This window comes from Pinus tabuliformis, chromosome J, assembly GCF_031772625.1.
Source record: "Pinus tabuliformis cultivar Carrire ecotype Pingquan chromosome J, CPIR1, whole genome shotgun sequence".
Lineage (NCBI taxonomy): Eukaryota > Viridiplantae > Streptophyta > Pinopsida > Pinales > Pinaceae > Pinus > Pinus tabuliformis.
Genome location: NC_142295.1, coordinates 592,553,801 through 592,682,719, shown reverse-complemented (window position 1 = coordinate 592,682,719; position 128,919 = coordinate 592,553,801). Strand labels below are relative to the sequence as shown.

The window sequence follows — 128,919 nt, the reverse complement described above, 5'->3', positions numbered from 1 at the left end:
TTTAGGACAGCTTACCTTTGGGGAGAAAAGGATCACTTAGCGCAGAGGACTTTTCAAACAACTTCTCGAAACATGGAAAGCCTGCTTCTATCTCCATAAATCCTCCAATCGCAGTGCTTTAAGAGTTGAACAAGCATCAACCCTTGACCAAAGGGAGGCAGAAATTATGCTAGAAAGATCCAAATGCAGAGCAAGAAGATTCTGAGAAAGCTAATCCAAAAACTCTCCTAATCCTACAAATCTCAGACCTCAGTAATGATAAACTAGCCTTTTGGCCTCACAGAGTCGTTCGTCAAAGACTCTTTGTCCTTTGTCAATGAGCTTAAAGGCATAAAGTTCGACCCTGGGGACATTCTTGTGAGTTTCGATGTGGTCTCCCTTTACACTTGCATTCCTATAAAAGAGGCCATTGAGGTCATCAACCGCCTAACCGATCCTGATACTGCTCATTTCGTTGAAATTTGTCTCACGTCTACTTTCTTCAGCTTCAAAGGTGAATTCTATGAACAGACCTACGGGGTTGCTATGGGCTCCCCCCTGTCCCCGGTTGTTGCTAATCGTTTTATGGAAGACTATGAATCTAGAGCTTTGTCCTCAGCCCGTCTCTTGCCCAAGCTATGGAAGAGATTTGTTGACGACACAGGTGTCATCTGGTCTCATGGCCAGAAATAGTTGGATCTATTTTTCTAGCATCTCAACAATCAATCCCCATTCATAAAGTTCACTATGGAGCAAGAAGTTGTTGGGTGTTTGCCTTTCCTTGATGTTCTCATTTCTAAGAATAAAGACAGTTCTTTCTCCCACCAAGTGTTTAGGAAGAAAACTCATATTGAGCAATATCTTCATGCCAGCTCCCATCATTTCCCTACTCAAAAGTTGGGTGTCCTCAACACGCTTGCGACTCGTGCGCTAAGGATCTCTAATGAAAAGAACCTTGATAAAGAGAAAGCCCATCTTCTTAACGTTTTTGTTAATAACGGTTATAGTAGGCACCAAGGTCTGAAAGCTTTCCTAAAAGCCAACAAAGGTCCCAGGGTTAAGAAAGACCCTAAGGATCGAGTGTCAGGGGTTCATCTCCCTTTCATCCAAGGGACCACTGATAAGATTGTGAGGATCCTCAGGAGGCATAATGTTCCCTCTTCCTTTAGACCCCTTAACACCATCCGTAGCTCCCTTAGATCGGTAAAAGACCCTATTGACCCCAAGGACATGAAAGGTGTCTATGTTATTCCTTGTTCCTGTGGGACCCCCTATGTTGGTGAGACAGGGCGCTCTATTAATCAAAGGATTCACGAGCACTCAGTTGACATAAAATATGGGAGGACCCAGTCTTACACCTTGGCAGAACACGCGGAAAAGAATAAGCATCACATATATATTGAGGAGGCCCATGTAATTGCCAAGATTGCTCCTTTTCATCACCGGAAGTTTAGCGAGGCCATAGAAATTGAAAAAAGGCCGAGCAATCTCAATAGGGATGACGGTTGGAAAATTAGCAGTTGTTGGATCCCTGCCTTTTCATCATAACCCCCCCCTCGTCCCCGCCCCTTGTGTTGTCCTTTTCGTGAGATCTTCTCTGTTTTTTCCCCCTCGTCTTCTGGATCGTTTGTTTTTCTTTTTTATTCCTTCTCTGCTCTTTGATTTTTATTCAATTTTTAGTAATTTATTTTAATTTTTCTAGTTTTCTTCTAGATTAAAAATAAGAACAGAATGGTTCGGTTTGAATAAGTAATAAAAATCTTTTTAATTAATATAATGTATAAATAAATAAAATCTTTACACCAAAACATAAATGAAGGTATTTCAAAGGATGGAAACTAATTTATCCCGTTACATATAATTAAATAAAGTTAATTATGAACCAACTAACTAATTAGTAACAACTATATGATTCTTCAATGACTTGAATCTATTTTCCTAGTGATTCTAATTAGAAGAATTGTTGCATTTTCAATTATTTAACTAACTAAATTAGTTATACTTTTAATAAAAATAAATAAATAAATAAATTATTATTTCATATACTATTAATATTTACGCCTTTAAATATAATTAATAAAGTTAATTATAAATATTAACTTAATTAGTAATATTAAGTTAATATTACCTATGTTGCACTAGTTTTGGGGACGGGGGAACGGTGGGGACAGGGGGCGAGTCCCGAGAACTGCTAGAGCGCACCCCCAAATTTTCAGGGGACGGGGGTTGGGGACGGCATATATATATATATATATATATATATATATATATGCAGAATTCAATATTAACGTGTGGTGTTTCAAGCTAGTATTATGCACAACGCTTACACACAATTAAAATCTCAAACAATTTGAAAAGGGTCGAGTTACATTCCATTATTGGCCACTAGACATGAGCTTTACGTTTAGGAAACTTAAGTGTAACTACTTTAAATTTGTAAGAAGGTCCATGAACAATCTATCAAGGAGAAATGTCTTTATATTAGTTTTTTTTCCTCATATTTCTTGTTAATGAAAACTATGTTAAACACAAAAGGCATTCCCTTTTCAATAGGTATTGCAAACTTTTATAGTTGTGTTGAAAACCACTATATTTTAATTTGGTTTTCTAATGATATTAAATTCATATTTTAGATTAAGAAGGGGATTGAATAGGAATTTATTTAAACATTTAGTACTCAATCCAATTCACAACTATCTGATTGTTTTCACAATGCTTAAGGTTGGGATGATGGAAGCACTGAACTTGAATGGGTCCTCGAAACCCACATACAATATGTAAAAGCTGAGATGATCCTAAGAAAAAAACAAGAAAAATGACCACAAGGATCATCCTACGTTGTATTTTCTGTTTTCTTGACATGGAAGGTGTTTTTTGTAGTTTCTAAGTTTTACCATTGAAAATCCAATATCTAAATCATTGGAAATCCAAAATGAAACCCATCATACAAAACCCATGTTTTGAGCTGCAAATTGTACACAAAATTTAGATTCAATGCATTCCAAAAAAAATGAATGGGAAAAATGATCATATTGTTCAATCATCAATGTCCATGATTGTCAAAACTGAAGCTCTGTGCTTGGATTTTCCCTGAAACCTTCCCAAAACATCCCTGAAATATGCCCAGAAAACCCTTGAAATCTACCAAAAACAATCCCTGAAATCTGTCCGGAACATCCCTGAAATCTGTTCGGAACGCCTTGGGGACGGCTAGCAAGTCCCCAACAGTTTGGCGACGTTTCCTAACGGTCTAAAAGTCCCCGAAACTTGGGGACGCAGTGAGTATTTTTTGGGGGGACGGGTCCCCGTGCAACATAGATATTAACCAATTTGTAACAACTATATTCTTTCTCAATAATTCTTTAATGACTTGAATCTATTTTCCTAGTGGTTTTAATTAGGAGAATTGGTTACATTAATTAACAAACTAAATTAGTTATTCTTTTAATAAACCTTTATTAATTTTTATATTCTATTAATATTATAAGTTTTATATATATATATTAGTAATTAAATACAATAAATTACTTTTATTCAATTATGGTAATAAATATAACATAACTAACTTATAAATTAACGAACTGATTTCTCCCTATCCCTATCCCTTGGTCCAGTCCAGTCAAATATAGCCGTTGTCCCTATCCCTTGGCCCAGTCCTGTCAAATATAGCCATTTCCTAGTCAAATATAGTCGTTGGATGATCTACTCTCTCTATTTAACATGCAGCCATGATCTGGTTCTTCAACTTGTCCTGAAGATGAACCACACTTGTTGGTTCGAAACGCGTCGACAAATGAATGATGATGTGATTTTCGCCGAAACCCCTCTCATAAACTTGTTATGGATCACAGAAGCCTAAATTCAACAATTTACAAAAGATGTTTTACTGTTGAGAATTCGTTCCAAGGGGAATGATCTCATTACTTCTATAATTCAGATTTTAGGACTCATTAAATCAGTAAGATTCAATTTCAGACTGCCTTGGATGATTTTTTTTTCTATTCGATCTTCTCCATCACCTACTTGGACTTGGCACCAATCACTATTGTCATCTCTGATTAATTGAAGTATACATGTCTAGTTTATGAAAGATGCTTTATTATTGAAAATCCGTTCCAAGCAGAATGATCTCCACTTTCATAATTCAGATTTTAGGATTCTTTAAATCAGTAAGATTCAATTTCAGATTGCGTTGGTTGATTTTCTTTTCTATCCCATCTTCTTCTTCACCCACTTGGACTTGGCACCAGTCACTTATGCTATATTATTGTCATCTCTGATTATTTAGGCTGTCAAGTGGGTGTAGCTCGAGTGGTAGGGAGGAGTTTCTATTATCCTCCCCACCCGGGTTCTAGTCCCATTGATATTGACATGCTTGCTCCTTGGGAGTTTATTTCTGCATGAAAGATAACCAACTCACCTAGACACAGGTGGGTTTTCCATGGATGTAGCTAGTATTGATCTCCGGTACAGTGAACCACACAAAATAATAATAATAATAATTTTAGGATTCTTTTAATCATTAAGATTCAATTTCAGATTTCCTTGGCTGATTTTCTTTTCTGTTTTATCTTCTCCATCACCCACTTGGACTTGGCACCAGTCACTTATGCTATACAATCAAGTCTTTCACAAGTTTCGAGTTCTGATTTTGAAAATAAGTTTACAGAATTTGAATCTGCTCACTGATTTGAAATCTTTAACTGCAGATCTGTGTATAATATTTGCTAATCTATGTTGCCAGGAAACGTGGGTTCAGGGACAGGTACGGGGACCGGGACGGGGACGGGGACGGGTACGTCATTTTTTGAAATAGGGTGCGAGGGTTCGTCGGGGGTATATTATAATTTATATATATAATATATAAATATTATATTTTATAAATTATAATATATATGAATTTGTATATTTTTCAACTTTAAACAAGAAAACTAAAATATTTATGATTTAACCATATTGATTTCAGAGGTTAAAGGCTGATCAAATATCCTCTTTCAAGAGATAATAGAGCCCAATTTATGTATCCTTATTTACTCTCCAAATTTCAAGATTTTTGCCAAATCCTGTAGCAGCTTGCCTACTCAAGAAATCAAGTTAATTGCAGAAGCTCTGACAATCAGCAAGTTTAATTTCTTATCAGATGGAGCATGTTCCAGGTGTGTCCTTCGCAATGGCATTGTAAAATTTGGGAAATTTGCTCTTAAACAATATCAAACTTTGCCATGTTAATCAACGATTTTTTAGAGAACAAGCTATCTTTATTGCTGATCCATCTGTGCTGTAGAGGACTGATTTTAATGGCTGAAGATCTATTATTTAAAGGCTGATATTCCATTTATACATTGTTGTAATGCTACCAGGTTTCACCGTTTTGACCTTCACTACATCTATTGGTGTCTAGTTAATTGCATGGCTGTTTATGCTTAGAAATTTTCATCATTTTAAGTTGTAACAGCAGTGAAAGTCTAATTCTGAGTTTATAAATAAGTTGTCTAGTTATTTGAAGCATTTTCCCATTGCTGCAATGACCACTGTCCATGTCACTTGAGAGAAAATATAAAACCAACATCTACAGCAGTTGTCCTTCAACTATTTGATAAAATACCTCAATTAAGACTCATTGAAACTCAATCAAAAATTCAGAAATTTTAAGCGAAAATTGAGTATATTTGACTTGGGAATATTACATCTACATCGACACTTTGTAATCCTTTCCGATGTATCAAAAGAACCCGGTTTATGATTTTGAAGTCTCGGGTTCTTTCAAGAAGAACCGGGTTCTTTCAAGAAGAACCGGGTTCTTCAGGTTCTTCTTAGAGGTACCCATTCCAGCACCCGGAACGTGGGGACGGGAACCAGGGACAGGTTCGAGAACCCCACCCCTGGGTTCGGGAACCCATGCAACATAGTTGCTAATAATTACAGTTTTTCAGGCTTTCGATCAGCAAGACTACATCAAGGACACCCTTTGGATTGGCAAACACTAATCTGGAAGTCAAAGTTTTGTTGTTGGTGACAAGACCAGGAATCTAGATGTTCTCAGATCCCCTTGAGACTGATTCCTTGATAAACCATTCTGAGTGATGACATTTTTGGTATTGTTGTTGGGCAACAAAGACCAGTTCTCTGTGATCAGTAGATTGGCTGCAGACCTTACCAGTGACCAGCAATTGGTTTGATGATCATACTTCTCTCCTGGCAACTCCATCCAAAAGAATCCAGTAACTTGGGCTGATGGCATCAGACAGAAATGCCCCATTGGATATCACTCTCATACTTGGGTGCCCCGATTCACTCACTAGTGGATACCTTCAAGACAGTGGTCCTTACAGAAAACTACGTATCTAGGCATGTTTGTCTGAGTTAGATATTGTAAAGCTTATTTGGATATGATAAATGAGACCAAAAACAATTAGAAGGAAAGAAGCCAGATATTGGTTGGCATGAAGAAAGGTAAAACTTTAAGTTTTGATGCAAGTTAAAAGTTATGGAAAATTTTATAAGTAGACAGCCCCACAACAGTAAATATGAGATAGATAACAAAAAAATGGCAATGAGAGATATCAATTCCATGACAAAGTCCAAGAACTTGAAAGACAGATGATCAACAGTCAAACCTCCTATTCTGATAGTACCATTTCAGTGGCTATGGGAGTAGGTTATCCCATTTACATCCAATCTACATCTCCAGGGTATTTAATTTGGATTATCCTCCTGAAATCACCAGCATTCCAATAGATTTTATAGTTCTCATTTTACTACAACAGAGATTCACCAATTCTCTCGTTTAACAAAATAGCACACCATAAAAAAAGACAGGGAAGCAGATCTTTAAGAGAGGGTTGGTTGTGCCCTTTACCTTCTATAATTCATGAATTGGTTTACTTTGCCCCTATATTTAGGTATCAGTAAGGCTTAAATTTCCCATCTATTTAGTTATTAGTAATAATTCCTGATCATCTAATTTCCAAAGGTTTCTGATCAGTAAAGTTTGACCTATGAAGTGAAATTTTAGGAGGGGATCGGTTGCTTCCTTTATCTTCTATAGTTCATGAAATGGCTTACTTTGCCCATGTATACAATTATCAGTAATAATCCCACTCCTCTGATTTTCCAAAGGCTTCTGATCAGTAAATTTTCGCCTATTATTCAAGTACAAGACAAAAATAACCAAGTATGCAGACAAAACTCATAGGGTACAAGTTTACAACAGATAATTTTGTTGGCAATAATAAAAAAAAGCATTGATAATTTGTTGGTAATAGACAAGACAAAGGTATTTTTCATCATATTTTGTCTACATTAACCGTCTAAAGCCAATTTCCTTCATCCTAAAATTGGAGCATATTTAAGTCACTAGCACACAGGAACATTTTATCAAGAATGGTAGAGAGAAAACACATGTTAACTAATAGTACAAGACTTCCACGAATAAAAAGGGAGAGCAAGCAATTTGAGTCACTTCATACTTGTGCCTTTTCCGCACTTCTTTAATATTTGAGACAAATGTGTACTCCACAAGTTTATGTCTTGGAACACATTGGAGAGTGATTTCAGCTACAATTCCAAGTCCCCCCAGCCCACAACGAGCCAGATAAAACACCTCAGGATCCTTTTCAGCAGATACGTCTATTGTTCCCTTACCTGGGGTAACCAGCTTCATACTAACTACCTGTTCATCAATAGGTGGTAAACGTGCTCCAGTTCCATGAGCCCCAACCTACATACAAAAGAAAGCATGCCAATTTGAGGATCAACACATACAGAAACAATACAGTTGGAATGACAATACAATAAACTAATAAACAGCCAAAACAAATATTTCTGTGAGAAATCCAAAATTCAAATACAAGAAAGCCGGCAAACAGTGAAGTATGAATGTGCTAAAATCTTGCACCCCTATTTTAGCTCTGAATTTTCCTGTCAACTCTTGCTCAACAGTGAACCTTCACAAGTCGTGATAAGAGAACTAATGAAACACAGAACCCTACCTGAGTGGAAGCAAAGATAATGGGAAAAGGACCAAATTGGAAAAATAAAATTGCTGCAGTCAAAGTGGAAACTGGTATAGGGAATCTGAGAAAACATGCACCATTGATGCGCAGAAGCACTTTATCAACAGAGTTTCTTTTTAAGGAAAAATGGATCCTAGATTCCTATATTTCATTAATGCACAAAAAAGAGGATACATAAGTCATACCTATGTTGCAAAATGATCCATTCCCCTATTCATGTTTGTAGCTCAGGCAGGTACTTCTGCACAGGCCTAAGTGTCTAGACATGCGGAAGTCGCCTAATTGACCCTTAACCTTAACAATTACTTTAATTATTAAAGTAATTGACTTTTATAAGATAAAATGAGTTAATCTAATGAAATGAAAATTTTATTTACCTTAGTGAATTAGGTGCATCTCAACCATTGATCTCAAGTGATGTTGAGATTAAATCTCGATTCTCAACAGTCAATTACTTTGAAGATTAGGGTTGTGGATTTGGTCAACTCAAACTTATAAAAAGAAGGCTAGGCTAAGGGAGAAAGCACATTTTTGAGCACAAGACACAGTGAGATAGTGAGATCTCAGTGATTGAGTGGAGGACTTTCATCCAAGTGTGTAGGGTTCAAGGAAGAGTGCTAGAGGCAGCAAGGGGGAAGGATCCAGATCAAACGAGCAAGATCTGTAGAGGGTTTGATCAGTTGGATCATTTCCAAGTTTATTGTTGTATTTCTATTTTTCCTTAGAGGGCCATTATCCTAGGAGGAGAGCCATTGTATGCTGTAGATTATTGTTAATGAAACAGTGGATTTGAAAGGAAGTAATTCATGTGTGCATGTGTATGAGATTGGTAATGTTTGTTTCCACTGTTATCTATTTTATTTACGTGTTAAAATCTCAGCCGTGCTTTTTATTCAGCAGATCTACGTAATAGTCTGCTAGGAAATAATTAGTCAGGTTACTGGGGTTAAAAGATTAACATCCCCCTCCCCCCAACCTAAAAAACAAAAAAACCATACCTGCCATTCCAGCATTTTCAAGACTTTGGAAACCCTAGGGAATGTCCCCAAACTGCTGGAGATTTCATCAGGGACTTGCGAACTTGCTAACCGTCCCCAAGACATTCTGGGTAGATTTCAAGGACATTCCAGACAGATTTTGGGGATGTTCCGGGAAGTTTTCAGGGATGTTTTGGACATGTATCTTTAATTTTGACAGTGAACAATGATTATTGGACAATATGATCATTTTTCCCATCAATATTTTTGTATTATTCTGAATCCAAATCTGCTGTACAAGTTGCAACTCAAATCATAGATTTTGTATGATGTGTCTCAAAAGCCTACATGTCAAAAAACCAAGAAATGCAACATTTCAAAGGGCTGATACATGTGGCTATCACTCTTGTTCTTCTCAACTTTGGGGGGTCATCTCAGCTTTTACATGTTGTAAATGGGTTTCTAGGAGACATTCAAGTCTAGTTCTTCCACCATCCCAACCTTAAGCATTGTGAAAACAATCAGATGGTAGTGACTAGGATTGGGTACTAAATGTTTGAATAAATTCATATTCAATCCCTTCTTAATCTGAATATGAATCTAATCTCTTTTACAAAACCAAAGTTTTTTAAAGTGGTTTTCAACACAACTGTGAAACTCTGTAGAAAATATTGAGAAAGGAATTTTTTTAAGTTTTGACATAATCATCATTAATAAGAAATAAGAGGAACAAAAGCTGCTATAGAGACAATTCTTTGTCTCATAGACCCTTCATGGACATTATTGCAAATTGAAAATTGTTACACTGTTGCCTAAAGTTAAACTGCAAATTGCTCATGTCTAGGGGCCAATAATGATATGTCACTTGCCCTTTTTTTAATTCCCAAGCTTTTTCAGAACTAACAAGTGCAAGGACTGTGCATAATACTATATAGTATACGCTATTATGCTCACAAGTAACTACAAATGTTTATGGTGAATTCTAAATTTTATTAGTTTTTAATATTTATTATTATTTTGATCCCCAACCCATCATTCCCCGAATATTTTGGGGGTGGGCTCTAGCTGTCCTCATGATGTGTCACCCCATCCCCGTCATTCCCCTATCCCAAAAACAAGTGTAACATAGACTCATACATCTTCAGCTAAAGTAAGGGAACACTCACTCCCCCTCCCTATCCATGCAAGGAGAGTAAGCATGTTTGCTTTTGCCCCACCTTCAAAAGTCAATATCTTTCCTAATAAATTCAGATCCTAGCTGTAGAAAGTGCATTGACAACTTCCCCCAGATGAAATGATGTGTTCTCTTCTATTGAATGTGGCTTGACATTGCCTTCTCCATAGAAGAAAAACGCATGTTAATGTATTAGATGCCATATGGCTCTCCCTGCCCATATTTAAAGATGACCCCCTTCCATTGAAAAGGTGTAATATCCCCTGCAGATTAATTGCCCAAGGGTGGATGAAGTAGCCTATCCAACCCCGTAGGCTATAGTCATTGATAAAGGGGGAAACCCATTATCTAGTGTTTTGGGGCAACATTGGGTAAGTTTTCAGGTAGTTGGGGCAAAAAAACCCAAATTGGGGGTTGCACTTGTAACCCCTCACATTAGATTAAGGAAGAAAGCACCATGAGAAATCTATAAATAAGAGAGAGATAAGATCATTTTCTCATCATCGAATTGGATTGAAATCTCTGTTTCTTGAGTTGAGGCTCTGAGGGTTTTAAGACCCTTTTTCCTTGTCTAGTTTCAGTGGAGGTGATCCCACCTAGCTAGCTTCTATCTGATTTCGGTGGTGAAAGATTCCACCCTAGTCAAACATCTTTCCTCAACAAACTGTCTGGAAACATTTGTCTACAACAGATCATTCATCTATTGTTTGGCACGTCAAAGAAGGTTTTCCTATGGAGGATTCGTGGGTTGTCCTTACTCATCCAAGGTCCAGCATTTCTGTGACAGCGAAGATAAAATAGAGGACATCTCTACGGCACTAGTCAGAACAACGAACCTGAGCCAGTGGTCAAGCCTTCTAAGGTTGCGGTCATCCATTGGGAGAACTACCGAACCCTATTACAACTAGTTGTTTAAGTCTGCAACAGCATTAGGGCTTCTAGGCACTGGATTAAAGCCTCATGTGGCAATCATGAGGTCAGTCTGTGCTTAAACAAGTTTCTCTGTGGCAGAATTAGGGTATTCTCACAAGGCTTCCTGCAGCAGCCTATTAAGGCATTGCGACCCAAACATATCCTCCATGTCGTTGGTCGAAGACCTTCCTACATTAACTAGTTAGAGTTTTGTGCAGCACGAATTTGGGTCAACAACTATAACAGTTATCCAGCAAATAGACCTAAGTGTTGAGAAATTAAGGGCAATTTAATTATTCACTTTCTCTTAACTATGATAACTGCTTGTGATATTATTTCCTTAGATTCTGCTTCTTATTGTTAACATGTGTTATCATCTATTGAATTGAGGCTTCTGTGATCCATATCAAGTTTACGAGAGATTTTTCGGCGTAAATCACATGATATTTCATTTGTCGACGCGTTTCGAACCAACCAGTGTGGTTCATCGTCAGGACAAGTTGAAGAATCAAATCAAGCTTTGCATGTTAAATAGTTAGAGCAGAACCTCCAACGACTATAAACCAGCTATCAAAACAAGAAGATCAAAATGCACAAGATATTGGCACCAAGCCAGGGCAAAAACCTCTCCAAAAACGTGAGAGGAAAAACCCTTTGAACTCTTTCTTATAGAATCTTTATTGAGGAATTCCAAGACCCAAACTATGACTCAACAATGCCTTCAACATCAAATGACAATACCTCCAAACATGTACCCAAACACTTTGTCTCTTTCTCCAATTCTGGACAGTATAGCAGGTCTGCAACAAGAGTATGACAGTCAGCAAATATGGTCTAGGACAGGCTCATCTAGCCTCCTCTTATCCTCGCACTTCTTGTAGACCCATCATACATATGATAACCTTTTGATTTGAGCTTGATCTGAGATTTCGTGACGCCAAAGGAGTGACTTTTCTAGAGCAGCAAGAACATAACCCTTCGCTTCAGAACGTAGGCACACGTACAAGGAGAGTTAGGGCTCTTCTAGCCTTTTGATGACTTCGATCTCTTCGGCAATGGCTTCCTCCTTCAAACTGCGGCTGGATCGGACCTCTAACCCAACGACATACTCATATAACGTGATGCCCTAGACCAGATCAGAATGCCGCGTGTGTGGACAAACTTGATGATGAACTTGGATGAGGGAACAGACTTCCTCATTGACTGTGGCTACCCTTTTCTTCGACCCTTTCACTTCATTTTTCCTTCATGAACGAATGAGAATGAATGTGCTATGAGTTGGTATCAACGCTTCCTTTATATAGGCTTGCCTCCTCATCTCTAGGCCGACGTGATCCCTTGATTATTTCAAACAATTTCTTTGCATCAATTCTGTGGGTACATGTTGGAGTATTTCATTGATGATCTAGAAGGATTTATTAATTACATTTACAAGTGTAACAATACATGACTGTCTTCATTTTACATGACTCATCTAAGGCTCTCAATTGGAGCCACAACTAGACCAAGAAACTTCTTGAGCATGAAACCCATGTCTCAAGAAAAAATATAAAAAAATTCTTGATACAAAATTACATCATTACAATATTTGATATTATGAAGACTGAACCTAGTTACACTATTTTCAACACTCCCTCTTAACTAGGGAGGTATTCATGTATACATGGTACATGGACATTCTCAATACAAGAGTTCTCATAAGCAAAGAGTCGGATTACTTATCCATCTGTTCTAGCATCATTTCAACCAACATTGTTTCCATATAGCAAGGCCTTGACTAACCGCTCTATCTCTCAAATAGATCAGAGCACAATGTTGGCAAGACCAATGACTTATAGACACACTCGTCATTGTCTCTCTTAGGGTCATACCCACCCGGGTGTTCTCCGAGTATGCCCTACTAGGACTATTCTCATCTTGGGTTCCCAACCCTCAAGAATATCAATCCTCTTGCCCACTCTTATCTTGGATGCCCTACCACATCCTCAAAGAGTGTCGGATGCCAGATGATAACTCAATCCTCCATTTCTTCTTCATTCTCGGAAGACAGAAATGTAGTGTCTATCTTTCCCGCTCAAATAGGGACGACATATCAACCAGACCAAGCTTGTCTCTAAAATACACAAGCTTCTTGTTCGGAAGCGATTTCGTTAATATGTCGGCAGTCTGCTCATCAATGGGAACATACTCCAGCTTCAGCACACCATCTTGCACCAGCTTCCGAATATAATGATACTTGTTATTAATGTGCTTTGTCTTCCCATGAAACACTGGGTCCTCAGACAATCTTATACAGTTGGTATTATCACAATGAATAGTTGTAGGGGCCAACAGTCCTGCAAACAAGTCAGATAACAATTTCCTCAACCAGACCGCTTCCCGGCTGACTTCACATGCTGCTACATACTCGGCTTCAGCACTGCTTAAGGCAACTATCTCTTGCTTCCTGCTCATCCAAGAGACCATCGAGGATCCTAGACTGAAGCATCCTCTAGTAGTGCTCCTTCCATCCTTCTCGTTGCATCCCCAATCGGAATCAGTAAATCCTGTCAGAAGTACATCTTTTCCTTTCTCATATTTTAGGCAGTGATATATGGTTCCTCGCAAGTATCTCAGTATATGCTTGGCTGCCACCCAATGATCATGACGGGGCTCCATCTGGAACTGACTAAGAACATTCACTGCAAAACATATATCTGGCCGAGTATTTACCAGGTACATCAGGGATCCAATTAATTGCCTGTACCTTGTGGGATCCACCAGACTAGATTCAGAGTTTCTTAACAATCTCAAGTTTGTAATCATAGGAGTCGACATAGGCTTGCACTCCATCATATCAAACCTCTTGAGAATTTCAATTACATACTTCCCTTGACCCAAATAAATCTCATTGGGTTCCTGCCATAATTATGTACTTCCCATGACCCAAATAAATCTCATTGGGTTCTTGCCATACTTCCAGTCCCAGATAATAGTGCATGGATCCCAGATCCTTCATATCGAATTTTGCAGTCAACTGTTTCTTGCATTCCTGAATACGTTCTTCTACACCAGTTAGTAGAAGATCATCTACATATAGTAAGATGATGACAGGTTCATCCTTTACCACTTTGATGTAGAGGTTGGGATCAGCCGAACTTTTGATAAAGCCCAGTCTTTGCAGATAAGCATCCATCCTGGCATACCATGCTCTAGGTGCTTGCTTGAGGCCATATAAAGCCTTTTTCAACCTACAAACATAGCCTTCTTTACCCTTGACTTCGAATCCCAAAGGTTGCTCAATGTAGACTTCTTCATCTATGGTGCCATTCAGAAATGCAGTCTTTACGTCCATTTGATGAACTTTCCACTTCATGGATGCTGCCAGAGAAATCAGTGAACGAATGGTTGTATATCTTGTTGTAGGAGCAAAGGTTTCTTCATAGTCAATTCCTTCTTCTTGAGAGAAACCTCTAGCCACAAACCTGGCTTTGTATTTGTCTATGCTCCCATCTGCAACATGCTTGATCTTGTAAAGGTTACCACAGATTTGTTTTCCGGTCTAGGAACAATTTCCCAAACACCATTCTTCATTATAGATTGGTATTCCTCATTCATGGCAGACTTCCATTCAGAGTGCTTGGAAGCTTCTTCAAATGTGGATGGCTCATCTTCTATCAATTTTGACATGTAGGCTGCATACCCAGAGTACCTTTTAGGTTTCTTGCTTTCTCTAAATTTTCCACTTGCCTGGTGTCTTTCAGCATCTTGAAGTGTGGAGGTCAACCAATTAGGTCTCTTCCTCTTTTCAGGGATAGTGACAGGTTCGCTAGGACCTTCATCTTCTTGATGAGCATCTTCTTCTTCTTTATTGACTTCTTCCTCAAATATAGGAAGATCTTCTTCATCGGAATCGGATGAAATATCTTTTGACTTTTTGAATGCAATATTCTCATCAAAGATTACATCTCGGCTTACCTCTATTTGATGTCCTTCCTTGATGTAGATTCTGTAAGCCTTGGATGAATTACTATATCCCACAAATATTCCCTTCTTGCTTGTTGGATCTAGCTTCTTCCTTTTGTCCTTGGGAATGTGGATATATACCGGACATCCAAATATTCGGAGATGGTCCACAGTAGGTTTCTTTCCAGTGAAAACTTCTTCGGGAGTTCGATTATTCAGAGACCTGTGGGGACTTCTATTTTGAATATAGACAGCAGTCTTCGTTGCTTCGCCCCATAGGAATTTCGGTAGATCTTGGTCATGAAGCATTGCCTTGACACTTTCTTCTATGGCCCTGTTCTTCCGTTCAGCTACTCCATTCTGCTCGGGATTATATGGAACTATGAGCTCCCTCTTAATCCCAGCCTCCTTGCAGAAGGCTATAATTTCCTTAGAAGTGTATTCTCCACCGTTGTCAGATCTTAAAGTCTTGATCTTTCTTTCTGTGAGATTTTCCACTTCAGCTTTGAATTCTTGAAATTTTGAAAAGACTTCATCTTTGGATTTAAGAAGGTAAGCCCAGGCCTTCCTGGAGTGATCATCTATGAAAGTGACATAGTATAGATGTCCTCCAAGAGATTTGGTCATGGGACCACAGACATCAGAGTGTATGAGATCAAGTATCTCTTGAGCACGAGATGTGCTATGACCAAATGGTTTCTTTGCAATCTTGCCCAACGCACAACCCTTACATACACCTTCATGTTCTTCTTTGAGATTCGGGATTCCATTTACTATGGAATTTAGGGTTGGAAGAATTTTGTAGTGAAGGTGACCCAATCTTCTATGCCATAATTCACATGGACTAATTTCAATATGAACAAGTGCTTGATTTATAGGAGAAGCCAATCTATATAATCTACCTTCTCAGACACCAATGGTTCTAGCCTTTTCAATGCTTGAATCTTTAGCCCAAACAACTACCCTTCCATCTATAAAAGCAACTCTATCACCCTTTTCTTCTAAAGATGAAATAGAAATAAGATTTTTGCACAGACCTGGAACATAAAGGATGTTGTTGAGATGAATGTTGCTTCCGTCTTCAAGCTTGATGGAGGTAGATCCAATGCCTTTTACTAGATAATTTTTGTTGTCACCAAGCTCCACAGAATAGGACTTTCCCTTGGAGAGAGTCTTGAGTTGATGATGGTGTCCCGTCATATGTCTCGAAGCTCCACTGTCTATTACCCAAATGTTCTCATCTTGGAATGTGCCCGAGAGTGTGGAGAATAAGCCATCATCTTTTGTAGATCTATCAATTTTGGAGATCAAATAGACCCATACTTGCTTGATCTTTAGACCAATGAAACTTGACACAATTGATCCGAGGCTAGCCAATTTCTTCATGAGGGAGATGATCTTCTTCACGCCCTTTGTAGAACCTTGCTCTGATACCATGTTGATAAATTAAGGGCAATTTAATTATTCACTCTCTTAACTATGATAACTGCTTGTGATATTATTTCCTTAGATTCTGCTTCTTATTGTTAACATGTGTTATCATCATCAACCAGCGATCAAAACAAGAAGATGAAAATGCACAAGTACACAAGATATTGGCACCAAGCCAAGGCAAAAACCTCTCCAAAAACGTGAGAGGAAAAACCCTTTGAACTCTTTCTTATAGAATCTTTATTGAGGAATTCCAAAGACCCAAACTATGACTCAACAATGCCTTCAACATCAAATGACAATACCTCCAAACATGTACCCAAACACATTGTCTCTTTCTGCAATTCTGGACAGTATAGCAGGTCTGCAACAAGAGTATGACAGTCAACAAATATGGTCTAGGACAGGCTCATCTAGCCTCCTCTTATCCTCGCAATTCTTGTAGACCCATCATACATATGATAACCTTTTGATTTGAGCTTGATCTGAGATTTCGTGACGCCAAAGGAGTGACTGTTCTAGAGCAGCAAGAACATAACCCTTCGCTTCAGAACGTAGGCACACGTACAAGGAGAGTTAGGGCTCTTCTAGCCCTCTGATGACTTTGATCTCTTCGGCAATGGCTTACTCCTTCAAACTATGGCTGGATCAAATCTCTAACCCAACAACATACTCATATAACGTGATGCCCTAGACCAGATCAGAGTGTTGCATGTGTGGACAAACTTGATGATGAAGTCGGATGAGGGAACATACTTCCTCATTGACTGCGGCTACCCTTTTCTTCAACCCTTTCACTTCGCTTCTCCTTCATGAACGAATGAGAATGAATGTGCTGTGAGGAGGTATCAATGCTGCCTTTATATAGGCTTGCCTCCTCATCTCTAGGTCGACGTGATCCTTTGATTAGGCCGACATGATCCCTTGATTATTTCAAGCGATTTCTTTGCATCAATTACGTGGGTACATGTTGGAGTATTTCATTGATTATATAGAAGGATTTATCAATTACATTTACAAGTGTAACAATACATGACTGTCTTCATTTTACATAACTCATCTAAGGCTCTCAATTGGAGCCACAACTAGACCAAGAAACTTCTTGAGCATGAAACCCATGTCTCAAGCAAAAATATAAAAATTTTCTTGAGACAAAATTACATCATTACAATATTTGATATTATGAAGACCAAACCTAGTTACACTATTTTCAAAACTAAGAAGCAGGACTATAAGGGCAACTAGGTTTTCAGTTAGTAGAATATCAATAGTATAGAGTGAAGACTCATACTCTTGTTATAGTAAGCTCAGAACAACACGGTAGGTAGTGAATTAATATAGTAACACTTGGATTGGATAGTATAGCATAGTTACAGTTGAATGTTGGTTTACTAAATTGTTGACATTGCAAATCAGTGCTATATTGGTGGATTATTGGTTGGATACATTCACTGTTCATTGGGCAGTCAACCCTAATTTATTGTGATTTGGTTGAAGAATCATCTTGCTATGGAAAACTTTATATTCATGCATACGTAGAAGGATACTTATTGTTATATGAATGTGCATTGTTGTTACATAGTCTTTTTTTATTTATTTGAAAAAAACCTAGTCAAAAGTAGAACCCTAAGGGAAAATTTCCCTTAGGATATTACAAAGGGGCCAATGAACAAAGAACAAAATCCTGCAACCACCCATTCCCCAAAATTGAGAGATACCCAGCAACTCCACACAAAAAAAGCTTGATTTTCTCTATTTTCTGGCAAACTACATATGTGCAATTTGTGAAGTTTGTCCATTGGAGCCCCTTTTTTGATAACACTGTTAAAGACAGACATTCATGCAATAACTAGGAATTTAAAAGAGACATGCGACTTATAAATGCCTTGGAATCTCTTGACCCACTTGCCCTCGAGATCCCTAAACGCCCATCTTTTGTTTAGCTTCTGTTATAGAGGCCATATATATCTCATCACACAGTTCACTAGTTCTATACTCAAAAGAATTATTTTCCATAGCATCACTTCCAATTCTTCTAGATGGACTCATGCATAACCAAATCCATTTTACAGAAATTCATATCATGTATGATCTTGCACAAAATCATAGAGGTTTGCTTGTCTAATGTATGAACTTGAAGCTACAAGTGCAATTAACTTCTCCCCAAGAGATCCAGCTACAAAAGTCCTTTACCCATAGATCCCACCATGGTGGTGTTAGAAAATCGGTAAGGAAGAAATATTTTCTTATGTTGATAATTACATGTGAGATCCTAGTGTTCTTATTAACTTTTTTATGTTCGTCCTTTATCTTTGTTTCATCAAGTAATAAAGCAAAACATGAAGATCAATGGACACCAAATGTAGGCACTCAGCCAGGGCTAAAACCACTTTAAAGGGAAAACCTAGTCAAAACTCTTCCTTTAGTAGATTCAAATTGAGATAGCCAAGACCCTAAACTAAAAGACCTTCCTCCACCAAGTCAGCGCTTCCTTTTGATAGATGATCATTTCCAAAGTTACCAAGTACCAGCTTCTCAAATATAGCTTCAACCTAGAATTTCAACACCCAGCTTCATAACTTTGACCCAACTTCAAGATTGCAGTTTCAATCTAGCAACTTCAATAGCTTTAGCCTAGCATCTTCACAGCTTCGACCTTGATGCAGCTTCACAACTTCGACTTTGATGCAGCTTCACAGCTTCAATGCAGCTTCAAAATTTCATTGCACGTGAGAGAGAGAGACCCAAAAACTTCGATTCCAGCTTCCTTCTTGAATTTCGCACTTTTTATGCTTCCCAGCTACTGCAATTCGAACTTGTGAGAAATGTGCTTCCAAATGAGTCAAGTTTCTCCAATATATAGTGAATTTGTGAGGTCGAATTCCCTTGTTGAGGTCGACTTGTCCTTTCTTGAAGCCGACTTGGTGGAGGAGGCCTAATTGACCTATTTTACAATAAAATAAATTTCTTTCTTGACAAATAAACCCCAAGAAGGGTCTTTTACATTATGGCATGGACAAGGACACTTGACATAAACCCTAGAAGTCTTCAAAAGAGACTTTCACCTAAAAACAATTGACCCAAGCATGAAACCCATGCTTTAATACGTCAATTTCTTTAATAATAAAATTTATTTTTCTTTCTTTTGACAAATATATTACATCATTACTTAAAGACAATTATGAAGACCGACACTCGTTACTTTCTTCAACACTCCCTCTTAACTAGAGGTATTCATAATTACACATATATATAGAGAGGTACATCGAAGATCTCCAAAATGAACTACGAAGAGTTCTAGCACACTCAGAGTTGCGGACTAGAAACCTGACCAGGGTATTCTATCCGGACGGGACTAAGATGGACTCAAGCTTTCAGCCAGTCTAGGTACCATCAGGCTTACTTACTAACCATCAACCCATGGATCTAGGTGCATATCCAAGTTCGGAGCTCCATGACCAACGCCACCCTCCCTCTTCGGGACCTAAACATCAACACATAGGCTGGCTAGATGTCCTTCCAAGCATCTACCATTAGATTCTTCATGCTTTAATAAGTCAATTTCTTTAATAATAAAATTATTTTTCTTTCTTTTGACAAATATATTACATCATGACTTAAATACAATTATGAAGACCAACACTCGTTACTTTCTTCAACACTCCCTCTTAACTAGGGAGGTATTCATAATTACACATATATATAGAGAGGTACATGGAAGATCTCCAAAATGAACTACGAAGAGTTCTAGCACACTCAGTGTTGCGGACTAGAAACCTGACCAGGGTATTCTATCCGGACAGGACTAAGATGGACTCAAGCTTTCAGCGAGTCTAGGTACCATCAAGCTTACTTACTAACCATCAACCCAGGGATCTAGGTGCGTATCCAAGGTCGGAGCTCCATGACCAACGCCACCCTCCCTCTTCGGGATCTAGACATCAACACATAGGCTGGCCAGATGTCCTCCCAAGCATCTGCCATTAGATGCTTCATCTCTCCCTAATAAACTAAATCAGATATATCCATTTGTCCAAGCATGCTTCCAAAGTGTTCAACCTTCTTATGGAGAGATTTACCTGTACAAACACAAACCCCAATCAGCAATAAACTTTCAAATATATATACAAGTAAACACAAACCTTCGGGGTCCTCAATAATCCTGATGCTGCTTTCATCATCAAGTTATCCATATATAATTTATCAGAAGCTTTCTTCTTCTTTCATTTCTTCAGCAGCACCAAATATATCCTCAGATCTTCTCAAGTCTTTTGTTTGCAACTTCATGAATATTTATCGATAGTACTTTTGTTTACTTCAAAGTATTCATTGTCATAATATGCCCTCCCTCTCAACTGGGAGATATACTCTTTCTAGGCTCCCTCTCAACTTAGGGAGATCAACCACTTCCTTCTTCTATAACATCGGAGAACCTTTCATGGCTCCATCCCTTCTTACTTCCTTCATCATGCTTATTAATATCATCTGAGCATCTTCATCATCTTGAAGATTATGTACCTACAAAACTTTAATAGCAAATACAACCAAATACAAACATACAAAAGCATGAAGTTAACTATATCAAAATTATGTCAATATAATGGAAGCATCAAAACAATCAAATACTTTAGACATCAAATACCTAAACCTAGTTAGGTTCATAATCAACAAGAGACACATACTAGACTTCAACCTCTTGCTAGGGTTTTGTCACAAACCCTTAGACTCCATCTTCGAGACACAAAGCCTTAGATATCAGCAATTCAATCAAATAACAATCCTACTATACATCTAAGGTTTCAACAATTTTAGACTCTACTAGGGTTTGTTACAAACCCTAGTTTTTATTATCAAAACTAAATCATATCGGAAAACAATATCATTATATCCTAGAATATCAATCTCTACTAGGGCTTTGTTACAAACCCTAGAATTCAACAATTAGAATAGCATATATACATATCTAGGATTTCATGCACTAGCATCTCATATCAATATCCATATCTACTAGGTAAACCCAAGACACAAACATTAATACATCAAAATTAGGTATACAACAATTTCATTCAGGCTAGGGTTTCGATCAGAGGAATACACACCTAGGGTTTCATTCCTAGGATCTTACTTACAAGGGTTTTGTTCACAAACCCTAATTCACCAAACCCTAAAGATTTAGGGTTTCAATATATAACTTAGACATTAACAACAAACCCTAAAGAACTAGGGTTTCTATTATAACGATACCAAAACCCTAAACATCGAAAAGAGTAGAATTTTAAGACTTCATCAACAACCCTAAGTAGACTAGGGTTTCATAATTATCATTGGCATACCCTTAGCAACAAGAGGCTAGGGTTTTATAGTGAACCCTAAAGGTTAGGGTTACATAGGAATGATCAAATAATATCATGAGGGTAGATTAAATCTAATGATTAATCACCCTAACAAGAATCTTTGTGATTCAAAACCCTAGGCATAACATTGTCAGTAATGTAAAGCAAATTTCAAAAGAGAATGAACATACCTTTTACATGAATACAACTTCGGAACAAAACTTATAGTTAAAGACATACCTTAAGTTGTTCCTTAACAAACCTTGTAGGACATCAATTCTTTGAAGGGCTTCCTTTGCAGCATAACTTCCTCCATGCTTCAAGTTTATCCTTGGAAATCTCCTCCATAACCTTTTTGTATTCTACAATCTTTTCCTACCAAGGAAAGTACAAAGAAAAAGCTATTAGCATATAACACAAACAACTCTTGAAATGAGAGAAAAGCCAAACATAAAAGAGGAGACAAAGAACAAGATACTTATCTTTGGTAAAATGGTGAGGGCTCCCTCTTAATCCAATCTTGAGGGATACCTATAACTTATCAAAATAATTTAAAAAATGTTCTAACACGACATGTTAGACCTACAAATTCTAGAAATCAAAACATAAGGGAAAACAATACAAGACTAAGAAAGGATATGTAAGAGAGGACTTAGTAGTATAAGTCCTTGACTTCCGATTCTTCAGTCTTATTCTTCTTCGGTGGAGCTTCATTGGTAATATTTGCTTGATCCCTATCTCTCTTCTTATTCCTTGGATTCTTCGAACATTGATTTTTTGTAGTGACCCATTTTGTGACAAATGTAACATTCAATCTTGGATAGGCCAACTTTCTTCTTTGATCCCTTGAACTTCTTGAAGGTTCCCTTCTTGTGATGAGCAAAATATGCATTCGAGGTGTTTTCTTCTTCATCCTCCTTCTTGTTGTTTACTAACAATACTCGAGCTTCTTCTTAACTGCATGCATTCTACATTTGTTCAAATGATGGAGTATCCTTCCAACTGTTAAGTCATTTCTTGAGCAGAATATATGTTGGATATGTATGGAATTAGGTTGTCCTTAACTCCATCCACTATTAGGTTCATAGCCAAGATTTTGGTTTCTCTGAATTTTGCTTTCTCTATTTCACTTGCTTCATCTGTAGGTTTCTTGATTTTTCCTTGAACAAGATCCAAAACTTTGTTCTTTTCGAGGATGAGATCTATCCTCTTTTTCCAGGCCCTGTAGTTGGAGGCTCCTTCTAGTTTATTTTCTCCCTTCATTGAGTTTGACATAGTTCCTATAGATAGTAGGCTTATCTCCTTATATGATCCTTCTTAATGACCTTCCTTTGATCTCCTTTTCCTTAATAGATCTTCAACCTGCCTTTTTCTTCCTTCTTCACCTTAGCTCTACCATGTTAGAAAATCAGAAAGGCAAAAAGATTTTCTTATGTTGATAATTACTTGTGAAATCTTAGTGTTCTTATTAACTTCTTTATGTTCTTCCTTTATCTTTGTTTCATCAAGCAATTACCAAAAGCAAAACACGAAGATCAATGGACACTAGATGTAGGCACTCAGCCAGGGCTAAAACCCCTTTATAGGGGAAAACCCAGTCAAAACTCTTCCTTCAGTAGATTCAAATTGAGATAGACCAAGACCCTAGACCAAAAGACCTTCCTCCTCCACCAAGTCAGCTCTTCCTTCTGATAGATGATCTCTTCCAAAGTTACCAAGTGCCAGCTTCTCAAATGCAGCTTCAACCCAGAATTTCGACCCCTAGCTTCAAAACTTCGACCCAGCTTTAGGACTGCAGTTTCAATCTAGCAACTTCAATAGCTTCAACCTAGCAGCTTCACAACTTCGACCTTGATGCAACTTCACAGCTTCGACCTTGATGCAACTTCAATGCAACTTAAAAATTTCATTGCACATGAGAGAGAGAGAGCCAAAAACTTTGATTTCGGCTTCCTTCTTGAACTTCTCACTTTTTCTGTTTCCCAGCTCTTGCAATTCGAACTTGTGAGAGATGTGCTTCCAAATTAGTTGAGTTGCTCCAATATATAGTGAGCTTGTAAGGTCGAATTCCCTTGTTGACGCTGACTTGTCCTTTCTTGAAGCTGACGTGGTGGAGGAAGCCTAATTGACCTATTTTACAATAAAATAAATTTCTTTCTTGACAGATAAAACCTAGGAAGGGTTTTTTACATTATGACATGGACAAGGACACTTGACATATACCCTAAAAGTCTTCAATGGAGACTTTGACCTAAAAACAATTGACCCAAGGATGAAACCCATGCTTTAATAAGTCAATTTCTTTAATAATAAAATTTCTTTTCTTTCTTTTGAAAAATATATTACATCATGACTTACATACAATTACGAAGATTGACCCAAGGATGAAACCCATGCTTTAATAAGTCAATTTCTTTAATAATAAAATTTCTTTTCTTTCTTTTGAAAAATATATTACATCATGACTTACATACAATTACGAAGATTGACACTAGTTACATTCTTCAACAAGTGGAAAAGGTTTTTTCCAATCTCTTCTCGAGTAAAGAGTAATTAGGCCAATATGCTCAGATTCAGTGCGATGGACCTATTAGAAATTGTAACTAGTTTCGGTCTTCATAATTGTCATTTGTGCCATGTTATGATGTAATTCTTTGTATTGTGAAAAGAAAAGGAAAGAAAAAATATTGTAAAAGAAAATTGACTTATTAAAGCATGGGTTTCATGCTTTGGTCAATAGGTCAAAGCACCCATTGTGTCCTCTAGGATTTTTGTCTTGAGTCAAGTCAATGTCATAATGTAAAAGACCCCTTTAGGCACATGTAACAAGAAAGAAAAATATTATTTGATGTCTAGAAAGGTCTAAAAGACCTCCAAGGTCAAGTCAACCAGCCCCTGTACAAATCAACCTAGAAAAGCCTAATCCTAGTCTAGCAAAGACTATATAAAGGAGGACATCGACCTCCATTTGGACATACATACTTGGCATATCTTATTTGTTCTCGCATTTTTGTATGACTATACGGACATGCAAAGCCTATACTAACTATTGTTTGTTGCCCAGATTTGCCTATACCTGAATCCGTGCTCTCCCTCTTTCTCTCGATTACTTAAATATTCATGTGTGTCCAAAGCCTCTACCTCGCCCTGTCTTTATACTTTTTAGTAGAGAATCTATTAGGATTCCTCCTAGTCTAAGTCATACATGAAATATAACTTTAGACTCAACTGCTAAATATAAGACTTTCACTTTTTTTCACTAAAATGAATTATGTGTTGAGAAATCTAGGGCATGAATAGTTAAAAGATTCCTCTGCTTGATAATTGTTTGTGATATACTTTTACTTCTTAGCTTAAAGTATTTTCTTTGTTATGTTATTATTGTGTTATTTTCATCAAGACAATTACCAATATGCACAATAAAAGACAAGTGACACAATATGTAGGCTTGTTAGCCAAGGCCAAAACCTCTCACCTCTTGAGAGGAAAACCCAATCAAAATTCTTCTTCTAGATCTGCAATAGACAAGTACCAAGACCATGACAAAGACCCTTGACTCTAGTATCCTCCCAAGAACCTTGTCACTAAGCTTGATGCTCTGCCTCTTCCCTTTCTCGACTTTCTTCTGGATCTCGAACTGCTCTCCTCGGCTCCTTCTAGAGAAACTTGATCTCTATACTTCACATTTCCTCTTCTCGTGTTCTCCTAGAGAAACTCAGTCTCTATGATCTCACTGGCTTCCTCTAGAGAATCTCGGTCTCTAAATCTCTCTCTCGGTTACCCAGAACAAGTATCCCAGAAGAATCCTTCCTTCGCTGCCCCAGAAGAAACCTCCTTCGATGCCCCAAAAGAAACCTTCTTCGCTTGCCCAGAGGAATCATCCTTTGCTTGCCCAGAAGAATCCTCCTTATCACTTCTTCGTACTTCTCATTGTAGTCTTCTTCTTCGCACTTCTTACCAAATGCTGGTCGAGTTGCTTGCCTCTAATTCAGGCCGAGTGTGGCTATATATACACTTCATTTCATGTCTTAGGCCAACATGATCATAAGTAGTTAAGCTAACTTCTTCTAGCATGTTCTTCTATCGTTGTAGGCCGACTTGAAGAGGATAAGTAATAAGGTCTTGGAGGATACGTTAAATAGACATTATTGACCTTTTACAAAGTGTAACATGACTTCATTACATGACAATGACTCTATCATTTTATGACTAGATGACAAATAATTCCTAAAGACTCTCAATGGGAGTCTTGACTCAAAAATAAAATCTCTTGCTCATAAAATGCATGAAGCAAGCAATACAATAAAAAAAAATAATCATTACATCTCATTACATAAAATCATAATTACAAGTCATTATGAAGACCAAACCTAGTTTTCAACACTCCCTCTTAACTAGGGAGGTATTCATAATGGTACTTAGACTTTCTCAATCTGAAGAATTTCTCATGACAAGAATTCGGATTGGTAACTCGTTTGTATAGCATCATATCAACCAGCATTGTTACATAGCAAGGCCTTGACTAACAGCTCCATCTCTCCACAAGATCTGAGCTCAATGCTGGCGAGACCAATGATTTATAGGCACTCTCATCATCGTTTCTCTCGGAACATCCCCTACCCGGGCTCAAGGTGTGTTCCATAAGGACTATTCTTATCTTGGACTCCCCAGCCCTCAAAGAATATCGATCCTCCACGACTACTCTCTTATTGGATGACCTATCTCATCCTCAAAGAGTATCGGATGCCAAATGATTACCCAATCCTCCATTTTGTCTTCCCAGGTGAAGACCAAAATGACATGTCTATCTCTCCCTCTCAAATAGGGAGGACATATTCCAATAAAGGAATGTACTCATTCCTACAAAAGGAATGTACCTAAGCTCCCTCTTGGCTTAGGAATTTCCAAGTTTCTTCCAAGTAAGAAACTTATTTTCAGGCTCCCTCTTAACTAGGGACCTACAGCAACTCCTCATGTGGAGAACATGGAACAACCAGCTGCTTGAAGAACTCCTTTCTTCCTCGATGTCATAAATTTCTTTTGTCATGGAGTCTTCATCTTTCAGCGACTTCTTCATAGGGCACAGACCATCCATCACTTTCATCCATGAGTTAGTCATGTCCTTATTTCATCAGAAAGTGATCCATCAGTTTTCCATCTGGCTTTGCTTCATGTCATGTTGCTTTCTTCATGCCATATTTTCCAGAAGGATATTACATCCTTCAATATGGTCCTCTTGGAAGTCATCCACAGATCTTCCCTTTCACAATCCTACATAAGCCCTGTTGTCGCACAGATTGTCACGACAACGCTAAGACCGAGGGCTGTCACCCTGATCCCCGATCTCTCCGTTTAAGCCTATCTCCCGCGGCTAAGGGGGTAGACCCTATGGGACAATGGATGACCAACTGTGGACCAGTTGGGTTGGGAGACACAAGGGGAAACAAGCACTTAATTGATTTTATAAATTGATAGACCAGTGCCTCATGGAGTTAATGATTAAATGATTATTTGTCAAAAGCTGCAGAAATATGAACTTTATAATTCCATGATTAACAATCATTTATAAGCAAAATGCAAGATATTCATCAAACGCACAACGCCTTAACAATAATCCAGCAATTAAATTTGTAAAGATCGAATACATTAAACCACAAAATTTAAATGCTAACCAAGCTCACGAAAAGATTCACCACTTTTCAATAGCTAATCTTTAAATAAACATTTAAGTGCTTTTAGCTATAGAAAAATGGGACATAAATACCACAAGAGACTCCAAAAAATGAATTTTCAATTTTTTAGTTTTATATATATATATATTTGAAAGAATAAAACAAAACTAAACTAAACTAAATGAAGCTTAAAACTAAATCTTAAAAGAACCTTTTTATTTTTTTAACCACTTATGAGTTTTTTATATTTTTTAATTTTTTATGATTTTTAAAAAATTTTAATTTAAAATGAAACTAAACTTAAAATCTTAAATAAAATCTAATCTAAAAAAAAAACTAGCAAAACTAAAAAAGGGAAACTTTTATCTTTTATGAAAAAAATAGTTTTTTTATTTGATTTTTATATTTTATATTTTTTCATTTTTTATGATTTTGAAATAAAATAAAACCAGAACTTAAAATAAAATAAAAAGTTAAAAGGCTAGACCAAAATTAAAACTAATCTAAATCTAATCTAAGTTCAACGCTTTTTTTTTTTTATTCTATGTATATTAAAAAAAACAATGAAAACTAATTAAACTTTATCCTAACTCTAATCAAAACAAACTAAATGAAAATTTAAATTTAAAACAACCTAACTCTAAACCACGCACGCATGAAAAAAGATGAAATATATTGTTGCAGGTTGTGACGGCAGGATCTGCTGCATGATGATGCTCAGCATGGAAGCTTGGGGATTGGAGGTTAGCAGTTTTGCAGGTTTGAGAATAGGCAACAGCGAGGAGAGCCGAGAAAGCGTTGAAGGCTTTGTGTGGAGGGGAAGCTCAATGGCAAATGGAGAAGAGAAGTTGTGTGGGAGTGTATGGAGCAACCAGCGTGCAGGCAGAGAGTGACAGTTACAAATTTCTGGCAGCGTGGATTTGTTGAGGGTTATGCAGGCGGAAAGGAGATGGCAGCTTAGAGATGGGGCTGCGGGTGAACTGAGGGTTTCAGTTTTTTGATTTTATTTTTATGTTTTTTGCAGGCTGGACGTGGAGGAGGCTGCTGCGGTGAGAGGAGAAGAGACAACGATGAAGCTGCGTGAAGGAGGAGGAACGAGCAGCAGATGGAGCCATGGGAGCAGAGGACGCAGGGGATGAGTAGATAATGGGTTTCGTATGCAGGGAATGAGGAGGCAGCGTAGAGAAATGAAAACAACATGCAGCTGCGTGAGGATGAGCGTTTGGACAGTAAAAACCCTTTAAAAAAAAATTGAAATTTCTCCGAAAATTTCAGACTCCAAGCAGCAGCAGAAAAAGGGACCAAAAAACCCTCCAAATTCTCCAGATTAAATTGTCTCAGATTTATTTATGAAATCCTTGCAGACTTTTCTCCAGATAAAAATTTAAAACCCTGGATTGCAAAAAAAATGCACCTGCAAAGGCTATTTTCTGGGGCCATATCTGGCTTCACACAAAAAATTTCTTCTCAGACCTGCAACTTGCAAATGGAAAACAAAAACCCAGAAAATATATGCAAGGATTAAAAGTAAAACCCTACAAACCAGCTACGAATTTACAGTATTTACAGATCTAAGGCTCTTTAGCAGCCAGATTTGTCAATAATCCACAGTTATATTTTCAAAGTTTCAAACTTAATGTGAGGTGCTTCAGAAAACCCTTCATGCATTCATAAAAAAAAAAATTCAGATGATAAGCCCGAGATTAAAACTGGCTGGGCTCTTTCAGAAAATACAATCCGAGAGCTGGCTGGTTCGGCCAAGAACTTCCCCTAACGCCCGGTAAACTCAAAACTAAGATTTCCTGCACAGCTTAAAATCAACCATTAACATAGAGGGAGAAACAACAGTGAAATCCAGATCAAATGGAGATATCTGCCATTATATTTCAGAATCTAAACCAGTGTTGAAAATATCGGTATCGGCAAAATATCGGCAAGGGTCCAGAAAATATCTTATCGGCAATATCGGCGAAAATATCGGCAAAATATCGGCAAGCATAAAAAATAATTTTTTCAAATTTTAAAATATAGCCGATATTTTCAAAATATCGCGATATTTTGCCGATATTTTCCGATATTTGCCGATATTTTGAAAATATCGCGATATTTTCAAAACAGAAAATATCGCGATATTTTCTCGGCGATATATCGTTTTGCCGAAAATATCGCGATATTTCCGAATATCGCCGATATATCGTCGATATTATCAACAGTGATCTAAACTATCATTCAAACCCCAAAGATCAGACAAGATACCTGTGCCTAAATCAATCTTCATCAAGCTATTATGAATGGCTGAAAATAAAATTATGCAGAAAAATAAAATAATCTTACAGCATTTCCAGAAGAGTAACACCAGCAATATTTTTAACCCCAAAGTCTTTCTTTATTGCACAAAAAAGGACTACAAGAGAGCTTTCTTTAGCATCAGACTCTCAAATCTAATCTGATCTCAAATGACCCCTAGCACCCTATTTAAAGGAAAAATTCCCAACGGCTAGTTCGAGTGATCCATGTCAAACTAATCTCGACCGTCGATGAGGATCAAGATTTCTTTTAATCTCATCCGTCGAATTTTTTAAATGTAATTTAATATATTAAACAATTAAAATTCTGCATTTATTTACTCAAAAAATTGACTTATTATTATTTTATTATTTATTTTATTTCTCAAATTTTTATTTATTTTTTTAATTTTATTTTTTATTTTTTATTTTTTTTTATTTTTTTATTTTTTTAATTTTATTATTATTATATCTTTTATTTTTTATTGTTTTTTAATTATTATTATTATTATTTTTTTTATTTTTTTTTTTGGATCCTCGAACTTAGCCTTTGGAAAAATCACCTAGGACCTAGGACTTATGACTTATGAGGGGATTAAAACATTTTCTAACCCTCAAGACACTTCCATCATGACTTTTACAATTTCACATCTCAAGGGGGAAAACCCATTTGACATAGACCCTCATAGACCATCCAATTCTGCGACCAAATATAATCTAGCAGATCAACGCACTAGGATTCTTCTAAGATTCTAGTGACAAAATTCATTCCAGCTTTGGGGTTAGGCTGAAGGAAAACTCTACCGATCATGGATTGGTGAGACAAAAAACCTTCCGGAACGTAGATTATCACTAGAAAATTAGGTCCACCTAGGCAATTTACATACATGACTCAACTCTGCTAAGATTATTTACAATTCACACATGCAGATTGGGTTTACAACATAAATTGATCAAGCTGATGATGATAGGCACGGACACGTTGCTCAAGCGCTATCGCTTTTGCGAAAAAGGGGGTGTACTGCTAATGAGTAGTTAACACATAGTGGTCAACAAGCCCATCCAAATATTAGTTCAAAAATAAGCAATGAACACTTAAATCAAAATTACCTTTGTGATGGTCCTTCTTCATGACATCTTCCTGTAGGTATCAGCATCCTACATACATGTTGACACATCTCTCAAAGATATTCATTGTCAAGGGTCTCCATCTTTTCCTGACTCTTATCAGAGTTTTCATATCTTTCTGAGAGATATTTTAGTCAACTCTTCTTGGTCTCGGATGTTGAATGCCTTCTACCTTTGTTGCATATTTTCATGATCTCTTCCTTTCTTTTCACACTTCATTCCTAGGAGCTTCCAATCAAAGTTCCTCAATTGTGGTCAGCTTCCTTATGATTCATATGAGAACATATTATGTTGATTTCATCTAATGTGACTCATGCTTTTGCAGCAATCTTTCGAAGGAGGAGATCCTTTCTTTTGATCATATTTCCTAAGATGGAAATAGTGATCTATAGCAATGTTCCACCAAGACTCCGGGACGGGGAGACGCGGGTGCGGGGAGACGCACAAAGGGGACGTGTGGGAGTACCCTCAAATTTTAGGGAAATTTAGGGGGGACGGGGGATGTCGGGGTATATAATTTTTTTCCTTTTTAATATATATATATATATATAATTCATATTCTATAATGAAAGCATAAATACAATAATACATACATATTTGAATTAAATAATGAAATACATTGATCCATACTCATCATCCTTACTAATACATACATGATTCATCCATAGACCACGAGATTCAATAATGAAATACTTTGATCCATATTCATTATTCATTATTCACCATTCTAGAATCTACATTGATTTAAAAATTAAATTCATCATTCTAGATTCTAAATTGATTTAAAATTTAAATTCATCATTCTAGAATCTAATTAGTACTAAGAAAAATAGACTATAATAGATACTGGAATATAAAGTCTGGAATAGTAAATTGATATAGCTAAAACTCAAAAATAGTGGAGTGATGAGTTAACAAAATGCAATGGAAACATTGCAATCCATCGAATCCTAAAAAACTGTTAAGTCTGTTGGATTTTGAGTGAGAGTTAAAGTTCTACTTTCTCCATATGAAATCCAAAGAGGTCAGAACCACTCTCAAACATCCTGAGTCATTTCATGGTAATGTTAAAAATTTAAGTAAAAGGGTGAAAATGAAAGATAAAGGAGAATGTCACTTTTACTTTAAGAATTTAACATTACCATGAATTGCATAGCATTAGTAGGGAAATATGGTCAAATACTAGGTTTTCCCTGTCATAAATCATTGTTTACAAGCAAATTTAAGGGGGGACGCATAGCCCATTTTGAGGGGGGATTGGGGAGTCGTGTCCCCCACACTGGGGAAACGTCACCCCTTGCGTCTCCCCGCGTCTCCCCAAAAGGGGGACGTGGGGAAACGTTTCCCCAAAAGCCCCCCCGTCCCAGGTGCGTGGGGTGCGCGCAACCGACTCTGGGGGACGCGCCCCCGTGGAACACTGATCTATAGTATCTGCAACCATATGACAACTTTCATAATAATCTATGTAAGCATACATACCTCATCTTTCCTTTTGGTCATCCAGACTTCTTGTAGCATCTTCATTTGAACGAAAGAACTTTATCCTTTAGACCTACTTTCCTGTTCTGTCATCATACCATCATCCCTTGAATCCCACGAGTTGGAATTCCTAATGAATTTCTTGCTTTCCTTTTAGATCGGTGAATCCTTTGGTGAGGATTCTATCAGAGAAACTAGAGGATCTTACATATCCTCCCCCAGCAGATGCTTCCTTATGGACTAATGTATGATGATCCTAATCGATGAAGAGCTCTACTTCTTTCTATGCGTATCACTTGACATTTTCAAGAGCTCCCATTCTTTGTAATTAATAGAATTTATTCCAGACATCCTTTCTGCTTCCCATGTCAAGAGCTCTTACTTCTAATGCTTCTATTAGAATGCTATTTTCTAATCTGATGCATCCTATCTTATTTACATTGCCTCCTATCTATAAATTATAAGTGGAAAGTACCTTCTAGTGAAGAAGATCATCTCAGTCATAGTAGAGATCCTTTTACTTCTTCCTTCTTAAGCTTCTTTGTCTCAGGTTCTTTCACTTCCTCAGTAATATGGGCTTCTTCGCTGAACCTCTTACGTTTAGGAAAATCTCTTCTATAGTGCCCAAATTTCTGACAACCATAGCATCTTTCCTTAGCCATGTTCTTTTTCTTTGGAGGATCAAACTTTCCAAATTTCCCTTTTCTTCTTGTCACTGATTGATCCCTTCTATCTGATCTTTTGTTACTTTCTTTCTTCAACCTCTCTTCTTCTGCCTTGCAGAGAGACCATAATTTGATGAATGGGATAGCTTCATCTTCACTAGTAGATATGACGTTACCTTGTTCATCAGTGAATGCATTTAGAATAATGGAGATCATTTCGTTATCAGATACCATCTCTCCTAGATCCTGCAATTGACCTTTTATTTGAGATGTTTTCAATTGGCATGACGATATCCCTTCATCCTTTGACACCTTCAATTTATATAGATCAGATCTAAGTCATGTGATCTTGTTTATCGCAACTTCAAAGAATAGTCTTACGAGCTTATCATATACATCTCTTTGTTGTCTTTAATATTGCTATATGAGGGGACCTTTCATAAGAATCCCTGTCCATGAATTCAGAGGAAACCTTTTCCATTGATATGTTCAATGACTTCACTTTCTTCGAGGACTATGTCTATCCTCCTTTTTCCATGCAAGGAATTTTGATGACCCAACCAGCTTATAGATCTCCTTGCAAATACAAAGTCATTTTACCAAATTTGATTAAAGAATGAAAGATACTTACTTGACAAGTGAAGATGAAATCTTCTACTTGATCACTTTGATGATGGTTGAATATGTATTGGTGCTCCCTCTTGGATGATCTTCTTCCAAATGAAAAATCCTTTCTTCAATAAATAAGATTGCTTCTTTTATGATGACAATGCCTTTTGATCTAGCTCCTTTTGATGAGGATGATTTGCTAATTTGCTACTTCCTTGTATGATCATCTTCAAGGACAAGGAGAGGATCCTCGCTTGTTTTATAACCTTGAAGATGATGACAATGCCTTCTAGCCTTCAAGATACTTTGACTTCTTCGGTAGTGAATGAGTGCAAATCAGAATTGCTTCTAGGGTTTCGATTTTCTTCAAGATGATGGGATCTTCGTCTTTAAAGTTCTTCGAGCTACCTTGCTTTGTAGATAACTTGATGAGGATCTTTGTAGTTTTCTTTTATGATGACTATAGGATCCGAAACTTTTGTTGTTGTAGACTACCTCTTCAATCTAGGATTTGATTCTTCAATGTAGATCTTGATCTTTTGCTTTGATAACCTTTGACTTGCTTTGATGCCTTTCTTAAAACTTGATCCTTGAGTATCTCTTTGATTAGATACACTTCCTTTGACTTCAACACCTTAGCTCTAATACCATGTTGAGAAATCTAGGGCATGAATAGTTAAAAGTTTTCTCTGCTTGATAATTGCTTGTGATATAATTTTACTTTTTAGCTTATAGTCTTTTCTTTGTTATGTTATTATTGTGTTCTTTTCATCAAGACAATTACCAATATGCACAATAAAAGACAAGCGACACAGTATGTAGGCTTGTCAGCCAGGGCCAAAACCTCTCACCTCTTAAGAGGAAAACCCGATCAAAATTCTTCTCCTAGATCTTCAAATAATGAGTACCAAGACCATGACAAAGGCCCTTGACTCTAGTATCCTCCCAAGAACCTTGTCACTAACCTTGATGCTCTGCCTCTTCCCTTTCTTGACTTTCTCCTTGATCTCGAACTGCTCTCCTCGGCTCCTAGAGAAACCCGGTCTCTATACCTCACACTGCTTCTTCCCAACTTCTCCTAGAGAAACTCAATCTCTATGATCTCACTGGCTTCCTCTAGAGAATCTCGGTCTCTAGATCTCTCTCTCAGTTACCCAGAACAAGTATCCCAGAAGAATCCTTCCTTCACTGCCCCAGAAGAAACCTCCTTCGCTTGCCCATAAGAATCATCCTTCGCTTGCCAGAAGAATCCTCCTTATCACTTCTTCGCACTTCTCTTTGTAGCCTTCTTCTTCGCACTTCTTCACCGAATGCTTGTCGAGTTGCTTGCCTCTAAGTGAGGTCGAGTGTGGCTATATATACACTTCATTTCATGTCCTTTAGGCCGACATGATCATAAGTAGTTAGGTTGACTTCTTCTAGCATGTTCTTCCATCGTTGTAGGCCGACTTGAAGAGGATAAGTGACAAGGTCTTGGAGGATACTTTACATAGACAATATTGACCTTTTACAAAGTGTAACATGACTTCATTACATGACAATGACTCTATCATTTTATGACTAGATGACAAATAATTCCTAAAGACTCTCAATGGGAGTCTTGACTCAAAAATAAAATCTCTTGCTCATGAAACCCATGAAGCAAGCAATACAATAAATTTATTTTTCTTCTTTACATCTCATTACATAAAATCATAATTACATGTCATTATGAAGACCAAACCTAGTTACACTTTTCAACATTATGAAATTAAAAAAAAAAATTCCAAAAAGATAATTACTTTTTGAAAATATCTCAAATTATTTCTCACATGTTCACACTGAACATGTGCAGAAATTTCTATCTTAACCATAATTTTGAACACTTCCTCTTCGTGAGGAAAGAATTCTAAACCAATCAAAGTTTGTCCTTTAATGCCTCAAACTTCACTTTTGCCAAGAACTTGGTAAGAATATCAACTACGTGATTATCCGTGGGAATGTGTAGGAGCTTCATTGTGTTGTTCTCAACCCTGTCTCGTATAAAGTAATATTTGATCTCTATATGCTTGGACCTATCATGGAACACTAGATTCTTAGAAAGTTCGATACAACTCTAATTATCACAATAAATGACTATAGGCTCCAACTTATGATCAAACAATCCTACAAGTAACTTGTGAATTCAAATGGCCTCACAACTAGCAGTACTAGCTACCATGTATTTTGCCTCTATTGAGCTAAGTGCAACAGAAATCTGCTTCCTAATGAACAAAGATACCATCGCTAATCCTTCTTGTTTGTTGCATTGCTTACCCAATCTAAATCTGAATAACCCCACAACTTCACTTCACCATCTCCAAGATGTCTTAGACCATACTCCATCATGCCCTTCAAATACTCTAGCAGAATTTTTACTGCTACCCAATGCTCTTGCCTTGACTCCACCATGAACTAACTCAAGGTGTTCACTGCAATACAGATATCTAATCTAGACTAGTGTTGAAAATGCATCAAGGAACATATCAGCTACCTATAATCATGAGATCCACTAACTCTTGAATCTGAATCTATCACCTTCTTTCGATTAGTGATCATGTGCGTGGTCATGGATTTGCAATCCCATGTCCAAAACATCTTCAAGATCTGAACTACATACTTACCCTAGCCAAGGAAAATCTCCCTTAGTCTTTGCCAAACCTCCAACCCCAAGAAGTAATGCATCATGTCAATGTCTTCAATCTCGAACTCAACTATCATGCATGCTTTCCACCCTACAATGAGCTTCTTTGGACCTGTCAAAAACAAGTCATCTACATACAACACCAAAATAAGCAAATCAATCTAAACAAATTATGTAATATGAGTTAGAATCTGCTCCACTTTTAGTGAAGCCCATACCCTATAGATATCCATCAATCCTGGAATACCATGCTCTTAGTGCCCGCTTCAACTCCTTCCCATTTACCTCAAAGCCCTACTAAGATTGCTTTGCGTACGGTTCTTCCTTAATGATTCCATTCAAGAAAGTGGTCTTCACATCCATTTGATGTATTCTCCATCCCATAAACGAAACCAAGGACATCACAACTTTAATAGAAGGGTACCTGGCGACTAAAGCAAATGTCTCCTCACAAGCACTTCCCCTCTCTGGAAGAACCCTATCGCCACAAACCTCATTTGAACTTCTCAATGTTGCCATCTGCAACATGCTTGATCTTGTAGAGCCTCCGGGGACTCACAACTAGCTTCGCCTCTAGTCTTGGCACTATGTCCCAAACATAAATCTTCATGATGGAGGTGTACTCCACCATGGCATCCCGCCATGCTTGCTAGTCTATTGCCTCCTAAGAACTGGAAGGCTCAAAATCTAGAATGGTGTTCATCAACGCCATATAGTTTGGAAACTTCTTTGGAGCTATACTCTCTCTGAAAGTGATCCTAGGAGTTTTGACATGCTCCTAAGTATCCCTCAATGCCTGACTGAACCAACAAAGACTCTTTACAGCAGTAGAAGGGGCTCTTGTCTCCCTCTATTCACCTAAAGGTTGTTGTATTGCCTTGGAATTCATTGGTGACCCTAGTTCAACCTTTAAAACTTGCTACTCCTCATCCTCTGTCATTGGAATAGGCTCAAGGGACTTCCTAGTTGCAAAGTCTTCCTCAAACTTTATATCGTAGCTCATTACTACTTTCCTTTGGTCTAAAATATAGGCATTCTAAGCCTTTCAAGTCTTACTATAACCCAAAAATAAACCCTTCATGCTAGAGTGCTCCAACTTGGTCCTCTTCTACCGGTACATAGATATAAATTGGGCAACCAAAGATGCAAAAATGGCCCACCTTTGGCTTCACACTAATAAATGCCTCCTTTGGTGTTTTGTCCTAGAAGATCTTGTGAGGACATTGGCTCTGGACGTAGACTGTTGTGATGCATGCCTCTACCCAAAGAAACATTGGCAAGTCCTGGTCATGTATCATGGCCTTAGCGACCCTTATGATGAATTGATTTTTCCTTTCTACAACCCTGTTGCCACAAAATCTAGCAAGCCTTGTAGAGGGGTGCTCTACAAGACAAGCACTAAACTAGGTGACAACAATGAGGTGTGGCCCACTGTCACTACAGCCACTACCCCTACTATTTATGGACTTTCACCAATGGGAGGCTTCCCAATATATAGGTCACCTATATAGAGATATTCTAGGTTTAAAAGCTTAAGGTGACACAATAGGCTCCTAAAAGATGGCTCTACTTAAGTACAATGCACAATCAATGAGGATGAGGCAATTTGCATACCTTAAAGAGGCCTAGTTAAGGCATGCTAAACCTAGGGTTGAGTGATAGCATCCAAAATGGAATATCCTAAGGTCAATGTGCCAAGAAAAATGTTTCCAACAATGAATATTAGCGAGCCAATGGTGTATGAAACCTTCAAGAAGCCTTTAAGTTGAAGCTCAACCACACTAGGGTTTTTCCTAGGGAAAATTAGCTAGGGCAACAAAAATAAAGGTCTAAAATGAAGAGATTGGCCAACAAGGAGGTTGATTTTGAGGCAACCAAACATACGCTTGATGTTGAATCCTTCCACTACCGAAAATTCCTCTTCTAAGCAAATTCGCCCCAAGCCATAATTTAGGCCACTTATCCTTAAGAGGGTCAAATTAAGAGAGAGAGAGAGAGAGTGTGTGTGAAATTCAATTTATGGATGAGATAAAGCTTGATCACCAATTAGACAAGGCTAGTGCCTAGTCCTTGGGTTGATGGAGTCTATGGATGTTATAGATTAGATAAATCTTGCAAAGGAGTAAGGATGTTTTGATGCCCTAGCTATTATCATTGTGAGGGATCAAAGACACTTGGGAGAGATACAACAAGAGTTCACCAAGGGGATTAACATTCACATTCCATATATGAGTAATGCATACAATGAGGATATCTAGATTCTATATAATTAATCTTCAATAATCAATGGTGCAATAGAAAAACCCTAGATAACCATTACATTCCATACATTAGACATAAAATCAAAAATTCATCAATGACAAGGTACACTTACAAGATGAAATTGTTGAGAAACCAAGTGTAATAGAAGCAAGAACTTAATTTCTCTTTCTTGATAACTACTTGTGAAAATTAGATGTTTTTGTAATATTCCTACTAGGAAATTAACAGTGATTAACAAGCAAAATACAAACATGCAATTAGACAACCATCATTTTTCCAAAATTTGCGCCAAGTTCAGCCATTTTATTATCAAATCAAGGAGAGTACAATATATGTATGGAATATGTACGCTTAGGCTTACAAAAGCCAGCTAGACAAGTCCAGGTGATAAAATGTGTTGCCCAAATGCTAAGAAGTACTTTTCCTTCAACCCCTGCGCTGGCCCAGGAATTTTGTTGTTGTTGGCTGGAAAGGAAACGGAGTTTGACCCCTCTAGAGTGCTCATAAAATTCTATAAAATTAATAATGGGCTCTCCTCACAAAACCCACAAAGACCCAGAAAGGGTTGGGCCCCTTTCCAACCTCCTGAAAATGCCCCAAATAGCGCGAGTTCCTTCTCTAGTTGGGTATTCGCACCGTCTGTAAATCCACTACCCAAAAGACCTCCAAAATGTTGAGAAATCCCTCCAAGAATTCTCCTTATAACTCTTGGCAAAACTCAACCTCAAACCCCTGACAAACCTCCCACCACAGCCTTGCTCCTCAAGTGACTACACAAGCCAACCAAACCACCTCTGTGCATGCCTAGAAAGAAGGAATTCGGCCTGAGGGATGGCCACCCAATCAGCCCTCCAAACCACTAGAAAAACGTTACAGAATACCAAGGCAATGTGCTCCTAAAAGCCCAGAACCAGCTCTGCACTGAAGCTATCTTTTCCAAGAATGTCGGCACCCCCTTCTACACCTAGTCTACTCCAAAGATAGCTCGAATTTCCCCTGTAGAATCTCCTAGAACAGCCCCCAAGTGTAGCAATGGCTCCCCTAGGGTGGCACTCGAAGTCCACTAGAGAAAGAGGTGAGATCTTCCCTTAGAAATCTCGTGTGTTGAATAGTTCTTCGTAGACTTTGCTTAACAGTACACGAGAGTTCGATTGTCAAATGATCAAAAGCCCCAAAATGATGTCTTCTCCTCCTATTTATCCTTGAGCCCCTTCTCTCTCCATGCGGGTCCCATACATCAACCCCCCTCTTGTCTCTCTCTCTCCACAAGTGTGTGTTTCTCCAATGTAATGTCCCTTCCTAAATTATTTTGGAACGGGGTTTATTTCTACATTTTGGGGGCCAAATTTGGTGAAGACGGGGCCCATTTGATTTTTGATATAAGACTTAGGAGTTAGAGGCAAGTTAATTTTATTTGATTTTGTTTTGTTGATGATATGTGGGGGCCACCCACATAAGAAATACGCACTCCCTAAGCCAATGATTCAAAATGCATGAGAGGGAAGAAAGGCTCCACGAAAGTTATAAAAGGAAGGCAACACACTTCATTTGGCATTCTTGGCTTATCAAATTTGATTTTGTTACTCGAGTTGTTTAGCCGGGTCACTTGTTGTTTAGCAAGAGTTTCCCAAGCGGAGAAATCACCCTTTCTTTGGGGGACTTCGAGTGCCACCCTAGAGAGGTTCATTCATTATCATTTGGAGGAGATTTGTAGAGAGATTTCCAACATTTGTATTCAGTTCGCCCCAGCAATGCGTATTTCTGGAGCATGCAGTAGTGGATCTAGTATGGCCATTGCAACATTCTTCCGAAATGGCTATTGCCAGGAGAAATTAGGAGAAGAAGGCTCAATATAGCTGTTGGCTATTGGGTGAGTTTGAGGGCTGGAAGTGGCAGCAATATTCAGGGGTGATTTTGTAGACTCTGTGGCCACCGCATAATAGAGAAACTAGTCATACATGGGAGATAGAGTTTCAGCGATTGGGGCTATTGCTTGCTAGGAGAAATAAGGAAAGTATTAGTGGATTTGATTGTTATATTTCAAGAGTGTCTGGGAGGATTTTGCTGGTGGTTTGACAGATAGCGTGCTTCAACAGCTACAGGAAAGCGTAGGGCTTTTAGGGGTCAATTTTGGAAGGTCAAAACTAGGCCAAACCATTTTTGGATTTTTGTGGGTTTTGTGAGAGGAGTCTGTGGCTAAAATTTCAGAATTTTTCGGGCAATATTCAGGCCTGAAACCCTAATTCTTATAACAAGGCGAATTGTTAGTTCACTGAGGAATTTGCACCATTTTGTGGGGTTCGACTTTGGCTTGGAGACAAGCCAAACCCTTTCTGGGTTTTCCTAGGTTTTTGGTGGAGAGCTCAAGATTAAATTGGCAGAATTTTCTGAGCACTTTTGAAGGCTCAAAAAAAGGTTTCTTCCAGCCAGCAGTTGTAGAATTTCTAGTGCCAACGCAGAACATTGAGGAGAAGTCTTTCCTTTCCATCCGGGCAGCATTTTTCTCACCTGGGATTGTCTAGCTTACTTTGGGAAGCCAAGTGCACACATTCCATGCATTATACTATCCTTTGATAATAAAATGGCTCAGTTTGGCGTAGTTCTGGTGCAATTTTATGGGTGTTTAATTGTTGCCTAAATTTTTCTGTGTCATGTGTATTTTGTTTGTTTAGCACTGTTATTTTTGTTTGGGTCATTACAGTGGTATCAGAGCAATAATCTTGGCTCAGCCTGTGGGAAACCCTTCGTTCTATGACAAGACTAGAATAAAAAGCTAAGAAATCATGGGATCCAAAGAAAGATTAGAATCAAACAACATGGCAGTAACCTTGAATGAGGTGTGTTGACCACTCCATGTCAACGACCCCATAGCAGTACACCCCCTTTTTTGAAAAAGGGATATCGCCTAATTGATGTGTCTGTGCCATCCAGTTATCATCATCAGCCTAATCATCATGTTATAATATAAACTCATTCTGCATGTATATGATGTAAATAACCTCAACAGAACCATGTCATGTATGTAACAACCTAGGTAAACCTACCTTTCTAGTGACGATCTCCATTCTGGGAGGTTTTTTTGTCTCACCGATCCATTATCAGATGGTCGACAGGGTTTTCTCCTCCAGTGTTACCCCAAAGTTGGAATAGATTTTGTCACTGGGATCTTAGGGGAATCTTAGTGTTCTAGATCGAGTCTATGTAAAAGTAATTTGGGAATAATCCTAACTATTTGGTTAGATTATTTTTGTTAAACACACATGGACAGCAAAGAATAGGAAAGATAAATCAGTGAGTACATTTTTTTATTAACATCAGATATACATTTATAGTACAATATGTGACTCTTGGGTTTCAGATCCCAAGGTCTCTTGGACTGCTTTTGTCCATTCGACTTCCACACTAACCCACTAGGATTAGGTGTCCAACATTCCCCCCTTAATCCGAAGGGTTATGTATGAGTCCAAGAAGAGAGCTGTAATACAAAATGTGCAAAAATGCATGGCAGCACTAGGCTGAATGTGCTCTATGAAATGTTGGTAAAAAAGGGCGGTGGTTTAAGGATGACCACCAACACTGGAACGCTTAGTGCAGTTCCCGGAACTCTTCCAAAACTGGCAAGAAACTGAAGTTTTCTGCTAGAGGAAGTGTTCTCAATCTGTGATGGTTTAAGGATGACCAACAACTCTGGAATGCTTAATGCAATTCCTGGAACTCTTCCAAAACTGGCAAGAAGCTGGAGTCTTCTGCTAGAGGAAGTGTTCTTAATCTGTGATGGTTTAAGGATGACCAACAACTCTGCGATTCCTGGAACTCTTCCAAAACTGGCAAGAAGCTGGAGTCTTCTGCTAGAGGAAGTGTCCCAGATTGCCAACTGAAGGCATGTTCAGGGGCATCTTTGTCTCTGGCTACAACTCTGAAACTGGTGTGGCAGGTTGTGGCTCAGGCTCGCTTGATGTGACTTCGAAGCTTGTAGATGACCATCATTTCCCCCCCTGTCAGATACAAGGTGAGATGATGGAGAAAACTCAACTGCAAGACTGTTCAATACTCTGGAACAAGTTCTGACATGTGTTTGGAATATCTTCTTGGTTGTTGATGCCCATTGCCAAGAAGCGATCCATCCAAGATGAATCTTTGTTCTTGCAGGACGTTTGTTTTTGAAGCATCTGTTTGAAGAATGAGTGGTTTTATGACAGTGCTTACATGGATGAAGATCAAAACAGTGATCTTTCAAATGGCCAACTCGGTCACAGTGTTGGCATTTCACGATCTGTTGTTTTTGTTGTTGTTGTTGCTGTGGAAGAGGGGCAGAGTCTGGAACAGCTGAAGCTGAACTGTCATGAGGAGTAGGTGCACTGTCATGAGGAGCAGGTGAACTGTCATGAATGAGTCCAGCACTCTGAAACTGAATGGGCTTTGAGTAGTCTGGAATATGAAAGGACAAGTCCTTGTCATATCCAAGACCAGTTCTGTGCTTGTTGTGGACAAGCTGTTCCCAAGGTCTGATGATGGGCTTGGGAAATGCAAACTGAGTTTCTGCATCTGCATGTACAACTGCTGCTTTATTGGTTTCTGGATCTGAATGAACTTGCTGCTTATGGGAGTCTATTTCACTGTTCTGAACAAAAACAGGTTCAGAATGATGACTCCTTTGTTTTATTTCTTCTTGCTGAAGCTGAGATTCAAGCTGTAAAAAATCAATCTTTTCCTGTGCATTATATAAGCATGTCTGAATGTCACAAAGAGTGTCTTTGCTAACATTTACCTTCCCACCAATAGTGGAGTGTATTAGTGTATTCAGTAACTCTAATACATCATCAAATCTAGCCATTGTCTCAACAAAGAAATGAACACTCAACTAATTCCAGCTAAGAATTTAGCCAATCACAAACAGATTTGTGTCCAGCAAGAATGAAAGGCTCAAAGTCCTTCCAACACAGATACAATAGATATGTTTCACCCTTAAAATGCTCAGGTATACCAAGATACGCTTTGTATGGATGCACAACTAAATGACTTCTTCCTTCTTTGAAATTCGAACTTCAACTACAGGAATGGATTACATATACCTCTGATGTATCAACTCAAATAATAACAGAGATTGGAAGCAGATGAACAGCTAATATTCAAGAGATTATTAGAGACTGATGAACTAATAACTCCAAACAGATCAATACATCACTGAAGTTTGTGTTGCAACCCTCATGAAGATGGAGAATAGCCTATGCATATTTTGATGCATCTATGCCACTGTTCAACTCCGGGCAGAGTTTCCGTCCTGACATCTCTGTTGATTCCTGTACTTCATATAAGGTAACAGCGGGTGGAACTTTACACTTGCTGAGTAATTCGTGTGGAGATATTAATGAACTTGGCTTACAAAAGCGCACCTCAGCAGGTATTGATGAATATGATACGAATGAGAAAACATATCAGTGTGCTTCGTATGAGATGTGCATATATATATGGGCGGTATCTTAATGTAAAAAATACACCAGAAATGTCATACACAAAGAAATTTCCGAGATCCAAATCTACAATTATAAACACTCATCGCACAAAATGGCTTTCAACCTCATATACTTTCATGATGAGAACTGCGCAATATGCTATGAAGATAACCACCAGTCATGATCAAAGAGACAAGGGATACAACACCGGCACGGAAAAACTTTCCAGATTTCTTGAAACGAGACCCCAGAAGGCTACCTCCTTCACGGCAAGCCCGGTCTCCTCCACGAGTCACGTACAACAGTCAAGACGGGCACCACAAGCTGCATTATATGATTTGCAAGCCGAATAGCAAACACGAAGCCGATTATCACCATCGCATCTTTGAATGGAAATTCAACAAGCTAGCCGCTTTGCCGCTGCTGCACAATAACCATTATCCAGAATAGCAAACAGTGTCCGACTAGTTGGAAACAACCTGTTGTAGTTTGGCATTACAACAGCTGCTTCTAATTGCTGCAGAATGCTTGCTTCACTTGGAGCACAGTGTTGACCTTCTGAATCACGTACAAGAACATCTCCACACATTGACAAACTTGAAAAGAGAACACATTTTCGTTTCTCCTTAGCAATCAGATTGAAAAACAAGCAAATAAATCAGAACGAACATACTAATTTACAAAGCTTCACCCGAATCTTTAACGCCGGACCACAAAAAGCTCGCACACATCACAACACCTCCTAACACAAAACCACGCCCTCGGAGAGCAGGAGGTGAAGGAGTCGGAGGAGGTTCGATTCCATACTCCAATTTACTCTCATTCACAAACTCGATAGTTGGGTCTCAGAGCTGTGAATACACCATTCTTCAAAAGTAAACCTTCCTTTCTAAAGGTTAAGAAAGAAAATTGTGAAGCCTACATTCCCTTGAAAGACTAATTGATGGCGTGTGTGCCATTTGGAGGGGCATTGTCAGTCCACTGGAGCCAACATCGTCAGTGTTTGTTAGAATGCTCTCTGCCTCATGTTTCAGCTCTTGCACAGTCACATAGATTGACTAATCGTCAATGCAGCAGTTGGAGTAGAGGAAATTCCCTGGCTTCATCAAATGCAGGTTTTTTTTGCAAAAGAATCTGTCAACTCAATATTTGATCCTAGCTTATATCATCGGTGTTCTCAACAAAGAGGACATAGACTGGTTGTCAGGGCAGAATCGGACTACTATAGTATTCTTGGAGTGTCGCGGAATGCCAGTAAATCAGAAATAAAAAGTGCTTATCGAAAACTTGCAAGACAATTTCATCCAGATGTAAACAAAGAAGCTGGCGCAGAGAAGAAATTCAAGGAAATCAGCAAGAATGCCCCGACCTCCTCCGCATTTCATTAAACCAGGTCTCCTTCCAACGGCGACGAATCTTAACCTTCCGACCGCCTCAAAGATTCCTCAATTTTCACAAAATCATCCATCCGCGACCGGCAATGCAACCGCGAATCCACGCTTCTGCTAAAATTCGGAGGAAAAGCAAAATCTTTGAACGCTTCAACGGAAGCCAGAGATCAGTTTTACTCGTCTGCTCTACTCGCTGCAATTTGTAAGTCAATTGAAGTCGAGGGAGGAATGGTGGCGTATAAAAAGACTGACAATCGACAAGAGACGAGAAATGTCAAGACCAAGATGAATAGATCAGTGATGAAGATTTCCAGAATCGAAAGACAATGGGACGATGATCCATGGCTAAATGATGTGAAATCAATTCGTGGGACATCAGCCAAGATGGTTGCAGTTTTCAATACTGAAAAATACGAAGCCGAGGCTGCATATATAACCTTTGTTAATATGGGGAAGAGAAAGTCATGGCGTGCACAATTACATTGTCTACTGAGTTGCGAAAATTATCTTGGTTTAAAAGACCTGCGAGTCCAGCAATATGGCATGCACATTGTTCAGTGAATTATGGAAAATTATTTGGCACAAAAGGATGGTTCAAAGTAGCTGAGCAATGATGTGTGGCCAAGATCTACACAATAAACGGTTACTGTTTGTGGAAACAAATGATTTAACCTGCGGAAACTGAAAGCCTTTAGACATTGCAAGGCATATCCTCCTGCGAAATTACCAAGCCGAATAGACTGTTTCAAAGGCGTGAACTGTTATCTGACAGGACAGAGCAGCGCATGCATAGGGATAGCATACTAAAAATACCATATGGCAGAGAGGAGCAGCGAACAGTCACCTACTGGCAGACGTTTATGAACAGTGAACGTTTATGGACAGAGAACGCAGGTCTCATAAATAGAATAGGGAAGACAGACATCTCAGAACGGCTTGGACAGATGCGTTATATGGCAGAGGCAGCATGTCAGGAGCGCTGGAAAAGAATATGGCAGAGGGCCAGGACTGACATGACATGCACATAACAGGCCACAGAAAAACAAGCGGCTCTGATACCATGTTAAACACACATGGACAGCAAAGAATAGGAAAGATAAATCAGTGAGTACATTTTTTTATTAACATCAGATATACATTTATAGTACAATATGTGACTCTTGGGTTTCAGATCCCAAGGTCTCTTGGACTGCTTTTGTCCATTCGACTTTCACACTAACCCACTAGGATTAGGTGTCCAACAATTTTATTATAGATTACTTGGTCTGCTGGATTATATTTGTGTCGCAGAAGTGGGTAATCCATGAGGCTCTTTTACAAATGGGTTTTCCCCCTTATGATGTAAAATATAAAATCGTAATGTAAAGTGTCTTGAGGGTTGGAAAATTTATTTATCCCCTCATAGGTTAATTAATTAAATTTTCTGGCCAAAAATTAATTGAAATCCTAAGCCAGAAATTTAATTAATTCTGGGTCCTAAGTAAATTTAAATTCTCCAAAGGCAAAATTCGTCGGTCCTAAGAAATTAAATTTTAAAAGGTCCCGGGACTAAGATAAATTAATTAATTTGCTAAATTTTAAACCTTTGATCCCTGGGGATTATTAAGTCAAAGTCAATTTTTGGGGGAAATTAACTCAAAAAAATTATTTTTAAGTTAATTAAAATGCATTTAATTAAAAAATTCGAATTTCCCCAAATATTTAAATATTTAGATAGATGAGATTAAAAGAAATTTTAATCTTCATCAACAGTCGAGATTGTTTTGACGAGGATCACTAGAACTAGCCATTGGAGGATTTATCTTTAAATAGGAAGTCATTTGTCAGTTGATCCATCCGATCTCAAAATCGTGTAATAAGCTCTCAAGTTCCCTTGTATACTTTTTTGAATTAATGCAAAAGTCTTTGGGGTTTCAACGTGTTGTGGTATTCCTCTTTACGAATTTATGGTAACATTGTTTTAATTTCTGCCAAATGTTATGTGAAAACTATCAATCAATAGCGCTTTTAGAATAATTTGAATACAGGTATCTTATTCAGTATGTTGGATCTAGGGTAACATTCTTAATTTTGATCAAAGTAGCAGATATCTCTATTTCTTCAGAATTTTATTGTTGTTCTATTTCTCTACTTGGTTTGATGGTTGATCTAGTGTTTGCAGAAGATCTCTTAGGTTCTCATTGAGTGTTTGGGGATAGTCCTCGGTTGGACCAGCCAACTCTCAGCAAATATTTTCTGAAGAGCCTATTTCATATAAGCCCCAGGATTTATCTAACGATAAATATTTTTTCTGCAGGGTGTTTTGGGGCTAGTACCTCTCTAAAATTTCAAAATCTTTTAAATATTTTGTGGAAAAATAGCTAGATCTGGCTAGAAAGAGCCTTAGATCTACAGATCTGGGAGTGGAGTTGGACTCATACTCCTCAGATCTAATAGATCTGTAGATTATTTGTATAGATCTATAATTTATTTGCATAGATCTGAGATTTGTGTAACATAATTTTGAATTCTAACATTTGGGTTTTGGGTTTTTATTCATTTTTGTATATTTGGGATCTGGGTATTTTTTTATTTTTGTTTTGCAGGTGTAGATCTGAAAGAAGTTGATTTGAAGCCAGATCTAGACCCTGGAGGGCAAGATCTGGCCTCAACGAAATTTGTCAAAGAAAATTATTCAGAAAAATATTCGCATTTGAGGGTTTTAACTTCAATTCAGAATCTTCATCAAAATTTTCAAAGAAAAGGGAAAACTAATTTTTTGAGGCCTGAAGGCAGCCTCCGCTCAGTCCTTAGCCCTCCACCTAGCCTCTCCTTTCCTTTTTTGCCGTCAGCTCCCCTCCTCTTCTTCCCTTATTCCTCTCATCCTTTCCATCCAGCTCCCTTCTCCTCCTCGACCTACCTTAATTCCTTTGCGGGCTCTCTTTTCCTCCGCTGGCCTTTCCCTTCTTCAGGCCTCCATTTCCTCCCTCCTCCTAACGCAGGCATATTTCTGCCTTCCCTCACTGCTGCGTTGGCTTATTTTTACCTTAGCCGCCTCTATTTATCTCTGAAGGCATCAATAAAATTTCTGGGTTGATCTTTTGATGAGACAGTGGTGTCATTACAGGCTTACAAGTGGTCTTGCTATTGGAGAAGGTCTGGGCATCCTCATTGGTTTGTTTCTCTAACTCTGCTGTCTCACATTTTGCAGCGTATGAACCTTCATAAGCAGTGGTAGATAACTCATTCAGCAAGATATTCATTTTTTAGAAGTTTAATAACTGTCTGCATACATAAGATCTGAAATATATTAGTGGCATAAGTGACTTATTGCTAGCATAGGGATTGTCAATTGTGTATGCCATATTGTTGAAAGAACTTGTTGTTGAGATAAATTGTCACATTGTTTCTCAAGCATTTAAGTGACTTACTCCAATTGTATTTTGAATATCTCTCATATGTCTAATTGCAACATTGGCATAGTTTGAGAAAAGAAAATTGCTAAAGCTAATTCCTAATCATTGCTTTATCAGTAGGAAATGATTTTCAGAGAATAAGCAATCTTGTCCTTTTCTGCCATCATCGGTTATATCCTGGGCAAGTGTTTTTCTAGTTGACTAGATTGTTTCTCTAGCTACTGCCTTGCAATCTCTGTATGCATTTTGCATTCTGAGTGCTCTCATTCTATCAAGATAAGGATACAAGTTCAGGACTGTTTTGGAATTTTTGGCATAACATTTACTTACTGCTGTCCTATTAATTTCCAAACAGTGATCTAATTGACATAAAATCTCACTCACACGTTGACAAATATATTGATGAGCAAATTGGACAATTTAGGCCTCAACTGTTTGGATTAAATCTGCAGGGTTCTGATGACTGTGCATACTAAGGTCTGAAGTCATAGCAGTAGCCTTTGCATCACAATTTGATCGTGGCAAAGTGGCTTTGGTAGTGATTTGTTCTGTTTGCATCTAGCGTCATGTTCTTCATCTAAAGGAGTTCTGAAATAAAAATCTCATACTGCTGTTATAAACTTCACTGAATATCATAAATAGCAGTGTTTTTTTTGGTTTTCAATTATGGTTGTTAATTGAGAAAGAAATCGCACACTATCTAATCTTGTAAATTCATAAGTTTCATTGCCTAACTGCATAATTCTGAGAGCTCTTTCATCCCAGCCCTCATCTTTTGGAATATAACTGTTTTATCAACATTGATAAATTGTGCTATCATCATTGGCATCTCTTACTGCATCGTTAGTCTCTTACTACTAATTCTACATTGGCATTAAGATCCTAAGTCCTCAATGCTTAAAACTAATTGAACATCCTTTGTGATCAACATTTGAGTGATATTGACATTAGGAATATTAATGATCTCGTTGTTTATCAAGAATCATTGACTGGTTGAGCATCTTAAAAGTTAGTATCTCTTGTTCATCTTTCTTGACATTTGGTAATTCAACAGTTTCTTTTGTGGTCAAGGATTGTCTTCAATTAATGAGTGCTTATCGTTATAGTTAAAGAGTAGCCATAGCTAAAGTATTCAACACAAGCAATCCTAACCCATGATCCACTCATATTCCTTGCACATTATCTTAGCATGGTCAATCGTTTTTAAAGTAGCAGTCGTCTATCCAGCTACTTGGCATCTAATTTGTTCATAAGCGAGAATTTGACTCCATAAGGCATTGGCCTAAATAATCCAATCTCATATCTTGCTTAACAATTAACCAAGTGGCTAGGCCACTCAACTGTGTCTCCCAAATAAGTTGGTTCCCAACTTGTCTCTCATCTCATTCTCCATAGGGACTACCCCCCATAGCCTGATGTTGGGAGACAGCTAGAACGGAGTGGGCGGGGATCAAAGTGACAGCCCCCGTCCTGAGCGTGGTCGCGGTGCCTAGACACTTTGTGCGACAACAAGGTGATTAGGATGCAACCAATGATGATTGATGTGAGGGAGAAGTTGATTCATTCTGCAATTGGGAATCAGGACCATTCTCAATTATACTTCAAATCCGCTATGCCCAAAATTATGGGTAATGCATCAAGATGGCAAGACATGATTGCAATTGATGTGGAGTTATTAGAAGCAAATTGAAGTGCATACCAATCGTTGGGTCATGACATTCATGTGTCCCTCTCTTTTTGGGAGTTCTGTGAACTAAGAGGCATGCATAAACCAATGAGGATCAGTGGAATTATGTTGGAATGATGGAGAGGATTAAGGAAGAAGACGAGAGAATAGTTCAAGGGGCCATGGTTGGCAAGGAGACAATTGAGCATACACTCATTGATGAGATGCCATCCGTTGTTGAGGTATCCATTGATGAGGTATCCCAGGTTGTGACCAAGTTCTCAGGTGATAGTAGCGCACCACAGGTTGATGAGGTGTCGGGAGACATCCCCACTATTGATGAGAAGGCAATAGGTACAGAGGCATCCAGATCTATGACAGAGTTGCTAGACGACAATCACCTACAGCTGATTCGTGAGCATGTCTTGCATGTTGGGTTTTCTATGGAGGAGCAGTTGGAGGCTCATGTTGAGTCCATGATGGATGAGGATGTGCAGCCATCCTTTGGGCTAGCCATTGATGAGGGGCAACATAGAGACCACACATTGGGATTTCAACACAGTTCACTTCAGAGGCACACTGATGGGATCTATAGCGTTATTAGCCCACCCTTATGCATTGGGTTGAGGGAGGCAGAGTTGTCTAGACATACCAGAGGGGATGACCAGGTTAGCAGCACTTTTGGGTCACCTTTGCCCATTAGAGAGAGGGAGACGGAGCTACCTAGTCAGATCTCATGTGTTGACCTAGATAGCAGGATGAGACGATCGGAGTTGCACAAGGTGCAACATCCGCATGTCAGGGTTGTTCTATGTGCTAGAGTTTGTGCATTTGATCCCTCTCTTGGGGTTGGATGGTGAGAGATTCTGAGTTGGTACCTGGTGGAGTGGGCTAGACTCATGGAGATGGTCGTAGTCCGGAGTGAAGCTCAGTGGGAGCTCTCAGACATCGAGGGTACTGGAGGCCCAGGTTGGCATTGGGATCCAGGCGAGGCTTCCTATCCGATATTAGACATGCGGGATGGCTATGGCATTGATGAGGTAGTCAACCCAGTGCCTGAGCGCATGCATTCCTTAGGGGAGTTCTAGTTGACGCTAGTGGCCAGGTGGTTTGTGAGCAGACTCCATTGGTTGTTTTGGCATGTTGGTTGCGCATGGGGGCGCAAGATGATTAGTATTCTTTGGCAAGAGCTGGTTGGAGGAGGTGGCAAGGGTAGACCACCGGACCGGATATTGTATGGAGATGATGTTCTCCCATTGAGGTTTAAGACTCAGGGGTCACAGAGGATCGGCACAGCAAAGATATCCCCTCTAGTAGGAGTGGAGTTAGGGTGCTCAGGTCTACCATGATGGACGAGGGGACATGACGCATGTCATGGTGGGGTCACTAGCAAAGTGGCGGACACTTTGGCACATGCAGGATACCATATGTTACAGGGTGGTATGACAGTAGGCAATGGTACACAAGACTGCACAGAGTCGGTTCGTAGCGTCCAATGTTATATAAAGGGATGTGGCCTGATGCATATAGACCTAATTCTAGGCCATAGCACCCAGTGGTGTGCATGGCTATACAGCGAGGAGCAGTGGCCTGCAAAGGAGCATGGAGATGCATGGTGGTATACCACAGCATGTTGATCTACACTATGGAGTAGGAGGAGTTACTCACATCGCATTGAGGATGTGCGGGGACTGACAGATGTAGTGACACAGGCAGGACACAGGATGGTATAGCCATAACCAGGGGTATCCAGTGGTGTATATGGGCAAGTTGCGGCGTATAGTGGCATGTCAAGGAGTGCGGTGTACTTGGTGGTATGCAATGACATATGATGCGATGCAGCGGTCTCTTGGAGCGTTGCCTCCAGGGAGACTTATGGACAGGGGCAGTAGGTGTACCATTGGATGCACTTCACCTAGGATCGATGAGGACATTGTTGAGCATCTGGGGACATCATGTTTAGTGGAGGCAAGACCTCGAAGGCGTTATCAGCAGATCCGAGGCCAAGAGAGGGTCGTCCGTAGGATTACTCTTGAGCATTCCGGCAGACTCTTGATCATACTCTTTGGGACATGCCCACCCATCATCCTCCAGTGTTGCTTACAATCGCAAAGGGTTTGGCTGATTCCCTTTGACACTCTCCATTCAGGCAGCAAGGCATGGGAGGCTCACCCTTGGCAGTTGGATGAGACATCGTGTGTCATGGGCCGAGAGGAGACTCTCCAGTTGAGACACTTGGTAGGTGCACGAGTTGATGGTTATAGGCTTAGGGATGGCATGGTTGATTTTTGAGGTAGCATATGTTCCACCCCTAGGCTCACACTTGGGGAGGTGACCAAGAGGGAGTTACATGGTGCTTTTTCAGTTGGACATCTCGAGGATTTAGCTGAGCATGAGGTGCGAAGGTCGATAGTCCTTGTTGGCAGGATGGTGCCAAGGCTTCTGACAGTGCCCAGGCACATCATCAGGAGCTGGGATAGCAGATCTCGTTGTGTGATTTCGCAGACACAGACCAGTTGGATATTCGTGACACAAGTTCTTGATGCTCGGTGCCTACCTATTGGATACCTACAGGAGGCAAAGACGGGGCATAGAGGGGTCCCAACAACTAGCAGCATATCACAGCGACAGGCAAAGAGGATTGGGGGTTGTGGACCTCCAGTATGGTTATGGGATCCAGGGATCCAGTGGATTGGTGGGATACTCCACTCCTCAGTGAGCATGGTCGGGATAACAAGTGAACACATGGGGGATCACCGAAGCCCTCACCATAGGACGAGGCAGATTGTTGCTCAGGATTGGGGCTAGCCATGGAGTGATAGGCGCTAGCATTGTTGAGTCGCTTTGGCAAGATTGGCCTAGCCTTGTGTTGATTTGGGGTAGCATCGGATGTGCTCCAGCCACGAAATTTGGTGGAGAGGTTGGGGCACATGAGATCTCCAATACTCAAAAAGGGTTTGGGCAGATTCTAAACAGTTCAGGAGATATTAAAATAATTAATATTTTTAATGGAGTCCCTAAGTCTAAACTTAGGGAAAATAAAATATTAATGTGTATTAATATGAAACTGTGTTAGAATGGTCCAAAAGACATGGATCAAGCCAGATCTAATCTTAGTCGTTGATTAGGGACTTAATCTCAGTCGTTGATATGTCAACAAGAAAAGTATAAGAGGAGGCTTGAGGGTCACTTGGAGAATACACTAGAGTGATCAATCATTCTATTCTCTAGAGTGGGGTTTGCTAAGAGAGATAGAATTAGTGATCGGGAGTTGCAATTGAGGGGCATTGAGTACAGAGAGATAGAGAGGCAGAGATAGTGCCAGAAGAGCAGCAAGTAGCCAGAGAGAGTGACGCAGTAGCCGCCAGGGCTCACGCAGAGGCAGCCAGGAGCTGTGCAGAGCCTCAGAGAGGCCAGCGTTGCTGACGCAAAGGGCCAGAAGGTTGACGCAGGGCCTCCTAAGGCTAACACAGACCCATTGAGGGTGACACAGGGCCAACGCTAGGTAGAGAGGGGCTGACGCAGTCCAAAAAGGGCAGATGCTGGGGTTTCTGGGGCAGATTGAAGCTGAGGTGCTGCCGAAAGGATTATCTGGGGTTTCAGCCAGGAGATTTGTCTCAAACTGAGAGGTATTACTGCCAAGGAAATTCTCTATTGGGTAGGCCAGTTTCGGCACCCAGATTGTACTCTAATATTGCTTAATAAGAAAACACCCAGATAACTGCACCAGTTTTCCCACATTGGGTTTTTCCCAGGACATTGGTCCAAAAATAATGGTGTCATATGGTGTGATTGTTTTTGTTTCTTTCAGTTGTTGATATGTAATATGTTGAGCATGCACTAGTGTTTATTTTCAATATTTACATTGTAAATAACTTGTTAAGTAACGGAACAAGTAGGTAGGAATAAATCAGATAAAGTGCATGGAGGGTTTCTAACTAAGTAGACTTAGAAACTTCAACACCTTGACCATCACATAGATTATGGTCGAGAGTTATGGGAGAGGAGGCTCTGGTACGAGCATGCTAAGCAGGCAGTCATGACCAGAGTGTCACGATGTCAGGAGGATAGGTTCCTTTTGCGACGGACAGGGGATTTTGGCATAACAGGGTTGAGCAGTTCAGCTACCCGTAGAGGTGAGCTGGTTTCTACAGGGGAGGGTCATCCAGATCTTCCATTTGGTTTTAGTGATTCGTTGATGGTGTGGGGAACTTCACCGGTGTGGCAGGGTGATCGACAGGAGGAGATCAGGGGAGGCCCGGGTAGACAAGGGTTCAATCCCACCAAGATTGGATTGCATCTTCAAGAGTTTACTCTTGTAGTGCATGAGATGGACTACTCAGTAGGGAAATTTCATGGGGAGTTGGGCAGAGTCCTACATTATCATGATGCTCTACTTATTGCTAGTATGCAAAGGGCTTCTGGTACCTGTATCTGGTTGGATAACGAGTGGAGCAAGGTGTGCTTCACATTGATTAGGATGGCTTGGGATCCTGGTATCGAGGGATTCCTTCATGTCGGGACAGTGCTGAGATTAGGGATGACTCAATGGTACATTTGGGACCTTGGTATTATTGGTGGTTACAGTGGTGATCAACAATTAGAGAGGGCACTTGTTCAAGCATTGCTTGAGGACAAGCATTTTTTGGCGGGGAGGGTTGTAATGTCTCTTCCTAAATTATTTTGGAAGAGGATTTATACATTTTGGGGGCCAATTTTGGTGAAGGGGGGCCCATTTGATTTTTGATAGAAGACTTAGGAGTTAGAGGCAAGTTAATTTTATTTTATTTTGTTTTGTTAATGATATGTGGGGGCCACCCACATAAGAAATACGCACTCCCTAAGCCAATGATTCGAAATGCATGAGGGAAGAAAAGGCGAGAAGAAAGGCTCCACGAAAGTTATAAAAGGAAGGCAACACACTTCATTTGGCATTCTTGGCTTATCGAATTTGATTCTCTTGCTCGAGCTATTTAACCGGGTCAGTTGTTTAGCAAGAGTTTTCCAAGCGAAGAACTCACCCTTTCTTCAAGGGACTTCGAGTGCCGCCCTAGAGAAGTTCATCCATTATCATCTGGAGGAGATTTGTAGAGAGATTTCCAACATTTGTATTCAATTCGCCCCAGCATTGCATATTTCTGGAGGACGCAGTGGTGGATCTATTATGGCCATTGCATCATTCTTCTGGAAGGGCTATTGCCAGGAGAAATCAGGAGAAGAAGGCTCAATATCTTTGTTGGCTATTGGGTGAGTTTGAGGGCTAGAAGTGGCAGCAATAATCAGGAGTGATTTTGCAAACTCTGTGGCCATCACATAATACAGAAACTGGTCACACGTGGGAGATAGAGTTTCAGCCATTGGGGCTATTGCTTGTCAGGAGAAATAAGGTAAGTATTGATAGAGTTGATTGCTACATTTCAGGAGCGTCTAGGGAGGATTTTGTTGGTGGTTTGACAGACAACGTGCTTCAACAGTTATTGGAAAGCGTAGGACTTTTGGGAGTCGATTTTGGAAGGTCAAAACCAGGCCAAACCTTTTGTGGGTTTTGGCGGGTTTTGTGAGAGGAGTCTATGGCTAAAATTTCAGAATTTTCCAAGCGATATTCAAGCCTGAAATCCTAATTCTTATAACAGGGCGAATTGTTAGTTTGCTAAGGAATTTGCACCATTTTGTGGGTTCGACTTTGGCTTGGAGATAAGCCAAACCCTTTCTGGGTTTTTTTGGGTTTTTGGTGGAGAGCTCAAGATTAATTTGGCAGAATTTTCTGAGCACTTTTGGAGGCTCAAACAAGGGTTTCTTCCAGCCAGCAGTTGTAGAATTTCTAGGGCCAACGCAAAACATTGAGGAGAAGTCTTTCCTTTGCATCTGGGCAGCATTTTTCTCACCTGGGATTGTCTAGCTTGCTTTGGCAAGCCAGGTGCACACATTCCATGCATTGTACTCTCCTTTGATAATAAAATGGCTCAGTTTGGCGCAATTTTGGTGCAATTTTATGGGTGTTTAATTATTGTCTGAATTTTTCTGTCATGTGTATTTTGCTTGTTTTGCACTGTTATTTCCTTTTTGGGACATTACATCCAAGGGGTGCATATTCCTCTTGGGGTGGCCCCCACCATCCACTAGAGTTTCAATTTGCCTCCCTTCTCCTATGTTGGAGCCTCCCTTAGACAAAATTGCAAAGTGGGGCCCTCCTAAGGACTTTTCCTAAGTCCTTAGCAAAACTCAAAATTGTGATTAGTTAGCAAAACTGTTATATGTCTTCTTCATCAAGCAATTACACATTTGTTCAATCATTCAAGGAAATAGAGATCACAACGAGACAAGAGACACCAAAATTTTGGTCAATGACCAAGGCAAAAGTTTTCCCCTAAGAGGGTCGAATTAGTCACAAGTGATGATGATTAGAATGAGCGATCCTCTCCTCTATTTATGAGGAGGATGACATCTAATTAGCCTGATAAGCCCCTAAAAACAAGTTTGGTGACAACATATGCTTGAGTTACAAGCCAACCCACTAACTTCAATCATAAATGCTCAAATAAGCCCACACGTGTGAGTTGTTAGGCTTATATGGTTGACACCATGCATGAAATAGACTCCAGATGCCATGTCCAAGTGCTACAAGGTGTCAAATGTGATGTAGAAGCATGTAAAAATCATGATTTGAGGGTTTGCCCTCAAATCCACCTCAATGGCTCCATGTGGTCCCAAAATCCAATTGGGGCACCACAAAGTGGTCTCTATGGGTCACCAATTGCTCAAAGTGTTCATCTCTACCCCTCCCTAGTCCCTAAAGGTGAGACCGATCTCACCTGGGCCCTGAGTTAGTTGTCATCTGTTGAAATTTGGTACCGGAGGACAGGTGGTTCCCTTAGGCTTTGATCTTTGGCCTAGGGAAAAGTGTCCAAAAGAATTTAATTTTTCTCCTAAAGTAACTTTATAATTTTTATAAAGTTAAATCTAATTTAAAAGTGACTTTTAGTGATAAAGTTACTAAGTCTAATTTTAAAGTGACTTTTATAAAGTCAATGAAAAATTAGAAAGGAAAAGTGACTTTGGAAATAAATGACTAAGTGGGTCTTTATTAAAGTGGGGTGAATTAAAAAATAGAAAGTGAGATTTAAATGAGCATTTAATCTCAGCCATTGATCTAAATCTATTTCAGCCATTGGATTTAGGGATCACCCAAAAGTCACTTAGGGTTGGGTTAAGGGAGGAAAAGGAGGAAAAAGATCATTCATTCTTTCATGAGCAGATTGAGAGAAGGAGAGCAAGAGAGCAAGGGAGATTTCTGGACAGCTGAAAGCGGAGTTTCAGCAGCTGAAAGCGGAGTTTCAGCAAAGTGGAGTTTCAGCAGCTGAGAGCGGAGTTTCAGCAGCTGAAAGCGGTGTAACAGCAACAGCCGCGGTGTAACAGCAACAGCAGCGGTGTAACAGCAACAGCTGCGGAGTATCAGCAGTGGTGTATCAGCAAGGCTAAGATAAGTTGTAAAAGTCTGTTTGCTGATTTTTTGTTTGCTGAACATTTCTCCTACTGTAAAAAGGCATTTTCCAGAAATAAAGAAGAGCTCTCAAACTGGTTTTCCCCAAGAGTTGTAGGGGGTTTTTCCAGGGTCAAGTTGACCAAAAATCTCAGTGTTTAAATGTGTTTTAAAGGCTGTTTATTACTGCTGATTTTTATTTCTGCAATTTCCAGCATTCTGTAAAATTTCCAGAATTTGTGTTTTCAGCAAATTTATTTTTTTCCAGCTTGTTAAATGTATGGTTATGGGAAAGGGCATTTAACTATATGGGAGAAATAAGGAGAAACTGAAAACCGGGGTGGGAAAACAGAAATTTCTACATGGTATCAGAGCTTGAGCGCTGAAGGGCAGTTTGGGACAGCAAAAGAAAAAAATTACAGTTGCTGATTTTTCACTCAGAAAATTCCAGCAATCTGATTTTTTTATAAACAGCAGTTTTATCTTTACCACAGCAGTGCTATTTTTTCAGTTTTAGGACAGCAAGATGTCATTGGGATTGAGGGTGGAGGATAGGTTGGATGGGCATACAAATTACAGCGTTTGGAAGGAGAGAATGCAGAGTATCTTTGAGGAGGCAGAAGTCTGGGATATCATGGTGCATACCACACAGAACCCTATTGTTGTGCCTACTGATGCTACTCAGTTGGCTGCTTATAATAAAAAGAACAACAAGGGTAAGAGGCTGATTCTAGACAAAATCAAAGACCATTGCATTCCTCATGTGAGAGGAAAGAGCAATGCCCATGAGATGTGGACAGCATTGTCCAATCTCTGCCAGAGTACCAATGAGAACCGAAAAATGGTCCTGAAAGAGAAGTTGAAGAACATTAAGATGGGTAATGATAGTGCAGCTGGATATCTCACAAAGATTACTAATGTGAGAGATGAGTTGGCAGCGATTGGAGAGGCCATTCCACCCACTGAGTTGGTGCGGATTGCAGTGAATGGCCTCCCCCGTTCATGGTTGAACTTTGCTGATGGGGTTTGTGCACGTGAGACCCTTCCCACATGGGAGAGGTTTTGGGATGATTGCATTCAGACAGAGATCATGAAAGGACAGCTTGGGGCAGCCAAGCCAGTTGAGCAGGATGAGGACGTAGCACTGGTGGCAGGAGGCAAGAAAGGCAAAGGGAAGAAGCAGGCTTCCACAAGCGGTGGTGGGGGCAAAGGCAAAGGTAAAGGTAAACAGGGGAACACACAGAAGGACTATTCCAAGGTGAAGTGTTGGAATTGTCAGAAGATGGGACACTATGCAGTTGTGTGTCCGGAGAAGAAGAAGAAGGGGAAGAACCAGGACGTGGCAGCTTCAGCAGAGATTGAGGACTTTGCAGGTCGTTTTGACCGGGAGTTTGCGTTCACTACATGTGAGTCCTCTAGTGCAGGATCACCTGCCACACAGGTTCAGAGGGAGCATGCTTTTCCCTCGACTAGTGGAGCATCTTCAGGTATCTGGTATGTGGACAGTGGGGCTTCACATCATATGACAGGAGTCCGTGAGTACTTCTCAGAGCTTTCAGAGAGTGGCACTGATATTGAGGTAGTACTCGGTGATGACAGAGTTGTTAGAGCAGTCGAGGTGGGGACAGTGACATTTCAGAGGGAGTCCAAACCTCCCTTGAAGGTGTCAGAGGTTCTTTATGTGCCAGGGATGAGGAAGAACCTCATATCCGTCTCAGCTTTGGAGGACAGAGGATATGAGGTACTGTTCAGGGGAGGACAGGTGTTGATGTATCCCAGGGGCACTCCAGCTGATTCAGCTAGAGTGATAGGTGTACGCCATGCAAAGGTGTACAAGTTTGCATTCCAGCCCCTTTTGGCATTGAGCAGTAGTGCCGACAGCAGAGCTAGCAATTCTGAGCTGTGTGAGATTTGGCACCGCAGGATGGGACATATGTATCATGGAGCCTTGAGGACATTGCGGGAGATCACTACAGGTGTGCCAGATTTCAGTACTGATCACTTTGATACTTGCAGAGGTTGTGCGATGGGCAAGTTTGCCAAATCCCCTTTTCCCAGCAGTGACAGCAGAGCGACTGGGATACTTGATTTGATTCATTCTGATGTGAGCGGTCGGATGTCTCATGTTTCCTTGAGTGGATATGAGTACTATGTTTTATTCATTGATGATCACTCCAGGAGGACCTGGATTTATTTCTTGAAGACCAAGAGTGAGGTCTTCAAGCGGTTTCAGGAGTTTAGAGCTCTTGTGGAGACACAGACAGGTCGGAAGATCAAGTCCCTGAGGTCGGACAATGGAGGAGAGTACACCCTTGGAGAGTTTGTTGACTATTGTGCGGAGGCAGGCATTAGGAGGGAGTTCACTGTTCCTTACAACCCCCAGCAGAACGGGGTTGCAGAGAGGAAGAACAGATCCATCATAGGGGCTGCCAAAGCCATGTTACATGATCAGGGGTTGCCATTGTTCTTGTGGGCAGAGGCCTGCAACACAGCTGTTTACTTGCAGAACAGGAGTCCGCATCGTGCCTTGGGGCACATGACTCCGGAGGAGGCTTTCTCTGGGAAGAAGCCTGATCTTGGTCATCTTCATATCTTTGGATGCATTACATACTCCTATATACCCAAGGAGAAGAGGACCAAACTAGAGCCCACCGCAGAGAAGGGTATCTTTGTGGGCTACAGTGAGACCTCAAAGGCCTTTCGGATTTACATTCCTGCACAGAGGAGAGTTGTTGTCAGACGGGATGTGAAGTTCGAGGAGGACAGGGCCTTTAGGAGGTCATGGGAGTTAGAGTATCTAGATCATTCAGACCCTCAGCAGCAGTTGAGTCAGTCGTAGGGATCCAGTGGGCAGGGATCAGGAGGATCCGGAGGTACATCTATGAGGATGTCAGGTCCATCAGTGAGCAGTGGCTCGCCGAGCCAGAGGGGTGGTGCTCCGGGCAGCATGCAGAGCAGTTCACAGAGCAGTTCACTAGGGAGTCCACTGATGGACAGTTCACACGGTACCTCAGCTTCTACAGGTTCAGGTGCAGGCAGGAGGACAGCAGACAGACAGTCAGGAGTTCAGGCTACTGATGGTGATGAGGAGGAGGAGTTTCATTCTCCTATGGGAGAAGCATGCTCAGGGAAGAGGAAGCCCAAGTGGCTTCAGGACACCTTGAGAGATGCCACATCTGTTGCTGAGCCGAAGAGGCCGGTCAGAGAGAGTAGACCACCTGAGAGGTTTTGTAGTTATATGGCGATGGTTACCACATCCTTGACTCTGAGCCTTCTAGCTATGAGGAGGCAGCTAGCCAGCAGGTCTGGAGAGAGGCCATGCAGGAGGAGTATTCTTCTATCATGAAGAATGATGTTTGGGAGTTGGTGCCGAGGCCTGAGGGCAAATCCGTGGTTACTTCCAGATGGCTTTACAAGGTAAAGCATGCTGCAGATGGCAGCATTGAGAAATTCAAAGCAAGGTTTGTGGCTAGAGGGTTCTCCCAGGTAGAGGGAGTTGATTATGAGGAGACCTTCGCTCCCGTGGCTCGATATACTTCGATACGCTCCATTATATCGATAGCAGCAGAGATGGGTTGGAAGATCCACCAGATGGATGTGAAGACCGCATTTCTCAATGGCTTCATACAGGAGGAGGTGTACATTGAGCAGCCACAGGGCTTTGAGGTGCATGGGAAGGAGTCCCATGTGTGCAGACTGAAGAAGGCCCTTTATGGCCTGAAGCAAGCTCCCAGAGCTTGGTACTCCAGGATAGATACATATTTGCAGGGGATGGGTTTCACAAAGAGTGAGGCAGATCCGAACCTTTACTTTATTGTGATTGGTGAGGAGCCTCTCATTCTGGTGCTGTATGTGGATGACTTGGTCATTACAGGTGCAGAGAGACTCATAGAGCACTGCAAGAGAGATCTTGCGGCGGAGTTTGAGATGAAGGACATCGGCTTGATGCATTACTTTTTGGGTTTGGAGGTGTGGCGGGAGGAGGGGCATTTCTTCCTGGGGCAGGGGAAGTATATTGTGGACATCCTTAGCAGATTCCACATGGAAGATTGTAGACCCATGTCGACACCGATGATCAGCAACTGGAAGAAGCTTCATGCTTCGGATTCCGAGTTGGTGGATCCCACATTGTACAGGCAACTGATTGGTTCCTTGATGTATTTGGTCAACACTAGACCAGATATCTGTTTTGCAGTCAACACGATGAGTCAGTTTATGTGTGAGCCTAGGAAGGTTCACTGGGTGGCTGCAAAACACATTTTGCGGTACTTGCAGGGGACAGTGGATTATGGTCTGGACTACAGGCAAGGAGATGGAGTGAGATTGGCAGGATACACTGATTCTGATTGGGCAGGTTGTGCTTCTGATAGGAAGAGCACTTCAGGGTGTTGTTTTGGGTTGGGTTCAGCAGTAGTGTCATGGTTCAGCCGGAAGCAGCAGTCAGTAGCACTAAGTTCAGCGGAAGCAGAGTATATGGCAGCCAGTCTAGCTAGTTGTGAGGCCATCTGACTTCGCAAGATGTTGTTTGGCTTATTTGGTCAGCCGTTGAGACCTTCAGTGATTTACTGTGATAATCAGAGTTGCATTAAACTCACGGAGAATCCAGTATTTCATGACAGGTCAAAGCATATCGGGATCAGATATCATTTCATCAGAGACTATGTTCAGAAGGGAGTTGTGAAGCTTGAGTATATTTCCACTGATGAGCAGGTTGCAGATATTCTTACCAAAGCCTTACCACGGGGCAAGCATGTCTACTTCAGAGACAAGATGGGTGTGGTGAGGAACACCTTCCTCGGTAAGAGGGAGTGTTGAAATTTGGTACCGGAGGACAGGTGGTTCCCTTAGGCTTTGATCTTTGGCCTAGGGAAAAGTGTCCAAAAGAATTTAATTTTTCTCCTAAAGTAACTTTATAATTTTTATAAAGTTAAATCTAATTTAAAAGTGACTTTAAGTGATAAAGTTACTAAGTCTAATTTTAAAGTGACTTTTATAAAGTCAATGAAAAATTAGAAAGGAAAAGTGACTTTGGAAATAAATGACTAAGTGGGTCTTTATTAAAGTGGGGTGAATTAAAAAATAGAAAGTGAAATTTAAATGAGCATTTAATCTTAGCCATTGATCTAAATCTATTTCAGCCATTGGATTTAGGGATCACCCAAAAGTCACTTAGGGTTGGGTTAAGGGAGGAAAAGGAGGAAAAAGATCATTCATTCTTTCATGAGCAGATTGAGAGAAGGAGAGCAAGAGAGCAAGGGAGATTTCTGGACAGCTGAAAGCGGAGTTTCAGCAGCTGAAAGCGGAGTTTCAGCAGCTGAGAGCGGAGTTTCAGCAGCTGAAAGCGGTGTAACAGCAACAGCCGCGGTGTAACAGCAACAGCCGCGGTGTAACAGCAACAGCCGCGGTGTAACAGCAACAGCAGCGGTGTAACAGCAACAGCCGCGGTGTAACAGCAACAGCCGCGGTGTAACAGCAACAGCTGCGGAGTATCAGCAGTGGTGTATCAGCAAGGCTGAGATAAGTTGTAAAAGTCTGTTTGCTGATTTTTTGTTTGCTGAACATTTCTCCTACTGTAAAAAGGCATTTTCCAGAAATAAAGAAGAGCTCTCAAACTGGTTTTCCCCAAGAGTTGTAGGGGGTTTTTCCAGGGTCAAGTTGACCAAAAATCTCAGTGTTTAAATGTGTTTTAAAGGCTGTTGATTACTGCTGATTTTTATTTCTGCAATTTCCAGCATTCTGTAAAATTTCCAGAATTTGTGTTTTCAGCAAATTTATTTTTTTCCAGCTTGTTAAATGTATGGTTATGGGAAAGGGCATTTAACTATATGGGAGAAATAAGGAGAAACTGAAAACCGGGGTGGGAAATGAGAAATTTCTACATCATCTATTAATTGGTGCTAAGGTTGCCCTAGGGGCATGTTGGGTCTAGGTGTGTCATCCTAAAGAATCATCCAATCTAATGCAAAGTGATAAAATGTCCTGGGTGCAGGGGGTGCCTTGGTACATGTGTTAGATGTTATTGTTGCTAGGAGGTCCAAGAGTCCCAACGCTTCACTTGATAGTGCAAATATACTTATCTAATGGCCTAGGTACCTTTAAAAATGGGGCCCAAAACCAGTGTGGAAAAAGTCGTGATAAAATCAACAAAGTCTAATTTTTTGGGCTAGCCGATTTTATCGATCGACTTTTTGACAATTTTTTGAAAACGAAAAAATCGTGATTTTATCGAAAAAAGTTGCAATTTTATCGAGAGTTGATCGACAAAATCGCAAAGCCTACCTAGGTCGCAGATAACTTAGGGAAAAGGCTGAAAAATCACTAACTTTTCACTTTTATTTCTGCCATTCGTCCTTGTGGAGAGAAGAGGTGTTTTCCATTGCCCAAGAGGAGGAGATTTACTAGTTTTGTGGTGTGGATTTGGAAATTTGTCCACTGCTCAACGCGAGAGACTCAAGGTGTCGATTTGCTGCTGCCAAGTATGTATCGTAATTTCTCTCTCAGTGTTTGTTACACAAATGGCTTATCAAATCTTTCTATTAGTTTGTTTTTAGGTTATTTTTGCTTAGAAATTTGAATCAAAACATTGTTTAAAATCTAGATTGAATCAAAACATTGTTTAAAATCTAGATTGAATCAAAACATTGTTTAAAATCTAGATTGAATCAAAACTTCAAAAAGTTTAGATTGTTTACATGTTTCAACTTTCAAGAATCAAAAATTCAAACCCTTGTTTAGTGAATCTGAGTGTGTTCAAGTGAGTGAGAAATAGCATTTAAAATTTAAAATCAACAATTACATTTGTGTTTGCTTCTTATTCCCATAAAAGGGGCAAAGGATCTCAATGATTGATTACTTTATGACATGCAGATGACTCATGATATACATTTATTATATTTTTTGTTGATATTTTGACTCTTGAGAGTTGAGACTGAGTCAAGACTCAAGATTCAGGGCTTGATTCACTATTTTGATATGTGATGTAGCATTGGACTTCATATACATATTATATATTAGCTTTCTTTTCATGTTTAAGTGGAAATGCATTTATTTGATGTTGTGGATATTTTAGATGCTAAAAAAACAATTTAAAAAATGAATATTTTTGTACTTTTTTTAATTTTGCCGATTTTTTCAAAAACCTCCCGACTTTAACGACTTTTTCAATTTCTAGACCCTTGTTGATTTAATCTCGTGGTCGACTTTTTCCACATTGCCCAAAACATGGTTTGTTGAATCACCTGACAATCACAACATAGCTTCTAATGAAAGCAACCAACCGTTAGGGACAAAAAACATTATTGCATCTAAGTGAACCAAGCTTGAGTGTCAAGGGCTATTTAATACTTCATTCAAGGATCCCCTTCCAAAATCAGGGCCTTGAACTCACAATGGTGTTTTCTGTTGAAATTCGGATACAATATAGAATTTCTTATCATGGTAATTACTTGTCATTAATATGCATTCTTTTCTTAGTATTTACTTGGTTAGTTATGTCATCAAGCAATTACACATTAGCAAAATATACAGAATATAATGCACAAGAGACACCAGAAATTCGGCTCCAAGCTAGGGCAAAACCCACAAGGGAAAAACCCGTCAATCCTTTTCTATAGCTTCTTCATCAACAAGAAAAATCCAAGTCAAACAAACCAGTGATCTAAGTGCCAAGTCAACCCTCCAAATTTTGTTATAACTCCATCAATAAGTCTAGTTACAAAAAAAAAACCACATGTCTGTCCTCAAATGCCATGTCACACAGATTTAGAAGCTTGCATAAATATTGATGGGATGGTTTCTCAAGTAGCTCATATTCATATAAGAAATAGTGCACAAAAAACTCGAATGTATGCCTCCATTAGTGCCTCAGAGAATTCGCACATATGCCTCAAAATATTTCCCACTGCTACCTCAGGGATCTTGCATCACAGAGTGGAATATGCCACAGGAACTTCACATTACAGAAATAGAATAAGTCTCGGAAACTCGCATTACAAAGATAGATGATGCCACTAAATATATGCCTTCTCATGCCTCAGATTTACGCCACAGACCCAAATTATCTTGTCATAGAAGATCATCGAATAGTTGCAAAAATGATGGAGGACAGGTGCCAATATATAGTTGTTTTCACATGCGAGTAGACATGACTCTTAAGCAAACCAACTTGTCATGCTGGAGGGCCAACTTGGCAAATTGGAGGAACAAATGACATTTACAAAATTCAAATTGTTCTTCTTTTCATAGGGTCATGAAGAACATGCCCTTGACTTTTTTTCTTTTGACCAAAAATAAAGCATGAAGAACATGCTTGATAAAAATAATAATAATAATATTTTCTGTTTTTCAGTTTTTACATGATATACATATCGATAAAAGTACAATAATTATGAAGACCAAACCTAGTTACAATTTCAACACTCCCTCTTAACTAGGGAGGTGTTCATAACAACTTATCAGGATATTCTCAAGTTGAGAACTTCTATAAGAAAGGATCCAGATTGATAAGCATCAATGATGATTTACATCATCATAGCCAACATTGTCAAAATAGCAAGACCTTGACTAATACGCTCTATCTCTCCACTAGATCAGAGCACAATGTTGGGAGGCAAAAATTTAGAACACAGACTCTCAAGGCACATAACCCACCCGAGCATTCACCAAGTATGTCCTCATCGGACCATTTCCTAATCCATTGTCACAATACTTGACACTAGGAAATGTCGGTCCTCAAGACTATTCTTATCTTAGATCAATGTACTTGACTTACAGTGGTTAGTCCTAGTCATAGTACAGATCTTCAAAGAATATCGGTCCCAGATGCTTATCTAATCCACCATTCTCCCTACTAGTGTTCATGCACTAGGCTTACGGTTGTTAGTCCTGGCCATAGTACGTGACACATGGAGAATACGGTGTCCACCCTCACTCCCTCTCAACCAAGGAGGAGATAACCACAAGCCTAAGCTTGTCTCAAAAATACTCATCCTTTTCCATGAAAAGTAACTTCATCAATGCATCGGCTACTTGTCTGTCTTGTGGATATCCACTGTAGCTTCTCAGCTCCTATGTGCATCACATCATAATGAGCTTCGACCTTCCTAGTTTTCTAACAATCTTCATATCAAATCCATTGTGTCATCAAATGACAAATAGTTCATCAAACACTTTATGGAGCCCAACTGTTTCACAACTAATGGTACAAGTCTTCATAAAATTTTGCTTCACGTTCTTCCAAGAAATCATACTATTTCCAACCATTAGTGGTACCTCTCTTCATCATCAGTGTTGCCAATTCAATCTTCAAGTCCCAAGTTGTAAGATCCTCCATGTCAATTTCTGCTTCTAGCTCCCTCAGAAGTCAATATTACTTCCTTTGGCTCAAGAAGCTTTCTTATTAAGTACGAGGTCATCTTTAATCATTTGGCTTCTTCAAAATATGGAATGATTCTTCAATTGAGGCAATTGTCTTCACTTGATCTTCATCCTCTTATTGGTAGAACCTTCACGTTGCTCTCTCTTTTTGTTATCTTCCATCTTCATGCTTTGCTATGTTCTTTCCATGCTTTCACCTATTGTCAAGTCTTGAATAATTCTCATTATTAACCTGCAAACTTTATTAGGAGGCTATAGAGGAACAAATATAAATAAGTAAAGCACAAAGATATTAGCAATAGTAGCAATCAAGGAGAGTACTTATCTTTTGAGGAAGGTCAACTCCCTCTCAATCTTGGACCTTTGCACATCAATATTATGTCATTTATGCCATTATCAAGAGCTAGGATTTCTACTAACAACGTAAACGATTAGTCCTAAGGTTTTATTAGGGTTTCTCTTATTTGTACCTTAGCTAGGGTTTACAAAACCCTAGATCCTTTTAAAAACTGCCATAACCCAAATTTGCAATTTCTACCACAAAACCCTAGAAGAGTTATAAGCCTTCTATATAGAGTTTAATTGATTTCTTAATCACAGAAACCTAGCCTTCATATGCACGGAAAGGACTTGAATGCTAACATATCAATGGTCTCTGATATATCTACACAGACCCTTACTACCTTTTAAGAGAGAATAAAATTGTTAGCTTTATTTTTCATGTTCATTTCTAAATGTGATTTCACCATGACCTAGAAGACTTAGCATCATATGCAATATAGTTGACATAGGTCATTAGTTGCAAATGAACAAAAAAATACATGTACCTCTTTCAACCTTACCTATCCATCCTTGCAGAGATTTGGTCCTTTTTCTTTAGTTGGCTTGCTTCCTTTAACAGAGGCACCTTAGACCTTCGATCATCAAACTAGGATGTTTATCACAGCGATTTCTTTGGATTGCTTACAATGCTCTTTATACATACATTGTCTATAGGGGAGATTTTAGTCCCTCCACTAATCTTTAGTCCCTTATCAGACTTTATTGTATTGGATAGATCAGCTTTGATGATGTGATTAGTCCTTTTATGTATAGGAGGGAAGTCTTGGTAGCATAGTTGCATCACATGCTTATGTGATAGAGATATCTTGTCACAGTTCTTCCACACAGCTCACAAGGTTTCAACTTTCAACGTCCAACTACAAAGATGTTTTAAATAGCTTTTGGTCCCTTCTACTATATACCACTAACTTTAGGTCCAGTAAGGTAATCTTCCAACGAGCCAAGACAAAGGGTTGCAGGTCTATCTTCATAATAAAATTATGTCCTTCGCATATATCTCAAGTTCTCACATATAACATGTCTCAGAGTTATTGCTTCAAATTTCGTTGTCTTTTTCCACATTTAGATTTCATATCTTTTTGCCTTCGGATCTTTACTTCTGATCAAAATTTCCTTGTAGCTTAGATTTTTTCAACAGCACACTTGTAACATTATAAGCTTTGATCCTTGACAATGCTTGGTTCGTGCTTCGAAAAAAGACTCAAATTACCCACATTCCTAGTGCAGAAGCTTTCATGATTCTTGAAGTTCTGGTTTAGTTTATGGTTTGTTGTGGCTAGGGTTATGCCAATCCTATAGCCACCTTAGAGCTTGTAGCCACAGTCACAAAACAAGGCGTCCTCCTTGTCAATACTTTGAGGAGATTCGGTCCTCAAATGATCTAGTTTTAAGAAATTCTCATACCATAGTGCTTCAAGTATTTCACGTATCATGGTGCCACAAAATTTCAAATGCTACTGCAATTTAGTGCTACAGAAAATTTGGATTTGTGTTCAGATTTGTCATATATATATATTCTGATCTACGGATTGTTGTAGAGAGGACTTGTTGCCAATCTTGAATCTTCAAACTTTATTTGTTGTTGTTGTATTTTTGTGTTTGCCCTTGTAGACACTTTGTTGTCCTAAGAATTCTTGACATCGACTGTGGATAGAAAAGATAAGACTCTTCATCCAAGCTTAGATTTTAGATGTTCCATCAAACTTGTTGCTTGCTCCACAGAAACATAGTACCTCAGGATTTTTGAACTGAACTTTGATGCTTGTCATATAGAGAACAAAATGATTTGGATGTCATACAATGTTTGATCTATGAGATATCGACTTCTTCATACGTCTTAAACTCATTATGTCAACTTGGAAAATTCGAATACCTTGAACAATATTACCATAGAGAAAATTTTGGATGTCTTAGATAGTTTAGTCCTTGATTATTGTCTCAAGATGCCTCTGCATTTTATGATCTTGGCTTCTTAGGGCTTCTCCAACAGTGCTCTTGTCTTTACCATAGCTCTGATACCATGTTGAAACTTGAATACAATATAGAATTTCTTATCATGGTAATTACTTGTGACTAATATGCATTCTTTTCTTAATATTTACTTGTTTAGTTATGTCATCAAGCAATTACACATTAAAAAATATAAAGAACATAATGCACAAGAGACAAGAGACACCAGAAATTAGGCTCCAAGCTAGGGCAAAACCCACAAGGGGAAAACCCATCAATCCTTTTCTTATAGCTTCTTCGTCAACAGGAGAAATTCAGTTCAAACAAACCAATGATCCAAGTGCCAAGTCAGCCCTCCAAATTCTGCTATAACTCCACCAATAAGTCTGGTTACAAAAAAAAAGCCACATGTCTGTCCTAAAATGCCATGTCATACAGAGTTAGAAGCTTGCATAAACATTGATGTAATAGTTTCATAGGTAGCTCATATTCATAGAAGAAATAGTGCATAGAAAACTCGGATGTATGCCTCCATTAGTGCCTCAAAGAATTCACATATATGCCTCAAAATATTCCACATTGTTGCCTCAGGAATCTTTGCGTCACAAAGAGGAATATGCCACAGGAACTTCACATTACAGAAATAGAATAAGTCTTGGAAACTCGCATTATAGAGATAGATGATGCCACTGAAGATACGCCTTCTCATGCCTCAGATTTATGCCACAAAACCGAATTATCTTCTCATAAAATATCACCGAATAGTTGCCAGAATGATGGAGGATTAGGTGCCAATATATAGTTGTTTCCACATGTGAAAAGACACAACTCTTGAGCAAGCTGATTTGTCATCCTGGAAGGCCGACTTGGCAACTTGGAGGAACAAATAACGTTTACAAAATTCAAATTTTTTTATAGGGTCACGAAGAACATGCCCTTGACTTTTTTCTTTTGACCAAAAATAAAGCATGAAGAACAAGCTTGATAAAAAAAATTATAATAATAATTTCTGGCTTTTTGTTTTTACATGAAATACATATTGATACAAGTATAATAATTATGAAGACCGAACCTAGTTACAATTTCAACATTTTCTCCCTAGGTAGGAGTTGCAAAAGGACAACCCTATTAGGTGTTTCCAACCCCTAAGGGGAAGTGACATTTCCTCAGTCCACCCTTCAATCGATAGGCATTAGTGAATAATAATGACTGCACGAAGGGGATAAGGCTTCATGGCCAAGTACCATGGTCATAGGGACCAGTTGACAGGGGTATCCACATCCCACGTGTATAGATGTGAGAAGGGAGCAATCATGGATGCATGAGTTACCAACTCATCCTTTATTTTTCACCCCTCTTGTGTGTCTTTTTATTTTTCTTGATTTTTCTTTGTATTACTGGTTATAGCTCAAGGGTTACAACTTGCTTTGAATGATATAGAAATTGTATTACCCCCTAATGATGAGTTAGTTTATCGCTCATTGGGGTTGGGACATGCAAGGGTTCATTTTTATGATGTAATGGAGCAACATGTGCTCAGGAACCAGGTGATGGCCATAATGAGTGAGGTAGAGCTCATGTTAGGCTTTTGCCCACGTGCTAATTTGTATGTCATTGGCCATCTTTTACATTTTAGTATTCTTTCTTTTAATTTTGATGTGGCCATGATATGCTCTTTCTGTTTCTTTTAGCTGCATCAACCTCCTAGGGCAAAGTTTCCAGGCCCTACCCAGGTATGTGGATGTATGGGTGCCAAATCCCAAAGAACCAATGATCAATTGAACCCGAAGAATGGAAGTGAGATATGGGTTTGTAATGTAAGATGGAACTACACTATCTCAATCAAAGCTTCCCAAGTAGTGCCCCTCCTATACCCATGGGGCCATTAGATGCCACTGGACTAAGATCGAAGATTAACCCCCCATTTAACGTGAGAGAACAGGATCACGATCAAAACCCCTCCTTCAAAATCAACCAATAATCCATACCAAATGTTTAAAAACAAACAAGCATAAGCACCAGATTGCAAAATGATTAAAGTACCTTTTGAGAGGAATCCCACCTTCGTTCATGTGCTCATGTCGAATGGGTGAGAAATGTATGGTCAATGCAAGTGGCAAAGATACAATGGCATGGCATCAGCTAGTGGTGGCTTTTAGGGGTTGTTGGCTATGTGGTTGGCCAGCTAGCTATCAAGAATAGGAAGAAAGTTTTATCCTATAAGGTTACCCATTTTGGTGGGTAACATCTAGCTCCAACTCGGGGACATGAGCTCACTATAGAGCAGTGTTGTTAAAATCGCGATTTTATCGTAAAAGCGCGATTTTTTCATTTAGCCGATTCAAATCGCGATTTTTATACATAAAAATCGCCACTTTTTTTTATAACGATTTTTATCGAAAAAATCGGGAAAAAAGCGGGAAAAATCGTTAAAATCGGGAAAAAATCGTTAAAATCGGGAAAAAAGCGGAAAAAAGCGGGAAAAAAACGTTTGGCACAAAAATATTCATTTTTTTTCAATTTTTTTCAATTTTTTTAAAAAAATGAATATTTTTGTGCCAAACGATTTTTTCCCGCTTTTTTCCGATTTTTTCCCGATTTTAACGATTTTTTCCGCTTTTTTCCCGGCGCCGATTAAATCCCGATCGCGATGTGTGCAACACTGCTATAGAGTGCATGATCCATATGCTCAAACAGGGAGTTCATGAGAACTCCAGTAATCCCTGGGCTTACAGACTTGTAACCTACACATTGCAATCAACTAGTTTGGGAACATGTACACTGGGTGTAGAGTATCACCCATGTTTTATATGAAAATGATAAAATTCGTACATAAAATAAAATCTATTCTAAATGTAATCTATTCTAACATGAAACATGACACGCATAATATTAGAATGCTCACACAATATACAATGCAACTAAACTACAATGCATGATAAATATGTGTCAGTTTCCATCAAAGAAAGTAAGGCGACTCCCTTTCACGGATGAGGGCAAAAGTTCAACATCTAGTTTGGCAATGTAAAAGTATCCCACACCTACTTTCCCATGGACTCTAACAGGGATAAGGTCTTTATCAAGCAAGACAAGATCACCTACCTGGTATTCCCTCTTTGGTTTTTGGACCCAATGTTTCTTAGGAATGGTCGGCCTTGAAGTTCAACTTCTTGATGTAGCAGACCTCTTGAGAAGCAAGAGCCTTAATTGATTGTGAATGCCCACAAGGATGCCTTTGATTCGCAGCTTTTAAGGCCTTGATTATGGTATCATGGTTACCAGGGGTGGGATAAGGGAATGGTTCAATGTCTACAACATGATCAGGCAACTGAGGTTCCCTGTAGAGCCAAAGGGTGTCCCATCAAATTCGGGAATGGTGGCATATGATAGATCCATCTGTAATTGTCCACCTATTGAAGCACACCACTTTCTTGATGTTGAAAATTGGCAACTATTGGATGAATTTCCTTGAATAAAGTTTCATTTCTAACCTTTCTAAACTGACTTTCTAAAAATAGAAAGTCATGTCTATCTTTGCAACCACGAGTTTCCAAAAATAGTAAATCATCTTCCATCAATTCGTAATCTCATATATATATGATGGAAAATCACTTATCTTGTCTTTAATCAATCTCAATTGTTTAATTCTTAACTTAATCATTATTAGTATTATTATTATTATTAAAAAGAAATTCAAGTCTCTCAATCATGTCATATGTAACTCCCCTCAATTAATGCATATGTTACTCTCTCTCTATTAATGGATTCATTCCTCTCTCTCTTTAATGCTCTTACGCACCTCTTACACTCTTTTACACACTTTAATAACTTATCATAAAAAAATTCCTCTTACACCTCCTAAATGTGTAAGTTACACTCCTCTCCTTTATGGCATAAGTTACACTTCTGCTCAAGGCATAAGAGTTACTCCCTCATGAATTCGACCTCCTTGCTATCAGAGATCTTCTTCAAATTTGGGTGAACTTCTTCATTCTCTCATTGTACTTTGTATCTCTGTTGAACAATTGATTTCTAATAGAAGAAGAATCTGGTTGGGTTTCCCCCTTGTGGGTTTTTCCCTGGTCATTGACCTAACTTCTTTGTGTCTCATAGAATTCTTGGTTGTCTTCCATTGTGCATATGGTTTATATGGTTTATGTTCTATCTACAATTACTTGACTTATTTTGTAACATAAAGAAGTTCTGGATTTAAGTGATTGTAACAACATAGAACATCATAATTTCAAAATGGTATCAGGGCTTTGGTGAAGAAAAGCTCCATCTCCAGCTCTCTTTCTGTTGGAATATCTCTGGTTGTCAACTCCATTTCTAGCTCTCTCTCTGTTGAAATATCTCTAGTTGTCCATTCCATTTGCAGCTCTCTTTCTACTGAAATATATCTTGTTGTTCCTCCATTTGCAGCTCCCTTTTTGCTTAAATATAACTTGTTGTCCGCTCCATTTGCAGGCCGCAACTCTCTTTCTGCTGAAATATAGCTTGTTGTCTGCTCCATTTGCAACTCTCTTTCTGCTGAAATATAGCTTTTTGTCCACTCCATTTGCAGCTCTCTTTCTACAGAAATATCTCTTGTTGTTCCTTCTACTCGCTACTCATTTTTTGTTGAAATTTCTCTTCCCTTTTGCTACTGAAATATCTCACTTACAGCTCAAATATCTCTTGTTGTCTCATTCTATTTGCTACTGAAATTTTGAGCAGATCAAGATATCGTCCTCCTACTTTAAGAATGAAGAGAAGTTGGTTGATGCTTCAAACTTCTTCCCTTGGAAGGCCATATTGGATATTACCCTTTGAGAAACATGATGTTCTAGAGTATTTTGAAGGAGAGGTAGCAGAACCAGCTGTAAACACCAATGCTGCTATCAAAACCAGATACAAGAAAGGAGAAGTCGAGGCTAAAAAGATTATCCTTGACTCTCTTGGACAATGGAGACCACCTCATCACTTATGTCTCCAATTTGAAAAAAGCAAAAGAAATGTATGACAAGTTGATTGGAATGTATCAAGTGAAAAACTTGAGTCAAATTCTTGCTCTGAAGAATCAGCTCAAGGATGTTAAGATGAACAAAAGAGAAACCATTCAAAAATACTTCATGAAGATATCAAAAATCAAAAATCAAAGATCAATTGTCAACTTCTAGTGAAGTTGTTTCCAATAAAGAACTGGTATTGATTACGCTTGGAGGTCTTCCTTCTTCTTGGGAAACTTTTATTACTACCATTAGTAATAATGACAAGTTTCCTACATTTGATGAGCTCCTGGGAAAGTGCAGTCAAGAAGAAGCCAGAATGATTTCCAAAGGGAGAATTCCCAAGCATGAGGAGGGAGAACCTATTGTCTTTATTGTACAAGGCAAGAAGAAGAAAAGAAGAAGAGGAATGCATTATTTGAGAAAGTCTGCTCCCAACAACTCCTCTCAATGGACCAGAGACTTATCAAAATTCCAATGCTACAACTGTCGCAAGCATGGCCACTATGCTCATGACTATTCAGAAAACAAAAGAGCATCAAAATCCAACTTCAACAATCGTTCCAACAAATCTGATTACAGAAGAAGAAGAGAAGCTCCTTCTACTCGCAGAGGAAACTATTGTTCCTCAAGGAACCAAAGGTATGATAATAATGCCGTTGAAATTCAATCAAAGTACTTTCTTCTTTTCACTCTTTCTAATTCATCTCCTACAGATTCTTGTGATAGCTGGTTGGTTGATAGTGGTGCTTCAAGGCACTTTATTGGTTACAAATAAGTACTCTCTAATCTAGTTAAGAGGGAGACAGATTTGACCAGTGTTGCGGGGGCGCCCCCCCCCCGCCGCTCCCGCTCCCGATCCGCGCTCCGGGCGGGAGCGACTCGGGAGCGGGTCGGGAGCGCGCTCCCTAAAAAAAATTCGCTCCCTGCCTTTTCGGGAGCGTTTTGCCTTTTTTGCATTTTTTTTTTTGTAGTAATGTTCGAAATGCAATTTTTTTTGAAAGAAACAAATAGTTTTTGAGTGGGGCAACTTAATGATCAAGTCTAGGCCCTAGTATTGATATGCTATTCATGGTAATGTTAAATTCTTAAAGTAAAAGTGACATTTTCTTTAATTTTCATTTTCATCCTTTTACTTAAATTTTTAACATTACCATGAAATGACTCAGGATGTTTGAGAGTGGTTTCGTCCTCATTGGATTTCATATGGAGAAAGTAGAATTTTAGATTTCATTCAAAATCCAGCAGACTTATCAGTTTTTCAGGATTTCAGGATTGGGGGATTGCAATGTTTCCATTGAATTTTGTCATGTATTAGGGTATGGAACTCATATTTAATCAAGAGTACCAATCCCTCTATGTACCTTGATGTTAGTGACATTGGTTGTCGAACTCCTCTATCATGACCCTTCTAAAAATGTACGCATCACTCAAACAAAATCTTGACTTGACATGCTATGCTTTTTCTATCTTATGTTAATGCTTAGAGGGTGATATTAATGACAAAGATCCCTATACAAATACAAAGGTAATGACAAAGATACCTCTGAATATTAATGCTTGGAGGGTGATATTAATGACAAAGATCCTGATTTTGCAACAAGACTAAAAAATTAGACATTTCTCGTGGTGGCAAGAGGCCCAAGCATAAGAAATAGATAATAGATTTACTTCTCTTTTCTAGTTTCTAGTAGCTTTTATAACTATTGACTCTTTCATATTTATTATGATATTTTTTTAAACAATATATGACAATTTAAGTTTGAAGTTGGCAATTATAACTCATTAGTAATGAATTATGAATATGATGCTTCATGAAAGTTGAAAGTTGTTTCATTTCATTTCATTTTATAACATTTCATTTCATGTTAGATATTATTTGTTGTAATGGTTACACTTAGCTTACAAGTACAACTTTGGTGATCAATGATGATAAATGTTATATATTGAATTTTGAAAGCTTGAAACTTTAAGATTGATGAATCATGAGACTCAATATGTTGTATGTTACTATGTTACTAACTTGCGGACGTGGTTGATGAAGATTATAACTTCTAGATGATTGTTGTTATATGGTTCAATCTATGCTTTTTTATGTTTTTTATATCTAATTCATCATTCTACATGTTTTTGTTGACATATATGTATCAAAAATTAAAAAATATAAAAAATATATATATTTTTAAAAAATCGCTCCGGGATTCGCTCCCAAACCGGGAGCTTCTGAAAATGGTCGCTCCCGCTCCCGCTCCCAAGTAACATTGGATTTGACGATCATTCTTGGAGATAATTCTACATATCCCATAAAGGGATCTGGTCCCGTTTCTTTCCATCTGGATCAAGTTAAAACTTTGACTCTTCAAAAAGTTTTATATGTAACTAGTTTAAAGAAGAATATTATGTCCATATCAGCGTTAGAAGATAAAGGAATGAAAGTTGCTTTCATAAATGGTAAATTCTCACTTCGCCATCAGGATCCAACATGAGACCTGCCCTCACTTTGGGATCTAGATGTGAAGGTCTATACAAAATCAATGGAAAACCTATTCATGCACTAATCCATGACATCAATCATCAAAGTGAAATTTGGCACCGAAGGTTCACTCACTTGCACTATAAAGCATTACCTCATGTGAGAAAGATGGTTTCTGTAATGCCGGAAATCAAATCTAATCGTGATGGTGTTTTCCAAGGATGCGCAAGCGGAAAGCAAGTGAAGGGACCATTCCCTTCAAGCAAAAGTAAAACCAGTCAAGTATTGAATCTTGCACATTCTAATTTATGTGGACCAATGCTTATAACCAATGTTGCACAAAGCGCGATCGGGATTAAATCGGCGCCGGGAAAAAAGCGGAAAAAAGCGGAAAAAAGCGGGAAAAAAGCGTTTGGCACAAAAATATTCATTTTTTTTCATTTTTTTTCAATTTTTTTAATATCCAAACCATCTACAACATAAAATAAATACATTGACACATAAATATGATAAAAAAACTAACATATAAGATGTTTAATATCATTTCTAGCGCTAAAATCACACATAACATTGAATCATGTCCTGAATAGTAAGTCCCAACTCAGCCTCAAAATATCAACAAAAAATATGATAATGTATCTCATCATGTCATAATGTCATATACAATAAAATGAAAGTCTAATCCTATTGATTTCCTCTGCCCCTCTTGCGAGAAAATGCCACAGCTTTCCCTTTCCCTCTAGATGTAGATGCTGGTGCCCGTGCAGGTGGAAATGGCAGTGGAGTCTGATGTGCTCTAGACGTTGAAGAACTAGAAGTAGGAGCTATAGGAGGTAGACCACGTCCTCTACTGGTGGCAGGGGTAGCCCGGGCAGGTGGTGTCACCTGGAAACATTACAATCTCCCAATCCTGAAATCCTGAAAAACTGATAAGTCTGCTGGATTTTAAATGAAATCTAAAATTCTACTTTCTCCATATGAAATCCAATGAGGCTGGAACCACTCTCAAACATCCTGAGTCATTTCATGGTAATGTTAAAAATTTAAGTAAAAGGATGAAAATGAAGATTAAGGAAAATGTCACTTTTACTTTAAGAATTTAACATTACCATGAATAGCATATCCATACTAGGGCCTAGACTTGATCATTAAGCTACCCCACTCAAAAATTATTTGTTTCTTTCAAAAAACATTGCATGAAAAAACCCAAAAAAAGTTATAAAACTATGCTGTAGTGAGCCCCCACGATTTTTTCGTTAAAAATCGCGCTTTTTTCGAAAAAATCGCGATTTTTTGAAAAAAGCGCGATTTTTTCAGTAAAAATCGGCAAAAAAAAAGTAGGCGATTTTTTCGTATAAAAATCGCGATTTAAGCGGGAAAGGGAAAAAATCGCGATTTTAACAACACTGCTTATAACTTCTCTTAGTGGCTACTTGTATTATATTATCTTTGTGGATGATTTTTCTCACAAAAAATGGATTTATTTTCTGAAAATAAAAAGTCAAGCTTTTAACATGTTCAAAGATTACAAAGCTCTAGTAGAAAAACAAACTAGAAAGCAGATCAAAAATTTTAGATTTGACAATAGAGGAGAGTTCACTTCCAATGATTTCATTGACTTCTGCAAAAAAGTAGGAATCAGAGAAGAGAGAGTTGTACCATATAACCCAGAACAAAATGGTGTGGCTGAGAGAAATAATAGAACTATCATGGAAGCGGTCAAAGCTATGTTGCATGATCAGAAATTGCCAAAGTTTCTATGGGGAGAAGTTGTGAACACAGTCGTCTATGTCTGAAATAGATGTCCTCGCTGTGTCCTAAAACAAGACTCCTGAAGAAATTTTCACTGGTGAGAAGCCCGAAGTTGGGCACCTGAGGATCTTTGGTTATCCTGTCTATTTTCATGTCCCAAAAGAGAAAAGGAACAAGTTGGAAGCTTCAAGTAAGAAAGGTATGTTTGTTGGTTATTGTGAGAATTCTAAAGCTTACAAAATATACGTACCTGGTCAAAGAAATATAGAATTTAGTAGGGATGTAACATTTGATGAAGATGCAGCTCTTGGAAAAGCAAGAGACACTCTTCCTCCTGCTAATGTTGATAGTCAAGATGATGTATTTGAAATACAAGAAGATCCTAAAGCTAAAACTGATCTTGTTGATGAACCCATGGAGCCCATGGATCCTTTGGATCCTCCTCCATGTGATCCTCCTTCTAAAAGGAGACCTTTATGGCTTTGTGACACTCTTCAAGATGCTGATAAACATGTTGCCCTTAGAGGAACTTTCAGAGAAAGCAAGAAACCTTGCCAGTTCCAAGGATATGTTGTAGCCATGAGCAACATTATTCAAGTTGAACCGTGCACTTTTGAAGAAGTTGTAAAGGCCCAAGTGTGGAAAGATGCAATGGCTAAAGAATATGAATCCATCATTCATAATGATGTATGGGAAGTGGTTCCAAGACCCCAAGGTAAATCTGTTGTATCTTCTAAATGGTTGTATAAAATTAAACATGGTGTTGATGGCAATATTGAAAAATATAAAGCTAGATTTTTGGCTAGAGGTTTCTCTCAGAAAGAGGGAATAGACTATGACGAAATTTTTGCACCTATTTCCCGTTACACCACCATCCGATCTATTGTAGCTCTAGTTGCTAGCCAAGGATGGTCTCTTCACCAAATGGATGTGAAGATTGTTTTTCTGCATGGCTTCCTTAAAGAAGAAGTATTTGTGGAGCAACCACAAGGCTTTGAAGTACATGATCCAAAAACTCATGTGTGTAGACTAAAAAAACCCTCTATGGTTTGAAGCAAGCACCAAAAGCTTGGTATGCTCGCATAGATAGCTTCTTGATGAGGCTTGGTTTTACCAGAAGCAATGCAGATCCAAATCTTTACTTTAAAATAGTCCAAGGTATGACTTTGACATTGGTATTGTATGTTGATGATTTATTTATGACTGGTAGTGAACCTCTTATTCTCCAAGGTAAGAGGGAGTTAGCTTCCGAATTTGAAATGAAAGATCTTGGTTTTATGCACTACTTTCTAGGCTTGGAGGTATGGCAAAAATCTGGTGAGATTTTTCTTTCTCAAGGAAAATATGTTGTCAAACTACTAAAAAGGTTTCGCATGACTGAGTGTAAGTCCATGAATACTCCAATCGAAATGAATTTCAAGAAGCTTTGTGGTAAAGTTGCAAACCTGATTTGGCTAATCCTTTTGAGTACCGTCAACTGATTAAGGCACTGATGTTCTTAGTGAACACTAGACCAGATATATGCTTTGCAGTCAATACTCTGAGTCAATACATGATTAAGCCTACTCATGCACATTAGGTTGTTGCAAAGCATGTGTTGAGGTACCTGCATGGGACCATCAATCTTGGATTGAGATATACTATCGAAGATGTAAGGCTACATGGATACTCTAATGTTGATTGGGCTGGTAACTCTACTGATAGAAAGAGCACATCAAGGTGTTGCTTCAGCTTAGGATCTACCATGATATCTTGGATGAGTAGAAAGCAAAAGTCTATTGCCCTTAGCACGGTTGAAGCAGAATACATTGTTGCTAGCATGGCTAGTTGTGAGGCAGTATGGCTAAGGAAGCTCTTTGGAGAGTTGTTTGAGCAAGTATTGGATACTACAGTAATTTACTGTGACAATAAGAGTGGGATTCAACTTGCTAAAAATCTCGTGTTCCATGACAAGTCCAAACACATTGAGATCAAATATCACTATATCCGGGATATGGTGCAAAGAGGAGCAATAAGACTTCATCATATAGCGATTGATGACCAAATCGTCGACATTCTTACCAAGCCTTTGCTGAAAGGAAAGTTCTTGGTTTTTAGAGAGTAGCTTGGACTGACAGATGTGACCCTTCCTAGAGAGGGTGGTCATGGATGATAAGCCTTGGATGAGCGAGATCTTTGTCATGTGTTGACAAGTGGATCCCCCCAAGCAATGATGAGCCTTGGATGAGCGAGATCCTTGTCATGTGTTGACAAGTGGATCCCCCCAAGTTGTGATGAGCCTTGGATGAGTGAGATCCTTGTCATGTGTTGACAAGTGGATCCCCCCAAGTTGTGATGAGCATTGAAGAGCGAGATCCTTGTCATGTGTTGATAAGTGAATCCCCCCAAGCAATGATGAGCCTTGGATGTGCGAGATCCTTGTCATGTGTCGACAAGTGGATCCCCCAAGCAGTGATGAGCCTTGGATGTGCAAGATCCTTGTGATGTGTCGACAAGTGGATCCCCCCAAGTGTGTATAGGGTGATGGATGCATCTCCCCTATGATGATTTTTCTTCATTAGATTGTAACATCATCGCTCCAAAGCAAAGATAGTATAGATTCTTGTATCAGAAAGAAATTCCTCCCTAGCTGATAGGGAGCGTTGAAAATTCGCAGCTATGGATGAATTTCATTAAATAAAATTTCATTTTTGACCTTTCCAAAGTGACTTTCTAAAAATAGAAAGTCATGTTTACCTTTGCAACCATGACTTTCCAAAAATAGTAAATCACCTTCCAGCAATTCATAATCATATATATATGATGGAAAATCACTTAATTTGTCCTTAATCAATCTCAATTGTTTAATTTTTAACTTAATCATCAATATTATTGTTATTATTACTGTTATCTTCTTTATGATATTATTATATTATTATTAAAAATAAATTCAAGTCTCTCAATCATGAGACTCAATCATGTTATATGTAACTCCTTTTAATTAATGCATATGATACTCTCTCTTTCTTAATGGGTTCATTCTTCTCTCTCTCTCTCTTTAATGCTCTTACGCACCTCTTACACTCTTACACACTTTAATGGCTTGTCATAACAAGATTCCTCTTACACGTCTTTAATGCATAAGTTACACTCCTCTCCTTTATGGCATAAGTTGCACTCCTATTTTGGCATATGTAACTCCTCCTCAATGCATAGGAGTTACTCCCTCATGAATTTGACCTCCTTGCTCTTCGTATATATTTGTATCTTTCATCCTCACTTGATACACTTACTTGTGCTTGTGAAATGAGAATTCGAATTTGAGAAAGAAAAAGTTAAAGAGTCTAGAGGAAGATTGCGTGAAAGAGAGAGAGCCTTGAAGGGCAAGAGCATATTTGGAGAGCCAAAGTGATTCAGTGTTTGCATCAGCTACTGCTATCAAAGATCTTCTTCAGATTTGGGTGGACTTCTTCATTCAATCATTGTACTTTGTATCTCTGCTGAACAATTGATTTCTAATAGAAGAAGAATCTGATTTGGTTTTCTCCTTGTGGGTTTTGCCCTGGTCATTGACCTAACTTCTTTGAGTCTCATAGAATTCTTGGTTGTCTTCCATTGTGCATATGGTTTATATGGTTTATGTTCTATCTACAATTACTTTACTTATTTTGCAACATAAAGAAGTTTTGGATTTAAGTGATTGTAACAACATAGAACATCAAAATTTCAACACTTGATAATAACATGCCCTAGGCATCTGCCACATCAATGACTACAATATCCATTAATACAGTAATCTCTTTGTTAGTTGCCAGGGATGTCTTCACATCTTTGATGATACCATGCGCTAGGATAGATTTAGAATCGAAACCACACACATTATTATATGGCCTAGTGATGTTCATGTCTAATTGATGCATGATCTTTGATGGCATAACATTAGTAGAAGCACCTTAATAAAGCATGCAATTGTGAAGGATGAGGTTATTAATCACCAAGGACAACAAGAAGGGTTCATGACCTCCATTCTTCGTATCAAAGCACATATTTTGTAGAATAACAAGATCATCAGGATCATCTTCAAAACCAAAAGCCTTCCTAATTTTCTTCCTTTGGAGAGGAAGCTTAGCCATCTCTACAAGGGGGGTGTTGATAAGTAACTAGGTTCGATCTTCATAATGATGTGTAATTGTGATTTTATGTAATTGGTGAAAAGAAGAAAAATAAAATTATTATTGTAGTGTGTGTCTCATGGGTTTCATGAGCAAGGAATTTTATTTTAGTGATGGATCCCATTATGAGCCTTTAGGATTTGTCATCTAGTCATAAAAGTCAATTTGAGTCTATGTCATGTATGAAGGACCCTTCTTGGGCATATTATATTTGTATATGAGTCAATGAATATGTCAAGTAGCCCTCCAAGACCAAGCACAAGCATTAACCTCAAGTCGGCTTCAAAGTGGAATTAATTGTCTCCTCCAACAGTCACGTCGGCTCACCTACATGTCAGGTCGGCTAATTACCTTGGGCAACAACTATAAATAGGAGTGCTCGACATCATTTCAGAGGCAGATTTTCGCAAATCACAGTCTGAAGTGCGAGGGTCATCAAGGGAGTCGAGTTACCAGCGAGGAAGGAAGAAAGAGCAACGAGGAAGTTTGTGTTGATTTGGGATTGTTTTGTGGGCCATCTTACCTCCACACACACGAAATTACAGACCTGTATATTGCAGCAGTGAAGGCCAAGGAAAGGTGAAAGTATATTGCAGCAGTGAAGGCCAAGGAAAGGTGAAAATATATTGCAGCAGTGAAGGCCGAGGAAAGGTGAAAATATATTGTAGCAGTGAAGGCCGAGGAAAGGTGAAAGTCTATGGAAGCAGTAAAGGTCAAGAAGAGGAGAATTCTATTGCAGCAGTGAAGGTTGAAGTTTGTTGCAACAATGGTGCAGTCCTCCTAAGGAGCTGAAGTGGAAGAAGGTTGAAAGTCTAAAGCAAGCCAAGGTTGAAGAAGAAGTCGAGAAGGAGGAAGGAGCAGAAGGTGGACTATCGTTGACAAAGGAGCTTTGTGTCTTGGTCTTGGAGAGGCAAATAGGTCAAGGGTCTTGGTCTTGGTATTCGTCAATTGGAATCTCTATAAGAAGAAGGATTTGTTTGGGTTTGCCTCTTAAAGAGTGAGAGGTTTCGACCCTGGCTGATAGCCTATATTTTGTGTCTCTTGCCTCTTTATGGTTTATGCATTGGTAGTTGTTTGATGAAAAATAACACTAATAACCTATGTAAAAAAAGATCATAATCTAAAGAAGTAAAAAGCACTCACAAGTAGTTACTAATAGAAGACAAATCACATAATTGCTATGCCCTAGATTTCTCAACAGGGGGCTTGCACATTAACCTTGGCCAAAACATTACCCATATCAACGTCCAATGCAATATCATTACTCTTGGGTTTTGGCTTAGGTTTACTTTGACACTACACTTGGGGATTGTCCTTCCCTTGAGATGGATTGCCAGAACTACAGCTTGGTTGTGCTTGGTCACTATTCCTTCTAGAATATTGAAGACGCTTAAATCTTCCACCATTTTCAACAGCCAACACAGGTTCATCTTGATTACTATTAGTATCATTTTGGATTTGGCTAGGCTCTAGGTGGAAATAGGTATCTTCGAGCAAGATATTGAAAGGAGCACTTTCATTTACTATATTCAAGTGCTCGGGATTTTCCTCCTCTTCTTCTTGATTATAAGGACTATCTTCTTGGGAGTGAGGCTACTCAGAAGGTTGGCACCAAGATGACTCTCCTCATCCAACCAAGTTGGCTGGGGCAAGGGTGTTAGGAAGACTTTGTTGAGTGGCATGGTCACCCTCAATAGTCTTTCTATTGAAGGATGTATCCTTATTGAATCAGTGTTTAGGGGGTAAATTGGGCCTACATCCCCTCTCCCTCTCTATCATGGACATTTTGTTCATCATAGTCTTTTGACCTTGAATGATTTCGTTGTGAATTTATCATATTTTTGAGCAAACGCTTGCATAACCAAGTCAACCTGAGAGCTAGGTTTTGTCTTAGACTTAATCTTGACCCTAGGATAATAAACAAGTCAATTCTTGAAGCATTCAAATTTTGCCCAATCTCAATAGCGATCTTCTTAGTCTCTGCCAAGTTATTGTGGTTCTTGTCTCTAAGGGCATAAGTCAAATGTTCATGGAGCGACCTAATGTATCTATCAAGAATGGCATCCTCATAGGGTTTAGATTTGTCTGGAATCTCTCTAAGGAGGTTATCAAATCTTTGAGTGAATTCCTTCACAGTTTCCTTCTCAATCTTGGTTGTTGCATGATAAAATCTGAAAGTTTTATGCAAAAACTTGAAAGTTCTACGCAGAAAACTAAATGCACTTTGCAGAAATTTGAATGAAACTTAATGTACTTTACATAAAATTGAATGTACTTTGCAGAAAACTGAATTTACTTTGCAGAAAACTTAATTATCTATGTTGTTGCAATTACTTAGAATGCAAATTTCTTCTTCAAAACTTTTCAGATCAGCAATTGTAGATATAACATAAACTTAAGGATCATATGAAGACAGCCAAGCACAAATATAAGACACAAAGAGTTAGGTCCAATGACCAGGGCAAAACCCACAAAAGGAAAACCTAAATGATTCTTCTTCTATTAGATTTATTCAATTGTTCAGCAGCGTACACAGAGAGAGAGAGAGAATGAGAATGAATAAAGTCACCAATGCCTAATCAACTTGCAGCTGAAGTGCTCTTGCTCTTTGCTTGAATATCTCCTTCTCTTGATCAGATCTTGTCCTTCACACTTGCTCTAGCTCTTCCCTTGCTCTTACTCTTCACTTGCTCTCACACTTCTCTTGCACACACTCAACACCAACTCTCTTTCACAATGAACATGCGTCTCTCAACTCTCACTTGCTCTTGCTTAAATAGATGAGAAATGAGATGAATCAAAAAATGAATTCATGCCTTGAGCCAATAATAGGAGAATAAAATTCCATGAGAGAGGAGTTTCTTAAGGAGAAGTGTAACTCATCCCAAGAATAGAGAGAGAGTTACACTTGTTTTGAGGAGTTACACTTCAAATTAGGGAAAGAGAGAATTACACTTAAACAAGAGAGAATATTTGGTGAGAGTTACAAATTGAATTGAATGAAGGAGTTACAAGTGCATTTAATAAGAAGTTACACTTTTGTCATACATTGAATTAGAGAGAGGGAGTTACATTCTTTTAAGTGTGGAGTTACTATTTTATTCCAAGAGAGAGGTTCGATTTTCCAAATAAGAGATTCTCAATTTAATTTACTTATTCCATGAGAGAATTTATTTTTATTAATCCATTAAAGGTGAATGACTTTAGACTATTTTATAAATAATAGTATCATAATAATAATAATAATACTAGTAAGGATAAAAATATTAATTCTTGACTTGCATAATCATGATTGATTTGATTTTAAAGTGGATTCCATATGTTGTGATCATCCTTGATCATTTAGACATGACTTTTTATTTTTGGAAAGTCATTTCCAAATTGTGGTGTGACTTACTATTTTGGAAAGTCATATTAGAATTGTTAGAAATGAAATTTTATTATAGGCAGTTCAAACAGAACTAAAAGATATGATTTTTTCTAAAAGAAATTCATTCCTGAGCTATCAAATTTTAACACTACAAGGAATCTCTCAAGGGGGAGACCTCCATCCAATGCTGAAGCCAACCTCTACTTGAATGCATTGTGAAAGGTGTCCCAATTAGGAATGTTTCCTTGTGGTAAGCTAAGATACCAATCTCTATTGTTTCATCCAGTGTTGCAGGAAACGTCCCCCCCAGGATCAAAACCCCGATCCGCGATCCGTACAGATGCGTGGGGGAAGCGTCGTACGAAACGCGTTTTGGACTGATAAACACACTTCCTGGAAATTTTGGAAGCGTGTGACCGAAACGCATTTCGGTTTTTCCGAAACGCGCTTTGTACGGCGCTTCGGCCGTACAAAGCGTCACATTTCGGTTTTTCCAAAACGCACTTCGTACGGCGCTTCGACTGTACGAAGCGTCGCAATTCGGAGTACGAAGCGTAGGGATCGCGAGCAATTCCGTACAGCTTCCTCTGTTTCCGTCGCGCAGCCAAAAAAGCACTATTTTTTTTTTTTTTTTTTTTTTTTTGGCATTTTGGATTGTTGGGGGTGGGTCCACCTTGGGTTAGGGTGAGGAATGAAGGGATTTAACCCCCCATTCATCTCTCATTTTCTCACTTTGAGTTTATGAGAGTTGGAGAAGAGAAGAGAAGAGAGGAGAGCTTGGAGGAGTGAAGGAGGAGGAGCTAGGAGAAGGAGGAGGAGCGAGAAGAGAGGAGAAGAGAGGAGAGCTTGGAGGAGTGAAGGAGGAGGAGCTTGGAGGACTTCCATCTACAAGAGCTAAAGAGGTAAGTGCAAACCCCAAACTCCCTTATTTTTTGACATTTTTTTTGTATTTTTCTCCTCCCTCTCCTACTCTTTCCCATTGTTTCTACTTGTTCATTTAATTGCAGGGTGTCCACCACCTATATCCATATTCCAAGATCGTTTTCTTTTGGCTTCTATGTATCATTCCACTCTTGGTTTTAATGATGGCAAGGGGGAGTAGGAACAGAAGGGAATAAGCACAAGAGGATAGTGGTCCCAATATGAGTGACCCAATGTATGATAAGGAGGAAGGGTTTGAAGAGGAAGGGGATGAAGTTGAACTTGAAGGGGAAACTGAAACACTAGAGGGGAAAGTTGCATTAACACCCTTGTGGAACTATGTGACCAAACTTGAAGGGGTAAAGGGTGGTGGAAGCTACAAATTTGTGTGCCCTCATGGTTGTCATGGAGGAAAACCATTTAGTGGTTCATATACCCGTGTGAGGAGGCATCTTTGTGGGGTGATGGACAGTGATGATAAAAAGGGTGTTGTGCGGATACAAATTTGCCCAAACATTTCAGCTAAACAAAGAAGAAAACACATCCAAATAGAAGAGGTTGCACAACAGAAAAGCAAGAAACAAAAAACTCATTCTGAATCAAGTGCAACCTCTAGATTTGGTAGCTCATCTCCTCATGGTACTTCTGGAAGCTCTGGAGGTAAAAGAACAATAGGGGATTTCCTTAATGTTGCTGGGAGGGATGATGTGGATGGATAGATAGTCCGCTTTCTTTGTGCTTGCGGTGTACCATCCAATGTGCTTTGCTCTCCCTATTGGCATGAAATGGTAAAGGCCATCAATGAAGCCCCAAAAGGATACAAGTCCCCCAACTATGAGAAAGCTAGAACTGTGTTATTAGAAAGAGAAAAAGCAAAGGTTCAAAGAGCTTTGACACATTTTACAAATGAGTGGGTAGATTGTGGGGTATCCATTATATCAGATGGGTGGACAAATATTAGAAACCAACGTTTGATAAATGTTCTTGGTGTTTCTGCTAGTGGCGCAGTATTTATTACATGTCATGACTCCTCCATCAGTGCATCTTCCCAAAACATTGCAGATCTCCTATTGCAATCAATCAAAGATGTTGGTCCGAATAATGTGGTTCAAGTGATCACAGATAATGCAGCAAATTGTAAGGCAGCAAGAAAAATTATTGAGCGTACTCATCCACACATCTTTTGGTCTGGGTTCCTGATTCACACATTGAACCTTTTGATGCATGATATTGTGAAGCATAAAGAATGTGGGTGGATTAATGAGCTTTACAGGAGAGGGAAGCAACTCATTAAATTCATCACAGGGCATACAAGGGTAAACTACTTCTATGGCACTTACTCCAAGTTGCAGTTGCTTAAACTTGCAAAGACAAGATTTGCCAGTTATTCCCTCACCTTTAGGCAGCTAGTGAAGGTGAGACAAGCTTTAACTAATATGGTGTGTGCTAAAACATTGGATGAAATTAACATTGATAGAGATGGTGCTAATGCAGCCAAGGACACTATTCTTGACATGTACTTTTGGTCATAGGTTAAATATGTTTTGCAATTCACCAAACCAATTTATTACATGATCAAGTTTGGAGATTCAAATCGACCAATAATTGGGGAGGTGTATGAGCAAATGGATAGCATGTTGGGGCATATTAAAGACATTATTGAGCCTAGAGATATCACCTTGTACAATTATATTCGTGCAGAGGTGGAAAACTAATAGGAAATGCTAAATGTTCCATTGCATGCATTAGCATATGTTTTGACACCTAAATACTATCATCCATAATGGCTTTCAACACCAACACCTGGGGGGGGAAGCAGGAGAAAACCACACCAAGATCAAGAGATTCACAAAAAATATATGATTGCATTGAGTAAATTAGTCCCTGATGAGGAGGAGGTTGCCATTTGGGAGCATGCATGCAATTAGAGATCGAGAGACTTTTTCTTCTCTTGAGTGGTGGAACATGCATGGAGGGGCTACTCCACTTCTACAGACTTTGGCATTGCAGGTGCTATCACAGGTGGTAAACACTTCTTCTGCAGAGATCCACAGTGTTAAAAGGAACAGGTTGAGTTTAGACCGGGCAGAGAGCTTGGTTTATGTTCATTACAACTTGCGATTGTTGTCCCATTACTGTGATGATGCAAAGACTAATAAAGACCTTAAGATTTGGGACAGGAATCCAGAGGAGCCCAATTTGGAGGATGGAGTGTTGCAATTAGAGCAATTAGAGGATGGTCTTATCCAGGTATGTCCATTGTGATATGAATTTTGCTTATAAAGCATTTCTCTAATTCATGTTTTTTATTTTTTTTGTTAACTAGTGTTTTTTTTTGTATGAATTTTTTGAGCGATTCCAAGATGATGATGATCATGTTGAGATGCCACCCCCATCTGGTCCCTTGGTTCCTAGGTTCCATGGTTCAACACCAACAGCAAGGGGTTCGTCTTCATCAGTTTCAGTGCCACAACTTCCACAGGCACCATCTTCTTCATTGCCACCACGTGGAGGCCCGCCGCCACGTTCTCTTCATGGTGGAAGGAGGAGAGATTAGTAGATATATTCACAATTTACTACTTTTGTCATAGATTAATCATTAGACTTGTAGACTTGTGAATTTGAACCTTTTTGTCTTGGCGGTGACCAAGTGACATATTTTGTAATTATTATTTGAATTTTGGACATGACAAATGTTGACAGTTGCTCACTTGCTAGATAAATTATAATATGCTCTATGTTTTATGTTTTATAATATGCTTAAATGTTTTATGTTTTATAATATGCTTAAAAATTTGATGTATGTTTGTAATTGCTAGAATATAGATGGTTGATGTTCGAATAATTAATCATTGATGTACATACTAGTAACTACAATGGAATCATGGATGCCATATCTATCTTGATTTATGCAAAAATATGCATGTTTTCATGTCTTCTACAAGTAATTTGGTATGTGGGATGTTTGTTTCGAGTATAAATGCAAAAAAAATATAAAATATATATATATATATATAGCAGACGCTTCGCTTCCTAGATTTTTGGAAAATGACGCTTCCGCGTCCCCACTTCGTGCAACATTAGTTTCATCAAATGAGAGGACAAACAGCATCATGACAATGTCTTCTTGCATTATAAGCCTAGAACTCACTACCCAATAGAAATCATATATATGTTTTTCAGCAGTTATTGCATCAGTACCATTGAATCTAGGTATCCACTCATGATACTTATCAGGTAAAGGATGAGAAGCCTGAGGATGGCCACTCAAATCCAAAGGCCTGAAGACCGCAATGATCCAGGGTCTATCCATTGTTATGGTAGGGGTAGTACTATCAGCAAAGAGTTGTTTCACCACTGGACTATTTGGATTAATGGGAGAAGTAAAAGCCTCAGTATCCTGGTAATTTTTCTCTTTCTTGGAGCTATGGTCCTGTCAGAAGAGCTACCCTAAATGCAATCTTATTGGGGCTTTTATTATTAAAGAAATGGTCATGTTAAACTTAGTGTTGACGTACCTGAAACACGGGTACATCTCCAAATTTCCCTGGGGTGCAGTGGCGTACATGAAGGTGTTGCCTGGTACAAGTGGGTACAAGTACATTTCCAGTACTAGGGCACGAGTATGAGGAACCAATACAGGTACCCATGTTACTTAGCTTTTTAGTCCAACTGTTTAAACATGTAAAAGGCATATCAAGTTGTATATTGTCTTATATGTTTGTATTGAAATTTTTAGCAGACTGAAGCAATAAATGTATTCCAATAGATAGTTTCCAATGTCCTTCGTTTTTGTTGTAAATGCTCTCTAATTGCTATGAAAGTTCACTTTTTGCACTAAACATTTTACTATGGTAAATTTTTGTTTTCTATTTCAATGTTGTACATATGACATATAAGCATTGTTGCCTACTTTTCATGGTAGTAACAGGAAATCAATGGGATATTGGCTAAGATAAATGAAATAATTTTCTTATAAATATGAGTCGATTGCCAAATTGTTTGAAAAATCACACGATTTGAAAAAAGAAATATTGCTCTAGATGATGAAGAACGAGTTATTATGATTCCAGTGTGTATTTTGGCCACGTGAGAAAAGAAAGTAAGGATTAAAGTAGTGTCAAAATATCTCATCAAGCGGAAGGATCTGCCCATAAAGGATGCTCCGTGAGAAAGCCCAAAAATACTTCAACATATAGCACTTCCATTGTCTTGGGGGAAAGCAATTCAAGGAGGGGGAATTGACATAATTCCTATCAGAGTAGAAAGACCAACATCGAAACCGAACACAGACAACAAACTATGAAAGCTTGATTTTGAATTAGAAGTGCTATCATAGGGGTAGGAGAAACTAGAGGTTGCATGGAAACCTTAGAATAAGAAAGATTAGGGATTTGAAGTACGATAAGTTATTAATGGAAAAGCACTTATCCTGAATGCAAAGGACAAGTGGGAAAAACATAAAGTGAAGGCTTTAAATAGGCCTTTAAAACAATTACCGACAAGTAGTTTTGCAGAATGGTATTTTGGCAGGCCTTTTGGAAACTAAGTTCCTGGCCTCCCAAGATTTGGGATCATGCCTTGCTTAGATATTGTTGGCCTGAACCCAGTGACCATACCTAGCACAAAAAGGTTTTCTTATCTTATTTACTATTAGGGTGTGCTTGAATATCAATAAGTGTTCTGATTCAGTTCTCTGACATGTGATTTCCAGCAATGGTTTTCCCGTTGCATGAACTGCTCCATATTTTGTGCTAGAGTAGAAGAATTTGCTACATCCAGGTTTTCAGATAAACTACTCTAACCTGCCCAACATATTGTTTATTTATATTCACTTATATTATTATTGATCCCAACAGTTAGAAATGGTTATAGGAGCAGATTTCGGAGTAGGAAATGTTGTCTGTAAATGCTAGCAGATTTTCGGTTGTTATCAACGAATGCGTAGCAATTTCTATAATTAATGATTTTGCCCAAGGTTTTTTTAACAGTTCAGTGCCATATCATTCCAGAAGAAAGTGTGAGAAGGAGAAAATCTAATAATGTTTCCTTTGATTCGTTACTTAAATCAGATGATTTCATTGGTGCCATAATGAACCGCAAACCCATAAAACTATAACATGCCACTAGATCAGAAAAGCACCCATGCTTCAAGCTTGGCACCTGGAAAATTACTATGTTCAACCTTGTCTAGGGTTAAACTTAGGGAGTCTACCAGTAATAGGTATTGGTTGTTTATGTTGGCAACGGTTGCCAAAGTGACAGCAGAGTGCCTACAATGTATCACCAATATACAAACTTTACAGTCAAAGAAGCGAGGTGTTTACTTGGTACCTTTAAAAATTAATAAAATTGTAAACTCATCCTCTCTACTTGAAGGAAACCATTCTCTTTATCTCTATGTTCGATTGCATGCGATAAGTATTTGGATTCAGTCAGCGGCGGTTTGTCTAACCAGTGAAAGAGAGTCACTAATATAGCCCCCACCAAGGTTCAAGTCTCACCAAGTGACATGCTAGTGCTTGTGCCTACACTTGTGGATGCAGAACAACAGTTGGTCCCAGGTGCAAATCCTAGGCAATTTTGGCAGAATAGATACCCTGCTCATGGTTGCTTATCCAAAGGAAACCAAATTCAATGGTGCTAATGGTTCCCAGCAAGGCTAAGAATAGATACCCTGTTCATGGTTGCTTATCCAAAGGCAACCAAATTCAATGGTGCTAATGGTTCGCAGCAACGCTAAATCTGTAAGCATTAGCCTCAACGTGATAAGAAGAAGCCTGGTCGAAAAAAACATTTGGATTCAGATTATCGCGACGGATCATAAGCGATTGCAAAGAACCCTACAAGACACTCTTAATCAGAAGCATTGCTCAGGTGAGGGTACCAAAGATCTGATGATTGAGCTGTTGAAAATGCAGAAGGAATGACAAGGAGAACCAAGGAAAACAGAGGAAGCATTCTCGCACGCTGACCCTGATATATAGAGGGATAGCAGACACTGATCTCTCAAGAGAGGCTTCATCAATTTTTACTTTAGTTATTGTGACGCTTATTTCAAACCCCACGGGACTTCAACTGATTGATTATGCCTTTAATTTTATTCATTTTCCCATAAATAAACAGTGCGAAAGGGAACTCACATACCTGAATGATACCACCAATCTGCTGTTCCCTAATGGATGCGAAGTTCTGCAGTGTAAGTCCGTGATCCTTGAGCTCGTCCACAAGCTGCGACACCCTCACACCGGCCTGGACCGTTACCCTTTGGTTCTTTTCATCAACGTGCAAAACTTTATCCATGAGAGCGAAATTAATCATCCCCTCAGCATTAAGACCGATTCCATTTGGTGAAAGCCCGGACCCCACGGGTCTAATCTTGATTTGCTTAGCATTGGCTTCCCTAACCATGGCTTCCAGCTCTGCCAGGCTCTCTGGTTGAGCGTACACTCTTGTACGAACTTCATGCGTTCCGCTCCAGTTGGTTACAGTGTGTTCCTCTTCTGCTGAAGTGGAAGAGCTCTCCTCTGATGGCTTCGGGGGTGGGTATGGGAATGTGTAGTAAGTGGCAGCACCGCATCCGATTAGCAGGACTGCATAGCCCAAATACTTCCTAAACTCCGAATCAGCATCTCCTGCGGAGGAGGAGAATGGACGAATTAAACGCAAACCTGGGCCCGGTCTGTATGAAGACCCATTCCCAATGGGATTGCTAGTTAACAAGATTGAATGGGATTGGAATTGGCTTAGTGGGGATCTGTGTATGTTTGAGTCGCCAAGTGGGCGGACATTGTTATTGGATTGAAGAATGTAATTTCGCTGAATATGGCGAGCGCTTCTTCGGATAGCGAATGCGAAGCTCATTATAAGCTCCCTCCCGCTCCCTCTGTACAAACTCGTGGATTCTCTCTGTGATAGCTGTTAGATTAGAGAAGATGAGATGTGAAGGGAGAAGTGCGGGGATCGATAGCAAAGGGGTCAGTGTAAAATATAGATATTGATGTATGGAGACAGGGAAGAAACGAATCCATCTGGCCAAAGCTGCAAGATGTGGTGTAAAAATAAAACAAACAAAATCAAAGCCTGGGCAACCAGCAATTGGCACCAGCTTTAATTTTGTAAATTCAACATCCAAGTTCGCAGCAAGAAGATTTAGCACTCATTTTCAAATTTCACAATTGACAACTTCATTTAGATGGAGTCAAAACTACCAATCACTCGTACAAAATTATCATAAACTCTTTAAAAGAATACATTTTAAACCAAGCAAGAGGTCGACCAGTTATCCCTTTGGTTTTTATTAGGAGGATCCATTCCTTTGTAGCATGCCATAGAGTTATAATGGAGTTGATGGACAAATAAAACACCTCTCATTACAAGAAGGTAGGTTAAGGTAGGTTGAGGACATGGAAATTGAAGTTCTTTATATATTTAATAAAGTTTAGTTGAAGTTAATTGTTTATTTTTAAGAGATGGAAATTGAAGTTTATCATATATTTAATAAAGTTTAGTTGAAGTTAATTGTTTATTTTTAAGAGATAGAAATTGAAATACATATATATTGAGAAATGGGGAGACCAAAATTAAAGCTTGTTATAAATTTTGAGAGGATGGAAATTGAAGTGCATTGCAAATTCTAGGAAGTTGAAGTTTATATCAAACCTTTAAAGTCTATTATCAATTCTGAAAAAATGAAAAATGAAATTTGTTACATATTTTGAGAAATATAACAATGTCTTTAACATATCGAGTTATGATTGGTGTTGTTTAATCTTGTAATAAATTCTCTTATGGTTGTAGGAATTTTACGAAATTCTAATCAAATTTTTAATAGTTTTGACCCATTATGAATTCAACAAAACTCCTAGGGGCATAGTTTTACAATGCATAAAGCTTGGATCATGGTGCAACTCTAATTATGCCTAATTCTATTGGTTTCTTATTAAATTTGTGGTGAATTTTTTTATTGCAAGATTAACTACAGGACTTCAACTTTCCAATCACAGTGCTTATAACAATCCTTTACAATTTTTACCGCATGATTAGAGTTCCATAATGACCCACTTTCCAATCATAGCTCTTAAAAAAATCCTTTAGAAGATTTAGGCATGATTGGAGTTTTACCATGACCCAAGTTCTATACATGGTGGAATGCATCCATGGATTTGCTAGTTTTCTATTTGACCTATATTTAAAAAAAAATACAAAAATTTATATAGATTGAAACTATAACTTTTTGAATTGTTGAATTTTGATGATCTAAATAAAATACTCCAAAATTAAATTTTGTGAATCCTTTGATAATTTACATCTCAAATTCAACCTCAATTTTTTTTTAAAAATACAATATTATTCTCATCAATAAATGAAAATTGCTTTGCTCTCATAAATCCATTTGAATATTTTCATGGCCTCGTGTCTTTTGAGGTAACGTTTTGATTGTATTTTCATCTTAGTCATTGATGTGAGACTCTTTTAAACATGACCCTTGAAAATGAGACATTTTCTTATATTTACTTGAGTTTTTTTCATGTATGTACTTGAGTTTCCTTGTGAGTTGTTCAAATTATATTTGAAAAATTATTCTTCAAACCGTGTAATGTAATATCTTTAATATGCATTTGTGAATTCTTTAAAATTGATCTTTTAAGATGAAAACCAATTTCCTAAAGTGATCTTTTAGTATGAAAACCAATTTCTTATATTGATCAACATTACACCTTTGTTATGTGGGTTTTTTTAGGTCCTTTTTAAACCATTTAAATGGATTAAGATTTTACACCTCTACTAGGTACCCAAGGTTTTATAGGTTTGGAATAGGATAGACTTAAGAATGTATCTTAACTAACTTATTCTTGAAGCTTGGGAAGGAAACATTTAAGTAAAATGTAGTGGTTAAGTTATTTAAAGATGGAATGTTTGAAGCGATGGAATATGGAGAAGTAATTCAAGCAAATTATTAGTCAATAGATAGATGACAAGAGGATGTGAAGAAGGGGTGGTGGTATATAAGGAGAATATACCAAGGTCTATTGGAATACGAGCTAATTGATGTTCATTATTACATATTAAAACACATTTGTGGGTCAAGTGAGAATAACAAGACTTTGTGCCAAAGTGTATCATTGCATTAGCCATTTGTATGCATTAATGGTATTCATGCAATGCTAGATGTATTGGTGAATTATAATTCATGCATGTTTGTTGAAAAAAATATGACTAAAATCTAATGTTTCTATGTGCAATGTAAATTATAAATATTTTTTTCTCTTCAAAGTTCAACATTCAATAAAATCTATAAAGTGTTTCATTCGTCCTACTTTGAAGTCACTGATTTGTAAAATCGAAGTGGGATAAATATTAAATGATTGAACAAGGTTTGTGAGAAATTTGGGGGAATCATTAATTCTTATTTAAGGGGATGAAAATAAGGCAATGTTGGTCCATAACTGAAGTAATCTAAAGACAATCACTTTCCTTTTTGAATTACAAGATTAAATCAGTGCAGGATAAAATGAGTTTTGCTAGGGCTTTTTGTTGTGTGCACATGGATTATAGGATCATCGCCACTGAGGGCGGGTTTGATCATGGCATTCATGGAGGTAGTTTTCCTTGTTCATATATATGCAAATGGAAAGCAAACTAATGGAGTCTCGCATATCTGATTGCTCTTAGTAGACAAAAGCTTTGGTTGGGTAGTTTGTTGAACATCGAAGATAATGTTATCATCATAATAGATCGCGCTTCTGACAATGTGGATCTATGGATAACATCATTTTTCTTTGTTGGATGTGGTTTTTGTATGTTGATTGTAGGCTCGAAGGCTCTGCAGAGGATGAATTCCTCGCTATTTCAGGTGGATCTAGAACTAGGGGATTCGATTTGAGTTTACGTAATCGACGGCTCTGTCGGATCAACGAGGTTGTGGGTGTGATTGCTTCTAGAGGTTATGATAGTAGTATTCTTCGACCCAACCCCTGGTTTGAGAAAAATGACTAGTGAGTTTTGCATCTACAGAGAGCGTGTAGTCCCTTGTCATTGTCTCAGTTCTAGTTGGGCCCTGACCGAAGACGAGGGAGCATGCTTGTCGAGAACTCTTGGACACAAAACCTGGATCAACCTCCCATCAAGGACCCAACGGATCACAACCAACCAACAGTAAATGGGCTCCATTCAGATCTGGCAGTGTTTGGGAATCGAACAAATTGGTGTTTGATCCAAGATGTTTTCAGTGGCGAGGAGGCTCTCAGATCCATTATTTTCTAAAGCTTGATCTATATGCAAGATCACATGTCGGATTTGTTTGGAATCTTTCCATCAGAGCTGAATGGACAAGTGGTCTTATCAATAGATCCGAGAAAGTCCTCTCAGATCCCCACTCCACCTTTGAGATTACAGGTCATGTCAAAAGAGTGGATGGATCCTGGCAGTCGAACCCCAGATCTGCCAATGAGAGCACATCTCCATTTTTTATAAAATCCCTAAATGTGAAATTTTTACCCATGAGGGTTTGGATCAAGGATTGGGTTCAAACGCTTAAGCAAAAGATTCGAGAACATTTGGGTATTCCAGAGAGCTTCCAAAGCCTGATTTATATAGGGAAATCATTGCAAGAGGACACCAAGTTGCGGGACTATGGAATTGAACGTGATTCAACCATTATCCTCAACACAAGATTACTTGGAGGGTGTCCTGGATATATCTCCAAACGTCTTGTTTCTTTCAAGGATGTGGTTAAAGGAAGAACTAATGCACACAAAAATTCAGATCACACCCCCAATATTCTTGGTCCCTATATTGTGGAACATATGAACCAGGTGTCGGATTTGACAATCAACTTACCAGAGGTCAATGAGCTCTACTCTAATTTCCACTCACAAGTAATTATATGCAGATTTAACAGTTTCTGGCCCAAGACGGAGGATTTACATCAATGAATATCCTTTACTTGGACCGAAAACGATGATATTCACCTATGTTTAAGGGGATTTTTTGTTGTGCATTTTGACATAGCAAAAGATATGGATTATGTATTAAATGAGTTACCATGGTTCTAGGGAAGTGCAGGTCTATTCATGATCCCATGGTTTTTGGGCTTTGATGCAAATACCATGGTGATCTCCAAAATCTCGATATGGGTCAGGTTACATAATCTACACTTTCATTTTTGGCATCACAAAGTGTTAGAAGGAATAGGGAATTATTTGGGGAAGTTCCTAAAGGTGGATGCAGACAAAGTCACAAAAGGAAATTTCACTTTTGTCATGATCTGTGTAGACGTAGACCTTAGTAAGGGTTTACCTTATCACATTATTCTAATTCATAACAATCTGCAATGGTCCCAGACTCTAGACTTTGAAAATACAAGATTTAGATTGTGTATATGTCTTCAAACCAGACTTCTTCAAAACTTGTGTCCTCAAGTAAAGAAAGAACCTAAAAGAAAAAAGAGACGAACCTAAAAGCCAAAGGGATGGCAATTCTCAGATTCACAAGAAGTTGAAGCAGAGGAAAAAGAATCCCAAAGAACACTTCAAACAATGTTGAACAAAACTCCCAATATATCATAAAGAAGAACGAGTTAGAACATACTACTTCATTAGTTCCAACTTTGTCCAAAGTGACAACACCTATATCTCAACAGTAGCATATTGTGAAGATTTCTTTTGAAAAAGAAGCAAGCGGCACCTAAAGAATTCATGCATCAGAGGGTTCAGATTCTAATAAAGAAATATTTGTAAATGTAGAAGAGAATCAAATGGCTATTGTATCTTCCACTCCCAACTTTGGTGGTTAGTGGAAAGTGGAAAAAAAAGAAGGGTAGAAAAGAGTAGATTAGTGTTATTTCTCTTGTGAGTTTTTCTTTTCTCTTGGGTACCTGTTACTGTTGGTTTGCTCATGTTCTTTTTACCATCTACAATATGTAATTTTGTTCCTTTTGAATAAAATTGCGATTTTTCCTTGGGGAAAAATAAGGCAAATTATAATTATTCAATGGACAAGAAAGTATATTGAAGTTATATTTATATAATTATTTCCAATTTTTATATGTATTAAAAATTTGTAAGCAAAATTGGGTTTGCATAAAATATACAGTGTTATAAAGATATAAATATTTTAGGGTTTTCTAAATTTCACTGCACACATGTACAATAATTTTGTGTAGTATGGTTTGCACATTTTCCTTACATATAGCTTGGAAAGTTCGACGTCATTTTTCCAATATTTATGAGGCAAACATTGTGTGTATATAAGTGTGGTTAAAATATGGAAGCTACAACGTTGTTTCTTCCTTTATTAAGGAAGACGATAATAGTTGGAGTGTATGGATTGATGTTGCAATTTATTTGTACTAGCAACAAATAATACAAATGCACCTGTTATTTTTTCCGTAAGTGAGACAAGTTTAGTATATTTAAATTTTCCATAACATTTGAAGGATAACAATGTTAAGCCTTGACATCTAGTGTTATTAACATCGATGGTTGGGATTTATGTATAATCAATTTTTATGCCATCTAAAGTGGTGTATGTTTCTTGTTACTCCATTTTACGGGTGGAATGTGCTTTGGTTGTATTTTGTCCCATTAATATCTCATGTACTTATTGAATTCCACACAACATATGATGGAAAACTTGGAGGGCCATATCCATCTATATATATAATCAACATGACCACTCCACAAGCTCCATTTGTTATCCTTACTTTGACTCACAAATTGCAGGATAATGTGAGTTATTGCCCTACATATAGTAATATTTGTTCTTCCAATTAGTGGTCATCCTATTATTGTAATGTCACACAACTAATAAGTTCTATGATGATGCATACTATTGGCATATTCAATAATTGTGCATGCACTTGTTATGATTCTTCGTAATATTGTTTGTTGTGAAGAGGTTTATAGATGTGAAGTGTTGTACGTCTTCCTTGTATAAGAACATGTTAGTCCTAAACTAAATGAGCTTCTAGTCCCATATTGTTGGAGTAGCATTATGAGTCTTCGTCGACATTTACAAAAATGGACTCGGGTCTCATCATTGCCCTTTTAGCAAAAGATTGTTTCCACATTAATAATTATGATAAATGTTGCCCATAAAGACCTTTTTAGAGTTACTCCTATATATAGATATTTTTAGCTTTTTAGTGGTTATTGGCCCACACGCCAAACAAGAATTATTGATCTACTGTAGAATGTGCAATTGTTATTTTTAGGAAAACCTTTACATCAATGACCCTCAATCTACATAAGAAGTTTTTGTCACGTGAAGCTCATCTCATTAATGAGGATGTATTGAATATGTTTCATATCTTCTTGGAGCATTGTCTTTGACTATCTGAGTAAAACGCTTTGTGGATTTTATAGGGATGTTAAGGCCTATATTTAGAGTGGTTGCATGTATGTTAAAAGCTATAACTCTAGTAGGGGCAATGAGTGGTATTGGACCATGCCTAGAAGGTGCCTAAGCTAACAATGCTTCTTTTGGGTGGGATTTACTTGCACCTAGAATGCCTTGGATGATCACATTCAATGGGTACTTTTATTCCTCCTCCTTTTGAATGTTGTAACACTATGAAAAACATAAGCTTATTTTGATGAAGGTGCATAGAGTGGTTTTTGAAATGACTCTAATTCTAGTTGTGCATGCCTTTATGTGTGGACCCAAAGATTTGATAAGTGTAAAGTTTAGGGGTAGTCCATCTGTTTGTAATGGTTGTTTACCAAAATCACTTGCATCTTTGCTCAAGGGTGCGCCATCAATAATTTCTAATGTTAAACTTTACATTTGCATTCATGAACTATGAGAAGTCTCCAAAATATATAAGAGCAATGTATTGAACACTAAAATTATTAATCATGAATTTGGTGTATAAAATATGTTAAGTGTGTGTGATGTATTTGGTTTAGATTGTAACATTATAGAGAAAAATTTAAAACAATAGATGAATACGATGTAAATAAGTTTGAAAGACATCAAATGTAAGTAAATTTTGAGAGGCACAAGCAAATAACTTGAATACGTACTCTTTGTCTCTCTCTCTCTCTCTCTCTCTCTCACGCAGATATATGAATTAGTACTATAATCATTTTGTTTTCAAGTCTCTGTGAGAAGTATCTTTATATGCTATATGAGCAATATACATGTTTCAATCCTTGAGAGACTACTATGTAACAACCCTTGGTTGATTTGCTATGTAAATAAAATAAGACCAAGGTCATGGGACACATATTCCAAGCCGAATGTTGGGTAAAACATAGTGATGGGTATCATTTGTGATTAATTAATGGCTATGGAAATTGGCAAAGGCAAAGTGGCAATAATTGGCATTTTATTTATGCAATAAAGGAAAATAAGAGAAAAGGAAGATGAAGATACACAGATTTGCATGAGAGGGAAATTGAAGGGAAAAATGAAGAAAATGGAGGCCTCAATAATAAAAAGGCTTCTAAGGATCTGTTCACAGCTTTTGTTAGTTTAGCCTTTTGACAGTTTTTGGGTGGAGCTCTCTTCTATTCTCTAATTCTCTCATGCTCTTGCACACTTAGAGTATTCTTGGAGCATTCTTGGAGCGCTTTAGCATACATTGGACATGGAGAAAGAATGCAAACGAAGGCAGAAAATCCCAAGGGAACAGGTGGATCAACAACTACAGCCAAATTGCTTTACAGGTAACATGTTGCATGTCAGATTTCCTTGCTTATCTATGGATGCATGGTATATGCATGTGTTTTTCTGGTCATGTGTTGTCATTGGCATGGAGATTTGCTTGGATTGACAGTGGTTTTAACCTTGCCTTGTCATTTCCTGGATAGCCATGGTGTTGTCGGTTTTCCATTTGTTGTTTTTTTATGGGTGCCTAGGTTCCTTATGTATGTGAGTTGGAACTAACGCTCTAGAAGCCCTGGAACAACTTGGGTTGAGTTACTAGTCCCGGAGGATAGGTTGGAGCAAACGCTCTAAAACCCTCGGTGGGTTGAGTTACTAGTGCTTGGAGCCGGTTGGACAAACGTTTTGGAGCCCTGGAAGGTTATGGGTTGAGTTAATAGTTCCTAGACTCCTAGATAGCTTGGGTGAGACCGATCTAGTTGGTGTTATTGATGTCCGACCATGGAGGTGGAATCAATGTGGTTGAGGGTTGAGGTGATTTGGCTTATGGAAGCCCTAGTTTGGTTTAATCCATGAGATTCAACATTCGTGCTTGGAATATGGCGCGAGGGTGATTGGATAAAAGAGAGATTTGGTTCAGCCCAATCTATGGTCGGGTGGTACGTGGAAGTCCCTGACTTGGTTGGCATTTTCATATGTTAATATGAGACATTTTCCTATGGTGATCTATGCGTATATGTGTTGATTATGATGGTAATATTATGGTTGTTCTGTCATGGTTTCTATGTTGGTTATATGAATAATTACATGATGTGTATCATCTATGGCTCTTGTCATGAATTGTTTAGTTATTGATTGGTTGATGAATGTATGGACTAATAAGTGTTGTTGCAACTATGTGGAGAGGGCATAGGGCCTTCTTGGTGATTCTCAGATGAATCTCAGACTATTATGATCAGATATGCATTCATGACCTATAGCTTCTATGTTTTCCATGTGTTTGACGAAATGTCTAGTGTGTTCTAGGTAGTCTAGGTCAATTTTTTGATTCAAGATTGAATGTTTAGCTTTTTCATCATGTCAATAATGATTCTGGAAAGTCTCAGGCAGTTCTGGGCAGTGCTCTGGAGGCTAGCCTGGAAAGGTGGTTTAGATCTCGAGACTGCACTCAATGAACTAGGCAAGTTGGGTCATAACTGCATGGAGACAGTGTTGTGCATCCAGTTGAAGGCTTATAACCATACATAGGCCTTGTCATGCATGTGGTTGGGGGTCTAGGTCAGTGAAAAAGAGCCCAAACTCAAGGTTTGGTTACCTGGGGTGGTCCTTTGGCCTTTGAGTGTTTTGTAGCCTTGAGGGATGTTGTGAGTTGTCAATTTGTGGTCAATTTGTAGGCCCCACTTCCTTAACATTTTGACTAAGTCAAATTACATAAAAATAAAAATTAATTAATTAATTAAGGTAATGTAATGTAAACATTTTAACTCTGTCAAAATAAAATAAAATAATAAAAAAGAAATTAGCAAAATAAAAATAACCCTATAAAAATAAAAATAAGAATGATCCATGGTATTCATGTGGAATATAGTATATTTAATGACAGGAAATTAAACCAACATAAGTCCATTTTAACTCTCGATCTCCCAACCCCCAAAAAGAATCAAATCTCATAAGATACAAACCTAAAAAAAAAACAAAAAAGACAAAAAACAAACAAACTTTCTCAACCCTTGATAAATAATTAATATCATATATATAATAAAATAAAATATTATAATAAAATTATGTATCAAAATATTGTAAAATTTTCCCCCGATCGGGGTGAGAAGGAGAACAGGTAAGGGCAGCAGGACAGATCATGAGAGCGGCAGGGCAGAGAGACCACCTCCTACCCGTAGCACCGCCCAAAATGCCACGGTAGAGTACTGCATGTTAGCGCGAATTTTGAGAAAACAGAGTGGAAAGAGTGGGATGAGAGAGAAATGCAGAATTGGCGGTGGTAGTGGGATGGGAAGTGGGACAGGTGGGATGTATTATTTGAAGGTGGCGAAGTGGAGAAGGAAAGTTAAGCTGCATCGAGAGGAAGAGGAGCAGGAAGCAGCGCAACCGGTGGGAGCCTTGACGGGAAATCGCGATTTCGGGTATGTCTTCTCTGGACCTTCTTCTGATTTTCTCTCTGTTTTGCATGGTATGATGGAAGAAAGAGGGCTGCTGGCTACCTCCGGGGAGGAAGGGAGTATGAGCGGGGTAGCCTTTTACTCTACCATGCACTGTATAGAAGAAGTGGGGTTCAAGCAGGGTGCTGCACAAGAAGGGTGGAGGATGTGTGGTCCAGAAGACAGTCTGAGGAGAAACACTAAGGACCAGACCGCTCACCCTATGACGAATGGTAAGAGGGGGGTAGAGAGTCAAGACATGAAAACTCTGCATCTGGCTCAGGCGTTGGTTAGTATGATAGAAGGTTTACTTACCTTCCTGCATCCGAGAGAAGAAAATCAATGGAAACCTCAGACAAATGAAGATGACTAGAGCAGGGGAGGTGGGATTAGAGATAAGGAAGTTAAGGAGGATGGCAAGGCTGTAAATCCTCGAAAACTAACTTCTGTTGATGAAAATTGCAAACAGGCGACAATAAAAGGGAAGATGGCACGCCTGGGCAGAGGAAGCGGGTGTGGAGGCAGAGGACAACCAAGCCAGCAGAATAGAGTTGGCCCATCAACCGTAACACTTGCTAGCCAACGGAGGGGGAGGTGATCCATGATGACTATTGTCCAGGAAGCTTCAAGAGCCTACAGAGAGGGTACGGATGAAGACATCCGCAAGTTAATATAAGAAATGGAGGCAAATGTGATGGAAGAGTAGTGAAACCCTAAGATAGAGGAATGGCCAGACATAATCCAAGACCTTGGCAACAATCGAGGACGAATGACGGTCTATAGGCAAGCACTTCATGTCTACTAGGTTTTAAAACGACTTCTTGCGAAGGCGCTGGAGCAAGTGGCAGGAGAAGTGGCCGAAATTGCCCAAGGAATGCCAAACCTCAAAAAGGAAATGAAGAATTTGCAGGTGATTATGATTATGCAGGATAACAAGTTGGATGAGATCCAACAGAGGTTGGCTCAGATGACCCAAGCTCCCAAGGAACCCATGGCAGCTCCTGCCAATGCTGATCTGATTACTGATGACCGGAAGGAATAATCCTTCACTGTTTCTTCTGCTTTTAGCGGACAACTCTTTTTTCAAATGTTTATATGGTAGTTCTTAGTTTGTTAAGTACTTTTAATTGCTTAGTGCATATAGCCTGGATGGAAAGACTGGTTAAATTTTGTTTTTGGACTGCTTATAGCAAACTTAGGTGGCCAACAAACTTGGTTTCCCTTCTGGGCAGGTTGAGGCCACCAAAAAGCTATATTTGGTTTCATTGGATAGAGTGACATCTCCACAACCAACTTTGATAGGGCGGTCGTAATACAAGTGCAAGGGAAACAAACTCTAATTTAACCTAACTCAGGCTAGGGTTTTTCCTCTCTCTGTGACTGACCTAAGAAAGGTACTACCTATGCTTAAAAATATATATATTGTAAAATTTTATAATTTTTACTTTTACTTATACTTATTTACTTATTTATTAAATTTTTTATTAATAACTATTTTAATCATTTTTATAAACAAATATATTAAATTAAGGTTTTTTTTTAAGAAATTTAAATAATAATATGATTAGGCATATTTCTAACCTATTTAAATTACATAACCTAAAACCAAATGGAAGAGATTGTATGGTAAATATGGTTGAACTCATCATCAACTTTGCGTTCATTTTCAAGCTTTAAATGCTAATAGAAATCGTATAGGGAAAGAAATCGAATGGATAGAGTGGTTGACCGCATCAACTTCACTGTCATCTTCGATTTTTAAATGAATGGTTATTATGGTTAAGAGTGGTTAAAGCAACCACCTATTTATTTTCCAACTTCGAAGGAATGAAAATGGCTTTGAAATTGAAAGTCCATTTACATGGATTGGTTTATATATATTATTTAGTAAGTTTGGTAGGAGTTTTTGATTTTTGAGTTTATATGTTTATTATTCATCTAGCTACGGGGAGGGTAGTATAAGATTCAAATCCAAGATTTCTGGTTTGGTGAGATTTCATTTCACACTCATCACTATTTGAGTGAGATTTTATTCCACGACAGTTGTCACTTGAGCTACCGAGACGGATATATTTTTTTTTCTCTGTAAGACTAGGCTAATTTATATTACAAAAAACAAAAATTACAACAAAATTACACCAGGGCCGTGGCCCTGCATCTCCAGCGAGATTGTCTCCATGAAAGACCCTTCTGAGTAGCATCATTACAAAATTGAATCGACACAGTAAGCCTGTAAACCGCCACAATGGATATGTGAACTGACACGGTGGATTGACAAACCGACACAATGGACACATTGACTGACACGGTGGACACAAAATCCGACATGGATGACACATAGACAGATAGACAAAGAGAGCAGTAAATCGACATAGAGCTTGAGAGGCAAACAAAGAGTTGCTTTCCTGGCAGCAGTGAACGGATTGACAGCGGAATTAGTCCTCATCGGTTGTATGGGGCTCCTCCTTCGCCGGTCCTTTGAGCTTCTGCGAGACCTCCATATCCTTCGCCTGCCCTTTGAGCTTTTGCGAGACCCCCATTTCCGAGCGCAGCGTCCTCTGAACCGGCTCACTAGGGCCTGCTTCCTCCGCTTGAGTTGCTGGGGGTGAGTAATTTTGGGTAGGCCTCCGCATATCGACCGCGGGAACCTGCATATCGACCACTGGCACGCCCAAATTGTCCAGAGGCCCTCTGTGGTTATTGCAGTGTTCCACCATGACTGAAACGATAAGAGTATTGTTTTCCAGCGTACAAGGAATTCGATAACGAACAGCCGGGTGCTCCAGATGCCCGCATTCTGGAATTTCTCCCCACCCACGCACAGTGCCGCGTCCAACAGGTCTGTTCGAGCCTCTGATGTGCTCATAAGCAATTTCCGCCGAGGAGGAGGGCGAATTGACTGGGCGCTGGGTGGCAGAGCGGCCCCTAGAACCTCCCCTACGACTGCTCATCCTGGGCCTCTCCCTCTGCATTGTCAAATTAACCTTCGGACCAGAATCCCACGGAGTATTTGTGCTCTGAACCAGGGAATGTTCCTCCTCTGCCAACGTCTGCTCGGAATTCTTGCAGGAATGAATCCAGGCGACCGGGGGAGCGTAGATAACGAGCGCCATTTGCCTCGAACTCAGCTGCACAATGAATGCCCACTGAACCAGCCATAAACCCAGCATTGAAGCCGAGTATGCGGAGCCTCCCATCGCCTTTATTGTCTCTGCGGTCGGGTGTGTCGTGGCATGTCCGGGCTTACGACTGCCCACGTGACGTGCCCCTTCCGACACCTGCCTATCTCGCCAAGTCACCACCCGCATCCGGGAACCGAGACGGATATTATCTAGCATATATATTAATAATTTAGAAATAAAAAAATATTAGTTTATTTTTTATATATGTGTTTTATTAAATATTCCTCGATTGGGTATTAATTTGTCTTTAATAAAAATAAAAATATGTATTGGGAATTCAATTTTTGTTATATTTTTATTATTATTTAAATTTATTTATATGTAAGGTGATTAGTTGAGGTCTTATTATGGGCTGTCTAGTAACTTCCATTTCTATTAGTTACTAATTTTTTGTTTTTTGTTTTATTTCACTTTTTGTTTTTTTTCTTCCCTTTTTCTATTATTTCCATTGTCATGAATTATAGTATTGTATCTACATTTTCAATTTAAGATAACTTATTGTTATATTAAAAACATATTTTAATAAATTTAATTATAAAAAGTCATATATATCAATAAAAAACAAAACACACATATAAAATAAACATTTATATATATATAAATATGTTAATATAAACAATATTAGTTAATCATATTTCTGAAATTTTATACATATATTAAAATGTATATATGTTAATATAAGCAATATTAGTTAATCATATTTCTTAATTTGTGATCATGACATTTAACAACATAGTATAATATTTTTATTAGTTTTTTTTATTTTTGTGATAAAATATTTGATTTTATTTACTTTTGTTTAAATTATATTTTATTAGTTTTGTTTAATATTTTTTTAATTATTAAAATTTGATAATATTAAAAATTAAAATATTTATTAAAATCCAATAATATTAAAAATTATTTTTTTATTAATTCAAAATTTTGATTTTTTCTTATCCGTTAAAGTCAATTTAAAATTGAGTAAAATTCTTATGAAAATTGTTTCATTATGCATAAACTTTAGACCATAATATACTCTTTTATTATTATTATTATTTTATTTTTTCCTCAGTGAAAATTTATAAAAATTGTTCCATTATGCATAAACTTTAGACCGTGGCAGACTCTTTTCATGTTTGATTTTTTCATTAAATTCTTATGACGTTTTTGGCATCAAAGAAAACCCACTTTCTACAACGTTAACTCACTCTACATTCAACTTGGGTGCATTATATGAAAGAGTAAGCGGTTTATATTAACTCACTTTGCATTCAACTTCGGTGTATTATATGAAAGAGTACTTAGTTTATATAACTCACTCTGCATTCAACTTGGGTGCTTTATATGAAAGAGTAAGCGGTTTATATTAACTCACTCTGCATTCAACTTCGGTGTATTATATGAAAGAGTAAGTAGTTTATATTGACACATTTGATTACATGACCCAACATGTAATGTTGGATTTACTTGCAATTGCTATTAACAAGATTCAAAGTTGTATTGTATAATTTTTCTAGATTGCATTGCGCAACTTTGGATTTATTTGCAATTGCTATTAACGAGAGTCAAAGTTGCATTGTATAATTTTTCTAGATTGCATTGCACAACTCTCATATGGTTCGCAGGTATGAATGCAAAACATGTTATTGTAAAATAATAAAAAATTATATCTAATGTTTGAATATGTAAAAATAGCATGCACACAAATTTGTCAATGCAACATTGAAATTGGGTTAATCATTAAAGTTAAAAAATATTATATGTTACATTTATTTTGTGACATCCTTTGGTTAACATTTTTTTGTAAATAATTGTAATTATTTTTAAATAGTTGAGAGAGGGACATGGATTCCATTGCTTGAGGAGTTGTTTGTTTTTAAATATCACTCTTGGTTGGCTGAAAAGGATTAAATGTGCTAATTAGGTAATAAATTGACTAAAAGAGGAAAAACTGGTTCAAGTGTCCTTTAGCTCCAACCACAAGAAACAAAAGGACACAAATTAAAGACAGGTATGGGGTACATTGTTAGGACGTGGACTGTTGTGCAAATTGTGGAGAAGCGAGGGTAGTTAGTCCGTTTTGGGAGAAGGAAGGAGAACATTCATGAGGATCAATTCATACATGCGCTCTCTCTCACGCAAAGGTAATAGACATCTACAAAGAACACAAAGTCGAGAATTGTCGCGTAAGAACATAGAGCCAAAAAGGAGACGCTGAAGGAAAAGAGAAGGCCGAGAGGGTCCTGAGGATTAAGCACATTGTTGAGAGGGAAAATAAGATTCGAAAACTAAGAGAATTTAGGGAGAAGAGAAACTCTGATGATAGCCAACTAAGAAACCCATGTGACTTGCTAATTGATAATCATTGAGTAAGGGTTGTGTGTTACAGAGCTGACAAATCCACCAGAGACCTTGCTAGTTGATAACACTGAAAGGTGGAGGCACATAGGGTTGGTGGATGATAACACCTGATGGTAGTTCCATGGGATTTTGGCTAAAAACACAAGTGGAAGATTCCACTGAGTTGTTGGGATGTGCATTCTTATTCCTTCAAAGGTAACATGGTTGATAAACCCTCCATCTCATTAACAATATATATCTCTCCCTCCATATTTGAATTGAGACTCTTTGTGTCTAAATCCCTATAGAAGTTGGGATGTTGTAATATAAGTCCCTATATATAAAAGAAAGCACCCCTTACTAGATGTGAAATCTTTGAATGGTTGGTGGGTGAAGGCAGTGTGGTCTTGAGACACTCTGTTCCAATTGATAATACTAGTTTAAAGCTCCTCTGAAAGCACTCTACCTGAAGCTTTGGAATCTGGCTCGGGGGTGACAACTGCAAGAAAGACTTGGCTGCAGCTTGTATATGGTTGGGTGGAGAGTTAGAGTCCCACTCTCAATTTCCATAACTTTTATAAGATAAGTATAATCTTATGTTTGTGCTTGTGACTACTATATTGTCTCTATTATTTGCATCAAGATAATGTCATGCTAATGTTGGGGAATGTTGGTTCTTATATATGTCATCTATATAAATGTTGTGTAGGCTACAAGCCTGTAGTGATGTTAAACTTAATGCTCAAATGTGTGATCCTTGTCTATGAATCGATTGGGGGCTGGGATTTCTTGTATGCCTATGGAATGTGAATTCCTTTAGGAATTTGGGCATTATATGTTCCTTGTTTGCTTCCATGACTTTTTTGAATGTTTATTAATAGCCTAAGAGACTAGTGGATCTCCAAGGTAAGATGGGTTTGATTTTTGTCTATTAATATTGGCATAAGAGGCTTGTAGACCTCTGAGTTGCAATGAGCTTGTAATTTGTCTAATGGGCCTCAATCATTATGAATGATAAAACCCCATTCTGTTTATTGTATCACTTATGGAGCTAGTTATTAAGCCTTGTTCCATTATTTTCAAGCTCTGAAATAGTAACGTTCACGTGTATGTAGGTTACATACACATATTTATGCATACACAAATGTTTTGTACATAGGTGCTTCCTTCACCCAATGTGGGATTAAATCTCATTTATATTTGCATCAATCATGATTATGGAATGGGAAGGAATTCACATGAAAGTACGAGGAAGGAATCCCTTCCTATATGATAACCATCATAAGGCTTAAGTATTATGCCCTTACTCTTCCCTACACAAAGTTCCCTTCGATGGCACCTTTCAACTACAACATATAGTCATATCATTTTAACTTCAACACATGTTATGTTTGAGCCAAGAGGCTCATTCTACAACCTAGTATGATGTGTAACCCTGTCCATGCATCATTAAACTTGACATTTTTCTCATGTCGACCCAAATAAAAAAGTTAAATAACTATACAAAATATTTAAATAATGTTAGTTCATAAAAAAAATTGCACATGAAGAAATTGGATCCCTCTCGGTTCATGTTAGATCCATATTTAAGATGGATCTATGCTAGTTTACTTTGCGTCACATGTGACCAAGATCCATGATCATGGTTTTCTAGGACATGTAACCCAAAACGTGGTCCTCATTCAAGCACTCGAGACAGCTCAACAGATGTGTGGCTATGCTTCTATGGTTTCAATTGCATTATTTTCTGCCTCCACATAATCTTGGAGCCTTGTCAGCCCTAGTTTTTCCTTAGAGTGTGCCCTTATTTCCTGTCGGGGATCTCCCTTATGGGATGACATAGCGATATTGTCAAGCGATGTGGGCTCAAATCCAAGTGGCGTCCATTCCTTTACCTTCTCGTCCTCGATTGGGTCCTCATGCCATGTCTCTCGGTGCTAAGTCATCCTGGTTCATCCCCTTGTTACACTCTTATGAACCTATCGGGAGATGGACTTCGAGGAACCAAAATGTTCTCATCTATGTCATGTAAATATCTGTCGACACCTTCTACGTATGTCACCTCAACGATTTTGTTAAGGCTGCCACATTCTCTGCAAGTCCATGTTGTCCCGATCCTCATAACTGCGACGGGTTGGGATGAAGAGCATGGAAGCAATACCCGAGATTGAATTCCTAGGGTGAGGTGGCAAGGGTGGATCATGCCATCTATAGTACATGAGTGTTTACCCGCATGCACGCATGTATGTATTTAAAACCTCCATGGAGCTTTATGAATCGTCGAGAAGGGTTGGATCGTGACCTAGTGTATGAGTGAGTTGATAGCTAATAGGTGGCTTATGTCAACCACATCGACACCACGTGGCGTGACCAATGTCATGGCGTTGCTTAATTGGTCTTGACTTCAATTGGCCATATTTGTTGATTCGGAAGTCAGATTGGGACAAATTTTATGTCGTTGGAATTGTCTCGACTAGACAAACATGATGAGATCATTTTTTTTTAGTTTCGAAAGGGTAGAAGAAGGTGAAAAAATTAGACCCCATTTTGTGATTATGGGAGTCAGGTTATCATAGCCATTGCCCCCTTCTAACCTAGTTGGTGCTTGGGATTAGGGAGCGGTATGTTACATATTCATGTTTAACGTGTCAAATGTGTCAACCCACATGAACATGACATGATGCACCTCCTAGGAAAATCATAATGATGGATTGTGTCAAATTCCTATTGTTAGATTATGTGTAGGGGATATTGAAGGAGGCAAGTGGTTCCCATGCTTCATGCAAGGTCTAGTTCCTAGGAGAAGAAGCATAATTTATTGTCACCTTTGCATATTCAAATCAATAAGTAGCAAAAAATCTAAGTGATTTGCTACTATGCATGATATATTTTGTACTCGTTAATTATTTTATATTGGCTAGATTTGGTAGGGCGGTTTCAACTCTTTAAAAATAATCTAAGTTTTTGTTATGAGGAAAATGGACTTGATTTAACAATAACCAACACATGAAAATTATAAATTATATTTTGAAGATTGAGAAGACAAATGGCTTGATGGCTACAAGTTTAAGGGAATTACTAAGGAGGGTATAAATTACTTTGAGGACATTTATAATGCTAGAGGTAGAGTCACAATTACACAAGTGGTTTGTGTGACTTCTTTCTTCCCTAACTTTGTAAATATCCAAGAAAATAAAAATCTTGTAGAGGAGATTGACTAAGAGGGATTGATGTCAATATTTCATAGTTTTCAAATAGATAAAAGCCTTGTTCTCAATAGTTGTCTATTTTTTTTTTTTTTTAATAGGTCATACAAGAAGATGTTAGCAACATATAATGATACCTTTCTAGCATTAATTACAAAATCAACAACCCTACACATTTTGACATGTTTAGGCCCATCTCTCTTTATAAGTGCATCCACAAAATTATTGCAAAGATTATAGCAGAAAGGGTTAAAAGATTATTATCCCATCTTATATCCATTGAATAGTTTGGTTTCTTGGAAGGTTGGTAGATTCATGACAATACGAGGGGATATCAAGAGGGTCTCCATACTACAAAAGTTAAGAAATTAAAGACAGTTGTGGTAAAGGTCAATCTATTTAAAGCTTGAGATAGAGTTAATTGGTTATACTTGAGATTGTTGTTCATTTATTTGGGCTTCTAGGTTCCATTTGTCAACTAGTTTATGAATTGTGCCACTTCTATTTCCTTTTCTATTCTGATAAATGGGTTTGATATTTTTAGGCTCGAAGGGGGATTAAGGCATTGATACCCACTCTCCCCACTACTTTTTGTAATTGTACCTAAAGGCTTGAGCATAGCACTATAAAAGTATAATATTTTTGGTAGTTTCAAAGGATTGAGAATTGGCAGCTCCTTTTATTTATCCCATCTCTTTTTTGTTGATGTCATTTTGATTTTTTATGATGGATTTAGGAAGGATGCAAAATGACAAAGAAATTATGGGCCTTTATGTATTGCTATAGATATGCAAGTAAACATGGAAAAGTCCATTGTATACTTATCTAGGAATTTTTGAAGGTATATACCTCTCACCTACTTCCATATAATCTATTTAATGTTTTTTTAAATCCAAATGTCCCCGAAGAGGGATTCATATTGGTTGATTATAAAGGTGGAAAAGGGACTAAATGTGTGGTGCAATAGGTGGCTCTTTAAAGCTAGCATACTTGTTTTAGTAAAAACTATCTTGAAAGCCATACTTGTATATTGGATAACTTTATCATGGATACCCAAAGGTACCTCAGAGTAGATTAGAAACATTAGTTTTAGATTTATTTGGTTTGGTTGCAAACAAAAAAAGAGTACCCCCCTTGTAAATTTGGAAAGGATAACTATTCTAGAGGATATGGGAGAATGGGGGCTAAAGAATATTTTCTTATTCTCAAAAGCCCTAATAGCAAAAAGTGTTTGGAGACTCATTTATGGAAAAGGGATTTGGTGTCAAGGGGTGAAGGAGAAGTACATTGCACCTAACACCTTGGATTATTGGATAAAAAACCACATTAAGAACATTCATAATGTTATGTCATATGGAAAGTTGTGGCATTAGTTCCCCCCACTTGGAAATTGGCTTTTTTGAAAAGTAGGAAGAGGGGGGAGATCAAAGTGGGTGAGGATCCTTGGATAGGATATGGGGAAGAATTTAGGCTTCGAGTTTATTAATTGGGCTTTGAGAAGTAGAGGTATTTACAACCTAAATCAAATAGTTGATCCAAATATGTCTGCAATTTGGAATTAAGAATGGATACATGCCAAGGAATTAAGACACACAAGAGATGATGTAGTTACATGGGAGAATTATTAGGAAAAATTAAAGCCAAGTCATGTCAAAATAAGGATTGTGAGGATAACCTTGTTTTTTCTTTGAACCCCTTGGGTATTTATACCCAAAGGAAGGTTTTAAGGCATTAACTTATCGGGGTGTTGTTGGTTTGTAGATGTGGTGGTTGAAGAAAGTCTCAAGATTTAAATATCCCTCAAAACATCATAGATTTATGTGGTTATTTCTCAATGATAAAGCATTAACATGGGACAATATTCAAGAAACAATTAAGCAAGGTCTAGTGTGTTGTATGTTGTGCAAAGATAGCATAAAATTAAATTTTCATCTCATTACGTCCTATGCATATTCAAAACAAATATGGAAGGAGGTAAATGGATTAACTAGATATCAAACACCATTGAAAAGGAACCAAGGGGCTAGTGTGATAATTAATTTATTAATAAGTTTAAACCTTTGAAACTTGCTTGGAGTATATGGCTAGCAAGGAACACTAGACTATATGGTAACATGTATATATCACCTATTCAATGTGTTATTTAGGGCATAAATATACTAGCTAGTTTCAAGCATGTCAAAGAAATAAAGCCTCCTAGGTAGATCATTACGGAAATCATGGATAAGTTTGGAGCTTTGACAAATTTCAATGGAGCTTCTCATGGTGATCCTTTGATAGGAGGAGCTAGGGGAATAATATATCTAAATGGCATTCACATCATTAGCTTCAAAGCAGGAATGGGTCCAACATCAAACAATTTCACTGAGCTAATGGTATTAAAATGATCTATCACCCTAGTAATAGAATATGGTGTTAACAATATCAAAATATTTGGGGCTCTATGCTTGTCATAAAATGGGTGAAGAAATAATATTCTTTGAGAAATTTTAGCTTAGAAACCTTATTTGATGAGGCCATGGAAATTTTGGCAAGTTTTAATAACTTCTCTTTCCATCATATTTATAGAGAAAGGAATCAACAAGTAGATGTATTATCGAAGGCTAGAGTTCTTCTTTCTCAAGGGGAATATATCATTATAGATGAGAATAATGGACATAGTTATGAATATGTTCATCAACCTTTCATATAAGTTTACTTTAACAATTTTCCATATTCTACTTCGAAGGACATGCTCCCTTTTTGTGAAAGCTTTTCTAGTATATTTTTAATAGTTTATGTTGATGCTTTTATAAAAGGATTATTTGGTAAATAACACCTCTAGTTTATTGGGATCATATATAGTTTTTCTTTTTGAATCATAAAATAGATTTTTTTTTGAAATTATGAGGAAATATATATTCTAAAGTTTGTATATGGAAAAGGGATTTAGAAGGATATTAGTATGGGCTAATATGGACATATCTACAAAATTATTTTTGGCTTGCAATGGTTTTTTTGAATGTTGAATGATATATGTGAATTGTAATTTTATCTCTATGAATATAATTGCATTTTGTATTTTATTTTATTTTATCTCAACTACAATTAATTTTTATGCTAATTTGTTTATTTTATTTTATCTCAACTCCACAAAATGCCTAATTCTTTACCCAAACCTTCATTGTTCATTTGGTTCAATCCACAAATATGAGGAACAATCAACAACTTGATGCTAAAGTAAGAATAACAATAAGATTTTTTTAATCCTAGGCAAGGCACTACTCCTAATACTAATGCCATTACAGGGGACACTAAAGAGAAGAAGAAATTGAAATTCCTTATAGGATCTATAATTGATATCTTCTTACCCACAAGTGTCCTCAAATGGACAAGACTCACAAGTATATGGCCTAGTAGGGAACCCAAAATATCCCATTATCTTAATGATTCCCTTTCCTAACAACAAAAACAAATTGTGCTTCTATCCCTACACCTCCATAAGTGAATAAATCAGTAAAAACACTCACAATGGTGCAATACCTCATATTCCAACATTTATGTGTGAATGAGATGTTCACATACAAACTCAAGCTCATAATTATGACACTATGAGAATGGATCTACTACAAATTATCCTTCTTCATCTTCACTACATAGCTTTATACACGCATAGAAGCCATTGAATGACACAATTCCTCACCACCCAAAAGGTGTCTTACAAAGGTATACACACATTGTTAATGCCTACATTGCTCAAAACTACAAAATTTTGGAATATGTAGCTCAAGCACCATGAACTATTTCTTCAATAGAAGTCCTTCATAGTTGCATATTGTAGCACAAAAATTTGATTTTCACTATTAGTGGCATTGGTCCCTTAGATACTCACCAAACTACTTTTGACCTTGACTATGCTAAGCCTGGGATTCACCACTAGGTTACATTTTGAATCCAAGTGTCATCACACATAATGAACATTTTTAATGCATTGTTGATGAACGAGCCTCCACATGTGTCATGTATTTATCATATTGAACAACATTAGCGTTACCATAACTCATATTGTTGACCAATATTTTGAAAGAATTTGATGGTCACATGTTTAAACCTCATGGAATCATCACTACCATTCCCATTGAGTTAGGTGGTAAGACTCTTTCAATTAAAGTCAAAGTGGTCAATTCTCCTTTGCATTACAATCTTCTATTAGGGTGTGGTTGGTCTTATGTGATGAAAATGTTCGTGTCTTCGATCTTCCAAGAGATTCACTTTCCTCACTAAGGAAAAGTGGTTACTATTGACCAACTAGCTTACTATATTCCTAAATCTAGAGTCGACATTGAAATGATGTTGGGATATTCAAAGCTTCGTCTATTATGGGTACTTTTACCCACCCTCCAACAATATATTTTGTAGAATCAATCACAATTTGTATGATTTCATTTGGCTACTATTTCACAAGACTTATCCTTACTTTTTGTTATTGACCTTGTGCCTTCACACTTAATTTACTCTTTCACTATTTTTCAAGAGCCTTGGGTGGTACCCCATCCCTCAAAGGTTAGATATATATGGTTGAATATGTCTTTAATTGTGGTTCAGATTTCTTATCAAGCTATCCAAATAACCTCTGCAGATCCTTTGAGTGTGTGTGTGTGTGTACTACTTGTGCCATACATAAGTACAATTATTATAACCACCATACTTTTCTTTTCTTTTTCCCAAGGAAAGAAATCAACCTCCTCCTCAACTAGAGGGCTAGAGTGAGGTTATTAATATTGGTCCAACCCACATTTATACTCATTTAAGAGTTCACAAGGCTCAGAGCTAATACAACAATTTTAATCAAGGAATTATAGCTCATCATGTCACTAGTGGGGATTTGAACCTGGGTGGGGAAGATAACAACCATTTTGTCCAACCACCTGAGATAATCCCAATTGACATCGTACCCACCATCAATAACATCCACTTCCATGCAATTTTTTAATGCAATAATAAAATCTACCTTTAGAACATAGGTTCGGGTGGACACTCAACTTATAAATTCACATCTACTAGAAAAAATATTTATCAATAATAACCAAAAACAACCCAAATTCAACTTCGATCTATAGTAGGAAAATAAGAAACGAGAGTCCAATGGAGGTGGGCTTCACCCGGGGTCTCCTTTTCATGATGATCAACACTAGATGTGGCACATATTTGAACAAGTTTGATGGTTTTGACCCCTGGGCTACTATACCAAAATGAAACACTAGTTCTCCCTTTTAGGTTTATTGATGACTCGAGAAACTTAGGTGGGAACATTATACTTGGATCAGGAGCAGTAGTAATGTGAACATTGGCATAAGAAATATGATGGGGGGTACATTTCTTAGGTCCACTTTGTGGAGGCATTTCATGCTTTCTTTGAAGCAGATACTCATAATTTGGGGAGGTTGACTAAGGCACACCAAACATGCATAGTTGACAAATCTATAACCACCTTTATGCAATTAATGATCTACACAAAGAACATGAAAAATTATTTTTTCAAAGAATGTCTTGTCATTTGTCTCAAGGAGGAGATTCAAGCACAAGCCTTGATGGATCATCACACTAATTGGTTGTGTTGTTCCTTTGAAAATAATTCATGGCTAGGAAACTATGCTAAGGCACCAAGATATGGATTTTTTAAAAGAAGGGTCCCTATAAATTTAAAACCTTACTTTGATGTAAAAGATAACACCCTCAAAATATTTAACTAAAAGGCTTACTTCCAATTATAATAGATGAAAGAAGAATAAAGAGAAATATATGAGACTCTTTTAATATTCACCTCAATATCTCAGGTATTTGATATAACAAAAAATGTACATAATGATATTCTAATGGTTTAAAAACAGAACATAATTTAGTTACATGAAATAAAGGCAACAATCTATCTTTCCAGAGGTATGATACAAACAATATGATTACATCTTAAATCTTAGTGTGAAATACAACTTTTCCAGGTGATGTAAGGGAAACTTATCCTCAACTTAGTATCTCAAGTATTTCATATCACTTCAAAATTGCTCAGAAGAAAGAGAATATGTAACTTACAAGAAATAAATATTTGCATAAGACAACACACTATCAATTGTTGAAAGAAGAATATTTTGATTAAATTTCTTTGGAAGTATTGTCCTTGAATACAAAATATATTTTTTTTGTCTCTTTGAACCCCTTACATGAGTTCTTTTAGAGCTTTTATATAAAATTATGAAAACAACTTATTGTTATAAAAAACAACATTTTAGGATCTCACTATTAAAAATAGAAAGTCATGTAACCGATCAAACAATGATATGCCATTTGCCCTTTCTTATCGGAGTTTTGATACTAGAATCAAGGATTTTATGGAGCAAATTTAATCAAACATTCCCATTCTGATCTAGTTGGATAATTATATTATACCATTTTTCTGTAAGTTGCATCCAACTCTATTTATTTCTGATATGTTGGTGTAATGGGAAACAACATTCTAACTTGGGAATGAATATACAAATAATCTATTAGCTTATCTATCAATATTTCTCCATTTAATATTCCACTCATATCGGAAAATTTACCAACATTTTCCCTAGCTTTTAGTAACAACTCTTTATACACATCAATAGGTAATCATTTTCCATTTTGATCCTAGCATGATGGCATTCACATACCCTTTAAAACATCAAACTTGGTATTTAATGAATTAACTTAGTTCTTCACTAGTCTACATTTAGCTTGAACTTGTTATACAAAATTTATTTTAGTGATAACTTTATTAATGTCCATTACAACTAAGGTTCTATCATTTACCCCCAACTACTTTTGGAATTAAGAAATTTAACTATTTTGGTTGCAATTTGTGGCTTATTTCCTCATTCAACTTGAATATGGTTGATGGATCCTTCAATATTGTTTAATAGTTTTGCTTCTTCTCCAATCACTACAAACAATTCCCATAAATTTGAAATAAAAGTAATTATTTCTTTCAATTTTTTACTTGCGTCAATTGAAGATTGAGAGCCAATTAGCTGGTTTTTATACCAATCAATTTGCTTTTGCAAACTGTCTTTAAGCTTCTAATTAGTGTTAATTGTTACATTTATACAAGCTAATTCATAATTAAGATCTCTTATTTCAATATTTTTCAACAAGTGTAATTTTTTAAGATTTGCAATCTCCTGATCTTTAATACCAAGTGCTGACATTGTCTCATCTTGTTTTTCAGAAGGATCAAACTTTGTTTCTGTTGATGTAGATGTAGATGTTGCACAAATATGTTCACTCTTATCCTTCAAAAAATTCAATATGTTGTTCATGTTTCTTGATTTTCTTGTTATGTTTAATAAGTAAAGACAATAATTGTTCCTTCTCTTTTTGAGCAACTTCAAACTCTAGAGTTTGAACATGTTCCAAGGTTGGCATTTTAAGCTTTCTTCTTAGGACTTGTATGTTTGTATTCCTTGATTTAATAATAGCTCGAAAGGAAGAAGAATATTATGGATATGTACCCAATTTTATTATGCATTTCTCCAAGTTCGCGAGCTTCACTTGTTTAGTCTTTGTAGCTATTTTTTCACGTTGTTTTAGTTGATATGTAACCTAAGTAAACATATTTTCCAATTTTGAAGCATTTAAAGTTGTGTTTGTTACACTTTTGGAAATAATTCTCCTGTTTGTTTGTGCAAATCCATTTGATCAACTAAATGAAGTTGCTTCAAATATATAGTAAACTTTGTTGCTTTATAATCTTCTGTAGTTTTAGTATTATGTGACTTAATTGACCTTTTTCATAAACCAGGGCTAATAATAATCTTGTCTAAGATAATCCTAAACCTTGCTTCCAAAGTTCACTATATGCATTTATTTTAATTTCATTTTTTTTCTTTATCTCCGTAAATTGAGAGAAAATACTTTCTTGTGTACTAGTTGTTGTGGATTAAGTAATAGAAGATGATGCTCCCTATATAATAAAATTTGATGGTAGGAGTACCAAATAAAATGTAGGCTCATTCGATGTCACTTCTTTTGTATTTAATCCAAAAACTGAAACTTATTATTCTTCCGCTATCTTTGATTTCTTATGTGCTCCAAACTTTGCATCTTTAGTCCCTAAAGCTAATGTTGATTGTTATGTTTCAATAAACATCTATTAAGCTCCTTTTATTTCTGCTATGGGGTTTCCAAAATTACTTCTTGTGATGATTTCCTATTTATGTGTTTTATTGAGTAAATTATATTGGAGCCTCTCTTGTACCTCTTTATTTGCAAATTTCTCAATCTCTAGTTTTGACATATGTTGATACGGAAATATATTTTGATTTACCCTTCTATTTGATATAACACTATATGGACCATAATTCCATACCTCTCCTTGCAAGAATTTCATCTGATTTAACATTTCCTTGACTTCCTATAGTGCTACCCTTGTGTTAACTAGGAAGGGTTTCACTCCCATTTTCAATTTAAACATTGTTGGATGCTTCTTTGATACAAAATGGATCTGGTTAGGGTTGAGACTCTACCTAATATATTCAAATGCAAAAAATCTTGTTGGTAGGAAAGTAGGAAGTCAGTAAGGAGGAAGTTCACAACCATAAATCCTTCTTTCTGTAAAGTATTTAAAGAGATTCCAATCACCAACCTTGGTTTCTAAACTAAGTTGCAATATTTTCTTAATCTATGGAAAAATTCTAGGAGGGGGTTGATTATATAGCAATCTGTATACAATTGATATAAATTAATTAACAAAATCAGTAAAACCAAAATCTTGAGAATGTCTTCTCACCACTGGGGTTAATGAATTACAAATACAGTTTGTCTAGCTTGATATTGAGAATGTAATTGAAGCTTTGAAAACTTATCACCTAAAAGTAAAGAAAAAGATAGACCATGACTAATTGATATCTAAATTACTTGGTGATACTATGATGGGTTAACTGTCCATTAATGACATCAGCCAAAAGCTGACATAAATAAAATATGATGAATGAATTTTTGGTTGTTGATAATGTGGTAAGAAACCCTACAATAGTCTCATCCATTGTCTAGTCTTATTCGTAACCTAGCAAACAATAAATCATTGAAATGATTTGTCTTGACATCTCATGAAAAATACTAGAATAATAGGTAGGAAGGCTTTTTGGTACTAGGGAATTCAAATGTAAAAAAGACTCAAGAATAATAACCTTTTCATTAGGACAAGCTCACTACGTGTTTGACTAAAAAAAACTTCATTTATGGGTTGGGTCTAGTTAGGCATTACAATCTTTAACATTTTTTTTGTATAGACATAGAATTAACATAAAATAAAATAGTTTTAGTCTTTGAAACAACTATTTTTTTGCTTGGAATATACTGCTCTAAAAACCAGGAAACAAACTAGGCATATGGATGAGTTTGAGATATAGTAAATTGTGATAAGTATGATTCCCAAACTAGGGAAATGTCCTAGTGGTCTTGAAACTAGTGAAAAAACCATTCTATGAGCTTGTAGAGGTCGAACTCACAATGGATTTCATGTGAATCAACCTCTTGATCAATCGATGGCATTTAATCAAAATTAACTAAGGAAGAAACTTTAGTTGTTGAGGGTTTTGTAGTTTTAACCTTCATATTGAATATAAATTGACAAGAAGACGACTAAGGTTTACCCGGATATGGTTGATGCTCTTTGTGCAGATTGACAATATCACTTTGAACTCGAAGCACATGGAAGATGGATTGAAATCCACTGATTTTCACTCAAAATGTTGCGAGAATAGTACAAATAATCCTTTTTGAAAGTATTTAACTGCCTGAAAACACGTGGAAAAATTTATTTGCAAGTTGTCCTTTATTCAGATGAATTTCCTTCTTTTGGTTCTTATTTGACGTGGTAAGCTATGTGGATGACCACCAATGTGTTTACAAGTTGCTAATTGTTGGTGACGTGACAACTATAATGGGCCCTAACTATCCCATCCATGATTGGGTGGGGGGATATGGCTTATTGACTACCATGTATCCCGATGGTAAGCCGCCTAGGACAAATATCAGACCCTCTCCCCCCCCACCACATTAAAGTTTAGGAAGTTGAGGGACCCAATATGGTACCTCTAACGTTAATTGAAACAAACCTTTGATCCACAACCTAAAATTGTAGTACAAGTAACATTGGCGGACTTTATTAAAACAAAAAAAATTAAACTTTATGTAATTCATGTAATAAAGGTTTTTTTTTCACAATTTTTGGAGTTTGTAAAATATTGTCATAAACATCTGCTCCATCTAGGGACTGTATCTCCTTGTATGACATTGAGAACCACATAAAGTGTCTTCATGTAATGTTGTAGAAAAGCATCACAGTTGCATTGGAATATTAATTCACACTCACTATTTACTGATGAATGAAACAAGACTCATATTCTTTAGAACTATATAACATGTTTCAAAGATTGCCCTTTTACAGACAATGATTGAACCTCTCTCTCTAAATTATACATAATAAATGTATTGTTTCCTTTACCTTCAACAACTTTGAAAGACCCTAACCAAAGATTGTCAATTTTTCCATGTTTCCTCTTTTCCTTTCTTCTATCATCCCATCTAAGAACTAGATCTCCTTCATTAAAATCCCTTTCTATGGCTTTTATATTAAACATGGCCTTCATCTTGTCTTGGTAATGTTGTAGCTTTACCTACACTTGTTCTTTGTCTTGTTCAAGCTCAATAAGTTGATGTATTCTCCTTGTAAAATCAACTAGACCTTCATAATAATTTTGCAAGATTTCCATAATAAGAAATGCCAACTGAGTGGGAAAAATTGTTTCAACACCATAAATTATTTGGAAAGGAGATTTACCAGTTGATCTTTAAGTAGAAACTCTATTGGCCCAAAGAGAAAACTTTAGATGAACATCCCAATTATTTTTATGATCCACTAATAACTTCTTAATAATATTAAAAATACTTTTGTTTAAGGATTTAGCTAATATGTTTTTCTCAGGACAATATTTTGTATAATTATTAAGAACAATATGATATTTATGTCAAAATCAATCATTTTAATTGAGATAAAAACTTGATCATTATTAGTGATGATTTCTCTTGGGCAACCAAATCCAGACAAAATATTCTCCTCTAAAAACTTAATTACTATTGTATCAGTTGCAACCCTTGTTGGAGTTGCCTCTACCCACTTAGTAAAGTAATATGTAGTAGTTAAGATCCATTTATGTTGATTACTGGATGGTGGGTGTATCCCTCCAATGAAGTCCAAACCCCACTGAACAAAACAAGCTTCCACCAAGATTGGAATTAATGGTAGATATGATAATTTTTCTGTTCCTACAAAGATTTTGCAAGGAATACAACTTCAGACTTTAGCAATTGTTGTAGCGCAAATTGACCCTAAAATTCTTCGCCTCTCACAATATTTTAGGCATCAAAGGGATCTATTTCCAACACAATGTATCCAAATCCTTCCTTATTTCAGTAAGGAAACTTGATTTAATTAATGAATCTATTAGAATTCTGGTGCTTGGATCACATACGAAGAAGGTAATGAAAAATGTTCCTGTTGGGAGTCATCTCAAGGTGTTACAACACCATTTATGGTTTTTATTTTCATGATTTTGTCTCAAATCAAGGACCAGGATAAGACTTCACATTTTATATGATACACCCTTTCAATTAAGCTGAAGACATAGGTGACAATAATGTCCATAATAAAAATAAACAATTAACTATGTACAACGATTCAATATCTCCATTTCTCTACTCGAGAATTGCATAAGATCGATGTTGTGAATTATTATTATGCAACCACAATTTAATTTACAATTTTAGTGGTGCAACACTGACTGAATCATGCACCTATGTGGAATAATGTATAAGTAAGCAAGTAATTCATATTGGCATGTGGTTTTAAACATTTAAAATCCATTGGCTTCTACAGTGAGTCTCCATCTTACTAGACTCACATGGCTAAAGAACCTTCCAAGTTGTGTTATACCAGATGCTCCTATAAATGATGTTGATCTTCTCTTGTTTGCTCAGACAGTATAACCATGCAGAGATAGACAATGGAGGAGCATTGCAGGGCCCTCGACCTTTCAAGCTCTTGGGTAGGGGTCTGCATTTTGTTTCTTAACACATAACAATTTTTCAATTTGGCAACATTTGAACCATTGTTGAGCCTCCATAAGTGGTTTCCAATACCACTAGGACCACCCCACATTCCCCTTATGGTTTTCTATGGCATGAAAGGTCATGAATAAAACTATGCCATGTGCTTTCAAATGTTTGTTACATTTGCTTGTTTTCTGGATCCATTTTGAAAATGTGATGTTTTTTGGTCAAACCAAAGCAACTATCATTGAAATATTATAAATTGACCATGTCAATGAATGATTTGTGAAAAAAAAACTTGGAGATGCCATGAAGCATAAATCTGATAAGAAGATAACAAAATATTGCTGAAGAATTGAAGAAAGACTCCACATCTTGGAATTCTTGGCTAGAAAGAAAAATTGCAGTTGTTGCCGAGAAGCTGCCCAAGTGCCAAAAAATAATTCTTGTGTTAGGGAGTAAATTAAATGATCTTGCTTCTCCAAGTGACTCTCTAGATCATCCATGCTCTATTGGTTCTTTTATGCCTCACAAGTTACCTCATAGTACAAATTCACATCCTTCTCTTTTTGACCATATGAAATCTGGCAACAAAAGTGACATAGCACTAGAGAATAATTTATCAACCAAGGTGCCAATGATCAAAGAATTTTTTGGCCTAGAACTGACAGGGAGAAAAAAAAACTCAACAAGAATTGATTGTAACAATGCCCCACAATATTGGATTACCTTATGATTGGAAAATGCCAATAGATACTCCTAGAAGTGGCGTATATCAAGTTGAGAAACAGTTTGGTGGAGGCAACTCCGATAATGTTGCAATTGTTATCTCCCCAGCTGAGTCTCCTGGGAAATTCTTGAATATCATCACTAAAGGGGCAGGAAACAATACTTCAAAGTCAACAAGTGGTGGGGATTCTTCCACATCACCAACTAAGCATACTCATACTCATAGTGGAGGCAACTTTAGTAGATTCTTTTCTCATACAAGAAATGTGCTTTGAAGAAAATATATTGTAAGTCTAATCTAGGGAAGATGATATTATAATTAATATCATCATGATCTTGATGTGTGGAGTTTGAATTTTCTCAACAACTATGTCATTGTAATTCATTGTACATTTGGCTCTTTCTCTCTCACTATCTCAGCCAAATATCAGGCACATTTGGTTAATAAGGAGAGCTCTCAGATGTTTTGTTTGTGCATCTCTCTACAACAATTCAATTAGAATCAGAAGCTAACAATAGATCTCTACATCATGAAAATATCAATCATAGACTATTCCCATGGAGAAAATAAATAAGGGTTGTTAACTAACAAGCTAAAATAAAATCAACAAATGCAGTGCAAAACTGGAAAAGTTTTCCTTATTTATTGGGCAGTTGAGACAACACATAGCCATAGGTGTCAAGATCATTTATGTCTTTAGAAATTTGTTTCATGATTTTAGGCAAAGGCCTTGCCGTTGTAAAAGAATAAAAAAGTTAGTTGTAGATGTAAAGGGGGGGAATTTTGGGTTTGAAGAGTAGGTTGGTAGCTTTAGGGATTTGTCTTTTTGTAAGCTCAACGGGCCTTTGTATTTTTTAATTTCTCTAATCTAAAGACTTTTCTTTTGGATTCATGGTCTAGAATAAGTAGAGCTCAACTTTCCTCACTATTTTATGTATTAAGCCTTCTTTTCAGATTTATATCTTTCCTTTTTGTTTTAACTAAGCATTAATTAAATTATATGGAACAATAAAGAGGCTAATATAAGGATCAACTTCCCTTAATTCTTTCGTCAATGTTGTGTCTAAAACTGAGATTTTAATATGAATAGTCTATATGTATTATTCCTCTGCATCTATTGGTTGTTGCCCTGATTTTATATGATGAAATTGTGCTATGATATTTAACCATTAGAATGTTATTCTGATGCACTTTCTCCAATAACAGATATCAAAGATATCCAATGAATGTCTGAATTTGTTATTTCTCTTCTTGTGTTCCGCAACCTTTCACCTATCAACTTTTTTCCCTATCTTTCAAGACTCAATTCCCAATGGAATCTCCTCTAACTATATGAGATTTTCATTATTTTATCCTAGCTCTCTGTGATCCTTATTCTCCACCTAGTCCACCATTTTTTCCATTACTTAAATATGGCCATTGTGCTTAAATTCTAAGGTTGTTGTTCAATGACAATGAACAACAAGTAAGATTTGTAACATTTGAGGGAGCCCCCTTTGGTTCAAGGGCCAAATTGGGCCTAAAGTAGGTTTGTTGTTACCCTGGCATAGTTCCGAGCAGTCGAGAATGTCTACAAGGTGTTACAACATTTTGTGTCATTGTCGGGGAGAATAGACATGGATATATCTTTCCGTTGGTGTATGGCAAAGGGAAATTCAAATTCTTGATGGTGGATAAGGATTAGACATTGGATATTGGTTAAATATCATTCACCAAGTGACTACATGGTGTGAAAACACATTGGAAACTCCACATGATCTAAATGGAAAATGAAGTTGCTATTGTGATTAGTTTAAGGTATGCACGTTTAAACTTCACAAATATTTCTGGTTTCCATAATCATTTGCCTAAATATGAAGAATGTTTTGAGATGTTCCCACACTTCACTGGAGATGATCGAAGCAAAGCATAAAAACACCTCTCATATTTTCAAAATTTGGCTGATTACCTCAAAGATTGAATATGAGCATGTGTACATGATGATGCTTTATGATTCATTAAAAGAAATTTGCAAAGGTTGGATCAACAACTTGCCTCCCAAATCCATAAATTCTATTACTATCTCCTCTAATACTTTTATAGACGTATGCTTAGGCGAGACAAAATTTGTGGCAACTCCCATTCCTCCAGAAGCTTTAATAGAGGATGTGAATAGAAAGGTCTCCAAATTTTTCTTGCTAGGTCAAAATTTCCTCAGAAGCTCTATGTGAAAGTTTGAACACTAAATTATATAAAAATGTCTCTAAGAGTAAAAAATTGTTATCTGATTATGGTAAAGAATTTGCTTTTCTTGAAGCAGTGAGATCAAAGTTTGCCCAGAGGTAGCTCACTTATGTTGAACCAAAACAAAGGTACTTGAGAGGGTTTCATTAGTGCAAATCCTAAATCATTTTTATGCCATACATTACAATTTCATCTTGGATTCCATTTTTTTTTTTAGTTTTAGGTCGTTATGTTGTTATTCATCCTAAGAGGCACAAGAGTGCACAAATTCTGCTTAGTGACTCAACTTATTGCATGGTTGCATTGGAAACATGATATCGCTTGACTTAATGGTTGACTTGTGTTTGAGTAGGACTCTTTGTACATAAATAAGCTCACTAGTTGAGAAGTAGAGCAATTTCTTTTAGTTCAAAATTTGTAGAGAAGTTCGAATTTTAGTTTTCCAAATTGTGAATAATAAGCAGGGGTCATTCAGGAAATGCAAGGTGTCAATTCAGAGGATAAAGTTTTAGAGTAGGTATTGGTTCACACATTTACAAGTTTTAGGATATAAATGGATAAAGTTACAAAGTTTGTTGTTCTTAGCATCTCATAGGGAGATACTATCCCCAGATGGAGTTGATGTTGTATTGCAAATTGACCATACTAAAATTATTAACCTCTTGCAATATTTTGGGCATCAAAGGGATCTCGTTGCAAGCCAATGTATCTGAATCCTTCCTCATTTCAAACTTGATTTAATGCACAAATATCCTAGAGTTCTAGCGCATGGATCACATAAGAAAAGGTAATGAAAAATGTTCCTACTGGGAATTATCTCAAGGTGTTACAACACCATGTATGGATTTTTTTTCTCATGATATTGTCTCACATCAAGGATCAGCCTTAGACTTCACATTTCATACGACTTAGACTTTTTATTAAGATTAAGATAGAGGCGAGAGTAATTTCCATGAACTAAATAAACAATTAACTATGTACAAGGGTTCAATCTCTATTTCTCTACTCGAGAATTGCATAAGATTAATGTTGTGAATTATTATTATGTAAACACAACTTAATTAACAATTTTAGTGGCCCAATGTTGATCGAACCATGCACCTATGTGGAATAATTTATACCTCAAGCAAGAAATTCGTATTAGCAT

At 37.9% G+C, this 128,919-nt stretch overlaps 1 protein-coding gene across 1 annotated transcript; it reads right to left on the bottom strand.

Annotated features, from left to right (window-relative positions):
* Nucleotides 1–7,387: 7,387 nt before the first annotated feature.
* GLDH (L-galactono-1,4-lactone dehydrogenase) lies at nucleotides 7,388–94,484 on the bottom strand. The gene is made up of 2 exons (XM_089380758.1): nucleotides 93,383–94,484; nucleotides 7,388–7,699 (listed from the first exon to the last, which is right to left on the bottom strand). Exons 1-2 carry the CDS (start codon nucleotides 94,097–94,099, stop codon nucleotides 7,388–7,390), a joined length of 1,029 nt encoding a protein of 342 aa, XP_089236884.1. The 5' UTR covers nucleotides 94,100–94,484.
* Nucleotides 94,485–128,919: the final 34,435 nt, after the last annotated feature.

Coding starts and splice junctions, on each gene's coding strand:
- GLDH (XM_089380758.1), bottom strand. CDS start 94,099: ATGAGCTTCGCATTCGCTATCCGAAGAAGCGCTCGCCATATTCAGCGA. Junction 7,700..93,382: donor AGATTGGTGGTATCATTCAG/GTATGTGAGTTC, acceptor TTTTGTATGTAG/GTTGGGGCTCATGGAACTGG.